Here is a 144179-nt window from a genome sequence, read left to right as displayed (position 1 = left end):
GACATTTTTTCATGATCTTCTGTAACGTCTGAACCTGCCTCGTCAATGTAAACTATTAAATCGCAGATCTAGATGGGTGGGGTTCGAAATTTCGAATAACCGAATTGTAGAATGGTCGATATTTCGAAATTAATAAATTCGTCATGTAAGATTGGAGAAAAATAAGTAATTCGAAATTCTTATTCCCGATCGACTATTTAGCAGATTACGTCTTTAATCGAATATTTTTTCTTTGAATTCGCATTTATTCGAAAATATATATTTCAATAGTTTGCATTTCGAATGCAGTTTTTACAGACCGTACGAATGTCAAAAGTTCATATTTTCGAATTCAATATGGAGAGTAATTGTTTTACAGACAGACCAGAATATAGAGTAGCAAAAAATCGAAAGTGAATTTTTCGAGCCTATAAAACTTCGATATGTGGAATAGCGATAGTTCGAAAAGGGAAAGTCAAAATGGCGATGTTTAAAAATTGGAGATCACCGGTCTGAGTAAGTGAGTGAGTGAGACGCGTGTATTTGGAGCTCCTCTGTATTTCTTTATTATGATCGATCGACTTTCTAACGTTTCGCTATTTTGAATATTTGACTTTTTGGTGTTTCAGTATTTCAACCTCAGTAATATTTGGTCTTTCGTTATTATATTTTCAAAATTGTGAATTTTCACAGTATCGCTGACTATAGTAATTTATGAATCGAAAGAGTGATAGTCGAATTTTCGAAAAATCGATATTTTAGTCATCGTCCTATGGGCGATTATTACATTCTATTTTCGATGTAAACGTGCTTCGAATGTTGCAGTTTTTGCTTTATTTATTTTCGGCATTCAAAGCTGTAGTCGAATCTATCTGTCTCCATATTATCATTCGAAGTTTATAAACTCGAGATTTTAGCTGTTCGAAATTTTAGTCATTCCAACATTTGATCCCCACCCGATCTAGATATCGATAACTATGACGAAATATATCGTAAACCATTGCACAGTTTACCTAAATATCGGGAAATATAAAATTGTCGAATATATATTGAACAATACGAAGGCATCCACCTAGACATCGAAAACCCTATAGTCGCCAAACTAGACATCGAAAACTATAGAGCCGACGACCTAGATATCGAAAACCTTAGAAAAACTCACCACACTATCGGAAACTATGGAGCCGTTGACTTTCATATCGGGAACCATAGACAAATTCACCTTAACGTCGGAAACTATGGAGCTATCGACCGGGATAGTGAAAACTATGAAGTCGTCAACCTAGTCCACGAAAACAATGGGAAAACATACCTGGACATTGAAAACTACGGAGCCGTTGATCTAGACCTCGAAAAGCATGAAAAAACATACCAGGACGACGAAAGCCATGGAGAAATATACCTAGCCATCGAAAACCATGGAGCTGTCGACGTAGACATCGAAAAAAATGGAGAACCATAACCAAACATCGAAAACTATGGAATTGTTGACCTAGCATCAAAAGCCATGACGGAATATACCTGGACCACGAAAACCATGAAGGAACATACGTAGACATTTAAAACTATGAAGAAATATACCTGGACATCCAAAACCATGGAGGAATATACCTAGACATTGAAAAATATGTAGACACATACCTAGACATCGAAAAGTATGGAGTCATCGACCTAGATCACGGAAATGATGAAGAAATATACCTAGAGAACAAAAACTATGGAAACTCAGACCTAGCAATCGAAAACTGTGAAACCATCAACTTAGACCACGAAAACCATGGAGAAACATACCTAGACATTGAAAACCATGGAGGAATATACCTGGACGACGAAAAATATGGAGGAATATACCTGGACCACGAAAACCATGAAGGAACATGGTTTTCGTGGTCCTTCATACTTCGTCATTGAAAACTGTGGAGCCGTCGACCTCGACTGCGAAAACCATGAAAAAACATACCTAGACCACGAAAACCATGGAAGAATCTACGTAGACCACGAAAACCATAGAGAAACATATCTATACATCGAAAACCATGGAGGAATATACCTGGACCACGAAAACCATGTAGGAACATATCCAGACATCGAAAACTATGAAGGAATATACCTAGACATCAAATCCCATGGAGGAATTATCCTAGACCACGAAAACCATGAAGAAACATGCCTAGACATTGAAAACCATGGAGGAATTATCCTAGACCACGAAAACCATGAAGAAACATGCCTAGACATTGAAAACCATGGAGGAATATACCTAGACATCGAAACCCATGGAGGAATTATCCTAGACCACGAAAACCCGAGAGAAACATACCTGGACTTCGAAAACTGTGGAGCCGTCGACCTCGACTGCGAAAACCATGAAGAAACATATCCAGACCACGAAAACCATAGAGGAATATACCTAGACATCGAAACCCATGGAGGAATTATCCTCGACCACGAAAACCCGAGAGAAACATACCTGGACATCGAAAACTGTGGAGCCGTCGACCTCGACTGCGGAAACCATGAAGAAACATACCTAGACCACGAAAACCATGGAGAAACATATCCATACATCGAAAACCACGGAGGAATATACCTGGACCACGAAAACCATGAAGGTACATATCCAGACATCGAAAACCCTGAAGGAATATACCTAGACATCAAAACCCATGGAGGAATTATCCTAGGCCACGAAAACCATGGAGAAGCATACTTGGACATCGAAAACTGTAGAGCCGTCGACCTCGACGGCGAAAACCATGAAGAAACATATCCAGACCACGAAAACCATAGAGAAATATACCTAGACATCGAAGAAACCCATGGAGGAATTATCCTCGACCACGAAAACCCGAGAGAAACATACCTGGACATCAAAAACTGTGGAGCTGTTGACCTCGACTACGAACACCATGAAGAAACATACTTAGACCACGAAAACCATGGAGGAATATACCTGGACCACGAAAACCATGAAGGAACACGTCTAGACATTGAAAACCATGAAGGAATATACCTAGACATCAAAACCCATGGAGAAATTATCCTAGACCACGAAAATCGTGGAGAAACATACCTAGACATCGAATACTGTGGAACCGTCGACCTCGACCGCGAAAACCATGAAGAGACATACTTAGACCACGAGAACCATGGAGAAATATACCTTAGACATCAAGAACTATGGAGAAATACACCTGCACATCAGAAACCATAGAGGAATATACCTAGACATCGAAACCCATAGAGGAATTATTCGAGACCACGAAAACCATGGAGCAACATACCTGGACATCGAAAACTAAGGAGCCGTCGACCCAAACCTCGAAAACCATGAAAAAACATACCTAGACGACGAAAGCCATGGAGGAATATATCTGGACATAAAAAACTATGGGGTCGTCCACCTAGAAATCGAAAATCGCGATAGAATGTACTTAAACCTAGTCCTCCAAAACCCATGAGCTATCGCCCTAGACATCCTCTCGAAAAATCCAGCGGCGTCGACCAGAATTTTATATTTTTTTTATTTTTATTATTTATTATTTAATGTTATTCGTATTATTCAATTTTTTTATTTTATTATATTATTATCATTTTATGTTATATATTGTATAATATAATATATATATTATATTATATATTAATTATAATAAAATATTTATTATAATATATATTTTATTTATTAATATTAATTAATAATAAAATATTATTATATAATTATATACATATTTTATGCGCAAACCAGGAGCTGGTATTGCCCCCGCTGTGCGCCCATTCACTGTCTCTCTCGCTCGACGACGCAGAAGGAGAGGGGGTAGCCGCGTTCAGCGTAGTGCGTGACGTAGAGTGTGACAAAAGTAAGAAATCGTGCAAAGGACGTAAGTCCAAATGTAAACAAGCGTAACTTACGCCCCTCTGTCTCTAAGAAAATGAAAATCCCGAACTGATGGATTTTAAATCACTAACGTTACATATCTCAGGATCTACTGGACGGATTTACTTGCAACAAAGACCAATGGAAAGAGAAAAATCGAAAAAAAATCGTCACAAATTTTCAAGCTGTTTTATGAAATGGTTTATTTGTGAGAGCCATTTGAAAATTCTGTGACGTCATAAAACCGGCATATTCGCGTATATAAGAGTAGCGGCAGGGCTCGCGCTGGCTTTTCTTTTGCGCTGCAGTTTTTCCTTTTAATACTTGGCGTCGAGCCGCTACCGCGTCTCTTGATATACGAAAACAACGCAGAGATCAACTGCCCGGTGATGTACTGATACTCTACCTATTTGTGTATACATTCTTTTAACTTTTTCTTCAATTTTCTTTTTTTCAGACGAGAAGTCAGTCAGAAGAAAGAAAAAGAGGAGAAAACATGGATACTGCCGACCTGACGCAGGAGGATCAACAGGTAAGGGAAATCTAATTCCCTCGCTCTTCTGCCAGATAAGGAAGAAAAAAGAGAGGATAGCAATGTATATAGGATAGGAAAAATAATAGAAACAAATTATTTATTGGCAAAAACGATTGAGAGAGAAATTGAGGAACCCCGTGAATGTAAATGTAGGGAAGAAATGAATATTTTACAGGACAAATAGGAAATTAAAGAATAAATACAAGGATGTGAATCCGGAAATTACTTCCGGAGTTACATCCTTGTAATTATCAGTTCATTTTTGATTCGGTGTGTAAAATATTCGTTTCTTTCCTATTTGAACATTCGCGGGGTTTATCACTTTCTCTCTCGCTCTCTCTAGCCAATAAGTAATGTATTTCTATTATTCTTATAATCCCATATACTTTGCTATTCTCTCTCTGTTAAACTTTTCTTTCTTATTTACAGTTTTCAATTTCATAGAATTGAGTGAAGCGAATGAATATTCTCCATAACAAATAAAAAATAAACGGATAAATACAGGGATATGACTCTACGGGAGTCATATTCTTGTATTTATTTGTTTATTTTTGATTTATTATGTAGAATACTCATTCCCTTTCAACTCTCACATTCTTCATTCAATTCGATGGAATAGAAAATGTCAGATAAGAAAAGAAAGTTAGAGAGGATAGAATAGTTCGCAGGATGATAAAAATAATGGAAACAAATTATTTTTTGTCGAGAATGATCGAGAGGGGAATTGATGAACCCCGAGAATGTTAAAGTAGGAAAAAACGAACATTTTACACAAATAATCGAAAATGAAAAGATAAATGCAAGGATGTGAATCTGAAAATTACTTCCGGAGTCACATCCTTGTAATTATCAGTTCATTTGTGATTCGTTGTGTAAAATATTTGTTTCTTTCCTACTTGAACACTCTCAGAGTTTATCACTTGCGCTCTCGCTCTCTCTTGCCAATAAGTAATGTATTTCTATTATTCTTATAATTCCATATACTTTTCTATTCTCTCTCTGCTGAACTTTCCTCTCTTATCTATTGTTTTCAATTTCATAGAATTGAGAAAAGCGAATAAATATTCTACATGATAAATCAAAAATAAACGGATAAATACAGGGATTTGACTCTACGGGAGTCATATTCTTGTATTTATTTGTTTATTTTTGATTTATCATGTAGATTATTCATTCCCTTTCCACTATTACATTCATCTTTCAATTCTATGAAAGAGAAAATGGCAGATAAGAAAAGAAAGTTATTAAGCTGTAGAGAGAATTGAATAGTTCGCAGAATGATAAAAACAATAGAACCCAATTATTTATTGTTGAGAATAATAGAGAGGGAAACTGATGAATCCCGAGAATGTTGAAATAGGAAAAAAACGAATATTTTACAAACAAATCGAAAATAAAAAGATAAATGCAAGGATGTGAATCCGGAAATTACTTCCGGAGTTACATCCTTGTAATTATCAGTTCATTTTTGATTTGTTGTGTAAAATATTTGTTTCTTTCCTACTCGAACACTCTCAGAGTTTATCACTTGCGCTCTCGCTCTCTCTTGCCAATAAGTAATGTGTTTCTATTATTCTTATAACTCCATATACTTTTCTATTCTCTCTCTGCTGAACTTTCCTCTCTTATCTATTGTTTTCAATTTCATAGAATTGAGAAAAGCGAATAAATATTCTACATGATAAATCAAAAATAAACAAATAAATACAAGAATATGACTCCCGTAGAGTCAAATCCCTGTATTTATCCATTTATTTTTCATTTGTTGTGGAGAATATTCATTCGCTTTTCTCAATTCTATGAAATTGAAAACAATAGATAAGAGAGGAAAGTTCAGCAGAGAGAGAATAGAAAAGTATATGGAACTTCAAAAAGTAAAAAAGGCACGCCAAGTATTAAAAGGTCGTGACCGTCGTTTTAAATGATTTTCTATATTCGCATTGTCAATAAATAAATTTTAAAAAATGTTTAACTGTGAAAAAATATGAGATCTATTGTAACATATACAGTGAATGAATTACGTTTCCTGTAGGAATTCTGAATTTTGGAAATAAAAAAAAATGAGATCATTTTCTAACGTAGCCAAGTACAGTGAATGAATTAAGGTTCTTGTGGAATTCATTCGTGTACACTTTTAGCCCTAATCCCTCACTTATTCATAAAAATTTTCCAGCAAACGTCACAGAGCAACAAAGGTTTCTCGAATGATTCTGCAATTATTAAGAGATTATCATCTGTTTTTATGCTAGCACGGGTTATAAACTTAAAACAGTTTACGCGTACAAGTGCATGCATTGTATCTATACGATGAACTGCACAAATTCATTTTCAACATTACACACAAGCTTGGCGTGCATGGTTTTCAATCGGAAGCTCGGCACATTATTTGTATAATGTGTTTCTTATAATCAAGAGACGCGGTAGCGGCTCGACGCCAAGTATTAAAAGGAAAAACTGCAGCGCAAAAGAAAAGCCAGCGCGAGCCCTGCCGCTACTCTTATATACGCGAATATGCCGGTTTTATGACGTCACAGAATTTTCAAATGGCTCTCACAAATAAACCATTTCATAAAAGAACTTGAAAATTTGTGACGATTTTTTTTCGATTTTTCTCTTTCCATTGGTCTTTGTTGCAAGTAAATCCGTCCAGTAAATCCTGAGATATGTAACGTTAGGGATTTAAAATCCATCATTTCGGGATTTTCATTTTCTTAGAGACAGAGAGGCGTAAGTTACGCTTGTTTACATTTGGACTTACGTCCTTTGCACGATTTCTTACTTTTGTCACACTCTACGTCACGCACTACGCTGAACGCGGCTACCCCCTCTCCTTCTGCGTCGCCGAGCGAGAGAGACAGAGAATGGGCGCACAGCGGGGGCAATACCAGCTCCTGGTTTGCGCATAAAATATGTATATAATTACTTTTAGCCCTAATCCCTCACTTATTCATAAAAATTTTCCAGCAAACGTCACAGAGCAACAAAGGTTTCTCGAATGATTCTGCAATTATTAAGAGTTTATCATCTGTTTTTATGCTAGCACGGGTTATAAACTTAAAACAGTTTACGCGTACAAGTGCATGCATTGTATCTATACGATGAACTGCACAAATTCATTTTCAACATTACACACAAGCTTGGCGTGCATGGTTTTCAATCGGAAGCTCGGGAAGAAACAATTGTTTAAATTTACTATGAAAACAATAATTAATTAGAATTGTATGAACGAGTGTGAAAAACACCGATCCCGCAATAAAATAAGAGGGGCCCTGTTATATAATGATTTGGTAAACAATACAGATGGGTGAAATTTGTGGATAAAATTGAACAATTAAACGAACGGATAAAGAAATGAAATCAATCAATCCCTTTATATGCCTTTATCTTGTACGGATAGATACGGCCATTCTTTCATGCCCATACGCATTTTAATTTATCGACGCGTCACTTTCACTCGTTTGTCCGTACACTCTTTTTTTTACCAAATGGGCAGATGATTGGATGAAGTACACAAGTATTGAAATGGATGAACAAAGAAGTAAGCTGTGTAAACATTGATTTGAGAAAAGAAAACGCGTTGAATACGAAACTTTTGGAGTAATGAATTTATCAGTCAAACTGGTCAAGAATAGATATTTTTCTTTGTGTACACAGCGCGAGATCTTACGTCGAACTACTCAATAAAATAGTTGGATGGAAAAGGGATGGCAAATTAAAAAACAATTACATGAGAGGATCATCAAGTTTTCTTCAAATATATGGACGGATGAGGCATTCCTTCGCCGAGCTTCCGATTGAAAACCATGCACGCCAAGCTTGTGTGTAATGTTGAAAATGAATTTGTGCAGTTCATCGTATAGATACAATGCATGCACTTGTACGCGTAAACTGTTTTAAGTTTATAACCCGTGCTAGCATAAAAACAGATGATAATCTCTTAATAATTGCAGAATCATTCGAGAAACCTTTGTTGCTCTGTGACGTTTGCTGGAAAATTTTTATGAATAAGTGAGGGATTAGGGCTAAAAGTGTACACGAATGAATTCCACAAGAACCTTAATTCATTCACTGTACTTGGCTACGTTAGAAAATGATCTCATTTTTTTTTTATTTCCAAAATTCAGAATTCCTATAGGAAACGTAATTCATTCACTGTATATGTTACAATAGATCTCATATTTTTTCACAGTTAAACATTTTTTAAAATTTATTTATTGACAATGCGAATATAGAAAATCATTTAAAACGACGGTCACGACCTTTTAATACTTGGCGTGCCTTTTTTACTTTTTGAAGTTTTAATATTTACTGATTTCACTTCTTTTTGCGAGACGTGACAACTATATAGGAATCGTCTTTCATTCACTATATTTGTCGACTTCAGAAAACGATCTCATTTTTTTTCTATTTTGAAGTTTTTTATTGATAATACAAATATAGAAAATTATTGGAAACTACGGTCGCGACCTTTTAATAATTGGCGTTCTTTTTTTACTTTGTCAATTATTTTTTTTTCTAATTTAGCTTATTTTTTAGAGGCGTGACAATATTTACTTAAGAAAAAAAATACATTCATCGTCTTCGACGAAAATTTTTAAAACGATTTGTTTCAAGTTGAGTGCTTTTCTCTATGTGCCAAAAGCAATCGACACAGCCAATTTTTCTATATAGACGGACGAAAACTGTGCGGTTATGTTCATGTGAGTTGAAACCTTTTACAAGCAATAATGGTGACGATTTTGATTATCCATTCAGCAAATCGAATTTTCCAATGAAAGATTGGGAAATTCCTATGCAATGGGATGATATTTTCATTTCCTATTCCTTTTTTTGAAAAGTTCCCCTTGTTTACTTGGAAAAATGATTTTTGAAACTATCTTCTTTTCATTCATGGATTCCATGTTGACATGGATACTGTCAATGGTTTGCAATGTCCAAGGAGATGTTTCCATGGTATTCAATGTCTAAGACCACAGCTTTATGGTTATTGGTGTCCAGTGATATTTTTTTAATGGTCTTCTGTAACGTCTGAACCTGCCTCGTCAATGCAAACTATTAAATCGCAGATCTAGATATCGATAACTATGAGGAAATATATCGTAAACCATTGCACCGTTTACCTAAATATCGGGAAATATAAAATTGGCGAATATATATTGAAAAATACGAAGGCATCCACCTAGACATCGTAAACCCTATAGTCGCCAAACTAGACATCGTAAACTATAGAGCCGACGACCTAGATATCGAAAAGCTTAGAAAAACTCACCACACTATCGGAAACTATGGAGCCATTGACTTTCATATCGGGAACCATTGACAAATTCACCTTAACATCGGAAACTATGGAGCTATCGACCGGGATAGTGAAAACTATGAAGTCGTCAACCTAGTCCACGAAAACAATGGGAAAACATACCTGGACATTGAAAACTACGGAGCCGTTGATCTAGACCTCGAAAAGCATGAAGAAACATACCAAGGCGACGAAAGCCATGGAGAAATATACCTAGCCATCGAAAACCATGGAGCTGTCGATGTAGACATCGAAAACAATGGAACCGTCGACCTAGACCATGAAAACCATGGAGAACCATAACCAAACATCGAAAACTATGGAATTGTTGACCTAGCATCAAAAGCCATGACGGAATATACCTGGACCACGAAAACCATGAAGGAACATACGTAGACATTTAAAACTATGAAGAAATATACCTGGACATCCAAAACCATGGAGGAATATACCTAGACATTGAAAAATATATAGACACATACCTAGACATCGAAAAGTATGGAGTCATCGACCTAGATCACGGAAATGATGAAGAAATATACCTAGAAAACAAAAACTATGGAAACTCAGACCTAGCCATCGAAAACTGTGGAACCATCAATTTAGACCACGAAAACCATGGAGAAACATACCCAGACATCGAAAAACATGGAGGAATATACCTGAACCACGAAAACCATGATGAAACATGCCTAGACATTGAAAACCATGGAGGAATATACCTGGACGACGAAAAACATGGAGGAATATACCTGGACCACGAAAACCATGGAAGAATCTACGTAGACCACGAAAACCATAGAAAAACATATCCATACATCGAAAACCATGGAGGAATATACCTGGACCACGAAAACCACGTAGGAACATATCCAGACATCGAAAACCATGAAGGCATATACTTAGACATCAAAACCCATGGAAGAATTATCCTAGACCACGAAAACCATGAAGAAACATGCCTAGACATTGAAAACCATGGAGGAATATACCTAGACATCGAAACCCATGGAGGAATTATCCTCGACCACGAAAACCCGAGAGAAACATACCTGAACATCGAAAACTGTGGAGCCGTCGACCTCAACTGCGAAAACCATGAAGAAACATACCCAGACCACGAAAACCATGAAGAAACATATCCATACATTGAAAACCATGGAGAAATATACCTGGACCACGAAAACCATGTAGGAACATATCCAGACATCGAAAACCATGAAGGAATATACCTAGACATCAAAACCCATGGAGGAATTATCCTAGATCACGAAAACCATGGAGAAGCATACTTGGGCATCGAAAACTGTGGAGCCGTCGACCTCGACCCCGAAAACCATGATAAAACATGCCTAGACATTGAAAACCATGGAGGAATATACCTAGACATCAAAACCCATGGAGGAATTATCCTAGACCACGAAAACCCGAGAGAAACATACCTGAACATCGAAAACTGTGGAGCCGTCGACCTCGACTGCGAAAATCATGAAGAAACATACCCAGACCACGAAAACCATGGAGAAACAAATCCAGCCATCGAAAACCATGGAGGAATATACCTGAACCACGAAAACCATGATGAAACATGCCTAAACATTGAAAACCATGGAGGAATATACCTGGACGACGAAAAACATGGAGGAATATGCCTGGACCACGAAAACCATGTAGGAACATATCCAGACATCGAAAACCATGAAGGAATATACCTAGACATCAAAACCCATGGAGGAATTATCCTAGACCACGAAAACCATGAAGAAACATGCCTAGACATTGAAAACCATGGAGGAATTATCCGAGACCACGAAAACCATGGAGAAACATACCTGGACATCGAAACCTGTGGAGCCGTCAACCTCGATCGCGAAAACCACGGAGGAATATATCTGGACATAAAAAACTATGGGGTCGTCCACCTAGAAATCGAAATTGGCGATAGAATGTACCTAAACCTAGTCCTCCAAAACCCATGATCTATCGCCCTAGACATCCTCGAAAAATCCAGCGGCGTCGACCAGAATTTTATATTTTTTTATTTTTATTATTTATTATTTAATGTTATTCGTATTATTCAATTTTTTTGTTTTCTTATATTATTATCATTTTATATTATATATTGTATAATATAATATATATATTATATTATATATTAATTATAATAAAATATTTATTATAATAATATTTTGTTATTAATTAATATTAATAAATAAAATATATATTATATAATTATATACATATTTTATGCGCAAACCAGGAGCTGGTATTGCCCCCGCTGTGCGCCCATTCTCTGTCTCTCTCGCTCGGCGACGCAGAAGGAGAGGGGGTAGCCGCGTTCAGCGCAGTGCGTGACGTAGAGTGTGACAAAAGTAAGAAATCGTGCAAAGGACGTAAGTCCAAATGTAAACAAGCGTAACTTACGCCCCTCTGTCTCTAAGAAAATGAAAATCCCGAAATGATGGATTTTAAATCACTAACGTTACATATCTCAGGATCTACTGGACGGATTTACTTGCAACAAAGACCAATGGAAAGAGAAAAATCGAAAAAAAATCGTCACAAATTTTCAAGTTCTTTTATGAAATGGTTTATTTGTGAGAACCATTTGAAAATTCTGTGACGTCATAAAACCGGCATATTCGCGTATATAAGAGTAGCGGCAGGGCTCGCGCTGGCTTTTCTTTTGCGCTGCAGTTTTTCCTTTTAATACTTGGCGTCGAGCCGCTACCGCGTCTCTTGATATAATATATATTTTATTTATTAATATTAATTAATAATAAAATATTATTATAATTAATATATAATATAATATATATATTATATTATACAATATATAATATAAAATGATAATATTATAATAAAATAAAAAAATTGAATAATACGAATAACATTAAATAATAAATAATAAAAATAAAAAAATATAAAATTCTGGTCGACGCCGCTGGATTTTTCGAGGATGTCTAGGGCGATAGCTCATGGGTTTTGGAGGACTAGGTTTAGGTACATTCTATCGCGATTTTCGATTTCTAGGTGGACGACTCCATAGTTTTTTATGTCCAGATATATTCCTCCATGGCTTTCGTCGTCTAGGTATGTTTTTTCATGGTTACCGAGGTCTGGGTCGACGGCTCCTTAGTTGTCGATGTCCAGGTATGTTTCTTCATGGTTTTCATGGTTTCGGATAATTCCTCCATGGATTTCGATGTCTAGGTATATTCCTCCATGGTTTCTGATGTGCGAGTGTATTTCTCCATAGTTTTTCATGTCCACGTGTATTTCTCTATAGTTCTTGATGTCTAGGTATATTCCTCCATGGTTTTCGCGATCGAGGTTGACGGCTCCACAGGTTTCGATGTCCAGGTATGTTTCTCCATGGTTTTCGTGGTCTCGGATAATTCCTCTATGGGTTTCGATGTCTAGGTATATTCCTCTATGGTTTCTGATGTGCAGGTGTATTTCTCCATAGTTCTTGATGTCTAAGGTATATTCCTCCATGGTTTTCGTGGTCTAAGTATGTCTCTTGATGGTTTTCGCGGTCGAGGTCGACGGTTCCACAGTTTTCGATGTCTAGGTATGTTTCTCCATGATTTTCGTGGTCTAGGATAATTTCTCCATGGGTTTTGATGTCTAGGTATTTTCCTTCATGGTTTTCAATGTCTAGACGTTTTCCTTCATGGTTTTCGTGGTCCAGGTATATTCCGTCATGGCTTTTGATGCTAGGTCAACATTTCCATAGTTTTCGACGTTTGGTTATGGTTCTCCATGGTTTTCATGGTCTAGGTCGACGGTTCCATTGTTTTCGATGTCTACGTCGACAGCTCCATGGTTTTCGATGGCTAGGTATATTTCTCCATGGCTTTCGTCGTGCTGGTATGCTTCATTTTAATCTCATCATGATCATTATAAAATCTCATCGTGATATTAACCGCGATTGATTCATTTTTGTTTATCGATGCGCTAACAGTCATTTCGTTAAATTCATCAGAGTCTTTATAAATTGACTACGATAAACATGGCCACACCTGTAGAACTGGAATTGAACGAGGAGCGAAATATCTTCGCAAATTATCACCCATCAGTACGCGGTAAAATTGTCGGGTTGTCTTGCGCTGGAGCAGATGTTGACGAGATCAGGGCAGAAATCGGTTGCAATAAGAAGACAGTAAATCTTTGGATTGATAAATATGAGGTTGGCGGAACGGCTGCTCTAGCAGATCACAGAAAAAAAAATAAGCGACCGCGTAAAACGGCTCCCGAAGAGGACGAACTTTTAAGACAATACGTTGAAGAGAATCCTTTTACATCTATAAAAGATGCAATCGAAGAAACAGGGTTGAATATTTCTGTCAGTACCGGCCGACGTCGGTTAAAGGCAGCCGGCATAACAGCACATCGGCCACAGAAAAAAACTCCATTGACCGAAATGCATCGTCAGCAGCGCCTTCAGTTTGCGAGGGACTATTTGGAGTGGACTGCTGAAGATTGGGCGAAAATAATTTGGTCTGACGAAAAGGTTCATAAAGTTTTATTACGTTAACGTGATCTATCAGTTGTTCAGTCGGTAAAAATCCTACTGCCCGTTTTATTCCGAGTAGGTTGATATTTGAAAGAAAATATGAGTTACACGCTATTCTCATTTTATTAGAGAACAAAGTGTAACTTTTATTTTTCTCAAAAAATCAAGGATGCCCGAGTAAAACGTGTAACCATTTTGCAGCTATCTCTCTCGCACTCACGCAAGCACCACGCAAGTGATAGATCACCTTAAAAGTTTGAAAAATAACCATGTTTTTTGTATGTAATGAATATACAGAGCTGTATTGTTGAATATCCGCTTGTCAGTCATCAATTTTTTTTTTATGTAAATTTAATGTGCTCCTCTGTAATCGAGAAAAAAGAGAAAAAAGTTCTAAAGAAGTTTCGGAATTATTTCGTCAGATGTAAGTTTTTATACGACTTTCTATGAGAACGCGTGTAATGTAAAACTGTGTAATCTTTGATAGTCAATATTTCGAAAACGAAATGTTGAATGCTTGTCAAATTTTATAGCATATTTTCACAATAGAGCCACGAACGTGTCTATTGAATATCGAAAAAATCTGCAGAAAAACATTTTAGCAAGACTGCAACTTCAAATAAACTTATTTAAAAAACCACAGGTTTTTATGTCGTCTGACGATGGACAGCAACACGTATATCGGCCACGTGGACGACGTTTTTTGCTACAGCCACGATATACTGTTGAGGAACACCGGAGTGGCCGGATCACATGCGGGTTTTGGGGATGTATTTCCGCCGCTGGGGTAATGGATCTATGCGAGATACCTCCCCGCATGAATGCCATCGAATACGTTCGAATATTAGAGAATACCATGCTTCCATCGGCACGGGCTCTTTTCCCTGAAGCTGAATATCCTAATATTTGCTTCATGCAGGATAACAGCGCGGTTCACACTGCTAGAATAACTACAGAATGGTTCGCCGATCGTCCAATGATTCAACTGTTACCTTGGCCATCCAAGTCACCAGATCTAAACCCGATCGAAAATGTCTGGAGTAATTTTATTTTTCTTCCAAAATGTTACAGACCATCGATAGTCGCTGTCGCGACTTCTGATAAATGTCTGGAGATTAAAAAATCCATATTTTTACATAAACTTCATCAGTTCACATAAATACACAAAAAATAGTTTATAAATTAAAAACAAAAACATTAATTGACCAATATTTCGTTTTGAAATATTTCAAGATTTAAAAAAAAATTCTTATGAGAACCGATTTTCTTTTTTGGGAATTTTTACGCCATAAATTCGATCAAGACTAAGCAGTTATGCATCAAATAGGTGTCATGGTCAGGGATTGGCGTTCTGGACAAGATTCCAATCGTCAGCAGCTTGTTGCGCATATTCAGGAGGTATGGGAAGACTTGCGAAGACGACCCGAACTCATAAGAAATATATGCAATTCCATGCCACGGAGGCTGTAATGCGTTATAAAAAATGACGGATATTGGATCGATTATTGATCGTCATCATTAATTATCTCCGTTGATTTTTTATTGCGTCAATAAACTTTTATTGTATGTCAATAAAAAAAATGTAAAAATATAAGTCTCCCGTCCATTTCTTTTTTTTTATCTATGCGAGAGATTAATTGATTAACAGTTCTAGAAATTTATAAGGTTTGTATTAATACAGCTACAAGTAGTTATATAAATATATATATATATATATATATATATTGAGTTAAAAATTTAAAAACTAATTTTATTCTAATTTCGATATTTAATTTTGAAGCTTTTTCCAATAAAAAAATTCATTTACTCAGTTTGGACTAAGAGAATATAATATTTCCTCAGCTGAAATTCAGGTCTTGGCCAATTATGATATGTAGGAAAACTTCTGAAAATGGGTGTCACTCTGACGCAAGGGTGACATATATTGACATTCAGTTTTTTTGAATGTTTATTGCCGCTCATATTCGGAGGTTCATTTGGTGGCATCTAGGGATTTTACGGTTATAAAGAATCTTATTCTACAACCTGAAGCATAATGCTTTATATAGATATGAAAAAACACGGTAGAAATGTCAGTCCAGGCATTAATGAAGAGCAGTACAAAAATAGTGTCTTTCTACGGGCGTTTCGAAATCAGCAAGATATTTTTTCAATTTATACATCGAGTTCACGACCCGATTTTCTTTCTTGCAGTGAAGTCGTACGAGATCCAAGCAGTCTGATAGACAAGCGACTGAAAGGTCGTGTCTCAGAAAAAATGATAAAATAGAAATTACGCTTTCATCTATCGTTATCTGCGCTCCATCGTAAATCATTTCGTTACGGTCATCCGTCGATACACCATCTTCAGAATCCGACGCATCGTCACTACTGAAATCGAAATCGTGTAACGGAATGTTTCCGACGGAACTACCTTCTGAAGAATTATCGTCGTCCGTATCGTTTTCAGAATCGGTCGAAATAGCCGTCAAACATTCAGGATACGGGACGGGTGACTCTTGGAAGACAACGCTTTTCTTGGAAACAGTCACGTCTTCAGAAAATCCATTTACTGTTTCTTCTTCATTTTCACTTGATTCTGAAATATCCGTTTTCTCATTACTTTCGCTATCACTATTATTCTCATTTTCTTTCATTCTTTTCAACCACCGATATCGTGTAGCCCGAGATATTTTGTCGAAAAATGCTCTCCGTTTTGGCATGGTGCCAATTACTTTTTGAAATCGAAGACGGAAATGATTGCTTATATACCGAACTTTTATTTCGCACGAATGACATTTGTCTCGCCAAACAGATCAATTGAGCAGCTGTATGAAGTTATTCGTAAATAGAATGGCTTCTGCGTAAATGAGATCGCCTACAATGCGAACCTTCAAATCGCACGAATGAAATTTGTTTTGTGAAATGAGTCAATTGAGCAACTGTTTAACGTTATTCGAGAATGGTATGACAAGCGATTACGGCGTGTGCCATGGACCGATAGTCATTGACCATTTCACTTCACGCGGTCTTGTCGAAAAGTGACATGCGTGTCAAGAACGAAAAAAATGTTTTCGCTTGTCCAATGGAAATCTTGCAAAAAAAATACAATAAATGTCTTAAAAAGTTCGGATATTGAAGAACATTCCGACGGGACTTTAGTTGGAACGTGGGGTAACAAGAGATACCAAGTCAAGATCCTCCGAAAGAACGGTAAGAAAAATATTTTACTCTTTTCGATATAAATATTGAATCAAATATTTTCATAATTTTTCAGACGATAGGGCTTATTTAGAATCGCTCGATTTATTCGACGAATTGGGTCTCGTAACGCCGAAAAAAATGGGAGATTCCAGGCGAAGGCAGTTGGAAACAGAAAATCGTGTTCATGCAGCACAAAAACAAGCGGCGAGAGTCGAACAAGACAGCGGAATTGTGGAAAGCCTCGAAGGTCGAGGGAAAACCTATTCGGTGAATGACTTTTCGTGTCAAAATTGCAGGCAGTTCTCTGAAGGTGAGAAATAAAAGCGTAATTGAAAAATAAAGAAATGAGGATAAAAAACTACAGGTTCAGAAGTATAAGAGCGAGAGAGATAGAAAGCGGGAGAAAAAAAATGAGGAAGTAGAAAAGAAAAAATCCAGGAAAAAAAGCATGTTGAGCGAGAAAGAATGAACGATTGTGAGAGAGAAAGAGCGAGAGAATGGGATAAAAGACCAGAAAATGAAGTTAACCGGACGAAGGCGATAAAAGGGGGGGGGGGGGGGTGCAAATAAACGGGGTTAGAAAACCAGTATCAAAGAGCGATAGGAAGGCGGTTGAAAAAAGGGGGTTCTAAGGAAAAACAGGGCGGGAGATAGAACCGGGAGAACGAAAATATGAAAAAATAAAATGAGAAAGTAGAAAAGAACGATAGCGTGACGAACGAGAAGGAATAGGTGATTGCGAGTGAATGAAAGCGAGAGATGACGGAAAGGGAAATGAGGGACGAGAAAGCGAGGTTAAGTGGATGAACAGCGGAAGAGCAGGGGCAAGGAAACCGGGACAAGAGAACGATAGGTCGGAGGGTTGAAAAACGCGGAGTTTAGATGGGAAAAGGGTAAGGAAGAGAGAAATCGGAATAACGAAAACATTAAATAATAAAAATACAAAATGAGTAAGTATAAAAAGAGACAAGCTTGATGAATTGAGACGAATTAGCGATTGAGATAGAATGAAGGCATCAAAGGGGAGAGCATTGAAATGAAGGTGGTACGATAAGTCCCATTGGATTAATTTTACTTTTTGAGGCCCAGCGCAACACGTCATATCTGTGCTACAAGGCCTCATAGAAACTTTGAAAAAAAGCGAATTTGACGATGCTGGTGACGTTCTTCCGGATTCAAATAACAAAGATCATTCGGACATCAAGGTATTCATAAATAATTACACCTACACTCAATAACAAGTTAACTGTATCTTTGATCAGACCCATATGATGGTACGCATTTTGATTCGCAAAATACGAGTGTGAGGTCTATTTGGTTAGTCTAGCCTTGGAATTTCTGAAAAATGGCAACAAGCTACTAAAAATTTATGAACATTGCAGTTATTTTTCGCCATATACACCTATTGATATTGGTTTTGTCTGTACCCGAGTAAAAAAATTATGATGAGTTATATATAATAAAAACATGTGCGACGCAAAATGCGTTGCACATGTATCAAATGAGAATAACTTACTTATAAGTTGCTCATGCGTGAAACATGTGTAAGGCGTAGTAAGAGACTTATAAGTCGCTCATGAGTGACTTATAAATCATTGATGTGTGAGACAAGAACTACCCTCAAATGCATGTGACAGATTACGAAAAAGTCAAACATGAGCGTGGTGAGTACCTTATGAGTGACTCATCAAAAATATGATCTGTATTCAGGGCGTTCGTAGAGAATAAATACAAATAATTGTTTTTTTCCGTAGGCAGGTAAATAAAAAAAGGAAATAATGATGAACACTGTTCATTGTTATGAAATCAGATAACACTTTATTTCAGACTCCCAAAAAATGTATTCCTAAGCAGCATGAGTGATAAAAATTCACAATTTTTTAATCGATAAATAAACGGACAATGAATAAATAAATGAGATAATATGTGTAAATAGCTATTAGTTATGCCATTCAATAAATAAGAAAGTAATGATTTATTAACAAATTTGAAATCTTTTTATTTATAACTTTTATTTGAATTTTTTTTTGTTTTCACGAAGTTTGACTTAATATTGATTTTGTCAGTTTTTCGTTCGTTCTCGTGTCATATGATGTTCAGCTATTATCGCGTTCTTCAACTTCTCGTCTGCTCGTTGTCTCGTCCTCTGGTTTTTGCGTTCTCTCTTCTCTCCATCCCACATATATTTTCATCGGCTCGTTCTCTCGTACTCTCATTCCATGTCCTCTCGTTTCTCGTCCTCGTCTGGGTTCTCGTCTTCTCTCCCTCTCGTGTCCCCTCGCACTTCCGTTCGTTCCTTTTCGCCCGATCGTCCGGTTGTTCTCGTCCTCTCGTGTCATTGTCTCGACCCTCTTCTTCTCGTTCCTCATCCTCACGTCTTCTCGTACCTCGTCCTTTCAGCCTCTCCTTCCTCATCCTCTTCGTCCTCGTCCTCTCGACCTCTCCTTCCTTGCCCTCTCGGCCCTCGTCCTCCCGACCTGTCGTCTTTCCGTCCTCTCTCTCTCTCTCTCTCCTGTTCTCTGTACCCTTGTGCTTTCGTTATTTGGTCCCTTCGTCCTCCAGTTCGTTCGCTCTTGTCCGCTCGTCCTCGTTGTGTCAATTCTCGTCCTCTCTCCCTCTCGTTCCTCGTCCTCATCTTCTCGTTCCGCATCCTCACGTCTTCTCGTCCCTCGTCCTCTCGACCTCTTGTCTTTTCGTCCTCTCTCTCTCTCTCTCTCTCTACTCTACTATAGATGACCTTGCCTGCAATCTATCAACAACTGTGACTAAGACGTTAAGCGTTTGCGCCCCATTTCATAAATTTCGTATTACTAAAATTAATGGTCCATGGCTTACCGTTGCACTCAAGTCTAAAATCAGAAGGAAAAATGCACTGTACAAAAAAGCGATGCGATCGGGAAGTATGTTGAATCTATCGATTTTTCGAGACTTTAGGGATAAACTCACTCAGGAGCTAAGACTTGCTAAAAGTGATTATTATTACTCTAGATTAGCCGAGATTCGCGACAGTTCTCGTTTATGGAATGAGATGAAGGTTTTGGGTCTTGCTAAATCCATGACAGCTTCGTGCTTAAATTTCTTTACTGCGGATACTCTAAATTTATATTTTGCTTCGATTGTTTCCACGACCCCCGTATATGAATTTGACGAGTTCAATAGGTATATTCGGGGATCAAGAGACTCGGTAGAGTCTCGGGACAAGTACATTGACAGCCCTGTCGTCTGCTGGCCCGAGGCTCTTGCCGAGTATACTTTCTCTGAATAAAACGATTCGCCGTGGTGGGGGTAAAATTGGCAAGTGATTTTTTTGAATTACCGAAGTTATGAGTCATCTGAGGCTTTGAAAATTGAACTTTCAGCTAATTAAGAAATTCTCTTTCGATTGCACCCAAAATCAACACGATCGGTGGCGTAATTGCTGAAAAAAAACTTTGCACGGGCTCAAGATTATGCAAAAGTTACTGACACATCACGAGTTCGACGTATACGTATACGCGTTTTGACGTAGTTAGTGGTAGTAGAGTTGTTGCCTCTACGCATTCTGATTGGCTCAACGATGTCGGCTCCTCCAGCTGCTAGGCCGACCGCGGGTGAGGCTCAAGTGTTAGAAGGCCTAAAATAGCGAACAGGCATTCTGTATATCTATATATGCGTTATACAGAATGCCTGTTCGCCATTTTAGGCCTTCTAACTTTTGAGTCTTACCCCGACCGCGCTCAGACTCCGTAAATATTATATATATATATAAACCATGTGTCAGTTTTCGATCATCGTATAAACAAACGGAGTTTTGTCATTATGGAATGCGTGTGGAATATATAAAAAAAACTTTCGTCATCTAACCAAGTGCATAGTACTAAAACCTGTGGAATGCTAAACTAAACCGGTATAAAAGCAGTCGCGTAAATGTAGTCTGGTGTGTGAAAAAGAATAAAATAAAAAAATACACGGTGCATGTCGACGAAACTTTTTAAGATTTCATTAATTCGTTTGACTGAAAATAAGTTTATCATTTATATCATTTGTGAATATAGGTTATAAGATATCAATACATCGATACGCACATCCGAAACCACCCGAGACTTGTTTTCATACTGAACGTCATTTTGACAGGTGAGGTTATGATCCCCAAAGTGCTGTTGTGTGCGGACTCTAATTAATAAATGAAAATGGTTAGTGAAAATTGGTTAATGTATATTTTGTTAAAACTTGTGGTATACTAAACCGGTATAAAAGCGGCCGCGTAAATGTAGACTGTGATCTGTGTGTGCAAATAAAACATATAAAAAAATGCGCGATTCATATATATGTCAACGAAACTTTTCAAGATTTCATTATTTCGTTCGATTGGAAATAAGTGTCAACTGAGATAATCTTTCAATTAAACCAGAGTTCGCGGAATATTGTCCAGTGTAAATATATCATCAGTTGCGTGATTACATATCATGTGTAATAATGTAGGTCATATATACGAGTTCCCTTTGATAGCTGTGTGGTAACGAACCGGCCGGGGTTTGACGTTACGAAGTGTGGGACAAATGTAGCAAACGTTCGCATAGTTAGTGAATAATATAAATAAGGCAAATCAGTTTATCAAAATAGGTCTGGAAGTTGTAAGAAAAAATGTTCGTCAACCTATAACGTCAAATTTTCTTTTTGCGATCTGAAATATTATGGTTGATAATTAATAAAACAAGAACACACGGAACTGTTAGTATATATATAATGTAAGAAACTCCAATCGAATAAATGTTTTCTAATTTATTTCTTGTGTCATCGGTATTTTTGAATATTCCCACATTTTGCTTCCTATTGAGTTTGGCTCTGCTCTTTCCGATCCTTGTTTTGACTCCATCGGTTTGCAGCGGATCGATACATAGTATTAAATGGTTGCCTAATATGTGTCCTATAATTTTCTACTATTTCTTCATGCTGATTGTGGTAACATGATTCAAGTGGTTTCCGACTATGATCATCAATCGCACATTTTATATATCAGATTCTTAAAACAGTTTCTGGTGTTGATATAGGTGTTGTTATACTTTTTCCACCTGGTCTGTCGAGTAATAAATTTTGAAACTTCTTCCAAAAAGTCTTTGGATGCTTATTTTGCTGATGATATGAAAAGTCGTATCTTGGGAATGCTGTATGCAAACACAAATTTTGATAACAAAACTTATGGAATGACATGTATGTTGAGTATTTCCACTTTGCAAACTACAAATATGGAATTATTATAAATAAAATTCATTCGAATAAGTCTACTGTTGCTCAGTTTTGGATGCGATCAAATATAATGCCAACCAACATCCCCAGAAACTTACAGAATTGCTGAATGCAATGTGCGCTATGTCATTTTAATGTAATATCATGACTTTTGACAACTTTTCATTATAATGCTGTAAATTCGGATCATTGACATACTGCAAAAATCTGCAAACTATACAATTTAAATACTGTGCCATTCATTTTACATTTTGACTCTAACTGTAACATATATATGAAGTAAAAAATTGATTATAAAAGTCTTCAGTTGCTCATTTATGGATAGATTTGAAATTGCTGTGTTCGAAGCTCATCGCGCAGATACATTGACTCTGAAATTTCTGTGGATAAATATATATGCGACGGATCACCCCTTATCTTTGATTATGGTAATATGTAATGGAACTTGGTTCGGCAAGGTTTTAAGTCTTCCTTTTCAAATAGTATTGAAGTTTGTATGACTGATACACAGCGAATACTTCCAAACTTTGATATTTCTGTGTTGCAGCATGTGTGCCAATCATTCAAATCATTTACTCCAACCGTATCATGTAATCTAGAAAATTTATCACAAAAGTCTTCCGCTTTTCTAAATACTTCAATTTTCCTTTTTCTACTCCATTGTGAGTTTTCGAATTTCTAAATTAATTTCTGAATTGTCCTGAAATGGTTTTCCTCCAAAACCAATGCAGGTACCTTAAACGTCTTTGAATTCTGTTGCTCTGTTGAATTAAGTTCGCTTAGTTTTTTTTGCTGCTTTGAGTTCTGGCATAATAAATGTTAGAAGTTTTCAGGTACTTTTTTTCAGCAACTATCAAACTGTGGATAATTGGATCTCAGCAGCCACTTGCAAACTTTGGAAATATATTTCATTGGGGGCACGTTTTGGATGAAATGAAATCTCTAGATTCAGAATGCAAAAGCGACATTCAAAGTGGGCAAATCTGTTGGATTTTTCGTGTCTTGAATTTGATCTATCTTTCATTTGAATTTTGAAGAAAAGGGATAAATGAAATCTGTTCTATTAAGGAAATCTTTACGTCAGTTGTTTCTTGGTATGAAGACTTGGAAAAAAACGGCAAAGGCCAAGGACAGACCGGTGACGAAATATTTCCAGTACAATTTTGACGAAAAATAGATCTTATTTCGTGGAAACCAACGTTATAAGCCGAAATTTATTTCTCGGGCCTATCATCCCGGATTCCTCCATGCTGTTGAGTTCCTAATAGGCATAACATATTAGAGGATAAGGAAAAAAATCACCAAAGTTCAAGGGCAGTCTTGTGACGAAATATCTTCACTACAATTTTTACGAAAAATTGGTCTTTTATGGTGGAAACCAACTTAATAAGCCAAACATCATACCGAGGGAAAATAAGATTGGGAAAAGTACATTTATGGTCCCTTATTTGCTGATAATTTCATGAAAAAGATTATCCCATAAAAATTGTTCGTATGAGAATGGAATCTATAAAAATATACTAAGCAAATAATTCATAGAAATTTATACTAAAATCCTATAACCGTCATAACATAAATGAGGAATTTTTGAGAAAAAAGGCGTGATATCAAACCGTAAACTTCCCCTAGGGAAAAAAAGGTTGGGACAAGTACATTGATGGTCTCTTGTTTCTGGATGACATAGAAAAAAGACTCAGAACCAGGAAAAAAATTCTATAGAAATAATAAACGAAAAATTGAAAAGTTCAAAAAAATTCAACAAAAATAAAAAATAATCGAAAAAAATTCTGTAAAGAAAAATAAAAAATTTTCAAAAAATTCATAAATATTGGACAAATGGAAAAATGTACTATCCAAGTTACATGCAGTATAAAAATGTATGATATCAATTGGAGGCCAAGTTTTTATTGATAATTTGGAATATTTATCCAACAAATCGGAAACTTTAATTGAAATTTATGATAATTATTTTCAAGAAAAAAGTTAATGAAAAAAAGTCATAACGGAAGTTACGTGCAGTACTAAAATGTATTATATCAATTCGAGGTCAAGTATTTATCAGTTATTCGAAATATAATCTCCGGCGACAAATGAGCGTTGAGAATCCTTGTCGGGCTCACAACGTTTTATCAAAATTACTAAAAAATGAATGAAAATAAAATCATTAAAAATTCACATGAAAATCATTCGTTACTTCAATAAGGTACACACTTTAAAGAATCGATTCCCCTCCGACTTTCACGATCTCCTGGTATTATTCACAACATTCAACTTCGATTGGATCGGTACAAATTATGTTCAAATACGTCTTAAACGTACTTGCAACAAATTTGAATAGAACAAAATTTCGAATGAGCAAAACAAATTGCTCATTCGAAAACAAATCAAAAACGAAGTTAATGCATGTGTTAATATTAAGGAACAGTAATTCCCGAGAAAATAATTTTCCTTCGAATCACTCTTGTCAAAATGAAACGAAAATGAAAGATGAAGTTGATTAATCTATTTATATTGTATGGAGTCATAATTCACAACAAAATCATTTTTCTCCAAATTCCAGGAATCCACGTGTCGTACTCGACTAGTGATATTTATCAAAATGTGTACGTGACTATAGAAAAAAAACATTTCATGGCTGAGTAGGTTCGAAAATTTCTAGTAATGTGCCTGATTATTTCTCATTTTCATTGGTTCTTACCGAATGGTATGGTTCACTGAAGAAAATGAGAAGTGGATATTGCTATACGAACTTGCGAACAATCAAGTTCAAATTACTTGGAGATATTATTTTTATTTCTATCGATTTTATTATATTTGTCATTATAGAACAGTCCTGATTTGTTGTCGAATGAGCAATTTGAATAAAAAGTGATGGGCCGAAAAAGTACGTTTAAGACGTATTTGAACATAATTTGTACCGATCCAATCGAAGTTGAATGTTGTGAATAATACCAGGAGATCGTGAAAGTCGGAGGGGAATCGATTCTTTAAAGTGTGTACCTTATTGAAGTAACGAATGATTTTCATGTGAATTTTTAATGATTTTATTTTCATTCATTTTTTAGTAATTTTGATAAAACGTTGTGAGCCCGACAAGGATTCTCAACGCTCATTTGTCGCCGGAGATTATATTTCGAATAACTGATAAATACTTGACCTCGAATTGATATAATACATTTTAGTACTGCACGTAACTTCCGTTATGACTTTTTTTCATTAACTTTTTTCTTGAAAATAATTATCATAAATTTCAATTAAAGTTTCCGATTTGTTGGATAAATATTCCAAATTATCAATAAAAACTTGGCCTCCAATTGATATCATACATTTTTATACTGCATGTAACTTGGATAGTACATTTTTCCATTTGTCCAATATTTATGAATTTTTTGAAAATTTTTTATTTTTCTTTACAGAATTTTTTTCGATTATTTTTTATTTTTGTTGAATTTTTTTGAACTTTTCAATTTTTCGTTTATTATTTCTATAGAATTTTTTTCCTGGTTCTGAGTCTTTTTTCTATGTCATCCAGAAACAAGAGACCATCAATGTACTTGTCCCAACCTTTTTTTCCCTAGGGTATGAGCTTCTCGAAATAAATCACCCACGATTTGATTTTTCACCGGTAACACCGGAGGTTATTCTCTCGATTACAAATGCATCACTATCCCCTTCACATTCCATAGGTCCAGACGGTATCTCTTCCTTCGCCATACTATCTGCTTTGCCTGTTCTCCTACCGCACCTTGTTATGCTTTTTAATGCCTCATTTGACCTTGCTTACTTTCCTAGTATATGGAAAAAAGCCTTTTTACGGCCATTACTAAAAACTAACCCTCCTGTTTCACCATCTGACTGCCGCCCGATATCTAATCTTTGTGAGTTAGCGAAATTATAAGAACGCATCGTCCATAGACAAATCACAGATTTTTTGACCGCTCATGACCTCCTCGATCCACGTCAATCTGGGTTCCGAAGAGCCTATAGCACCCAGTCGGCACTTATTCGAATTTGCCAGGATAGTCGTCAGGCGGTTGACGAACGAAAAATTACTATTCTCGTCCTTTTTGATTTTAGCAAGGCCTTTGATTTGGTTTCTTACCCACTACTTCTTCATGAGCTTAAACAGTTTGGTTTCTGCGACAGAGTTCTAAGATGGTTTCACTCATATCTCACTAACAGATCGCAAGCGGTAATTGACAGTTCAGGAAATTGTTCTAACTGGCTTTATACATCTACCGGAGTACCTCAAGGCTCCTTCCTTGGTCCCCTCCTTTTTTCATTATTCATCAACGATGTGAGCAAAAATTTACTACATTCCGAGCATATGATTTTTGCTGATGATTTGCAAATCTATCTCAGTTGCCCTCCTGCGGAATTAAACCAATCACTATTGAAAATTAGACGCGATGCTGAAATTGTTGCTGAGTTTGCGATGAATAATAAGCTTAAACTAAATCTTTCTAAATCTAAAGTACTAATTCTTGGCAGTGCAACTTTTATAAACAGGATTAATACTGTTCAATTACCACAAATTATCGTGAATAATGAAGTTCTTCCCTTCGTAAGTGAAGCCCGCAACCTCGGAATTATCATGTCAGCTAATTTATCTTGGCATAAGCATATTCTTTTGATTTCCAAACGAGTTCATTTTACCCTTTTTAAACTTAAATACCATCGAGGTGCTCTGACGAAGAAACTTGAAACGTTACTTATATCGACATTGATTTTTCCCTTAATCGATTATTGTTGTCTGGCCTTTATTGATTTAACTAATGAACAAACTACGATGCTGCAGCGTCTAATAAACTGCGCCATTCGATTTATTTTCAATTTGCGCCGGGATGTGCATATTTCACCGTATAGAAGGGAACTAGGATGGCTCGATGTTAAGTCACGACGCCAGTATTTCCTGGGAATTGCAGCCTTTAATATTATAAACGGTACATCACCATCTTATTTGCGTGAGCTCTTTACTTTTGCACCGCGTCCTTTGCATCCGTCTCGCCTTGTATCCCCAAATACATTTCATATCCCTTATCATAGGACGGAAACTCTTCGAAATTCCTTCGTTTTTACCACCATGTATTTTTGGCACTCGTTACCAGCCGATATTAAGTCTCAAGCAACCATTAGTATATTCAAAAAGCAGTTATATAAGCATTTATTCGATTCTGAGGTACATTAACTTGATCTCCTGTTTGAACTCGTTAGATTCTACTCTATTTTTAGTAGTTTGTTTGAGCCAAAATTGTTTCATTTTAAGTTACTACTTAGTCATCGATAGTTTAATTTGCGTTACTTTATATAAAGCCTCTGAGCTACGAGTTGCTACATCATTATTATACTACATTATGCTATCTTGGTAAATCTATGCTGCGTGCATTATAGTTTATTTTCTTTATATCTTCTAATCTTCTGCAGCAGCTTACCACCACCACATTCTTGGTACTGTAATTCAATTCAATTTAAGGAAGTTCATCTGGTAATCAAATTAACGAAGAGATTTTGATAAAAAAATTCGAGTACATTAATAAATAATAAAAAAATGTCCTGTCAAAATTTTAAGGCCCGAGGATACTTTGTTCGTGAGAAAAAAATTAAAACAGATTCTCCAAATTAACACGGTCTCTTACGGGTTTCAGTGGTTTTCCCGGCTTTATATATAAAATTTGCAGGCATTGACAAACAGTTCTTGCAGAAACTTCTATAATTGATAGAAAAATATCTGAAGAATATGTTTAAAGCTTCATAAAATCTATTCAATACTTATAAAGTTCGCAATTAATGATTTTTTCTCGAAAAATTGTGATTATTAGGAGGTTAACCCATACATTACTTTCATGACGGCAACGTCGCAACCGCGCGCTTTTTGAAACCGGAGACTACGTATTCCGATTCACGCAACTCACACTAGGGACTTCCAATAAAATATTGGTGTAATTTATAAATCGGGTTGAAGAAAGTTGTAGCCCAGTTATAACACATATAATATCATTATATATGTAAATGAGTGATATGAAATAATAACACATATATATTTAAAAGTGAATAATAACTCATTTATTTTTGAAATTACATTCAACTGTAACATATTATTCAAATTACAGAAAATAGCGACTAGAATCTTTAATCTAGAAACATTATACGTTAAGATTCAATCGAATGATCGGTAATGAAATTCCGGTTTCAACGACTTGGGTATTTTGAAACTTATTGACAAGATCCATGATCATGAAATATTTTTTTGCAAATAATCGCAGATCTTTTTTGACACACATCGGGATTTAGTAACTTTAACATTTCCATTTTCATCTTCTCCAAAAAGATTCATCAAGCCCATTAATTTATTTTCTTTGTAAGTATCTATTATAAGATCGTAACTTATACCGGCAGCAACAATTTTTTTTCGGACAGCAAGTGAAGTACAAATTTTTAATTGATCCAACTTTTTTAAAGCTTTTGGTAACGCCTCGTCGAATTTTTGTTTCATGATTGCTTCGTCCCATGTCAACGTATTTTCGAAAAATGTTTCCTTGGGAATGCCAAGTTTGATAACAACTTGCTCAAGAATCAAAACGTCATCAGCAGCATTATGAGCATTGGAGGTACATATTTGTAGTGTATCTGCTAATTTTTCCAATTTGTTTTCTCCTTTTCCGGTCAACTTTGTGATTTTTTTAATAATTGGCAATGAATCTGAAAACCCAAAAATGACTGCTTCGAACTGCTGAGTGAGAAAAGTTTTTTGAATTGCCGCTAAAAGTCTTGGGCGATCGAACGTGCAGTTATGTGCAACTAAAATGCATTTTCTTTGCAATGCTCCCAGGAAATTATAAAATTGTAATAATGCATCGAGAAGAGTTACCGATGTGACTACTTTCCTATGACATTCTAGTTGCCCTGCGACTACCCGTAAACCAGTTACACTGCTTGCTTTCTCATCAATTTTTTGGGTTGGATTTATGTAAATAGAAAAACGTGAGCTCTCGTGTTTAGCAGCTATTTGCAAAATATCTGCTGTTTTAGAAAAACCTCCAGTTTCTAAATCGAAAAATACCAATGCTCGTGATAGAGAGTTGTTTGGAATGTCAAATATAGGAGGCATATCGGTATTTAATATGTTACGTCCTGAAGGGACGAACGTAATTGGGAAATTTACTTAGTTTTCGCTGCCACCAACCTACACAGAGTGTAGGATTTTTGAAATGTGAAATATTTAGTAGATCTTTTGTTTGGTCTAAACGAAATTAAAATAATTGGATAATTATGGGAATAACCGAAATATTGAAGTGATTAAGTAATCGAAATAATTTAAGAGATAACGAAAGGGTGCCTATATGGTCCCGTACGGGCCCCGAAGCAGGAGATTGGGTCGCTCAAATAATTATTAACCGGGAAATCAGATTTATTGACATGGAAGTAGAAGGTTTGACGAGAACAGAAATAGTTGTGAAAAGTATGCGAAAAGGAAAGATACAAAAGGTTTACATCACACGAACGGGAACAATTCTCCCATTCCGCTCCGCACACAATAACCGCGCCTTCGTTTGACGCGCGGTTCACACACACGCACAGAATTAACTTGGTTTTACGAAGAATAACAAATTGAGAAATAAACTTAACAAAAGGGTGCACGCAAAAGTCTGCAAGACTCGGCAAAAGAACGTCCGTGAGGCAAGGGGCAGTGTGTTGCTCACTTCGCGTTTGTTATCGAAGGTTAGGCTTACGTCTCTATGCAGTTTCACCGATCTTTCAGGATTTACTAAACCGCCGCGAGTTGCTAACCTACGGAGTTATCCCGAGGGACGACCGAGTGTCGGTTAAGAATCAAACGGAACTGATGTACAAAAATCCTCGCCACGGCGACGAGAGCTCGAAAGCGATCGTCGTGACGGGGTTTTCAGCATCTCAGCACTTTAGTCGTTCCCATGGATAGGTCCCTCGAACTCGCGATCAGGCGATGCTGATCGGGCGGATTCCGAGGGCTTCCGGCCAGCGGCGACACGAGGCAACGCACATAGGTCGCACTCAAGGACGCTCCGTTGTCAAGTCGCGCAATTGTCGGAGAAGGCCGTCGTCACGAACCGCGTATATTGAAATCACACGCGGGACGTGACAAATAATCCCATGTCGGATTGGTACATTTGAGAACCTTCCGAACGTTCCTTTTTGTGTCGCAACTCTGTTTTTTTTGCTTTCAGATATAAACGTCTTTTTTTAAACTCTTGAGTACTTGACCTTAAATATCTCTTATTTGCGTTCGAATCAACCGCTTCACTATACTTCTCCGTATATTTTGTAGGCGACAAAGATAATTTTTTTGATAATTGTGTCAAGTATTTTTCTCCCATATTTTTTTTACTAATAGCGCATGCTAGTCGAGCATCACCCGAAGATGTTGTACCATAAAGGCGAGATTTTGGTGCTTTACTAGCAATTGTTGAGTTCAGGCTTTCGTTAACATTACTCGACACTCCTGCTGCAAATCTGTCCGTTTTTGAAGCTAGTACATCAAATATACATCGTAATGCATCGAATAATTGTTCGCTCTGAAAACCATGTCCTATTGCGGAATGTGCATACGATTCCGGGTCGTCACTATAGCGACACCATGTCCCACAATTTTTATGATCGTTAAAACAATGGTATGGAATATTTTTTATTGCTATAGCCATTCTTACAGCATCATCTGTGTTCTGAGCTACACAATAATTGAAGCAACGTTGAAGATATTTGATCGCGACTGATGTGAGCTCTTTGTGATTTTTTTTAATTTTATAGAGTTCATTGACGACGCCTTTACTGGTATTATTTTTATCGGAGTGTTTTATAACTTCATGCTGACTAGCCGCACGTACTGATGCAATAGCGCTACTATCATTGTCACCAATCATGATGCCTAATTCAACACGACATGCTTTAAAAATTGAATTTTCCGTTGATAAATGTACTGCAGCCTTAGATTCTATTGCCTTTGCAGAGCCCTCAAAATTTAATCTACAATCATGATCGGAAGAGTCGTGTCCTCGATCGCACTTTCGGCATTTTCTATTTTCAGAAGTGTACGATAGTACTTTCTTAGTAAATAATCCAATGAGAGCAGCGGATCCTGTGAGACTATCGTAATTACGTCCAGTGCCCCTTGTTGTCCATCCCATGTCGAACGAAGCTGCAATACGCACTATATCTTCGTCTTGGATGTTATTGACAATAATCGGATTTATTTCTGATAAAGTGGGAAATAGGAAATGGATGTTGAGGTGGACAGGCCTGCAAGGAAATCCTTACCAATTAGAGTTTTCTTCATTTTTATTAATACTAATATATAATTTATTTACTTTGATTGAATAACCTAATTCCTCACTCGCAATTATCGTGTGGAAATGAGAAGATATAAATATATGAAAAAATTTCACTGTCATCTATAATTAATAAATTCTATACGAGAATTCATTGAACAATCAAAACAATTATAAAATTGATTAAAAAATGCTTATGTATAATTAAACAATTTGTTGAACATGCTTTATGAATATTTATGACAATTGATGTAATCAAGGTTCAAATTTTCATTACAGTTTTGTTTTTATCATCAAAAGATTGATTTAAAAATTCAAACAGTCTATTCTTTCATTTGGGGGCAATGCATGAATAGAATTTTAATGCACATGTACATGCTATCATATTAAGATGCTAATTGAAACTTTTAAATTGCTTTTATAAGACTGTGCAATGCTAAAAATTTTCGAATATCATAAAATCGTGAATACTGGTATTTTTTGAAATATATTTTCTAGGCTCTTTGAAATATTTCAAGCACGGTTGAATGAAAAACTTACAACAAATTTTTTAGCTTGTCGATGTTTTGAATGGACAGTTCTCGCTCCATGAAAGTCGCTGCGATGCAGCTGTCTCGAGCAATTTCTTCTACCGCAGTGCCTACCTCTATTTCATGCGTTTTATAGCTATTTAAATGAAAGGGAGGAATATTTAACGAAGCCAATATCTTATTTATATGCGTGCTGCCCATGCCGTCATTCAAAGCTCCTAGAAAAAAAACACAATTATAATATCGTAATCGTCAAAAATTAATATCATAAAATTAATAATTTTTTAGTTAAAAATATTAACTTACCCATTGCTGCTCTGGTATTGACATCATAGTGGTTGCTCGATTTTCCTTGCACGTTTTTCTTTTCTACTTGGTGTTGTTTGTCTGTAGTAAATCTGATTTTTCCTTGACAAACGTGACATTGGACTTTGAATATGGAAGCTAATCCAATTCGTGTTTCATCAACAATGTTGCTCAAAGAGACCATCGTATAATATTTTTGACACTTACAGAATAAATCATTCGATATAGTTTGTAAATGCATAATACGTCGGCCTTCGAGTTTTGCTATTCCACATGCGCTCTCTTTGGGGTTAGCTTTTTCGTTTTTGCATCTGTAAACACACCTCAAATTTTTCCCCACTTCCACTTGTCGGATTCTTGAAGTGTATACATTTTCGGTGACACGTTTGCCTTTCCAGAAAAACTTTTTTTTTTTAGACGTTTCTGCCATGTTTTAATTATGTCAAACGTTTGAGCTGATTATTACATGAACGCGCGTGAAAAATTTTGTCAATAACAGCTATATAGACAGTACGGTTCCGAGGTTGCGGCATTGCCAAACTTACTGAACCGACTACGCTAGTCGCAATCATTTTTCTTTTGACTAACTCGGTACCAGATGAACTTCCTTAATTTCATTTTATTTTATTCTACTTTATATTATGCTGCTTACGACATGCAGCATTCTATTACTGCGTTTTCTTCTATTATATTTGCATTATTTTGTATTATTTTGTTATTTTGTATTATTTTATTTGTCATACTGATTGCACCATGTGCCCCAAAGCATAGCTAGGGCATAAATAAAATACAATCAATCAATCAATCAATCTCTCTCTCCTGTTCTCTGTACCCTTGTGCTTTCGTTATTTGGTCCCTTCGTCCTCCCGTTCGTTCGTTCTTGTCCGCTCGTCCTCGTTGTGTCTATTCTCGTCCTCTCTCCCTTTCGTTCCTCGTCCTCTCGACCACTCCTTCCTTGCCCTCTTGGCCCTCGTCCTCCCGCCCTGTCGTCTTTCCGTACTCTCCCTCTCCTGTCCTCTGTACCCTTGTGCTCTCGTTATCCGATCCCTTCGTCCTCCCGTTCGTTCGCTCTCATCCGCTCGTCCTCGTTGTCTCGGTTCTCGTCTTCTCTCCCTCTCGTGTCATACCGTCCCCTCGTGCTTCCGTTCGTTCCTTTTCGCCCGATCGTCCGGTCGTTCTCGTCCTCTCGTGTCATTGTCTCGACTCTCTTCTTCTCGTTCCTCATCCTCACGTCTTCTTGTACCTCGTTCTCTCAGCCTCTCCTTCCTTGTCCTCTTATTCCTCGTCCTCTTCGTCCCGTATATCGTGTACCCTAGTGTTGTCTATTCTCAACGCGTCGTCCACCTTTTATATCTTTCCTGTAGCCTTTCCATTGCCTTCCATTCCTCCTTTTATAGTTCTTTCTGAATTTTCTTTTCCCAATCCTCCACACCCGTCTCATTACTATACAGGGTGATTCAGGATAACCTATAAACCCGTTACTGGCGTGTTCGGGACGCATTTTTAAGCAAAACTGCAAAGGCATTGTTCTGTGACGACGACGACGACGACGACGACGACGACGACGACGACGACGACGACGACGACGACGACGACGACGACGACGACGACGACGACGACGACGACGACGACGACGACGACGACGACGACGACGACGACGACGACGACGACGACGACGACGACGACGACGACGACGACGACGACGACGACGACGACGACGACGACGACGACGACGACGACGACGACGACGACGACGACGACGACGACGACGACGACGACGACGACGACGACGACGACGACGACGACGACGACGACGACGACGACGACGACGACGACGACGACGACGACGACGACGACGACGACGACGACGACGACGACGACGACGACGACGACGACGACGACGACGACGACGACGACGACGACGACGACGACGACGACGACGACTTACTTTTCCGATACTTTTCATCAATTGATGTTTCGCATCGAAAAGCCAGCGGTGGACAGGCACGTAATTCATCTGAGAGTTTCTTCAGGGTATTCCGTCTATATTTCTTGATAACGCCCATGTCAACGAGGTGTAAGGAAAACCCACCCTCGTCTCTGCTGACAACCTGGCCTCGTCTGTGAATGCCGTTTTTTGAAACCAGGCACATTTCTCCAACGGCGAGGCCTTCCTCCGTGAGTCGAAACGCGTGTCTGCTCCATCTTCTGAGCTTTTTGTCCAACCAGCTAGCGTACTCTTCATTTTTAATGAGTGAGACGCTGAAGTCGCTGAAGTTTCTCCAAAATAGCATTTTGACTTCTTCTTTTAGGCCGAGCGACAATTCCGCAGTATAGTTCGGGATTTCCATAATCATTTCGTCTTCTCCGCTGGACGCGGAGCCGCTGCTCGGGAGTAACAGATATGCCTGTCCCGCCTGTTGAACTGGATCCTCTAAGCTGCAAAATTAAAAAAATTAAAAGTTTCATTTTCCAGTATATTCTGGGAGCAAACAACGCATTATTTTCAATTGTTGACATACTTATCGATAATGTTAGCGCCCTCGTCAGGTACGACCTCGGGTGGTAAGACCTCGGGTGTCAGGTACGCTCCCTTCTGAGTCGACGTCCATTAGTTCTTCTTCCCGGGACTCATTCGAATTGTTCGGATCTTCCACTTCGTCGTCGCCGACCTTACGGTTCGACTGCACGTTTGACATCGGGTCCATATCCAAAATGTTTCGATCCTCGTCCGCCCTGAAAAAAATGAATAAATAAAAATAAAATTAAAAAACAAAAGGGTTTGCAGGTGGGTTTTGCCCACACGAAATTTTGCCGACAAAAAAAAATATTTGCCGACATACCTGTGTTCGATATTCTCGTCGGTTCCGGAATTTTTGGCATTTGAAGTCTGCGCCTTATTCATCGGCTGGACGGATTCATCGTGTCCTGTTAGTTGAGGTAGACTGGGTTGGGACGATGGACCTGAACTGCTCGTTGACGGCCGGAAACGAATAAAATAAATAATTAATGATAAAATGATAAAAAAAAACCGAGTTTTACTATCTGCATGCGCAATGAAAATATTGCATAGCATGCTCCCGGAATATGCAAACTATCTGCACGATGCAGAGCGTCCTATACATACGTTTGAGCAAGCAAGTCCTGAGCCAGCCCGGACATATGTCGATCGAATATATTTTGGTCTCGCAGGTCTGGCGCAATCGTATAGCTCCTGGAATGAGAAGAGTAAAATAGTATATTACACTACAAGGGCAGAAAGTTTGATATTCCTGCCCTGCGCGTCACAATGCCCGAGGCGAAGCCGAGGGCATTTGAAGCGCAGTTCAGGGCTATCAAACGTCTGCCCGTGTAGTGTATACTATTTTTCTTTACAGCCGGTCGAAAGTACGTTTCTTTTGGAACATGTATCTATCGATAGAAGATGTTTTGATGCCTGCCCCGACATTTGCTGCATGAGCGAAGCGAGTGGTGCTGGTCGGGGGCAGGCATCAAAACATCAAACCGACCAGCAGTACTCACTTCGCTCGTGCAGCAAATGTCGGGGCAGGCATCAATAAAACAAGATTAGCAAAGATAATTTATATGAATATTTGCATTCTTATAAGCCTGAAAATGGATCATTATTCCGAACGACTATATTTATTTCATCAGTCTATCACATTATTTATTGTCTATGCATTGATTTCATCTGGGAGGCTATTTTCGAATCAGCACGATTCGTTCGAACCTATACGCATTAGACGACACGCACGTTTGAATACAAACGAATGCGAGCTCGGCCGTATCCGCGTGATAGCTCATCATAACGTTAATTTTTGGTTCAAATTTAAATTGAAGAGAAAAATTTATAATTTTTGATGATCCGTTTTAGCCGTGGTTCTGAATTTCCCGACGGTACGGTGACGGGCGAGAGATGAAAAATGGGATTATTTCCCTTTATGGCCGATTCCTGCACCGTACATACGGTCGGCGTCGAGGACGACGGACGCGCCTGCAGTTTCATCATGGATTCCTGTATTGGCGTCAATGTTAACGCCTTCAATCGGATGTTCTGGTGGTTTTTCGTCCACCAGTTCGACATCGCACAGTGGAAATCAATCATTGATTTATTGAGGTCGGTTTTCAAGTCCCCTGAAGCCGTCGTAATGATCAGCAAATGATCAGCACCACTGATAGCACTCATAATCATCCGCTCCGGCCCAAACGCACTCGGCATTGATCCCGAGCTGAAACGAGTGGTCAAACCCACCAGCATTTTATTAATAAACGCAGTGGATTGGATCTGCTTGGCCTTGGTATTTGACTCATCATCACATCGGATGTTCTGTATGCATTCGGGACCAGGAAAATCCATCAATGTCATCTTTCCTGGTCCGTTTTCCGCCCTCCAAATTTCGACATTAAAACTCCTAGTGGAGTTTGGATTCTCCAAGGTTCCGGGATTGTCGAGAGCCGCGACGAGAACGTTGAATTGCGAGGACGTAACGCATTTCAGTTCGTTGGCCCAACATTGTTGCGACGGCTTGAATTTCTTCCACTTGCTCTGTTCCTTCTTCATATTTTCAACGACGTCAAACATCCCGCGATTATTATAATTGAGGAGTTTCACGGTAACCGAGTCCGGATACTCTTCGGTCGCCTCAGGCGCAGCTGCAGCGATGAATAAGCGACGGATGCCTGGGTAGGACTGCAGTCCGGAGACGCACGTACTCTTCCCGGTAGTGGACCGTCCTTGAAGGAATACCACCACGTTTCCTTTAGCAAGGTTGTAACTGCGTAGGAAACTTTCCATGTTGGGGAGGTCGTCAATTATATTCGAGAAAGAGGACAGAGCCCGACTTGGCACGGAGCTGTCAATAGCTTTATCTCGGCGGAGGAGTATAGAGTGAATTGTTGAATCTGAAAAAAAAATTAATTAGAAAAATCGACTTCGAACGGCACTGCCTGCCGTTCGAAATATTATTGGCGTCGCAAAACTGAACTTACTCGTTTTTGGAGGCGACATTTCGGAAGCTGTAATTGATAAAATGGTAATTATAATAATAATGTTTTGATATAATATAATATATAACTAAATTATAATAACATAATAATAATAACGCTTTGACCGGGTGAATTTTTTTTCGATCTTTTTGCATACTTCTTATGCTACGAAAAATACGACGATCCTTGCTACAATCTATGCTACGATTGATATTACGATGTTTGGAACGATACATACTACGAACTGTGCTACGCGATCTATGCTACAATCCGAAAAATATGACGATCCTTGCTACAATTTATGCTAATATTTCAATTTAATTCTACGTAGTAAATCGTGTATTTTGAAATAAATCGTGTCATTTTGAAATGACTTTTGACCGAAAAAATAATAATCCAGCATGAAATTAATAAATCTTGAGAACTATCAATAAATCCGAGGGTGTAATGAAGCAAATGAGTTGAAACTTTTTCCATACAACGGCGGAGTTCAATCTTAACATTTCAGAAAGACTTTTGCCAGAAAAATTAATAAAACCATAAACTTCCCCTAGGGAAAAAAAAGGTTGGGACAAGTACATTGATGGTCCCCCGTTTGCTGATAATTTCACCCATAAATAAAACTTTAAACAAAATTTTTTTTTAATTGTAAAAAAAATTATTTCATAAAAAAAACTACAGAACAATTCGAAAAAATCTTTACAAATCTTGACAAAACGTTATATTAAAAAAAAACTAATCTGCATCTATTTTTTAAAGTGTCAAAAGAATCAAATAACAAGTAAAAAATAACAAACCGAAAAATCGCCCTTGAAATCATTTTGGAAACCGATGCCTCATTCTTCTTATTTGATTCGAACAGAAAAATCAATTGAAAAAAATTCCATCCAATTTACGTGCAGCACTAAAATTTATGATATCAATCGGTGGACAAGTATTTTATTAGTGACTTCAAATTTTGACATTATTGAATTGTTCTAAGAAGCTTTCAAATCCAAAAGAATCACATGCAAGCTAGTCATTTCTTACTCTATGGTGGCAGAGACTTATAAGAAAATCGATTCTCCTCAGACTTTCAGGATCCTCTGGTATTATTCACAAAATTCGACGTCGATTGGATCGATACAAATTATGTTTAAATATGTGTTAAAAGTACTTGTCCGGCCCATCACTATTCATTCAATAAAGAATCAATCATAGGCACGGCAGAATCTTGTTAAAAGTTTGTTGAAATGCGATTCATTATTAATTTAATGTTCTTAATAATAGTATAGATTAGTTCTTATTCCGAATGGAACTCGTTCGCTGGAAGAATAAGTGGGAAGTAAAAATTGCCGTCATCGAATGTAAACTGCAGAGTTATTTTGGAAGCTTGAACATATACATTATGTACAATTTTTTTCATTTATCGATGCACAAGAATATCCCTTCTATATTGCGGAATAATTTGTTTCCGTTCTTTATTAAATTAGTGCAATTAAGTAAAAATTACTTGAAGATAATTCTCTCAATTCTATCTGCATGCATGAATACTTGTGATCCATCAGTTCTAGACAAGCCCTGACTTTTATTTGGATAAACAATTTAATTGGAAAGTGATGGGCCGGACAAGTACTTTTAACACATATTTCTGCATTCTGAATCTAGACATTTTCGTGTCATTCAAAACGTGTCCCCGATGAAATATATTTCCAAAGTTTGCAAGTGGCCGCTGAGATCCAATTATCTACAGTTTGATAGTTGCTGAAAAAAAGCACCTGGAAACATTTATTATGTCAGAACTCAAAGAAGCAAAAAAAACTGAGTGTACTTAATTCAACAGAGCAACGGAATTCAAAGACGTTTAAGGTATCTGCATTGGTTTTGGAGAAAAACAATTTCAGGAGAATTCAGGAATGACTTTAAAAGTTTAAAAACTCAGAATAAAATAGAAAACGGAAAATTTAGGAATTTAGAAAAGCTGAAGACGTATGTGATGAATTTTTGAGATTACATGTTACGGTTGGAGTAAAAAATTTAAATGATTGGCACACATGCTGCGACACAAAAATATGAAAGTTTGGAGATATTCGCTTCATACCGCAGTAATACAAACTTCAATAGTATTTAAAAAGAAATACTTTAAAACTTGCTAAACCAAGTTCTATTACTCATTCTCATAATCAAATATAAGGGGTGATACTTAACACACATATTTATGCGCAGAAATTTCAGAGTTCGCAGGTATCTGCTGTGATTCAATGTATCTGCGCAATAAATTTTGAAGACAGCAATTTAAAATCTATCCATAAATGAGCAACTGAAGACTTCTGTGATGAGTTTTTTACTTCACATATATGTTACAGTTAGTGTTATAAAGGAAAATGAGTGGCACAGTATATCAATTTTATAATTCGCAGATTTTTGCTGTATTTCAATAATCCAAATCTATAGTATTATAGAGAAAAGTTGGCAAAAGTCATGATGTTATGTTGAAATGACATAGCGAACATTGTATTCAGAAATTCTGTATGTTCCTATGGATGTTAGCAGGCATTATATTTGATCGCATCCAAAACTGAGCAACTGTAGACTTAGCGTAATGAATCTTTTCACTAATAATTCCACATTTGTAATTTGCAAAGTGGGAATACTCAACATACATGTCATTTCATAAGTATTGTTGTCAAAATTTGTGTTTGCCTACTGCATTCCAAAGATTCGACTTTTCATATGATCAGCAAACAAAGCATACAAAGACTTTTTGGAATAAGTTTCAAAATTTGTTACTCGACAGACCAGGTGGAAAAAGAATAACTACACTTATATCAAGACCAGAAACTGTTTTGAGAATCTGATGTACAAATTGTGAGATTGATGATCATAGCTGGAAACCTCTTGAATCACGTTACCACAATCAGCATGAAGAAATAGTAGAAAATCATAGGACACATATTAGGCAATCAATTAATGATATGTATCGATCCGCTGCAAACCAATGGAGTGAAAACAAGGATCAGAGAGGGCAGAGCCAAACTGAATATGAAGCAAAATATGGGAAACATGAGAAATAAATTAGAAAACATTTATTCAATTAAAGTTTACAACATCATTCTAACAGTTCTGTGGGTTTCAGTTGTATTTATTCATATATATAACCTGACGCCTTCATATATATATAACCTAGCCACTGACAATATATTTACACTGGACAATATTTCTCGCACTGTGATTAAATTGAAAGATTATTTTAGTTAACGCTTATTTCCAGTCGAGCAAAATAATGAAATCTTGAAAAATTTTCGTTGACATATGCATCGCGCATTTTTTATATCCTTTTTCGCACACATATCACAGACTACATTTACGCGGCCGCTTTGATACTGGTTTAGTATATCACAAAATTTAACGAAATAAATAGTAATATGCACTTCGTTAGCAGATGACGAAAATTATTTTTAGTTATCCCGCACGCACTTGATAACATCATAACCCCAAACGTCAACATGACGTGAAACTTCGGCTGGTGACTTTCGAGCTCTCGGCATGTGACGTTAATCCGCGACACCGCCGCGAAGTTAGACCGAGGGACATGAGGCCTTTGATGGGATTATATACAGACATGTCAAATTTCTAAATGTGTTAGTAACTTTTGCATAATCTTGAGCCTGTGCAAAGTTTTTTTTCAGCAATTACGCTACTGATCGGGTTGGTTTCGGGCTCATTCGAAAGAGATTTTGAAATTTAGTGTCCAAACTAATTTTCGCCTAACAAAACATCTCTTGAGCTCCGCAATTCTAGAAAATGACATGCCAGTTTTACCCCCACCACCGCGAATCGTTTTATTCAGAGAAAAGATAGTCTCGGCGAGAGCCTCAGGCCAGCAGACGACAGGGCTGTCAATGTACTTGTCCCGAGACTCTACCGAGTCTCTTGATACCGGTAATGCGATGTGAAAAAGCGTAATGATTTGCCAAATATTCAGCGGACCGCGGCGGGTTCAATTTCGAGGTTAAACAGATTGGCTTGTCGAAGAAAAAATAATACATCTTTTTTTTGCAGAGTTAAAACATTCGTGTGATCGATGAGACAGTAAAGTTGAGCAAGGTGTGGGAAAAAGCACTGACGATATACATTTACAGAGGATTTGACAAATACCACTGGCTTTCATCCGTACGGACAATGAGTATTTGACCAAGCTAATTGTGGAAAGCGTACATTATTGTCAGCGGTATAGAGGTAAGCAAAATCGTCTCAATTCTTTTTCAACAACAAGGGGGGGGGGGGGGGGGGAAATGGGAAACGTACAACACCGATGATGCAGCCCCCACTAAAACCCAACAGCTCGTAGAAAAATGATTTGGCGTTCAACAGATGCGCTTAAGGTTGTTGTGGGGTTAGGACGAAACGATGCCACCGAGATGAAATTTTTTGTGAACGTTCATGATCCCTTCACTAATCAACCTGCAAAATTTCAAAACGATGCACAGTACAGTTATTTAGAAAAAAAAAATCACAAAGTTGGAGCATTTGATGTGCTTATCACATTATGTTTATGGGGATGTTGCGAACATTTTTCAGTATATTATATATATTTGCCGAGAAATCGATGCCACGGAGTTGAAAAAAACAGGTACGGTTAAATGGAATATCGAACTAACTTTTGGTGCCTTGAAAATAAACATTGACAGTACCGATTCAGAGTTATTGATTATTATAATCGCCAAATTTTCCAAAAATTGCACACACCAAATGTAAAGCTTCGGAATCATGGCAACGGCAAAGATGGCACAAGCGCTCCCTATCCTAGCGACATTTGACAATTATGTATGTGGCCATCAAGTAAATTCAGAAGGAAAATTAAACAACATAAATATTATTTGTTTTATTATTTTATATAACAATAATGAATCAAATCTTCAACGTACAAAATGCAGTGCAAATATTATTTCTTTTTATTAATTCATGTAACGATAAATAAATAACCAAATCCTTTAAGTGCGAAAGACAGTTCATATGAAATATCTTTGGTGATTATTACTCAGGACTCAGGAGTTTGATAATCTTGTCAATAAAGTCTTGTAATTGATCGACGGTGGAATACCGATTCGTAATACGAGGATGTCCGTGAGAAGATTTGGTTAAAAGTAACCGCACACCGTCATCGTTCGTAGAAGAATAGGCGTGGATTATTTTTGAAAAAGTAATCCCGGCGGCTGCCAATTTTTTCGTGATCCCGTCCGATAAAATACTTTGCAATGGAATTAAGCTATTCATAACGTCTCGCATTGATTCAGACCCATTATTTTTCGCTATTGCGAAGTTCCTTCGCGCTGTTTTTTCCACTCTGCACTTGAGCACATCGCTGCTTATAAACAGCTTCGCTGCAAAGTTTACCTTTCCAACCAAAGAATTTTTTTCCTGGACCGATGTTCATGGTTAATAGGAAAACACTTAGATTTTGCGATTACGAACGGAGTGCGTATATGACAGCTGTGGGACATTGTTGCCAATCTAAGCATATTATCGGAGGTCATAGTTTACGTTGTTGCCAGTTCGTCTTGCAATAATTAATCTCTAACGAATTATCGAAAATAATGCCATAAACTCATAGATATGATTTCTGTAGCCATGACTTTATCAAAAATGCACATTCTTTTAAACTGATGTTTAAAACTCCGCCGTGGTATGAAAATAATTTTCCACCCAATTGCATTATTCCACCCGGGGATTTATTTATAGTTCTGAAGATTTATTAATTCCATGCGGGATTTATTAATTTTTCTGCCAAAAGTCTTTCTGAAATGTTAAGATTGAACTCCGCCGTTGTATGGAAAAAAGTTTCAACTCATTTGCTTCATTACAGCCTGGGATTTATTGATAGTTCTCAAGATTTATTAATTTCATGCCGAATTTATTTTTTTTTCGGTCAAAAGTCATTCTAAAATGGCTGATCCAAGCTCCACTGTTGAATGGAAAAAAGTTTCAACTCAATCGTATCATTTCACCCTGGGATTTATTGATAGTTCTGAAGATTTATTAATTTCATTAACGATTTATTAGTTTTTCTGTCAAAAGTCATTTTGAAATGGGTAATCCAAGATTCACCGAAATAAAAGATTGAACTCCGCCGTGGTATGAAAATAATTTTCCACCCAATTGCATTATTCCACCCGGGGATTTATTGATAGTTTTAAAGATTTATTAATTCCGTGCGGGATTTATTAATTTTTCTGCCAAAAGTCCTTCTGAAATGCTAAGATGGAACTCCGCCGTTGTATGGAAAAAAAGTTTCAACTCATTTGCTTCATTACACCCTGGGTATTATTGATAGTTCTCAAGATTTATTAATTTCATGCCGAATTTATTTTTTTTTCGGTCAAAAGTCATTCTAAAATGGCTGATCCGAGCTCCACTGTTGAATGGAAAAAAGTTTCAACTCAATCGTATCATTTCACCCTGGGATTTATTGATAGTTCTAAAGATTTATTAATTTCATTAACGATTTATTAGTTTTTCTGTCAAAAGTCATTTTGAAATGGGTAATCCAAGATTCACCGAAATAAAAGATTGAACTCCGCCTTGGTATGAAAATAATTTTCCACCCAATTGCATTATTCCACCCGGGGATTTATTTATAGTTCTGAAGATTTATCAATTCCATGCAGGATTTATTAATTTTTCTGCCAAAAGTCCTTCTGAAATGCTAAGATGGAACTCCGCCGTTGTATGGAAAAAAGTTTCAACTCGTTTGCTTCATTAGACCCTGGGATTTATTGATAGTTCCCAAGATTTATTAATTTCATGCCGGATTTATTATTTTTTCGGTCAAAAGTCATTTTAAAATGGCTGATCCGAGCTCCACTGTTGAATGGAAAAAAGTTTCAACTCAATCGTATCATTTCACCCTGGGATTTATTGATAGTTCTAAAGATTTATTAATTTCATTAACGATTTATTAGTTTTTCTGTCAAAAGTCATTTTGAAATGGGTAATCCAAGATTCACCGAAATAAAAGATTGAACTCCGCCGTGGTATGAAAATAATTTTCCACCCAATTGCATTATTCCACCCGGGGATTTATTTATAGTTCTGAAGATTTATTAATTTCAATAACGATTTATTAGTTTTTCTGTCAAAAGTCATTTTGAAATGGGTAATCCAATATTCACCGAAATAAAAGATTGAACTCCGCCGTGGTATGAAAATAATTTTCCACCCAATTGCATTATTCCGACCGGGGATTTATTTATAGTTCTGAAGACTTATTAATTCCATGCAGGATTTATTAATTTTTCTGGCAAAAGTCTTTCTGAAATGTTAAGATTGAACTCCGCCGTTGTATGGAAAAAGTTTCAACTCATTTGCTTCATTACACCCTCGGATTTATTGATAGTTCTCAAGATTTATTAATTTCATGCTGGATTATTATTTTTTCGGTCAAAAGTCATTTCAAAATGACACGATTTATTTCAAAATACACGATTTACTACGTAGAATTAAATTGAAATATTAGCATAAATTGTAGCAAGGATCGTCATATTTTTCGGATTGTAGCATAGATCGCGTAGCACAGTTCGTAGTATGTATCGTTCCAAACATCGTAATATCAATCGTAGCATAGATTGTAGCAAGGATCGTCGTATTTTTCGTAGCATAAGAAGTATGCAAAAAGATCGAAAAAAAATTCACCCGGTCAAAGCGTTATTATTATTATGTTATTATAATTTAGTTATATATTATATTATATCAAAACATTATTATTATAATTACCATTTTATCAATTACAGCTTCCGAAATGTCGCCTCCAAAAACGAGTAAGTTCAGTTTTGCGACGCCAATAATATTTCGAACGGCAGGCAGTGCCGTTCGAAGCCGATTTTTCTAATTAATTTTTTTTTCAGATTCAACAATTCACTCTATACTCCTCCGCCGAGATAAAGCTATTGACAGCTCCGTGCCAAGTCGGGCTCTGTCCTCTTTCTCGAATATAATTGACGACCTCCCCAACATGGAAAGTTTCCTACGCAGTTACAACCTTGCTAAAGGAAACGTGGTGGTATTCCTTCAAGGACGGTCCACTACCGGGAAGAGTACGTGCGTCTCCGGACTGCAGTCCTACCCAGGCATCCGTCGCTTATTCATCGCTGCAGCTGCGCCTGAGGCGACCGAAGAGTATCCGGACTCGGTTACCGTGAAACTCCTCAATTATAATAATCGCGGGATGTTTGACGTCGTTGAAAATATGAAGAAGGAACAGAGCAAGTGGAAGAAATTCAAGCCGTCGCAACAATGTTGGGCCAACGAACTGAAATGCGTTACGTCCTCGCAATTCAACGTTCTCGTCGCGGCTCTCGACAATCCCGGAACCTTGGAGAATCCAAACTCCACTAGGAGTTTTAATGTCGAAAACGGACCAGGAAAGATGACATTGATGGATTTTCCTGGTCCCGAATGCATACAGAACATCCGATGTGATGATGAGTCAAATACCAAGGCCAAGCAGATCCAATCCACTGCGTTTATTAATAAAATGCTGGTGGGTTTGACCACTCGTTTCAGCTCGGGATCAATGCCGAGTGCGTTTGGGCCGGAGCGGATGATTATGAGTGCTATCAGTGGTGCTGATCATTTGCTGATCATTACGACGGCTTCAGGGGACTTGAAAACCGACCTCAATAAATCAATGATTGATTTCCACTGTGCGATGTCGAACTGGTGGACGAAAAACCACCAGAACATCCGATTGAAGGCGTTAACATTGACGCCAATACAGGAATCCATGATGAAACTGCAGGCGCGTCCGTCGTCCTCGACGCCGACCGTATGTACGGTGCAGGAATCGGCCATAAAGGGAAATAATCCCATTTTTCATCTCTCGCCCGTCACCGTACCGTCGGGAAATTCAGAACCACGGCTAAACAAGTATGTTGTAAATCTCGCAGCGGGCCGAAAGTTGCCACTTTCCGGCCGGAGGGCAGAAAATATTATTTTCTTTACATCTCGGTCGAAAGTATGTACTTTCGGCTCCGATTTCAGTGCTGAAAGTATAACATTTCTGCACTGTCAAAATCGCACGCGCTGGGAGGTTATTCTCGAGTCGGCACGATACATTCGTGTGCATCTTCACGTGTGCAAGTGATACACGTATACGCATTAGGCGCACACGTTTCTATACGAACGAATGCGAGCTCATCATCGACGGATCATCAAAAATTATAAATTTTTCTCTTCAATTTAAATTTGAACCAAAAATTAACGTTATGATGAGCTATCACGCGGATACGGCCGAGCTCGCATTCGTTTGTATTCAAACGTGCGTGTCGTCTAATGCGTATAAGTAGACTACATACAGGTATGGCGCCCCCCACTCCTATCCCCACTCCTTCCCCCACCACAACACCTACCCACTCCAAGCTATTTTTTCCCACTCCACAGGTAAATAGCTTGGTGGACAGGTGTGAGGGGGGAAGGAGGGGGATAGTGTGAGAAGTACCATACCTGTATGTTTTTCTACTTTTTCTTTTTTTACGTTTTTACTTCATATATTAAGATGATGATAATGATGATGTCGATGATGATGATGACGACGATAATGATGCTGATGTTGATGATGATGATGACGACGATGACGATGACGATGATGTTGATAACAGTGATGGTAGTCGGAATTATGTGAATAATTATTTTCGAAACACATTCGTATTTTTATTTTTTTTATTTTTTTAGTTCATTTTGAAAAATTTGACAATATTAATGTAATGGCATTCAGTTTCGCTTTTTCTTCTTTCTCCTGGAACAGAAGAATTAAAAAAAATTTTTAAATTCTATTATTTGTTTTTTAATAAAGTTTGGAACAATTGATTACTTACGGATCTTTTATTTCTTCCTCCACGTTCTCGGAAAGTACCACTCTCTTCAAACTGACGCTCAGCTTTTGTACATTCGGGGGTCGGGGCGAGTCGAAATCTATCGGAATCAGCTTCCATTTATTTATTTCTTCTTCTTCTTTCTTCCTGAAATAAGTGAAATGTATTGATTCATTAGTTGAATTTATAAACAATATCAAATTTGTGAACGTTGGAAATAAAAATTTAGGAATTTGGAATGATTGCACTACGTCAAACATTTAAAACATGTTAATAACAAATCATTTTTTTACTTTTCATTAGGCTAAAATTTTTTCAATTAAAAAATCCAAAGATTTTATTCTACATGGAAAGCCAGAAATATGAACTTACTGTTTTTCTATCTCTTGAATAACTCTGCGTTTTTTGAAAACGACATCGGTCCATGAAGGAGACTCAGACTTCCTTTTCCCGCTGAAGATTTCTTTTTTCGTATTTCTTCGTTTCCATAATGCCCGTGAACGGACTGCGTTTTGATGAGCTTCAACATCATTGGCTGCTCTCCGATAACTCCATACGTTTATCTTCGGAGCAGCCTGAAGTTCCGGAGTGATGTCGTCGTAGATCAGGTACACCCGTCTTTCCCCATCTGTTACCTCCACCCAAATATCTGGTTTTATCCATGGGTCAGATGGAGAAACGTAATCTTCGTAACGGAGCTCTGGAAAAAAACTCTGTTTAAAATTATGCCACTTATTTCGCACACTCACGCACAAACACTGCACAAATTCCCGAAATTTTTTTTTCAACTTTTCACTTACGCATTGTTTCACTTTTTTAACTCGATTCGAACACTTCAAATACTGGACTGCTAATGAGGTGAAGATCATCTAAATGAACGAGTTGGACACCTTGCTCCCCCACCCCATACAGCTGCTGAATTCGCAATTTGATGTCTTAGGCTTATTCCCACGAAGATATCTGAACTCGAGTCCGCAGCGCTGTCTTTTTTCTTTTTTCACTTGAGTTTTTTATTTGAAGGAATTTATTCGTTCGTATAATGGTTTTGAAGATTTTCATGTTTATAGTTATAATAGAAATTATTATTAAGCACTTATTGATTAAACCTTACTACTACAAATTATTTTCCAAAAATTAATGTGATTTTCCCTCGTAGACTGTTACGAGTTGACAAATTTCAAATCGGAACAGTGTAGTGATTTCAGAAATCACTGCTTCCATCGAATTTCGAACGAAATCAGGGTATTGTTCACCCATTTTTTGCCGAGTTTCTTCCATTATTTTTCCGAAGTAGTCTTCTGTCTCAAGGATTCGCATTACATCCTGCTGCCCGCCGCTTGCAATGTGGAGATCATGGGTGGTGGAGATTATGATGGTCACACACATATTTACTGCTGCACTCTCACGCTCAAGTTTTTGCACATGAGCGTCGATGCACTTGCTGACTTCTTTCAACTTCTTGAAGGTCGATCCCTGTAGGATAATATTGCACTGTCGAACTCCGGTGGGAACCTCTCCAATTGCTGGTATACTAGTGTTGCTGAAGCAGACTGCTGATTGTTGAAAGCAGGAGGTAAAAACGGTGCAATGCGATCCATGAACGATTTTTGTTCCAAGCATTCTTTCAGCGTCCCAGCGTGGCCCTCCAAAATAATGTGAAATTCGATCGTAGTCCGATTTAAAACTTTGCCATCCCTCGATATTGAGAGTTACTCCGATGAAAGAATTTGTCAACAATTTGATGATTGATGTAAGAATTCCGGTTTTAGGAGAAAGCTCAAAACCTGATGCAATTATTTTCCCGAACGAATTATTCATCCCGTAAACAACTCCCATCACGAGCTGAGATGACGATGATGAAACTCGTTGCACCTCCGTCATTGTTCCGGTATACTCCATTTCTTTGATGCTTCTGGTTTGTAGACACTTGAAATAATGATAGCAGATCGGAAAAAAATTCCGATTTATATATTTTCCCCCACCTCTCACCGTCTCAATCACAACGTGATTGGATAAAAAAATGATATTTTTCATTATTTTTCGAAGTCAAACGCCGCCTCCGTTTTTGCGGCAATACATACATATATTCACATATGCATATATTGACACCTACTCACATGCTCGCATCTGGAGACAGAAGTCTCCTGAAGTTTTCGAGCACACGTGCAAAAATGCAGCGTCGACGTTATTTTCCTCGAGAGAGAAAAAAATGAAAGTAAAAATATCTGGTTAACAGTTCGCCACGTTTTTTGGTGAAATATGCAGAATCTCCGATCAGAACGGACAACCTTGATAACCGAACTTGATCCTTCACATCCGTTCTACTCAGCATTAGACTCGGTAGAATGTGGGAGTGTGAAGGAAAATCATTCTACTTTTTGTATTTCGATTTAACTTCGATCCGTGTGAACGGAACTCGATCAGCATTTTATCCTCATATCCATGTAACGTTCTTCGGTGAATATGAATCCCTGTGAATTATTTTTTATTCTACCCCCTCTTTTTCCTATACCTCGTTGGTATCATTTCGAGATGCAACGAGTGGAATTTTTCAATCTATTCAAATATCGAAGAACTCTTTTGAAAATCTTTCATTTGATTTCTGACATTCAAAGAGTTCGTTCGGTTAAAATGTCTCGAGTTATTCCGCGATATTTATTGGGTGAATTATTCAAGTTTTTGGTGCGTCGTGTTCCGCGTTTAGCTTCAAGATGGACGGATGCTAAACAGAAGGAAATGATGTATCATTTACCTTCAGGTGTAGTGCTTCGAAAAATTCGTGGTGCTTTATTAGATTTATCGAAACGTGATATTATCTACGGCTGGAGGACGGGATATTTTCACGCTACTCCTCTGATTGATTCACTTGTCAGGGTGATACGTCGCCGAGGATGGAGTGATGATCCTGAGTTAGCAGGGATATTTGACGAACGGGGTAAGTGTCAAACAGTTTATGAATGCAGGTGTGAGTGAGCGAGTACAAGTGTGAAGTAAGCGAGTAAGTGAAAGTGTGAAAGTGAGTGAGAGTGTATGTGATTTAAATTCTCACTCAAATTCTCATAAAATCATTGTGTGTACAGTGCGACGATACCAAGAATTGTGTAACGAAGAGGAGCGTTACGATTTCAATGAACAAGGACGCACAGATTCCGACGATCACGACATAGATGATACTCCTAAAGCCGAAGGCCATCCAAAAATCGATTGCTGGATCGATACGCGAGCCCCGGTAGTGATAAAGCCCTGGGAAATCAAGATAACGGGTCCATCGTATCGAATCGACGAGGAAATAGGGGACCAGGCGGTTGCAGGACCTTCAGGGATCGCTAGAACATCGGGAGTACGTCGTTTGAATTTTGAAATCAGCGATTCCAGCAGTGAAAGCAGCAGCAGTAGCAGTAGTGAAGAAGAGATCAGTGAAGAGGAGAGAGATGAATCTGATCACAATGTAGATCATGATAATGAGGCTGATGATGAGCTGGAAAGGATCGAGTGGGAGGATGACGAGGAACAATTTTCTGATGCCTCTGAAACTTCTGAAGCCGATTCAGGTAAGAAACAAAAACGCTCTTTCGTAAAATTCAAATAAATCATCAACTCCGGGCTCCTTTTCATAATCTTATGTATTGTGACGGGTTTTTCCAGGCCCGGCGCAATTACAAAATTGGTCCGAGCGTTAGACAGGGCCCCAGAATGAGTTTTAAAATCGGGAAATGCTACACACGATGTCAATGCATTTTACCCCTGGCTCGACCATCAAGAGACTCGGTAGAGTCTCGGGACAAGTACATTGACAGCCCTGTCGTCTGCTGGCCCGAGGCTCTCGCCGAGACTATACTTTCTCTGAATAAAACGATTCGCGGTGGTGGGGGTAAAATTGGCATGTGATTTTCTTTAATTGCGAAGCCTATGAGTTATGTACGACTTTGTAAATTGAACTTTCAGCTAATTGAGAAATTCTCTATCGAATGAGCCCAAAATCAGCATTATTGGTGGCGTAATTGCTGAGAAAAAACTTTGCACGGGCTCAAGATTATGCAAAAGTTACGAACACATTCAAAAATTTATGTGTCTGTATATTATAGTATAACACCATCAAAGGCACTTTGATGCTATCGAGTTTCTGATTGGTTGGATCTGACGACATCCATTTTTAGACGTTGTGATTGGTTGTTGAAATTAGTTGTTGATGATTGGAAATCTGACGTCAACTTCATAACGTAGCACACGACGCAGCACAGCTGGTAACAGCAGTCATAAATTCGATCGATATACATATATATATACAAACCGTGTGTCAGTTTTTGATCGCATGAACAGAGTTTCGACATTACGAAGTGCGTGCGGGATAAATAAAAAAATAATTTTCGTCATCTAAAGAAGTGCATATAACTATTTATTTTGTTAAAATTTATGATATATTAAATCGGTATCAAAGCGGCCGCGTAAATGTAGTCTGTGATGTGTGTGTGAAAAAGAATAAAAAAAATGCGCGATGCATATGTCAATGAAACTTTTCAAGATTTCATTATTTCGTTCGATTGGAAATAAGTGTTGACTGAAATAATCCTTCAATTAAACCAGATTACAAAATATTGTCCAGTGCGAATATATCGTCACTGGCGTGGTTATATATCATGTGTAAATAGGTTATACATACGAATAAATAGAACAAAAACACACGGAACTGTTAGAATGATATTAGAAACTTTACTTGAATAAATGTTTTCTAATTTATTTCTTGTATCAACATTATTTATAAACATTCCCATATTTTGCTTGATATTCAGTTTGGCTCTGCCCTCTCCGATCCTTGTTTTCACCCCATCAGTTTGCAGAGGATCGATACATATTATTAATTCGTTCCCTAATATGTGTCCTATGATTTTCTACTCTTTCTTCATGATGATAGTGGTAACATGATTCGAGAGGTTTCTAACCATAATCTTGAATTGCACATTTTGTAAATCAGATTTTCAAAAAAATTTCTGGTCTTGGTATACTGGGTAGTTATTCTTTTCCCTGTCTGTCGAGTGATAAATTTGGAAACTAACTATAAATATGGAATTATTATAAAAAAAATTCATTCCGATAAGTCTACAGTTGCTCAGTTTTGGATGTGATCAAATATAATGCCTACCAACATCCCCAGAAACTTACAGAATTTCTGAATGCAATGTGCGCTATGTCATTTTAATGGGACATCATGACTTTTGACAACTTTTCATTATAATGCTGTAGATTCGGATCATTGAAATACAGCGAAAATCTGCAAACTATACAATTTATATACTGTGCCATTCATTTTACATTTTGACTCTAACCATAACATATATATGAAGTAAAAAATTGATTATAAAAGTCTTCAGTTGCTCATTTATGGATAGATTTGAAATTGCTGTCTTCGAAGCTCATTGCGCAGATACATTGAACCGCAGCAGATACCTGCGAACTCTGAAATTTCTGTGCATAAATATGTGTGCTAAGTATCACACCCTATTTTTGATTATGGTAATATGTAATGGAACTTGGTTCAGCAAGTTTTAAGGTGTTTCTTTTCAAATAGTATTGAAAATGTATTACTGTAGTATGGAGCGAAAACTTTCAAACTTTCATATTTTTGTGGCGCAGCATGTGTGCCAATACTGCGGTATGGAGCGAATACCTGCAAACTTTCATATGTTTGTGTCGCAGCATGTGTGCCCATCATTTAAATTTTTTACTCCAACCGTAACATATAATCTCAAAAATTCATCCCAAAAGTCTTCAGCTTTACTAATTAACTTAATTTTCCTTTTTCTAAATTCTATGCTGAATTTCTGAATTTCTAAATTTATTTCTAAATTATCCTGAAATTAAATTGTTTACCTCCACAACCAATGCAAACGTCTTTGAATTCCGTTGCTCTGTTGAATTAAGTACGCTCAGTTTTTTTTGCTTCTTTGAGTTCTAACATAATAAATGTTTCCAGGTGCCTTTTTTCGGCAACTATCAAACTGTAGATAATTGGATCGCAGCGGCCACTTGCAAACTTTGGAAATATATTTCGTCGGGGGTACGTTTTGGAAGACACGAAAATGTCTAGATTCAGAATGCAAAAGCGACATTTAAAAATGGCCAATTCTGTTGGATTTGTTGAGTCTTGAATTTGATCTATCTTTCCTCTTTTCCTTTCTTTTTTCTAACGTTATAAGCTGAAAATCACATCTCGGGCCGCAACACGCATTGCTCCATGCTCTTGAGTTCCCAATGGACAAAACATATTAGAAGACAAGGAGAAAAATCACTAAAGTCCAAGAACAAACCTCTGTCGAAATAGTTCCAATACAATTTTGACGAAAAATAGGTCTATTTTCGTGGAAACCAAAGTTACAAGCCGAAAAACATATCTCGGCCTCCAACCTGCTTTCCACCGTGCTCTTGGGTTCCTAATTGACAAAACATATTAGAGTTAAAGGAAAAAGATTGCCAAAGTCCAAGAACAGACCTGTGAAGAAATATTTGCAGTACATTTTTGACGAAAAATAGGTCTTTTTTTTGTGGAAACTAACGATATAAGCCGAAAATCATATCGCAGCCTCCAACCCGCTTTCGACCGTGCTCTTTGATTCCTAATTGATAAAACACATTAGAGTACATGGAAAAAAATCCTCAAAGTCCAAGGACAGACCTGTGACGAAATATTTTCAGTACTATTTTGACGAAAAATAGGTCTTTTTTCGAGAAAACCAACGTTATAAGCCGAAAATCATAAATAATTCGTAGAAATTTAAACTAAAATCCTATAGTCAACTGAACATAAATAAGGAACTTTAGAGAAAAAATACGTGATATCAAACCATAAACTTCCCCTAGGAAAAAAAAGGTTGGGACAAGTACATTGATGGTCCCTCGTTTGCTAATAAATCCATCCATAAAAAAACTTTAAAAAAAATTTTCTTTAAAAATTGTCAAAAAAATTATTTTATAAAAAAAAAATACAGTACAATTCGAAAAAAAATTGACAAATCTAGAAAAAACATTATGTTTAAAAAAAAAATATTCTGTATCTATTTTTTAAAGTTCAAAAAAATCAAATAACAAGTAAAAAATAAAAAACCGAAAAATCGCGTTTGAAATCATTATGCAAACCGATGCCTCATCCTTCTTATTTGATTCGAACAGCTAAATCAATTGAAAAAAATTCCATCTAATTTACGTGCAGCATTAAAATTTATTATATCAATTCGAGGCTAAGTATTTTCTAATGAATTGAAAAAAGTTACCACTTGAGTTACGTACAGCACTAAAATTTATGATATCAATCAGTGGACAAGTATTTTATTAGTAACTCCAAATTTTGACATTATTAAAATGTTCTAAGAAGCTTTTAAATCCAAAAAAAATCACATGAAAGCTAGTCATTCGTTACTCTATGGTGCCAAAGACTTATAAGAAAATCGATTTTTCTCAGACTTTCAGGATCCTTTGGTATTATTCACAAAATTCAACGTCGATTGGATCGATACAAATTTTGTTTAAATATGTGTTAAAAGTACTTGTCCGGCCCATCACTATTCATTCAATAAAAAATCAATCATAAAAAAATGAAATTGTACGGCAGAATCTGGTTAAAAATTTGTTGAAATGCGATTCATTATTAGTTTAATGCTTTTAATAATAGTAGAGGTTAGTTCTTAGTCCGTATGGAATTCGTTCGCTGGAAGAATAAGTAGGAAGTAAGAATTGACATCATTGAATATAAACTGGAGAGTTATTTTGGAAGCATGAACATATATATTATGTACAATTTGTTTCATTTATCGATGCAGAACAAAATCCCTTGTATATTGCGGAATAATTTGTTTCCGTTTTTTATTAAATTAGTGCAACTAAGTAAAAATTACGTAAAGATAATTCTCTCAATTCCCTCTGCATGAATACTTGTGACTTGTGAACCATCAGTTCTAGACAAGCCCTGATTTTTATTTGGATAAACAATTTAAACGGAAAGTGATGGGCCGGACAAGTACTTTTAACACATATTTAAACATAATTTGTATCGATCCAATCGACGTTGAATTTTGTGAATAATACCAAAGGATCCTGAAAGTCTGAGAAAAATCGATTTTCTTATAAGTCTTTGCCACCATAGAGTAACGAATGACTAGCTTTCATGTGATTTTTTTTGGATTTAAAAGCTTCTTAGAACATTTTAATAATGTCAAAATTTGGAGTTACTAATAAAATACTTGTCCACTGATTGATATCATAAATTTTAGTGCTGTACGTAACTCAAGTGGTAACTTTTTTCAATTCATTAGAAAATACTTAGCCTCGAATTGATATAATAAATTTTAATGCTGCACGTAAATTAGATGGAATTTTTTTCAATTGATTTAGCTGTTCGAATCAAATAAGAAGGATGAGGCATCGGTTTGCATAATGATTTCAAACGCGATTTTTCGGTTTTTTATTTTTTACTTGTTATTTGATTTTTTTGAACTTTAAAAAATAGATACAGAATATTTTTTTTTTAAACATAATGTTTTTTCTAGATTTGTCAATTTTTTTTCGAATTGTACTGTATTTTTTTTTTATAAAATAATTTTTTTGACAATTTTTAAAGAAAATTTTTTTTAAAGTTTTTTTATGGATGGATTTATTAGCAAACGAGGGACCATCAATGTACTTGTCCCAACCTTTTTTTTCCTAGGGGTTATATTTTTACGCAAGAAAACGGACCGTGGAGTTCGCATAATTTACGGGACCTCGCGAGAATGATGCGATGATCGCCGTTCGATGATTGTCGACGGGAGAATCCGGCGGGTACGACGGCCCTGGCGTAACGATGGAAAAACAACCAAGTCCTCGATGCCAAACGAATATTTTCCAACTCGAATATTCTCGAGCCTTCCGTGAGATTTCCGTTGCCTCGTCCTTGTATCAACAACAGAATGCGAAGTCCTTTCTCTCTCTCTCTATCTTTCCCGGGATCACTCACATGAAAAAAATGTATTCCAAGACGCAAATTAATAAAATATTAACAAAACTATCGCCCTAAGCAAGCCCTGTGAGATAATCGTGTGGCCGAAGTATCGAGCAGGAGCTATGGAAGCGCTCTCCTTCCGATACTTTATGCTTTAGTGACGGTCAAAAATAAAAAACCGTCACAGTATATAACGGAAATTGAAAAAATACAGGGTATTTTTCCGCGGAGAATGATTTTTTTGACATCGATCCTTTTATACGTGAGGCTGATAGGCGAATTTACAACGCTGAGAGGGTTCTAGAGCTATTGGAAACATCCGATGATAATGAGGGGGAGTAGAGATTGATCAACAAAAAAAAATTTTTGTTAGTAATCACCTATGTTTTTCTTATGTTTTTACTATTTATCTGATTACTCATGATTAGAGTACTTATCTTTTTTTTCATTTTTAGTTCACCAAACCGGCGGAGGAGAAGAATGGGGTGATATTCTGCCACCAGGCCAACGCTTCCAGATTTTAAGCGAAAGGGCGCGCTACTTTCGCCGTTTCAAAACACGAGGACGGGAAATTGTATTAAAACTGAGGAAACCTCCAGAAAACGCGGACCAGTTTTCTTGGATTCAGGGAGCGATGCGAGACGTTATGACTCTTCTCACGGAATCATGCGAGCCTCACGATTACGCTGGACTGGAAATCAATTCTCCAGGATTTTCTCAAGGAGCAGCGTGGCTATCTTTTCGACCTGTACGTGACTTCTCGCTCGATGATATTTGGAAATTGATCAACGAAATTTCACAAAGCGCCCGTGAGTTTAGAATAGTTGATGATTCGTTAGAAATAAAAATGTGTATCGTTCGCGGCGTTCAGGGCGGTGGTCGTGGGGGCACTCCTCTCTCTCACGAAGAGGTAGCTAAACGCTCAATTCTACATATAGATAATCGCGATAGTTTATGTTTACCTCGATCACTTGTCACCGCCTATGCTTACGCTGACCGAGAAGAATTGCGTACAGGAGAATTGCATAAAAATTGGCAAAAAATACGCGATTCTCGACGAGAATATCAACGCTCAGAGGCAATAAAACTAGTGCAAAAGGCTAACATCCAAATTCCATCTCGTGGATGCGGGCTACGCGAAATAAAATTATTTCAAAAATATTTTATTCGTGAGGGTGTTGCCATCGTAGTCTACGAATTTCTTTCGTTCGGAAAACGTACCCCTGCGTTGTTTGATGGAAGAGAAAATGTTATTTCAGAGTTCGGTCGAATAAAGCATATTTTGTTTATAATTTATTACGAGCGTTCCCGTCATTTCCAACCGATTTTAAATCTAGTCGGAGCTCTCGGAAGTCGAGGATTTTGTTCATTGTGCAACACTGGATATACTCGCGCGATCGAACATCGGTGCTCCAAAGAATGCTCACGCCGTAAATCAGTAGAATGTAGGGGTAATGGCGAGCCACTCACCCCGTGTAATGACTGCAATCGTTCATTTTTTGGAGTACAGTGTTTCGAGTTGCATAAAAAAGCTAGAGCTCGTAAAGTCCGAGGATGTAAAAATAAGCAAGAATCTAGCGTTTGCGAAATGTTGAAAATTTGTCGCTCTTGTTCTAGACATATTAAAAGCTGGTGCAAAACACCTCACGAATGTGGAGTGTCGTTTTGTAAAACATGCAAACACGTACGCCCCACATCGCATAATTGTTATATTGCTCCGTTGAAAATTAAATCATTTGATCGGAAAAAATCAACGGAATGAAAAAATTTAGTGTTGCAATTTATTTTCTATGATTTCGAAACGCAGCAGCATACACGTTTACGAGGAGATAATTCTTCTCGTGTTCATGAACCAAATCTCTGTGTAGCTCAACGTGTTTGCCTCTCGTGTTTAAGCGATGAAATCATAGAAAATGAATGCGAAGTTTGTGGCCAGAGAGAATTTGTATTTCCCGACGACCCAGTAGGAAATCTTGTAAAATTGGCTATTAATTCAAAATTTGAGAAAATAATTTGCATAGCTCATAACGCTCGAGGATTTGACAGTCAATTCATACTCCGTTATCTCATTGAAGATCAAAAAACTCAAATGCCTACACTGATAATGAGAGGAACAAAAATAATTTCCATGAGAGTAGGAAAAATCTGTTTTCTCGATAGTTTGAATTATTTGCCAATGTCTCTCAGTCCGCTACCGAAAGCATTCGGATTTGATGATATTGTGACAAAAGGTACATTTCCTCATCTGTTCAACACTCCAGGAAATCAAAATTATATCGGATCGTTACCAGCTCTGCACTTTTATTCTCCTGACAAAATGTTTACTGCGGAACGTAAGCGGTTCATGGCATGGTACCAAGAAACGAGTGACTCTGGATATATTTTTAATTTTGCTGAGGAATTTTTGCGATATTGTCGCGATGATGTATCAGTGCTACGTCGAGCATGCTTAGCTTTTCGTAAATTATTTATCCAATGCGGTAAAGTTTGCCCGTTTGCTGAAAGTTGTACAATAGCATCAGCATGTTCATTAGTATATCGCAAAAACTTCCTACCAGCGGATAAAATTGCACTATTACCCCCTGGAGGTTATCGATGGGCTGATAAACAATCTCGTAAAGCTGTTTCGTGGCTCGTATGGCTCGAGCGAGAAAATGGTATTATTATCACACACGCTGGTCGCACACGAGAGCAGCGTTTACCCCTGGGCTTACCTCCGGTAGACGGATATTACGAGGAGAACAATATTCGTCACGTCTTGCAATTCCATGGTTGTTATTGGCATGGATGTAAACGTTGCTTTCGTATAAATAGAGACAAACGAATGCGTTGTGATGATACAATGGATCAGCGATACGAGCGTACTGTTACGATATCAGCACGAATTAAAGAGCAGGGATTTTTACTAACAGAAATATGGGAATGCGAATATGATGCTATGTTGAAAAATAATGATGAAATGGCTGAATTTGTGAAAAATCACCCTATGGTGATTTCAGAACCGCTTGAGCCGCGTGAAGCATTTTTTGGAGGAAGAACGGAAAATTTTGTAAATATGTACGAAGTAAAAGAAAGTGAAAAAATAAAATATGTAGATGTATGTTCATTATATCCATGGGTATGTAAAACTGGAAAATTTCCAATAGGTCATCCTAAAGTGTACGTCGGTGAGGAGTGTCGCGTTCTCATTGGACAAAATAATTCTTTAGAGCGTGTTGAGGGCCTGGTCAAGTGTACCGTTTTACCCCCTCGTGATTTGTATTTTCCGGTTTTACCGTTTCGAGCTCATGGAAAATTGTTATTTGCTTTATGTAAATCATGCTGTCTGAATTTAGATACAAATGGGAATTGCGAGCATGTAAATCCAGAAGACCGTGCTTTCAACGGTACATGGGTTGTCGATGAATTGAGGAAAGCGAGCTCACTAGGTTATACTGTATTACACGTAGACGAAATTTGGCAGTACGAAATTACGCGCTACGACCCTCTAACTCGAAGCGGAGGTCTTTTTGCAGATTATATAAATACTTTCCTAAAAATCAAACAAGAAGCCAGCGGAGCACCAACGAATTGTGTTGGGAATCCTGAAGCGTTGCAACAATACATCGACGATTATAAAAATGCAGAAGGAGTCGAGCTTGATGCAAATGCTATAGATTTCAACCCGGGTCTTCGCTCGCTTGCCAAACTCGCTCTCAATTCTTTTTGGGGAAAATTTGGACAGCGTGAAAATCAAACTAATACTTTGATTATTTCTACGCGTGTAGAGCTCATGGATTTACTAACAAGTCCAGAAATTGAAATTACAGGAATCTTACCTGTAAATCATAGAATTATGTACGTAAATTACAAAAACGCTGATGAGGCTATTCGACCATCGCTTACAGCAAATGTTGTAATTGCAGCATATACGACGGCACAGGCACGACTCAAACTGTATGAATATTTGGAGGGACTTGGTCGTCGCGTGTTGTATTGTGACACCGACTCGTGCATTTATGTAAGTCACGAACGCAGTGATGAATACCAGCCTCCTGTCGGACAATTTCTCGGAGATCTGACTGACGAGTTAAGTGCGTACGGAGATGGTTCATACATCACTTCGTTTGTGTCGGGTGGACCAAAATTCTATTCTTTTATTGCGCGTAAACCTGATGGTACCACTATAGAAGTATGTAAAGTTAAAGGTATCACATTGAACTTTCAAAATAGTCAACAAATAAATTATCAAACGATTCGCTCATTTGTGACGGGAGAAAGGAGTGCACCAATCGTTTTGAAATTCGATGCAATAAGACGTACCGAGTTCCATCATGTAATTTCACGCGAAGAAACCAAGTCTTGCGCCCCAGTGAGTGTAAAACGTCAACAGGACAGAGAATATTGTACCCTACCCTACGGTTTTGTTCGAACAACGGCATGAATGTGAATTGAGTAATAAAATATTAATATAGGGTGTAAAAAAAAAAAAAGAAAAAAAAATGGGATTAGTATTATCATATTTTTATTGTTTAATTTTATAATAAGAAAAATTATGTACAGTTTTGTAATGAAAAAAATACTGCGATAACGTTTAATAAAAATGGTGAACTTTATTTTTATGTATGTTTACGGAAATAAATTGCGCCTTCCTTTTTTTCCATCTTAGAAGATAAAGTTTTTACAGTGACACAACGGAATTCCATATTCTCTCGAAAATGAATACTATTGTGCGTCTAGCTCTGGCGTGTAGGGTAAAGAGGCCTTGTTCTACTCTACCATCCACAGGGCTTCATTTTGCGTCGTGGGTAAAACGGCCTTACTCCATTACACCTGACACTTCGCATTCTTTCGAAGGCTGGACGTTATCTCGCGGCTAGCTATTTTACACCTCAGGTTTAAAGACCTGGCTTCGCTACACTTGTTATCGTGAATTCTTCCGAAGGACGGATATTATTTCTTAGCATGTCTGAATAATGAATTCTTCAGAAGGTTGTCTGTTATTTCCTTATTATTTTTATGCTGAGAAGAAAAAGGTAAGAGGCGATCTCTCACTCTCCAAAAAGGTAATGAAGACTATGAGATTTAAAAAAAAAATAGCTAGTATAAATAATAATGAACGAAGAGTAATAATTATTGTTTATTAACATAATTCTGATTGTTATTCCAAAAGTTAATTGAAAAAAAAATCAGGTTACTTTTTAAGAAAGTCATTCAGTTTAACATTTTTTATTCTTGTTTTTATGAACGTGAACGAATATAAATATAGAGCATTCGATTTTGACAATCATTTCTCATTATGGATCCGCGGTGGAAACATCCATGGACCTCCATAATTTGCGGACCTACTGGTTGTGGCAAAACTTTTTTCGTAAAAAAATTTTTCAAATACATTCACGAAATGGCTGACGTTCGTTTCGATCGAATACTTTTTTATTACTCTGAATGGCAACCTGGTTATTCAGAGTATGGTAATAAAATCGAATTTCGCGAGGGATTACCGCAATCTGGTGACTATTCAGCAGATCAGCGTCCTAAACTTATTGTGATCGATGATTTAATGCGTGAGGCCTCAAATAATAGCATTGTAGATTTATTCACAAAGGGGAGTCATCATAAAAATCTGAGCGTCATTTTCATAACTCAAAACATATTTCATCAAGGACGCGGACAGAGAGATATTTCTTTAAACACGAATTATATCGTTATTTTTAAAAATCCTCGAGACCGCGCCCAAATACAACATCTTGCCAGGCAGGTTTATCCAGAAAATCCTCGTTTTTTGCAAGAAGTATATTTTGATGCTACGTCTGCCCCTCATGGCTATTTATTACTGGATCTTAAACAATCGACACCCGATAATTGCCGATTTCGCGCATGCGTATTTCCTGATGACCAATATAATTACGTTTATTTACCAAAAAAAGAAATAAAAACGCGCGACACATCTCGCGATGTTCCAGTAATGCGTTTGTAATGGCAGCGCGAGGAAGTCTCGGTAAAAAACATGTTATAATTTTACGAGCACTTTGCTACTTTACACAAAATCAACTACGACAGATTTTACGAATAATCGAACCAGCATTAATCCGAATAATCTGTGAATGTGCGCTCAATGTATTGCTCGGTAATGTGAACCTCAAAAATAGTGAAAGACGTCGGCTGCGAAAATATGCAGTATTGATTCGCCGCTTAGCTGAAAAACGAGGAAATTGGAAAACTAAAAGACGTTTCATCATCAATCGCTGTACTGCCTTTCTGAAGCTTCTCCTTGTTCCGGTATTGAAATATTTTGAGCATGGAACACGCGAGGAAAATGGTTCTCATTCCACATGATAATCTACATCGTCTTGGAGAAAAACAACAGAAATCCACTGACGAAACGCTTTCTCCTCCTCTAACAACATCTCTGAGCAGTGTTCAAACGAGGGGAACTCCTCTTTCTCGTTTGTACTCCGAAATGGCTGAAATTTTGAATTCTACATCGTATGCTAGTGATAGAGATAAATCGACAGCATATCTACAGATTTTACATAGATATCTGAATCTCACTTCACATTCAAAGTACGATGAGAAAAATAAATTGAATACTTCCGCAAAAACGGATGAAACTTCGGAAAAACATGAAATGGAAGCGAATGAAGATCATGATACATCGGAACAATCAGCTGAGATGAGATCGCGATTAAACGACACTCTTATTATCGACAGTGTTCCAAAAAAATTTCACCCAAAGGCTAAAATGTTATTGCGCAATCTTCATAGAAATACCTCACCCTCAAAAAGAATGAGTTGGGATGCGAACGGCGTGGTATCTATAGGTGGTACCAGAATTCCTAATTCCAATATTGTTGATCTCATCAATGATGCAATGCGTGCTAGAAAACGAGTTAAACCGACGGGTCGTGCTCATTTCGCTGAACATCTCCGAAAGATACAGATGCCTCGAGAATTTATTGGTAACCCTGAGGTACTTCAAGAGCCTACAATCATCGAAGCATCAACGCCCCGCAAACGCGTCATCTCCCCAGAGATTGCTGATATAACTTCAGATACAAGTAGTAGTGAGTACGAGGAGACGGACGCAACTGGGTTTCAACAAGGACGTGGCCGCTCGAGTAAAAAACGAATTATTTGGAGATCGTTAAAACTATGAAACGATTCAAATCGATCTATTATAATCCCTCCCACCCTGCATCCTTTTCTAACGCTGAAAATTTGAAAAACGTAAAAGGTATTGACAAAAATAAAGTCGAGCCGTGGTTAGAGACTCAAGACGCTTATACCAGACATCGGCTCATCCGACGTCGATTTCCTCGACGTACATATAATGTGAATAATATTGATGATGTATGGGAAGCTGATCTGGCGGACCTCCGTTCTATCGCGACATACAACGATGGCTACAAATATATTTTAGTTGTAATCGATGTGTTGAGTAAATTTGCCTGGATCGAGCCGCTGCGTGATAAAACATGCGGAAATGTGTCTCAGGGGTTTGCACGGGTACTTTCACGCTCAAATCCTAGATTTCCCCTTCTTTTACAAACAGATCGCGGTCGAGAATTCACGGGATCTCCTTTCCAACATTTTTTAGCACAAAAAAGAATTAATTTCCGTACAGCGCGTAATCCCGATATCAAAGCATCGATTGCTGAACGATTCAATCGCACACTTAAAAACCGAATGTGGCGATACTTTACATACACGCGAAACAAGCGTTATATCGATGTTTTGCAAAAATTCGCACATGCGTATAATCAGACGCGTCACTCTGGCACACGAATGCGACCTTCTGAAGTGACTTTAGAAAATGCTAGCCTAGCTCGTGAAAATCTCGCGCGCCGATATAATTCTTCGAGAAAAAAATTAAATATTGAATTGCCTAAATACAGTGTAGGAGACTTGGTGAGTATCAGTAGTGCAAAAGCTGCGTTCGCGAAAGGTTACGAAAGTGGATGGACTCCAGAGATATTCAAAATACAGCGAATATCAAGGAACCGTCATCCAGTCGTATATATTTTACACGATTTAAACAACGAGCCCATTGACGGAATCTTTTACTCGCAAGAATTATCTCGCGTTCGTTCGGAATAACGAAATTCTAAAATTGCTGACTCTGCAAAATGAATTTTAGAGACAAAGAATTTTTCTTCGTCGTACAGCAGTACACGATATTTTCCTAACAATGCCCCTACAAAATTCAACACCAAGTTACCACGCCATCTTCACCTAGATGGAGTGTGGGGAGTAGCTGTCAAAGAAATAAGGTATCCAATGAGTTTCTATCACATTCCGCGAACACCGCATACTGTAACTTTTGAACACGGAGATTATGATAAGTCTGGTCGCAGTGATCATAGTAAACGTTTAGAAGAAACGGATATTATTCCGAGCGGCGTGTATCGTACTATCAACACTTTGCTTGATACGATAAATAATTTACCATGTATAATGGAACATTTAGAATTTACCCAAGAACATAATGGATACGTTAAAGTTTCGCGAAAATGTGATGAGCCGAGGTACCACGGGTTTCGTATGTCTCCTTCAATTGCAAAAATGTTAGGATTCGGTGAAGTTACTGAGGAGGGAAAAGGTATCAGTTTTAAACATCCATATAAAGGTTATCGCCCTGCGTCTCTAGCTCGTGCAATCCCGCATAGTCTGTTCGTATACTCAGATATTTGCGAATCCTATATAATTGGAGACGTCCAAGCACCATTATTATCAAAAGTTTCCATAGAAGTCGAAGATGAATATGTTTATGGAGCGAACAGAACTGTACACTTCCCTTCTCCACGATACATCCCTCTCATACGCCATGAAATCCACACGATCGAAATCGATATAAGAGACGAATTTGGACAACCAATTCCATTCGAGGAGGGGACGTTGACCGTGACGCTACATTTTAAGCGCTTACAATAAATAACTGATGGAACATTACTTCGACGACGAGGATGCTCTGCTGGAATATGGGCGTCGCGGCTATGGTGGAATCAGTCACGTCTATGTCGGTGCCCTAAACCAACGAGGAAACGGAATCGGAAGTTTTTTGGGAGGACTCTTTCGTCGTGTATTACCGCTTCTACGAAAAGGAGCTGCTGCGATCGGTAAAGAAGCTATTCGCACAGGTGCCAATATCGCATCTGATGTCGTCAGAAATAATATGAATTTGAAGGAATCATTTCATACCAGACTACGCGAATCTGGTAATAATTTAAAACGGAAAGCTGAGGAAAAAATAGATAAATTAATGACGGGCGCGGGCTATAAAATGAGGAAAAAAGCGTCATCTGGTCATTCTCTCAGTGACCGTGGGACGAGACGAACCGCTCAGAAAAAGAAGAAAAGTGCTAAAACGAAAAAGAAAACTAAGAAGAAACCGACTAACAAACGGAGGAAAACGACGAAAAAAAGGAGAAATTATCGTAGCGTAGCTGATATATTTGCATAAGAGATCGTTCGGAATACAGCGAACATGGCTTTCTTACATACACACTCACGCGAATGTTTAAAATCTGAGCTCGAACTTTTTTCGCTACCACCTACGCAAACTACGATCGAGGGATCAAATTGGGTGCACTATAAGCCTATTTCCTCTCTAACAGATGATTCTCCGATAGAATTCGTCGTTCCCGGACAAGGTGATGAGTACATCGATCTCGCTCATACCATGTTAAGTCTTCGTGTGCAAATAAAAACTCCATCTACCTCTTTGCAAGCTGAAGGATCGAAAGATGCGCCCAAGGAATTACCAGAAATTGCCCCTGTAAACAATTTACTACACTCCATGTTTAATCAAGTGGATGTGTATTTAAATCAAAAACTCGTTTCACCACCGAATAACGCTTATGCATACCGTGCTTACATAGAAACATTGTTAAATTATGGGCCTGCGGCCAAAAAATCTCACTTGACTTCCGTTTTATGGAGTGATGATACTCCAGGGAAAATGGATGATACGAGTTTTAAAAATAATATCGGCTTGCGAGAAAGAGCAAAACTACTATCAGCTGGAAAAACAGTCGATTTAATTGGACATTTACATTGTGATATTTTCAATCAAGAACGTTTCCTTTTAAATGGTGTAGAAATGCGTCTGCGACTTGTGAGAGCAAGAGACTCGTTTTGTCTAATGAGCTCTCAACCGGATATTTCATGTGGCTTGAATATAAGCGAAGCTACATTATTAGTAAGACGAACAAAAATTGCACCAGGAGTTTTACTCTCTCATGCTCGTGCATTGGCAAAAACAACAGCAAAATACCCTCTTACACGCGTTGAAGTTAAAGCCATTTCGCTACATGGAGGAGTGCATGGAGAAACGATTGACAACATCGTGCTTGGGCAACTTCCAAAACGAATCATAATCGGATTTGTCGATAATCGAGCATATAATGGAAACGTTCAAATGAATCCGTTCAATTTTCAAAACTATAAAATCAATTACCTCTCATTATATGTGGATGGGGCGCAAGTACCTTCTCGACTTCTGCAACCTGATTTCGCCCAAAATAATCTTTACATTGATGCCTATCATACATTATTTTCTGGTACGGGAATACATTTTTTGAACGAGGGTAACTCAATCAATCGAGAAAATTATCCAAGGGGTTATTGTCTCTTCGCATTTGACTTGACACCTGATCTTTCCGCGAATACCAGTTCGCATTGGAATTTAGTGAAACATGGAAGTGTGAGAATCGAGGTACGATTTGCCGAGGCACTCGCTTCTACTGTAAATTGTATAGTATATGCAGAATATGATAATGTTCTGGAGATCGATGCCTCGCGTCAAGTAATTGCTGACTTCAGCGGTTGAACTTCAAGAAAAAGCAGGTGTCAGATTACTCTGCATTCGTCGTTCGTCTTTTCGACGGAGAATTGGATTTTGGAGAGAAAACAAGTCAGTTCATTGCGCGCCGCTGTTCAGTACGGACGTAAAAAATGGAAATAATCATCGACATTCAGGGAATGCGTGATAGAGAGCATCGTTTTTTACCGAAAGAAGTTGCCGTCGTTGCTCTAAATCAACCTTTCACCATGCATTGGATTGTTTCTCCTCCATACGCATTCCACGAACTGCCCAGCATAATACGTCACGAGAATCAAATTTTGACTCTTCATCACCATGGATTGGAATGATACGAGGGTGATGTCTCCTGTAAACAACTTTATGCCAATTTGCGTGAAATAGCACGGCATGCAAAAACTATTTGGACGCGCGGTCACGAAAAAGCCGATTTATTGAGCCATGTAATTACGCGAGAAATCAACGATCTCGAAAAACCGGAATGGGGATGCCCAGGATTCAAAAAATTATCCACGTCACGCAGTAGATGTCTACGACATAGTTTGGGTGCTGTGAAGCCTACGAATCGTTGTGCATTAACGCAGGCTCTCATGTTGAAAAAATTTATCCTACGGATGAATAATCAAGTACCTGTCACCGTACTCCCAGAGGAGGAGAAAAAAAATCCAGAAACGGACGACAAGAGTGAAGATTTATTTATGAGTTGCTTCCCCTGTATAAATTTTCCTCAAACCGAAGTTCTCATTTGAAGGAATAGAAACTATTCATGAGCATTATCTGCGATATGCATCTGTTATGAATTCAGATATAAAGTGAAAAAGTATATCTTTTCACCATTCTTCAATTTGCTAACGGAGCATGAACACTAGGGTGTTCATGCGCCGTCACGACAAGGATAGAATAAAAAATGGATCTTCAAGATTGCAACGGAACCTTGTAGGACATCATTCCAATTTTCATCAAAGACAAAAGAGTTTTTCATTCAAAGTTCAACATCTCAGCAAAAAATGGTCCTACCCAAGTTTTAAAAAAAGAAAATTGAAGCCTAATAAACCAGCTATCCGGTCCATACCATGGCTTAGTTGAAAAAAATAAATCTACGCTTATTGAATTGATAAAAAAGCATAAAAATTTGCTGTTTTTTTCTCGCACTTTTTCTCAAAATTGCGCACAACATGTAGCTCTGCATTTTTTTCGTCATAAGATCTTGAAATTGGAAACTTGAAGCTTCAAAATGCGTTTTTTTAGACCTCGATGTGACCATTTTTCACTGAAATACAACATTTTTAAAAATTACTAAATCATGCAGATAAATTGATATTTAAAACCAAGTTCATGCTTACAGGCACGTCTTCCTCTTACCGGACATAGCTACGGCTTTGCGTAGATTTTTTTTTATCATTTGGAACCGTTTTGGGGGGCGGCGCGATCAATTTTTTTTTTACCCATATTAAGGGCCACCCTAATGAACACACAACAAATTCGAGACGCTCTACGTTATTTACCGATTGCGACTACTGGAGTATTTCCGGCTGATGAAATTCCTCGTACTTGGACAAGGCCTGCTGGAATAATTGTGAACACAGATGAACACTCAAAACCTGGCGAGCACTGGGTCGCAATGTACGTCGATCGAAATGGAAGCGGATGGTACTTCGATAGTTACGGATTACCACCAATCATTCCACAACACCTCGAACGACTCCGGAGAAATTGCAAGTTCTTCCGTTTCAACGTTAAGCAACTCCAAAGTGATTCTTCAGACGTTTGTGGCCAATTTTGTTTTATTTTTTTGCACCTTATGTCTTGTGGTTTTGGTATGGATAAATTCAACAATCTCTTCTCTGATAATCCCCGAAAAAATGATGAAATAGTGCGTCAATATTATAAAGCCTTCGCATCCCGTCGGATAAATAACAGTGTTCGTAAAAATGATATGATGAGTGGTGGTGGTGGTAGTTTCACGGATCGTAGATTTGCTTGTACACAAAGGTGTTGTACGTGTAGATAATAGAATGCAGCGCGTCAACTACATAAACAATATTGTCATCGTAATAAATATATGGGTTTTTTCAAATATTTTGTAAACCATTAATGTATTTAGAATATGAGTGAAAAATAAAAAAACAATTTAAATGTATTCAACAGTGTTATTCGACCCACTACTCCCAAAGAGAAAAAAAGAAAAAAGTAGAAAAACATACAGGTATGGTACTTCTCACACTATCCCCCTCCTTCCCCCCCCCCCCCCCCCCATCACACCTGTCCGCCAAGCTATTTACCGGTGGAGTGGGAAAAAGTAGCTTGGAATGGGTAGGTGTTGTGGTGGGGGAAGGAGTGGGGATAGGAGTGGGGGGCGCCATACCTGTATGTAGTCTACTCGTATACGTTCGAACGAATAGTGCTGATTCGAAAATAGCCTCCCAGATGAAATCAATGCGTAGACAATAAATAATGTGATAGACTGATGAAATAAATATAGTCGTTCGGAATAATGATCCATTTTCAGGCTTATAAGAATGCAAATATTCATATAAATTATCTTCGCTAATCTTGTTTTATTGATGCCTGCCCCGACATTTGCTGCACGAGCGAAGCGAGTACTGCTGGTCGGTTTGATGTTTTGATGCCTGCCCCCGACCAGCACCACTCGCTTCGCTCGTGCAGCAAATGTCGGGGCAGGCATCAAAACATCTTCTATCGATAGATACATGTTCCAAAAGAAACGTACTTTCGACCGGCTGTAAAGAAAAATAGTATACACTACACGGGCAGACGTTTGATAGCCCTGAACTGCGCTTCAAATGACGCGCAGGGCAGAAATATCAAACTTTCTGCCCTTGTAGTGTAATATACTATTTTACTCTTCTCATTCCAGGAGCTATACGATTGCGCCAGACCTGCGTGACCAAAATATATTCGATCGACATATGTCCGGGCTGGCTCAGGACTTGCTTGCTCAAACGTATGTATAGGACGCTCTGCATCGTGCAGATAGTTTGCATATTCCGGGAGCATGCTATGCAATATTTTCATTGCGCATGCAGATAGTAAAACTCGGTTTTTTTTATCATTTTATCATTAATTATTTATTTTATTCGTTTCCGGCCGTCAACGAGCAGTTCAGGTCCATCGTCCCAACCCAGTCTACCTCAACTAACAGGACACGATGAATCCGTCCAGCCGATGAATAAGGCGCAGACTTCAAATGTCAAAAATTCCGGAATCGACGAGAATATCGAACAAAGGTATGTCGGCAAATATTTTTTTTTGTCGGCAAAATTTCGTGTGGGCAAAACCCACCTGCAAACCCTTTTGTTTTTTAATTTTATTTTTATTTATTCATTTTTTTCAGGGCGGACGAGGATCGAAACATTTTGGATATGGACCCGATGTCAAACGTGCAGTCGAACCGTGAGGTCGGCGACGACGAAGTGGAAGATCCGAACAATTCGAATGAGTCCCGGGAAGAAAAACTAATGGACGTCGACTCAGAAGGGAGCGTACCTGACGAGGTCTTACCACCCGAGGTCTTACCACCCGAGGTCGTACCTGCCGAGGTCGTACCTGACGAGGGCGCTAACATTATCGATAAGTATGTCAACAATTGAAAATGATGCGTTGTTTGCTCCCAGAATATACTGGAAAATGAAACTTTTAATTTTTTTAATTTTGCAGCTTAGAGGATCCAGTTCAACAGGCGGGACAGGCATATCTGTTACTCCTGAGCAGCGACTCCGCGTCCAGCGGAGAAGACGAAATGATTATGGAAATCCCGAACTATACTGCGGAATTGTCGCTCGGCCTAAAAGAAGAAGTCAAAATGCTATTTTGGAGAAACTTCAGCGACTTCAGCGTCTCACTCATTAAAAATGAAGAGTACGCTAGCTGGTTGGACAAAAAGCTCAGAAGATGGAGCAGACACGCGTTTCGACTCACGGAGGAAGGCCTCGCCGTTGGAGAATTGTGCCTGGTTTCAAAAAACGGCATTCACAGACGAGGCCAGGTTGTCAGCAGAGACGAGGGTGGGTTTTCCTTACACCTCGTTGACATGGGCGTTATCAAGAAATATAGACGGAATACCCTGAAGAAACGCTCAGATGAATTACGTGCCTGTCCACCGCTGGCTTTTCGATGCGAAACATCAATTGATGAAAAGTATCGGAATGCCAATTTGCTCAGAAACGTCGGTTATTTAACAGAAACGAATAAAAAATTCGTAATCGAGACGATAGAACACTTGCCAAACAACCGAGCCCAGGTTCGGTAGACGGAATACCCTGAAGAAACGCTCAGATGAATTACGTGCCTGTCCACCGCTGGCTTTTCGATGCGAAACATCAATTGATGAAAAGTATCGGAATGCCAATTTGCTCAGAAACGTCGGTTATTTAACAGAAACGAATAAAAAATTCGTAATCGAGACGATAGAACACTTGCCAAACAACCGAGCCAAGGTTCGGTTATTCCTGTACGAGACCTTCGAGGACGCGGTGGAAGAGATGCTAGAAATGGGTAAGTAACTTCCTTTTTCTTCATCGGAATCATCATGTCATCATCGTCGTCGTCGTCGTCGTCGTCGTCGTCGTCGTTGTTGTTGTTGTTGTTGTTGTTGTTGTTGTTGTTATTAAATTCAATCAAAATTTCGTATGACGTCACTATCGCAAACCGTCACCTGAAAGTACGGAGCATTTTCGTCCGAGTGGTATGACGTCAGGTGCCTCATCCTATCGGTAACACAGCTGACAGCCAAATGTCAAGTGTCACTTGGAATCAAACAGTCTTTCGCGTGAACATAGCCTTCGCGTGAAGTTGACTCTCAAACAAACGAAATCGCTGTCGGCTGATCGTTGCTGGCCCCAGCCACTTTCGCACCCGACTTCTACGCCACTGAAGCGTCGCCTGTCATGGTGCCAAGAGACCTTCTGATTCGTTGAGAAATGCAAAATTCTATTGCTTCTCATTTAAAAACTATTGCACTCACAGAAAAATGCCTTTGCAGTTTTGCTTAAAAATGCGTCCCGAACACGCCAGTAACGGGTTTATAGGTTATCCTGAATCACCCTGTATATCGCCGCTTTTCTAACTCTATCCTTTGTGTGCCTATCTAGTCCCCCATTGCTCCTGAACCAAAAATCTAAGCATTTCTATTCTCTTATTTCCTCTATCCGCTTATCTTCCGAATTCCATTCTATCTTTTCCTTCCCTCCCCCCTCTCCCTAAATACCATTGCTTTCGTTTTCTAGGCTCCGCGTTCAACTCCGGCTTTTTCTCTTCCATCTATTTCTCCAAGTTAAAATTAATAATTTTCACAATTGTTTTCCATATACCACCATCCGACTTTTAAGAAATTTATTTTCTATTATGTCTTTTTTCTCTCTCTTTGACCCGCTATTTCTACCTTTAATTTTCGGAGGTTATTCGTTTTCTATAAAATTGAAAGGCTCCATGGCATAAATTTTATCCGTGTCAGATATTGCAACCGTGAATAGTACTTCATCCAATTGGCAAATGTCGTCGGCTAATATTTTATTATGTAACTTTCTGCACTCAAAAATGAACTCTAAGCTGCACTCACTATTTGAAAAAACCTCGAGTTTTTCACATTCACATCACAATTTGTTGCGATGTGCCCGTATAGCATTGCTTATTGTATCTGTGGTTGTTCGTATAGTAGCAGGTCTTTGCATTGGATAAACGCGACTCTTCTCTACTATTTTTCCTTTTTGTATACAGTGCGGACAACCATATTCGCCGTTATATTGCGTCGTATTGAAGAAATGGCATTTTGCCGGCAAGTCGCATGTTCCACACACAATCGCTCCTTTAATTTTTAACCGATTATCTTCGGAAGGGATAAAAAACTCGACACCATCACGAAGTTTATCCATGCTTTTTGAAAGACATTTGTCCAGGAAAAAATTGACATTTGGTTTGCCTTTTCCAAACTATATACCCGCAAGTATGATGTTTTCTGCTTTTGTCCGGATTAAATACGGTAATTCATTTATTTGGAGGTACACTGGCCAGACACTGCAAGTGGATGAAGACCAAACTGGAAACCCGTCAGAATTCCAGCTAAAAGTCATCATTTTTTCACCGAGAGCAATATTTTTTTGAGTGAAATCTTTATACGCTTTGCCGTCATAAATATCTTCGTAATTATCGATTTTTTTTTTCCTCGAGGCAGGATAGTTCGAACTTTCGTAAAAATCAGATTTTACTAGTAATTTTTGTATTTGCCCAATAAGATCGGGTTCTAAAAAGTAGCTACTTTTTTCACAACTTCCGTTGCACTTCGGACATTCCGACTGTCTTGATTCTAATGAGAACGAACATGCCGAACAAAAATAGTGCCTTTTTATAGGGGTTTCAATAGTATCAAAAAGTTTTTTCAATCTGTACAACGATTTTACCACTCGATTCTCATTCTTGCAATGAATTCGGATCAGCTCTATAGTGCTCGATAGACATGTAGCTGACAGTTCGAACCTTAAAAAATATGATAGAATAGCGGTGACACTTTCATCTACTGTTATTTTTGCTCCGTCATATATAAGTTGTTTGCGATTATCCGTCAGTCCATCATCACAAAAATTTAGTTCTTCGTCACTGACACAATCTGAATCATTATCTGAATATTTCTGACACTGTCATTATCCATAGATGAATTGTCGATTGAAGATGAAGTCGAATAACCGTCACTCAATTCTGCATCAACTATGCTCGAATGACCCTTTTCAAAATCGTTGACAGGAGCGGTATATTCAATATCAGGCGGAATCGGTGACTCTTGAATGACTCTCCGTTCACTTGAATCATTCGCGTTTTTGGAACGTCCATTCTAAACAACAACTTCTTCTTCTTCTTCTTCACTTGATTCGGAAAAATCCGGTTTCTCATCACTTTCACTGTCACTATTCTTCTCATTTTCTTTTATCCGTTTCAACCACCGATATCGCGTAGCCCGAGATAATTCATCGAAAAATGCTCCCCGTTTTGGCATAGTGCGAATTATTTTTCGAATCGAATAACGAAAATGATGACGTGAATATTACACGATCATATCACATAAACGAAATTCGTCTCGACAAATTCGAGTCAATTGAACTGTACAGTTATTCAAAAATAGAAACTTTCGCGTAAACGAGATTACGTAAATATCAAACCTTAAAATCACACGAATGAAAATTGTCTCGTGAAATAATTCAATTGACCAGCCGTTTCAAGTTATTTGATAATAAAATGACAAGCGATTACGGCGTGTGCCATGGACCGATGTTCATTGACCATTCGACTTCAAACAGTTTTATCGAATTGACGTGCGTGTCACAGAGAACGTTAAAGAATGTTCTCGCTTGTTCTTTGGACGACGTGTAAAAAAAACACAATAAATGTGTTGAATACATCGGACATTGAGGAAAAATCGGACGGGACTTTGCTTGGACTGTGGGGTAATAAAAGTTACCCAGTCAAGATCCTTCGAAAACACGGCAAGAAAAATATTTCCATTTTTTCCGATATAAAAAATAATTTTAATTTTTGAATACATCTTAGACAATAGAAAATATTTGGAGTCGGTAGATTTATTTGACGAATTCGGGCTCGTAACGCCCAAAAAAATGGGAGATTCCAGGAGAAGACTCCTCGAAAAGGAAGACGCTGCGACGGCTGCGCAAAAAGCAGATGCAAAATTTCGACTGGAGAGTGAAATTTTGAAAAATATCGAGGTTGGAGGGAAAACCCACGCGGGAAATGAAGTTACATGTCCAGATTGCAGTAGATTTTCTAAAGGTAAGGGGAAAAAGCTAAATTGAATAAATGTTTAAAATAATTGTATATAAGATGAGCATAAAAAGAATGGACGAGAGACGAACGAACGAGGGTGAGAAAATCGGAGCGAATAAAAAAATAATGGAACGATGGAACTGAGGATTGAATACGAACGGTTTGGAGGGAAAAGAGGAAGGGAGATGGAAAACGAGAGAAAAAAAACATGAAAATACGAAATGAGGAAGGAGGAGAACAGAGCGAAATGATAAAGGAAAAGACGAAAATGTGACAAAATAGAATGAATGACGATTGAGAGAGAATGACAGCGGGAGAATGACGGGATTGGAAACGAGGGTTAAGTCGACAAAAGTCGAATGAACGGGGGCGAGGAAATCGGAGCGGGAAAACGATGGGGCGGAGGGTTAAAAAACGAGAGGTTCGAAGGGGACAGAGGGAGCGAGATGGAAAGCGAGAGAACGAAAATATGAAAATACGAAATAAGGAAGTAGAAAAGGGCGAAAGAAGGAAAAGACGAAAACGTGACGAACTAGAATGAATGACGATTGAGAGAGAATGACAGCGGGAGAATGACGGGATAAGAAACGAGAGTTAAGTCGATGAAAGTCGAATGAACGGGGGCGAGGAAATCGGAGCGAGAGAACGAAAATATGAAAAATTGAAAATACGAAGTAAGAAAGTAGATAAGGCGAATGAATGAGTGGTAAGGCTATACCAGTTCTAACTCCGGGATCTCAGGGGGGAACGGGGACGGGGGAGCGCGGGGACCGTTGCGGAGCTGCATGGTATGTGGAGGGGGAAGGTTCTCGGACAGCGGGGGTGCGGCGGCACTTTGAAGAGACAAAAAATTTGGGACAAAGGTTTTTTTTTTCACCGCACCCACCAATGACATTTATGTTTCCGGTATCAGATTGTATTGGACGAAATTTTCTGCTCTTTCCAAAGATGATCTCAGTTATCGGACTCCGTGACCTACGATGTTTGCATGTCACACTAATGACAAATTTATGTGTTTTGTGTTACATTTGTTTGTATTCTTGAGGTGGTGCAAGTTCCGACAAGATTTCTGTTTTCAAAACCAGTTTTAACCGATGGGCTCTTAGGGGGAGTGCGACAACGGGGAAGCGCATTGCGGGGGCTGCATGGTGTGTGGAGGTTCTCAGGGTAACAAAGAGGGGGAGAGGGGATGCAGCGGTCCTGTTTGCGGCATTGCATAGACAAAGTATATTTTCAGGAATAAAAAGAACTCGTGGATGCCCCCCCCCCCCCCCCCTCGAATGACTGATTTATGTTTCCTGCGGAGTTTTAAGAAAAGTCAGTTGAGAAGAAAAGTGCTCTCAATTATTGGAATCCGTGACGGAGACCCCTAATGAGAAATTTATGTGTCCCATATTACATATTTTTACATTCGTGAGATCGTGATGAGATTTCTTTAAAAATGCACCTGCCCTTCCCTCCAACTTTTGACTTGAGAGATGTTTAGAAGAATGTTTTCCGAGAAAAAAAAATGTTCACATTGGACTAGAAATCTTTACAGAGATGCACTCGCTCAATGACAGATTTATGTGTCCGGTGTTGCACATTTTTAACCTGCAGAGGCATTTCTCAAAAGGCGCAAGAAGGGATTTTTGAAGTCAACCGCACTTCCTCGATTAGAACCTGGGTACCACATTCGAGTTTCCAGAAAAGTCAAGATTTTTCCTCCCTCCTACTCATCCCCACCTCAGAAACGAAAAAACGCGTATATAAAATGAAACAATTTTGAGGAAGGTTCAGACTCTGTTGAGACGACGTAACAGTTACATTTCGAGTCAAATTTCGTTCAGCGCATCATGTCTCTCACCGTCGACATCGCTACCGAGCAATTGCTGCGTATGCAAGCAACTCTCCTGCGGACGTTGGAGCAATTTTTGGTGTGGGAACACCAGTGTGATACCCTCATCGAATCGCTGGAGGAGCAAGTTCGATCGAAACGACCGCGACTCGGATATCACCACTCGGTCACTTCGCAAATCTTGCGTCTCGAATGTTTGAAGCAGGCAACACGCCAACGCTTCATACATTGGGGCGGAGGATTAAATGATCATGGATTAACATGGCGTGAAATTGACAGCGCATTTGAAAATCGCTTGTCAACCGGTGCTGTGATTAATCGTGATCATATCGACCCACGAAAGTTTCTATTGGATGCGTATGAGCTTGTTGAAGAACAAGTGCAGGCTCATATTTGCAAATATAATAGTATAAAAGTGAACACTTCGTTTAACGGAGAGTTTACCGTGGGCGATAAGCGGGCAAATAAAAGTGTCAACACGGGAAATGTTGAACTTTTCACAACATCGGACTTGAGTGAGTGGTATCGGAAGCGAGTCGTGGAGCCGACTCTGAGATCGCTCGAGGAGTTCCAGGAGAGTGACAGTGGCTGGACATTAACATCAATAACAAATTTAACTGTGAACATCAACAAGTACAACGCTTTGCGGGCGGGATGTCACGTTTCATTGGCGAAACGTATACAGTTGAAAAGAGCGGTGGTAAATGTGAAATCGGCGGATAATGCGTGTTTTGGATGGGCTATGACTGCTGCACTTTATCCAGCAGAAAAAAACAGCGATCGCACATCCTCTTACCCGCATTATTCAACGATATTCAACTTCCAAGGCATCAACTTCCCTATGACGTTGGACCAGATTGGGAAATTTGAGAAGAAGAATAATCTCTCAATCAATGTCTATAGCGAGAAGGAGGAAGTCATTCTACCAGTCCGCGTGAGCAAGGAGAAGAAAGAGCGACACTTCAACTTGCTTTACATCGAAGACGTGTCGGGATGTGGAATTGGACACTTCGCGTGGATCAAGAATTTATCCCGGCTCGTCAACTCACAGCTCAATTCTGATGGGCACAAGAAATACATATGTGATCGGTAAGTATTTTTAATATACAACTGTATACATTTCTTTACGATTATGATAATATACTGTAAATATTTGAAATTTTTGATTATTATAGATGCCTTCATTACTTCCCAACCATTGATAAGCTGCAGTTCCATGAGGTGGATTGTGGCGTTATCAACGATTGTGCCGTTCGACTACCAGCTGAGAACGACAAATGGTTGGAGTTTACCAATGCCAATCGGAAGGAGCGTCTCCCGTTCGTGGTATACGCCGACCCCGAATGCATCTTGGAGAAGACCAGCGCTGAAGAAAGGGAGAAAAATAAGAGCCAACATCATCGCGTCTTCAGCGTTGGATATTATGTAAAGTGCTCCTACGATGATTCGCTTTCGGGATACCACGAACGCCGAGGTGAGGACTGCGTGGAATGGTTCGTAGAAGAACTTAAACAATTAGCTTTGCGCGTAGAAAAGATTCTTCTTACGAACGTTCCGATGAAAGAATTGTCTCCGCAAGAGTGGAGGAAATTTCGGGAAGAAAAAGAGTGCCATATTTGTGAGAAACCTTTTGTCGAGGGTGACGAGCGTGTTCGCGATCATTGCCACCTGACAGGGCAATTCAGAGGTCCGGCTCATTCAAATTGTAATTTAAACTATCAGAATTCGTTTTTCATGCCAATAGTTTTCCACAATTTATCCGGTTATGATGCACATTTTATAATTAAAGAAGTAGCAACTGCGTTCGCGGGGAAAATCGACTTGCTCCCAATAACAAAAGAAAAGTACATCTCCTTCTCGAAAACGGTTCAAACAGGCAAAGACACGCGGAAAAATATAAAATTGCGTTTCATTGACTCGCTCAGATTTCTCAATACGAGCCTAGACAAATTAGCATCCTTTTTAACTGTAGATAAACTCGCGACGTTAAAGTCGCAATTCCAAGATGTAGACCATTTTCATTTATTAACACGGAAAGGTGTCTTCCCGTACGAGTATATTGACAGTTTCGAAAAGTTGGATGAAACGGAGCTTCCACCGCGGGAAGCATTTTACAGCTCTTTAACTGATTCAACAGTTTCCGAGAAGGAGTATGCACATGCGAAAAATGTGTGGGAACGATTTTCAACGCGAACGCTCGGCGAATACAGCGATTTATACTTGAAGACTGACGTATTACTATTAGCCGATATCTTTGAGAATTTTCGCGATACTTGCCTGAAAAGTTATGGTCTTGACCCTGCGTTTTACTACACTCTCCCCGGATATACCTGGGATGCCATGATGAAATATACAAAAGTAAAGTTTGAATTGCTCACAGACATCGACATGGTATTGTTTGTGGAGAGAGGTATCCGAGGTGGTCTTAGTCAATGCTCCAAAAGACATGCCCGTGCCAATAACAAGTACATGAACTCGTATGACCCATCTATTCCATCGTCATACTTGATGTATTTTGATGTGAATAATTTGTATGGTTGGGCAATGAGTCAACCACTGCCGTATGCAGATTTCGAATGGATTGAAGACCTTGCCAACTTCAACATCGAGTCTCATCCATTTGAATCTGAAATTGGCTATATTCTTGAGGTTGATCTGGAGTATCCGAAACACTTGCACGATGCACATAGTGATTTGCCATTTTGTCCAACGCATGACAAACCTCCGGGCGCGAAGCAAGAGAAGCTTCTTGCCACGGTGAATGCGAAAAAACGATATGTCATCCACTATCGTGCATTGCAGCAGTGTTTGAAACATGGTTTGACAATCACTAAAATTCATAGAGTCTTGAAGTTTAAGCAATCTTCCTGGCTCAAAACATACATTGATTTGAATACACAGTTTCGTACACGTGCGAAAAATGATTTTGAAAAAAATCTATTCAAATTAATGAATAATGCCGTGTTTGGAAAAACCATGGAGGATGTTCGTAGTCACGTCCAAGTTAAACTGTTAACGGAATGGGCAGGTCGATACGGAGCAGAGGCTATGATTGCTAAACCTAACTTTCACAGTTGAAGTATTTTTGCGGAAAATTTAATCGCTGTAGAGTTGCGAAATCTACAAGTCAAATTCAATAAACCGATATATGTTGGCATGTCTATTTTAGATATTTCAAAAACTTGTTTATATGAATTCCATCACGAGTTCATGATGCCGTCGTATCAAAATAAATGTAAAGTCATGTATACGGATACTGATAGTTTAATTTACCACATTGAATGTGAAGATGTGTACGAGGACATGAAATGTAATCTCGACAAATATGACACCAGTGACTATCCCCATGACAACGTTTATGGTATACCGCTAGTCAACAAAAAGGTCCCGGGTCTCATGAAAGATGAGAACAATGGGGCCATAATGACCGAATTCGTTGGACTTAGATCGAAGATGTATGCGACGCGAGTTGAGGGTGAGAACGATGTTAAAAAAGCAAAAGGAGTAAAAAGTAATGTTGTGGCGAGGACCATAACATTCGAAGATTACGTGAAATGTCTCAATGAGCAGATCGAAATGAAGCGTTCTCAATCTTCAATTCGCTCGACATTACACAATGTCTATACCATCACGGAGACAAAAATTGCTCTAAGTCCACACGATGACAAGCGATATGTTATACCTGGAACGGTAGACACGTTACCATGGGGCCATTACAATATTCCCGAATTTCCAGAAGCTATGGAGGCATAGATCATTGTAAATACGAATGTGTGCTTGTGAATGTTAGAGATTGCGAGAATATTTGTATATTGACTGCGAAAAAAAAAAATTGTGAGAGTGAGAACTTGTTCTCAACATTGATATGAAATAAAAAAAATTTTGTGCGAGAGGACTTTTCCTCAAAAACTTGTAAATTTGTAAATATATGTTGTAATTTATGTAAAATAAAAATTTTTTGTGAAAATCTGTCATTCTTTTTCTTTAATCTGCTTTTCATGCGGAGTTGGGGAAAGGTCGTAAAAATCAATCAGACTTTTGAATTTTCCATCTTTATTGTTTACAAATCATTTTTACTTATCCAACTATTGTGTGTTTTGTCGAAACCTAGCCATTTTACGAACAACTGACTACCACGTTTCTTCAATACTTTTTCAATAAGATATATGTCGGGATATTTTGCTCGAAGCAGCTCTTGCTCATAGAAACTACCTGCGATGGGTTCATCTTGATGATCTTTTATATTATAAGTAACTGGATTAGTTTTTCTAACTCGATATATTGTAAATATTTCCGTTGTTCAGTTTGGTGTATAACCTTTTTCGAATACATTCTTAAATTTACTTATGCGTACTTTATCACCGATTTTAAATTTTGCTTGGTTTCCAACTTCTGATCTATTGTATACATTACGCAACAGGCGTTTTTCATTCGCAGTGTTCACATCTTTCGGTTTCATTTTTATCGTACGATGTAATGTATCATTATATTTTATAATTAATGTATCGAGAATATCGATCCATTTCCAGTTTCCGCGAAAACTAAATTGAATCCACATTTTATTCTTAAGTGTACGATTGAAGCGCTCACAAATTGATGCTTTCAAATTACTAAATGTAGAATACAAGTGTATATTATACTTTTTCATCAAAGCCTTAAAGTCAGTATTATAAAATTCTTTTCCTTGATCGACGTGAAGATTTTTCGGTATGCGCTCTTTGCTGAGAATCGTCTCCGTTGCAGCACTCACATCTTTTCCACTTTTACTCTTCAACGGTGCGGCCCAGGCGAATTTGGAGAATATATCGATGACGGTGAGGAGAAATTTATGGTTGGAGTTGTGTTGTGCATATGCAGACATATCTACAAGATCAGCTTGCCAAGTCTCATCCAGGCCGCGTATATCCACATGTCGACGTGGATAATTCCGCCGAGCTGGCTTATGCAGTTCTTCAACCACCGCAAGCTTCTTTTCACTCATTTTTTCTTCTCCCCCCCACGGTCCTCATCAATTGCAGAAGATAAGAGTCTGGAGGATTTTTCACTGACTTATCATTAGATGATCTCGTAAAAACTTCATATCATCATGAAGTTCTGAGATTTCTCTCTTTATATTATCAATTTCTTCACGGAGATGGGCGAGCTCGGTTCTCACACGCTTTTCTGCAGCCGCCACATTCGATTCACACTTTTGATTCGTTGTATGAGTCACACTATGAGTTATAGAATGAATGTGTTTGCTGAATGCACCGAGTGTTACAACATCTCGAGCATTTACTGGCTCGCCAACGTTGCTCAGTCGTTTTCGTTCCAAGTCGTAATGACCGTCCGATGTAATTTTGAATCCAGCACCTGGTTTACCCGGAGGACCTGCACCATGTCTACTCAACTTTCGTCCAAACACATCGACGCTCATGTTGGGAATGTGGATGAAAGCAAGCCATCACATGTTAATAAATGATTTCAGCTTCACGCAACTCCTCGATAATCGATATAATTTCATTCGAATGTGATGAATTTCCAGCAGCTTGCGATGCGAGCAATAAGCGAAGACGATCTACCAGCTCATTTGGATCATCCCAATGAACATAGTCGACAGAGGTATGCTTTCGTGCTACCTTATACTGAGGCAGAGTACCACCTTTCTTATCGTTGCTACCGAGCATTTGGGATATATAATTTTTAAATTTACTATTTTTATCCTGACGTACCGCACCCGTGCTTTTATAAAATTTTTTATGAGCATTCGTTGTGATGATAATTTTCTGATATTTCTCCAAGTCATTTGGTGTTAGATATTTGAGTTCGGGCTCTTTTTTAAACAACAGTTCCACCAAGCCAATACTTTTGGGATACTTTTCATCTCCAACCACTATATGATCGAGTTCGAAATGAATTGGTGAATCACCAATCATTAATCTGTTTTGAGCGAGATTTCGTACTCCATACACGCCATCTAATCTTGTTTTGTTATTACTACGCAGTAAGCCCAGATATTCACGTATCAAATTATCAACATCTCCAGATGATTCCAAGTTATCATCGTCCTCATCATCATCATTATTATCTTCATGAATATCATTATCACTATTTTTAGTTAAGGGTACACCGACATTCTCATCAGTAATTGCATCATGCCAAATATCATCTTTGAAAGAAATATCTTGCTTCATGCTAATTTCTCCAAAATTTGGAGACTCTTCCTCCTTCTCCTCCTCCTCTTCCTCCTTTTTAACATTTACACGTTCATTCTAAATTTTAGGTTTTTTCGTATATGAAACTAGTTCTTCTAATGGTTCAACAATCGGTTTAAACACATCTTGCATTTTCTGCTGAGCACTATCACGTCCACTTTTCAACATTCGATGTTTTCGTCTGATTGCATCACTCGCCTTGGCAAGTTCACTCAATACAGCCGTCTCCTTTAAAAGTTCTTTGCACTTCATGTTGACACGAGTAAGTCAGACTTTAGACTGTCTTGTAAAATCCAGGGGAACAATTATTTATCATCATCATCATCATCGACAGTGAGGAAAGAATCAAATCCCCTTCTATATCTTCCAGCATTCAACTCACTGTCCTTGTCAATCGTGATGAATCCATACTTATCCGATTTCCAACACTTGACACACATTTTTTTGAAACTTGCATAAGTCATATCCGTATTGACATGATCATTATATACATGCTTGAGGTTCATATCATCTTGTTTGTATAGCACTATAAAATCTGCATTGTCTCTCACGAGATGTTTCGGAATACGAGTATACGTCTGACAGAGATAAAAACTATCCACAATCTCGTGTCTTCCCATGGAAAAAAATGCTATCACGTTGTCCTGTTTCTCACACGCTATATCGTCAAAAATGAATATGGAGTTTCGGCGAGCTTCACTAGGTGCCACAACTTGTTCATGCTCGTTAAATTGAAAAAATTCCACTCCTTCCACAGGTTTAAGCATTTGCTCGAGCAATCGGTATTTAGGCTGCTTCAAAGATTTCGAGTATAGATATATATTCTCAAATCTCAAACCATTTGGATGTATTAGGAGCGTGAGTAAAGCATTCGTTTTTCCACAATTCGACGGGCCACAAAATACGGCTCGAATGCTGTTAGGTAGTAAGTTTCCATGACGCTTCTTCACACTACCCGCTCCAACAATAAATTCATCGAAATTTATTATGGGGAGTTGACCGCTCGAAACTTGTTTCTTCGACTTCATCTCGCGTGCGACTGATTAAAAAAATCATATAAATGCAACTTTATAATGTTGGAATAGTCAGTCGAGTTGTAACCACTGCAGAGTGATGATTGTACATGATAAACCTGGTAAAGGTTTGGTAAACAGTATAATCAACAATCTCCCCGTGGAACTACATCTACCGGGATATCAATATTGTGGACCCGGTACGAAATGGATCAAACGTCTTGCTCGTGGTGATCCTGGTATAAACGCGCTGGACGCTGCGTGTAAAGAACACGATATCGCATATTCGAAAAATCGTGAAAACTTGGAAGCACGACATCTGGCGGATAAAATTTTGGCTGAACAAGCCTGGCAACGTGTAACCTCGAAAGACGCAAGTCTTGGTGAAAGAGCAAGTGCTTGGGCCGTGACAAACATTATGAAGGCGAAAAAGAAATTTGGTCTAGGTATGAAAGGAGTGAGGAAAGAGACCAAAAAAAGTGTTTGCCTGAAAAAGATCATCAGTGCTGCAAAGAAAGCCATGGTTCGTAGTGGTGACCCCCGTGAAATCGTCATGTCAGCATTAAAAGGTGCGCGTGCCAGTGTTAAAGGTGTTAAAGTATGCACGCCTCGGGTTCTACCTGTACCTCGCAAAATCGGCGGTTAATTGCCCTTCCTCGTACCCATCTTTGCCGGCCTTAGCGCTGTTGGTGCACTGTCTGGTGGAAGTGCTGCAATAGTCAAAGCTGTAAATGCTGCTCAAGCGGCTAAAAAGGAATTGGAGGAAAGTAAACGTCACAACCGAACACTCGAGGCCATCGCTTTGGGTAAAGGTTTACATCTGAAACCATACAAACAGGGTTTGGGTCTTTACCTCGGGACAAAAAACGTATAATCACGCTACCACATCAACCACTCACCGACATCGATCTGCTAAAGTATGCGAGAGCCATGAAAATTCGTAACTTTCGTGGGGTTTTCATGCGTGACACTTTGCCTGAAAATGGACCACACAAGCAAGAATCAGCAATCGTGAATTTGGATGAAGATGTGGGCCCTGGGACACACTGGGTTGCATATAAAAAGAATGGTCAACGAGTCACATACTTTGACAGCTTCGGTAATCTCCCACCTCCACCCGAACTCATGAGATACTTCAATGTTGGTAGCGTGAAATACAATTATAAAAAGTATCAGGAATACGATACAATAATATGCGGGCATTTATGCTTGAAATTTTTGTGTGGACAACTAAATCGACGAGACAATTATGCACTATATAAATAAGGACTATGGAGCTGCGTGTTTAGTTCTAAATCTGTGAGCATCATGGATGATAGTTTGACGATCACCACTACTGGATCATCCTCCATACTCGAGGCACAATTTTTTCCACCCATCGAACTATCGCCCGACAAAAATTATACTCTTGGACTCGTCGAGCTGCTCACATTCAATTCGATTCCAAATATCGACATTGGTTGCAATGAATTTCACGTTGGAAATCATGTGGTGACCATTCCAACGGGCAGCTATGAAATTGAAGATATTGAAAAATATTTGAAAACTGAGTTGGCATCTAAAAACATACAAATTCAGCTTAAGCCGAATAATTATACGCTACGCAGTGAAATTGAGTGTAATCAATCGATTGATTTTACATCCAAAAATTCGATTGGACCTTTGCTGGGTTTTACGTCGCGTCGATTGGAGCCCAATAAAAGACATGTGTCCGATCTACCCGTATCCATTCTCAAAGTGAACGCCATTCGAGTCGAGTGTAACATAACCACTGGTGCATACATCAACGGGCGAAAAGTTCACACAATTCACGAATTTTTCCCATCTGTACCGGCCGGCTATAAAATCATCGAAGTACCGTCGAGCGTCATTTATCTACCAATCACAACTCGTCGCATTGACAATATACAGCTTTGTATTGTCGATCAAGACGGAGATTTGATCAATTTCCGCGGTGAAGTCATCACATAAGACTTCATATAAAATCTCAATGAGCATAATTTACAATCATCGTATTGGCAATATTAATAAGCCAACATGGGATCGCGAAAGCAGTCGTCGATCAACGCTCAAAGAGCTAACACCTCAAAACCTTCTGCTATTGAAGAGTTTGGGTCTCAAAATTCGTGGAGTTCGCGTGTGAGAAATTATCTGCTTTGCTCGTTGTGCATCTGCTGCCTGCAATGGAGGAAGAAATCGTAAACATCCAGACACCCGTCATGTTTGACGAATCCATCATACATTATGAGGTTCATGCTCATCAACCATACGCATCGTCAACATACAACAATAGTGATGAAATACGTATTTCAATCCAGCATCAAGATTTATCAATTCTACCGAGTAAAAGTTCAATTCACATTTGCGGCAAACTGACAAAGGCGGATGGAGCAGCGTTAGCTGCAACGAGCCTCGTCAACAATGCCATTTGTCATTTATTCGAGGAGGTGCGTTATGAACTTAACGCAGTTGAAATCGATCGTAATAAAAATGTTGGAATCACATCTCTCATCAAAGGATATACATCTCATTCGTCGGCGAGAAGTCCAATGCTTGAGAACACCGGTTGGCTCGATGTTGAGGAGACTAAACAAATTGTAGACGTAGCAGGCAACTTTGACGTATGCATACCACTGAGCATGCTGCTGGGATTTGCTGAAGATTATCGAAAAATGGTGGTGAATGCAAAGCACGAATTGATTTTAACTAGATCACGTTCCGATGATAATGCCATAGTTCAACCAGCCGCTGAAGATTATAAAATTACACTACGGAAAATTGAATGGCTCGTTCCATACGTCACCGTGGCGGATAAACGGAAAATTCAATTGTTGAAATTCATCGCCAAAGATACACCAATTCCAATGAGTTTTCGTACGTGGGAATTGTATGAATATCCAATGTTACCGGCGACATCGAAACACGTGTGGTCAGTCAAGACATCAACGCAGCTGGAAAAACCTCGATATGTGATCCTGGCATTCCAAACAGGACGAAAGAATAATAAGAGGCAAAATGCGAGTAATTTTGATCATTGCAACGTTACTGATGTAAAATTATACTTGAATTCACAATGTTATCCTTATGGTAATATGAATTTGAATATAGAACAAAATCAGTATGCAGTACTCTACGATATGTATACAAACTTTCAACCGATGTACTACAATAAGGAGGCTGAACCATGGCTTACAAAAGCGGATTTTCTCAAATTTGCACCTCTCATTGTGATTGACTGCTCGAAGCAGAACGATTCTCTCAAGTCTGGACCTGTTGATGTGCGCCTCGAATTTGAAACAAGCACAAATATTCCAGCACAAACATGCGCATACTGCCTTATTCTACACGATCGCATCGTTGAATACAATCCTGTGAGTGGTGGGGTGAGAAAATTGGTATAAAACCGTACCATCAACTTCTTCGGCCAACAGTCATCATGGATTTTGTCATCGATCTACAAGGCTTCAAAGGACCCATCAATGAGTTTATACTCAAAGAAATTTCAATCATTCGTGCGGACGTGAAGAATGCTGAACCTCTCACACTTTTCTTCGCACCACCGTATGCATGGGATTCTCTGCCGACAAAGTATAAAACGACAAACAAATGGCTGGAACGTAATTTTCATGGATTGTCATGGGATTTTGGTGTAATACCATACGATGCTGCAAGAGGAATAATTCAAACTATCTTACGCGGCGCTCATACCATCTTCGTAAAAGGCGGCGAAACGTCTTTATGGCTCACGAACTTTTTGGATCTGTCAACGGAGATTGTCGATTTGGAGACTTTGGACTGCCCATCGTTGAAAAAACTGCCGAAAAGTCCATCGAAATGCGACCATCACCACCACATCAACGAATCGAAATTTAATTGTGCAACGAAGAATGTAAAATCTTTGCAAAGCTGGTTATACGTATATCATGCATTATGTAATAGAGGGATCTTGGAATAAACAAAACAATTTTTTCATAAATGTGTAATTTTATTTATACAATATTCCTCCTCCTCCTCCTCCTTCAACATACATTTCATCGGTGATTCAGATATATACATTTTTGCATTGAGAATATCAAGAGACTCGGTAGAGTCTCGGGACAAGTACATTGACAGCTCTGTCGTCTGCTGGCCTGAGGCTCTCGCCGAGTATACTTTCTCTGAATAAAACGATTCGCCGTGGTGGGGGTAAAATTGGCATGTCATATTGTTCAAATACGAAACTCATAAGTCATCTGAGACTTTGAAAATTGAACTGGAGATTAATTAATAAATTCTCTTTCGATTCCGCCCAAAATGAGCATGATCGGTGGCGTAATTGTTGAGAAAAAACTTTGCACGGGCTCAAGATTATGCAAAAGTTACTGACACATTACGAGTTCGACGTATACGTATACGCGTTTTGACGTGAGTTAGTGGTAGTAGAGTTGTATCTCAACGCATTCTGATTGGCTCACTCCATCTGACAGACCACGTTTAAACTCCATAAACGTATCCACGGTCACACTCCATGAACGTAACCACGCTCAGACTTCGTCAACGTATATATGTACAACCATCTGTCAGTTTTTGATAGCATCATGAACAAACGTAGTTTCGACATAATAAAGTGCGGTCTAAATTCAATTTTAAAAAATGTTTGTTGTTTAGTAGAGTGCATAATATTTATTATTTTAGTAAAAATAGTGATGTGGTGTCATAATATTAAGAAAACCGGTCTTTTAGTGAATTAAACCGGTATAAAAGCGGCCGCGTAAATGTAGTCTGTGATCCGTGTGTTTTTGGGTGATGCAGATTTTATTATTTCGTTCGATTGGAAATAAGTATTAATTCCTTCAATTGAACCAGTGTGCGAGGGATATTGTCCAGTGTAAATATATCGTCAGTTAAAGCATGGTTATATGTCATGTGTGTAATTAGATTATGTATACGAGTTCGCTTTGATAGTTGTGTGTTAACGAATCAGCCGGCGTTTGACGTTACGAAGGCGCGACAAATGTAACGAACGTCCGTATAGTTGGTAAATAATATAAACTTTCTAAGTCAAATCAGTTAATCGAAAAGAGTTCTAAAAGTTCAAAGTTGTGAGGAAAAACGTGCGTCAACCTATAACCTCAAATTTTCTTTTTGATCTGAAATGACATGGTTGATAAATAATTAATAAAACAAAAACACACGGAACTGTTAATATGATGTTAGAAACTTCAATTGAATAAATGTTTTCTAATTTATTTCTTGTGTCATCATTATTTTTGAATATTCCCATATTTTGCTTCCTGTTGAGTTTGGCTCTGCTCTATCCGATCCTTGTTTTGACTCCATCGGTTTGCAGCGGATGGATACATATTATTAATTGGTTTCCTAATATGTGTCCTATGATTGTCTAATATTTCTTCATGCTGATTGTGGTAACGTAATTCAAGTGGTTTCCGACTATGATCTTCAATCGCACATTTTGTATATCTGATTCTCAAAACAGTTTCTGGTGTTGATATAAGTGTAGTTATACTTTTTCCACCTGGTCTGTCGAGTAATAAATTTTGAAATTTGTTCCAAAAAGTCTTTGGATGTTTTTTTTGCTGATAGTATGAAAAGTTGAATCTTCGGAATGCGGTAGGCAAACACAAATTTTGACAACAATACTTATGAAATAACGTGTATGTTGAGTATTCCTACTCCGCAAACTGCAAATGTGGAATTATTGGTGAAAACATTCATTACGATATGTCTACAGTTGCTCAGTTTTGGATGCGATTGAGTATAATGCCTGCCAACATCATGGAAACCTACAGAATTTCTAAATCTTATATGCGCTATGTCATTTTAATGGAACATCATGACTTTGAACAACTTTTCACTATAATACTATATAGATTTGGATCATTGAAATACAGCAAAAATCTGCAAACTATAAAATTTATATACTTTGCCATTCATTTTACTTTTTGACTCTCACTGCAACATAAATATGAAGTGAAAAATTCATTAGAAAAGTGTTCAGTTGCTCATTTATGCTTTGAAATTTGATTTGAAATTGCTGTTTTCCAAACTCATTGCGCAGATACATTGAATTGCAGCAGATAGCTGCGAACTTTAAAATTTCTGTGGATAAATATATGTGCTAAGTATCACCTGCTATCTTTAATTATGGTAATATTGAGTATTCTCACTTTGCAAACTACAAATGTGGAATTATTAGTGAAAAGATTCATTACGCTAAGTCTACAGTTGCTCAGTTTTGGATGCGATCAAATATAATGCCTGCTAACATCCATGGGAACATACAGAATTTCTGAATACAATGTTCGCTATGTAATTTCAACATAACATCATGACTTTTACCAACTTTTCTCTATAATACTATAGATTTGGATTATTGAAATACAGCAAAAATCTGCGAATTCTAAAATTGATATACTGTGTCACGCATTTTACTTTTTAAAACTAACTGTAACATATATATGAAGTAAACACTTATCACAGAAGTCTTCAGTTGCTCATTTATGGATAGATTTTAAATTGCTGTCTTCAAAATTTATTGCGCAGATACATTGAATCGCAGCAGATACCTGCGAACTCTGAAATTTCTGTGCATAAATATGTGTGTTATGTATCACCCCCTATCTTTGATTATGAGAATGAGTAATAGAACTTGGTTTAGTAAGTTTTAAAGTATTTCTTTTTAAATACTATTGAAGTTTGTATTACTGCGGTATGAAGCGAATACCTCCAAACTTTCATATTTTTGTGTCGCAGCATGTGTGCCAACCATTTAAATTCTTTACTCCAACCGTAACATGTAATCTCAAAAATTCATCACAAACGTCTTCAGCTTCTCTAAATTCCTAAATTTTCCGTTTTCTATTTTATTCTGAGTTTTTAAACTTTTAAATTCATTAATGAATTCTCCTGAAATTGTTTTTCGCCAAAACAAATGCAGATACCTTAAACGTCTTTGAATTCGGTTGCTCTGTTGAATTAAGTACGCTCAGTTTTTTTTGCTTCTTTGAGTTCTGACATAATAAATGTTTCCGGGTGCCTTTTTTCAGCAACTATCAAACTGGATAATTGGATCTCAGCGGCCACTTGCAAACTTTGGAAATATATTTCATCGGGGACACGTTTTGAATGACACGAAAATGTCTAGATTCAGAATGCAAAAGCAACATTTAAAAAAGGCCAATTCTGTTGGATTTGTTGTGTCTTGAATTTGATCTATCTTTCCTCTTTTGCTTTCTTTTTCCTAACGTTATCAGCCGAAAATCATATCTCGGCCCGCAACACGCATTGCTCCATGCTCTTGAGTTCCCAATGGACGAAACATATTAGAAGACAAGGAGAAAAATCACAAAAGTCCAAGACTAAACCTCTATCGAAATATTTTCAGTACAATTTCGACGAAAAATAGGTCTTTTTTCGTGAAAACCAACGTTATACGGCGAAAATTATAAACAATTCATAGAAATTTAAACTAAAATCTTACAGTCATCTGAACATAAATAAGGATCTTTTGAGAAAAAAGACGTGATATCAAACCATAAACTTCCCCTAGGGAAAAAAAAGGTTGGGACAAGTACATTGATGGTCCCTCGTTTGCTGATAATTCCACCCATAAAAAAAACTTTAAAAAAAAATTTTTTTTAATTGTAAAAAAAATTATTTCATAAAAAAAATACAGAACAATTCGAAAAAAATTTTACAAATCTTGAAAAAACATTATATTAAAGCAAAAACTAATCTGTATCTATTTTTCTAAGTGTCAAAAGAATCAAATAACAAGTAAAAAATAAAAAACCGAAAAATCGGTCTTGAAATCATTTTGGAAACCGATGCCTCATTCTTCTTATTAGATTCGGACAGCTAAATCAACTGAAAAAAATTTCATCTAATTTACGTGCGGCATTAAAATTTATTATATTAATTCGAGGCCAAGTATTTTCTAATGAATTGAAAAAAGTTACCACTTGAATTACGTGCAGCATTAAAATTTATGATATCAATCGGTGGACAAGTATTTTATTAGTAACTCCAAATTTTGACATTATTAAATTCTTCTAAGAAGCTTTTAAATCCAAAAAAATCACATGAAAGCTAGTCATTTCTTACTCTATGGTGGCAGAGACTTATAAGAAAATCGACTCTTCTCAGACTTTCAGGATCCTCTTGTATTATTCACAAAATTCGACGTCGATTGGATCGATACAAATTATGTTTAAATATGTGTTAAAAGTACTTGTCCGGCCCATCACTATTCATTCAATAAAGAATCAATCATAAAAAAACGAAATGGCACGGCAGAATCTCGTTAAAAGTTTGTTGAAATGCGATTCATTATTAATTTAATGTTCTTAATAATATTATTGGTTAGTTCTTATTCCGAATGGAACTCGTTCGCTGGAAGAATAAGTGGGAAGTAAAAATTGCCGTCATCGAATGTAAACTGCAGAGTTATTTAGGAAGCTTGAACATATACATTATGTACAATTTTTTTCATTTATCGATGCACAATAATATCTCTTCTATATTGCGGAATAATTTGTTTCCGTTTTTTATTAAATTAGTGCAATTAAGTAAAAATTACTTGAAGATAATTCTCTCAATTCCCTCTGCATGAATACTTGTGATCCATCAGTTCTAGACAAGCCCTGACTTTTATTTGGATAAACAATTTAAACGGAAAGTGATGGGCCGGACAAGTACTTTTAACACATATTTAAACATAATTTGTATCGATCCAATCCACGTCGAATTTTGTGAATAATACAAGAGGATCCTGAAAGTCTGAGAAGAGTCGATTTTCTTATAAGTCTCTGCCACCATAGAGTAAGAAATGACTAGCTTTCATGTGATTTTTTTGGATTTAAAAGCTTCTTAGAAGAATTTAATAATGTCAAAATTTGGAGTTACTAATAAAATACTTGTCCACCGATTGATATCATAAATTTTAATGCTGCACGTAATTCAAGTGGTAACTTTTTTCAATTCATTAGAAAATACTTGGCCTCGAATTAATATAATAAATTTTAATGCCGCACGTAAATTAGATGAAATTTTTTTCAGTTGATTTAGCTGTCCGAATCTAATAAGAAGAATGAGGCATCGGTTTCCAAAATGATTTCAAGACCGATTTTTCGGTTTTTTATTTTTTACTTGTTATTTGATTCTTTTGACACTTAGAAAAATAGATACAGATTAGTTTTTGCTTTAATATAATGTTTTTTCAAGATTTGTAAAATTTTTTTCGAATTGTTCTGTATTTTTTTATATGAAATAATTTTTTTTACAATTAAAAAAAATTTTTTTTTAAAGTTTTTTTTATGGGTGGAATTATCAGCAAACGAGGGACCATCAATGTACTTGTCCCAACCTTTTTTTTCCCTAGGGTTAGAAATCTCTTTGAGAAAATTCAATAGCGTTCCAATCACCACCGAGATATTTCATGTATAGTTGTCCACGATGAGTCGTTTCCAGAAGTTTCTCGAATACCGCTGGATTCTGATCGAATGCCTTGACAACTCGCGGTGGCAGGAATACGGTGAATTCATTCCCGATTTCGGCGACGTATCTTTTTCCCCATTTGGTATTTGCTGTCCTCACGTCCGAGACGCGATATTCTTCGTTGACTTGGAGTTCTTTCAGCTTCTTGGCAGGGAGATACTCTGACTTTGCGATGATATTGTTGATGGCGGAGAACTCCATTATGGATATAGTTTTTTGAGATTTTCTTTAAAGAGCAAGTCTTGACTCAACTTTACGAAGACGTGAAGTGATGCTTTTTTCTTCTGGACTCTGCTATTTGTAGTTTTTCCATCTATCCCTACCCCAAAACTGAACCATCCCCTTCCACACGCTTTCAAACAGGTTCAAACGTGATCTATATTGGAATCGATGCAATCTCCTCCGGTGGTCCTTTTTTCTGTACAGGCTCTTTGATTCCGCCGACGTTATGAACACGTGCATTCTAAACTTGTTTAAACACGTTCACAGCATTTCCTACAATTTCGACGTTGCGGAGCCGGACCGTCAATATGATCGTCCATCGATGATACATTCCAATGTTCAACGCAACGACGTAATAATGCAATCTCACTATCGGATTTGTAATATTCCGGTAAACGATCCCACAAAATATCTGTATATTCACCAAAGTATTCCTTGAAGATGGTTGGATATATAATTTGGAGCTCCTCCGATGTCATTTCACAGGGATTTTTTATCCGTAAAGTCCCATAGATGTTTACAAGTCGTTCCATAATCGAGCACTTTTCACAATTTCTACGTCTGGGTCTAGCTGAATCAACATGAGTTCGCACCCAGGGTTGATTGAAATGATCGAAACACAATTGATATGATTGCACATCAGCATCACACTGCAAATACTTGGGTAAACGATCCCATAACGTAGGAATAGAATTACTATAGTACTTTAAAAGCAAAGCCTTCGACAATGACTCAAGTTCATTTTCCGTTAATGTCGATGGATCTTTTGCTGGATGGATAGCATACATACTAGCACACCTTTCCATCGCGACGTTTACTTTCAGAATAAGCGTTCGATGTGAAAATTTTTTTTTTCTCGGAAAACATTCAAACAACTCTCAAGTCAAAAGTTCGGGGAAGGGTAGGTGCATTTTGAAAAAGAAATCTCGTCGGATCTTGCGCCGTCTCAGGAATGTAGAGATATGTAACACTGGACATTTATCATTAGACGTCGTGTGACGTGCAATTCTCGGAATAACAATATATTTTTTCAAAGATACAAGTCTCAAGTGAAAAGTCGGGGGAGGGGCATTTTGAAAAAGAAATCTCATGGAAACTGGCACCATCTCAGGAATGCAAAAATATGTAGGACACATAAATTTGTCATTAGAGTAGTGCTTTGGTCCGATAATTGAGATCATTTTCGAAAAGAGCAGGTCACTTTTTCAAAAGAAAATTCCGTCCAATGCAATCTGATGATCACACCGGAAACATAAATCAGTCATTCGAGAAGTGCGGCAATCTTTTGTCATCAAAGTGCCGCCGCAACCCCGCTGTCCGAGAACCTTCCCCCTCCACATACCATGCAGCCCCGCAACGGTCCCCGCGCTCCCCCGTCCCCGCTCCCCCCTGAGATCCCTGAGTTAGAACTGGTATAGCCTTACTACTTGAATGGAAAGAAGAAAGCATGTTGAAAGAGAATGAAGGAGTGATTGCGAGAGAATGACGGGTAATGGAATGAGGGTTAAGTCGACGAAATACGAATGAACGGGGGCGAGGAAATCGGAGCGAGAGAACGATGGGCGGAGGGTTAAAAACGAGGGGTTCAGAGGGAAAAGAGTAAGGGTGCTGGAAAGCGAGAGAACGAAAAAATGAAAATACGAAATAAGGAAGTAGAAAAGGGGGAAAGAAGAAAAAGATGAAAACGTGACGAACTAGAATGAATAATAATTTAGAGAGAATTACAGCGGGAGAATGACGGGATAGGAAACGTGGATTAAGTCGACAAAAGTTCGAATGAACGGGGGCGAGAGGAAATCGGAGCGAGAGAACGATGGGGCGGAGGGTTAAAAAACGAGGGGTTCGGAGGGGACAGAGGGAGCGAGATGGAAAGCGAGAGAACGAAGATATGAAAAATTGAAAATACGAAGTAAGAAAGTAGATAGGGCGAATGAATGGAAAGAAGAAAGCATGTTGAAAGAGAATGAAGGAGTGATTGCGAGAGAATGACAGCGGGAGAATGACGGGATAGGAAACGAGGGTTAAGTCGACGAAAGTCGAATGAACGGGGGCGAGGAAATCGGAGCGAGAGAACGATGGGTGGAGGGTTAAAAAACGAGGGTTTTGGAGGGGAAAGAGTAAGGGTGTTGGAAAGCGAGAGAATGAAAATATGAAAAAATGACAATACGAAGTAAGAAAGTATATGGGGCGAATGAATGGAAAGAAGGAAGGCATGTTGAAAGAGAATGAATGACGATTGCGAGAGAATGACAGCGGGAGAATGACGGGATAGAAAAACAGATTAAGCGGACGAAATACGTATGAACGGAGGCGAGAAAATTGGAGCGAGAGAACGATGGGGTGGAGGGTCAAAAAACGAGGGGTTCAGAGCGATAAGAGGGCGGGGCGGGGGGGGGGGGGGGTCATAGAAAGCGAGAGAACGACAACATAAAAAAATGAAAATAGAAAATCAGAAAGTAGAAACAGCCGAAAGTATGACGAACGAAAAAGAATGAGCGATTCCGAGAGAATGAAAGGATAAGAGCGCAAAGGAAAAGATAAAGGTGGGAGAATGAGTTCGTTTGAATTAATTTTTTTTTCTAGGCCCAGCACAACACGTAATATCTGTGCTGCAAGACCTCATTGATTCTTTGAAGAAAACTGAACTGGACGATGCTGGTGATGCTTCTCCAGATTTCAAAAACAAAGAGAATTCTGATGTTAAGGTACTCGTAAAAAATTCCACCGTCACTCAATAAAAAATCGATTGTATCTTTTACTAGGCCTATCTGATTGTATAATTTTTATGCGCAGAATTTTTATGCGCAAGTTTATTTGGTTCGTTTAGCCTTCAAATGTTGAGACAATTGCAACAAGCCATTAAAAATGCATAAACATTGTGCAAAATTGTAGTTATTTTATGCAAGTTTCACCCATTTTTGTTGGTTTTCTCTGCAACTCAGTTAAAATTCTAAGGACGCACGAAACAAATAGACTGCGCATTTAGATTCTGTTCTTCAAAATACATTATGAAAGTATTTCACACGGTTAATAAAGTTTTAAACATTTCGACATTTTTTCACAAAAATTTACATAACTGATATTAATTCTCCGTAGGTTCCCTTACTACCTGGATCAACCGTATACGTGAATGCACGGCATCTAGAATTAGTACGCCGAATCATTAAGGCCCATATTCCCGTGATGAAACTACAAAATATGACAAGAACCGGGAAAGGAGGAACCGAAAAAATTCCCGCTGATTTGTTGGAGGACACAAAAGGTAATTGAACACGTGAAAATTTGTTTGATTTTTTGTATCGTTCTGTAAGATAAAATATAAATTCGAGTACACTATTGATTTTTCAGTTTACGTTAATAAGCACGTCCCAAAGACTCTTAAATTGAGTCAAAAAGATTTCGATGCGTGCATTACTACAATGATAAATACTATGAAACAAAATAAAAGAAAAGAAGAAAAAATCCCCCAGAAATCTAGACCAATGTCAGAGTGCAGCAAAACAGAAGAAATTAATTTTGAACAGTATGGGATTCAAAACGATTTTTTTAAATCGTTTATCATGAAAAATTATTTTTCTATACCTATTTTTTTCTTTTAGAACCGAACAAAATGCACCACCGGCTTTATTTGAAGAAACGTCCATTGAGCCTGTTTCCATTATCAGCGAATTGGAAAATATTCTGAGTACGCGACTGGATAGAGAGCGAGCAACAAACCGGGAAAGTGATGTGATCCAGGAAGAAGTGGTGGACATGAGGGAAAAAGAAAACTACAGAGAGAGAAATTACAGTGAAGAGAGAGACGAAGAAACAACGAATGGTATAGTGGAAACCATTATAAGCGTTGATGAGAATAGAAAGGGAAACAAAGATTATAGAAAATATACTAGTATTATAAAGTGTTTTGAACGAGATTTGAGATCGGAGACAGCTGTTTCGGAAAACGAAGATATGAGAAAAGAGCAGGATAGCAAGGGAAATCAGGAGAATATCAGGAGTAGAGATTGCAGTTTAGAGAGAGAAGAACCTGATTTGAGAAAAAAAGAAAATAGGAGAGAAAAAAATCGCAAGGAGAACCGAAATGATAGCGAAGAAACCGATTTTAGGTCCGAGACTGCTAGTTCGAGCGGAAAAGCGTGTAGGAGTAAGCCGGATAGCAAGGAAAGCCAGAATAGTAGGAGTAAAGATTTTAGCTCTGAGAGAGAAAGAACTGATTCACAAAAAAAGGAAAATAGAAGAGAACAGGATAGCAAGGAAAACCTGAAGCACAGCGACAGAAGAGATTTAAGCTCACAAAGAGAAAGAGCTGATTCGCGAAAAAAAGAAAATTGGGGAGAACAGAATCGCAGAGAGGACCGAGATGCTACCAAAGAAAGAAACTTTAGGTCAGAGAGAGCAGGTTCGAGAAAAAAGGAGAATAGAAGAGAACAGGATAGCAAGGAAAACCTGAAGCATAGCGATAGAAGAGATTTTAGCTTACAGAGAGAAAGAGCTGATTCGCGACAAAAAGAAAATAGGAGAGAACAGAATCGCAAAGAGGACCGAGATGCTACCAAAGAAAGAAACTTTAGGTCAGAAAGAGCCGGTTCGAGAAAAATGGAGAATAGAAAAGAACAGAATCGCAAAGAGGACCGAGATGCTACCAAAGAAAGAAACTTTAGGTCAGAGACAACTGATTCGAGAAAAAAGGAGAATAAAAGAGAACAGGATAGCAAGGAAAACCTGAAGAATAGCGATAGAAGAGATTTTAGCTCACAGAGAAGTAGTTTGAAAAGAAAAGAGCAGGGGAGAGCCGAAAATGAAAATACGAAAGAAGTAAATTATAAAAAAGCAAAAAATTATATAAGAAGAGGACAAGATGATTTCATAAGGGAAGAAGATCGTGGTAAAGGTCATTTCAAAAATAAATATTAAAGAGATAATTTTTACAGAGGAAAAGAAGATAAAAGAGAGCTAGATTACAAAAAAGGAAGGGTTACTTGAAAGAACGATATAGGGATAGAGGGAAAAGAGAGCAGAATAAGCTATTCACACATTATCTGATTTATTTATTCATTACTTATTGATTAAAAATTATTATTTATTGATTATTTATTGATTAAAAAATTGTGAATTTTTACCACTAATGCTGCTTGGGGATATAATAAATTTATTGGGATTTAAATAAAAATGAAAACTGTTCATCATTATTCTGTTTTCTTCATTCACCTGTCTACTAAAAAAAATACAATTACTTGCATTCATTCGCTACAAACGCGCTAAATAGAGGTCATATTTTTGATGAGTTACTCATGACATACCCGAACAAATCCAAACGAACAAACAAAAGGCCGAGAGGACGAAAGGACGAGGAATGAGAAGACGAGGATGAGGGGACGAAAACGAACGGAGAAAGAGGACGAGACGACGGGAGGATGAGAGGACGAAGGACGAGCAACGAGAAGATGAAAGGAGGAGCAACGAGACGACGAGAGGACAAGAGGACGAGGAACGAAGACGACCAGACAAGAGGACAAGAAACGAGGAACGAAGACGACCGGACGAGAGGACAAGAAACAAGAATGAGGTAACGGGACAACGAAAGGACTAGATGACGAGGGCATAGAGGACAGGAGGAAGAGAGGATGCAAGAACGAAAGGTCGGGAGGACGAGAGGCCAAGGGGACGAGAACGAGTGGATAAGAGAACGAGGAGACGGAACGACGACAGAACCGGAGAACGAGGGCACAGAAAACAGGAGAGAGAAAGGACGGGAGAACGAGGAACGAGATGTCAAGAGGACGAAAGGACGAGGAACGAGACGACGGGAGGACGAGCAACGATCGAGACGAGGAGAGAACGAGAAACGAGGACGGGACGGAGGGAGGATGGGAGGACGAAAAACGAGAACGAGGAGACGGGATGACGAGAGCACAGAGGACAGGAGAGGGAGAGGATGGAAGAACGGGTGCAGATTGGGAGGACGAGGAACGAGATGACGAGAGGATGAGGAACGAAGAAGAAGAGAGTCGAGACAATGACACGAGAGAACGAGAACGACCGGACGATCGGGCGAAAAGGAACGAACGGAAGCACGAGGGGACGGTATGACACGAGAGGGAGAGAAGACGAGAACCGAGACAACGAGGACGAGCGGATGAGAGCGAACGAACGGGAGGACGAAGGGATCGGATAACGAGAGCACAAGGGTACAGAGGACAGGAGAGGGAGAGTACGGAAAGACGACAGGGCGGGAGGACGAGGGCCGAGGGCACAAGGAATGAAAGGTCGAGAGGACGAGGACCGACAGGATGAGGAAGGAGAGGCTGAGAGGACGAGGCACGAGAAGACGTGAGGACGAGGACCGAGAGGACAAGGAAGGAGAGGTCGAGAGGACGAGGGACGAGAAGACGTGAGCACGAGGAACGAAAGGGAGAGAGGACGAGAATAGATACAACGAGGACGAGCGGACAAGAGCGAACGAACGGGAGGACGAAGGAACCAAATAACGAAAGCACAAGGGTACAGAGAACAGGAGAGAGAGAGAGAGAGAGAGAGGACGGAAAGACGACAGGTCGGGAGGACGAGGGCCGAGAGGGCAAGGAAGGAGAGGTCGAGAGGACGAGGACGAAGAGGATGAGGAAGGAGAGGCTGAGAGGACGAGGTACGAGAAGACGTGAGGATGAGGAACGAGAAGAAGAGAGTCGAGACAATGACACGAGAGGACGAGAACGACCGGACGATCGGGCGAAAAGGAACCAACGGAAGCACGAGGGGACACGAGAGGGAGAGAAGACGAGAACCGAGACGAGGACGAGAAGCGAGAGGACATGGAATGAGAGTACGAGGGAACGAGCCGATGAAAATATATGTGGGATGAAGAGATGAGAGAACGCAAAAACCAGAGGACGAGACAACGAGCAGACGAGAAGTTGAAGAACGCGATAATAGCTGAACATCATATGACACGAGAACGAACGAAAAACTGACAAAATCAATATTAAGTCAAACTTCGTGAAAACAAAAAAATTTTCAAATAAAAGTTATAAATAAAAAGATTTCAAATTTGTTAATAAATCATTACTTTCTTATTTATTGAATGGCATAACTAATAGCTATTTACACATATTATCTCATTTATTTATTCATGCCCGTTTATTTATCGATTAAAAAATTGTGAATTTTTATCACTCATGCTGCTTAGGAATACATTTTTTGGGAGTCTGAAATAAAGTGTTATCTGATTTCATAACAATGAACAGTGTTCATCATATTTCCTTTTTTTATTTACCTGCCTACGGAAAAAAACAATTATTTGTATTTATTCTCTACGAACGCCCTGAATACAGATCATATTTTTGATGAGTCACTCATAAGGTACTCACCACGCTCATGTTTGACTTTTTCGTAATCTGTCACATGCATTTGAGGGTAGTTCTTGTCTCACACATCAATGATTTATAAGTCACTCATGAGCGACTTATAAGTCACTCACTACGCCTTACACATGTTTCACGCATGAGCAACTTATAAGTAAGTTATTCTCATTTGATACATGTGCAACGCATTTTGCGTCGCACATGTTTTTATTATATTTAACTCATCATAATTTTTTTACTCGGGTAGATTTGGATCATTGAAATACAGCAAAAATCTGCAAACTATAAAATTTATGTACTGTGCCATTCATTTTATTTTTTGACTCGCACCGTAACATAAATATGAAGTGAAAAATTCATTACAAAAGTCTTCAGTTGCTCATTTATGGATGAATTTGAAATTGCTGTCTTCCAAACTAATTGCGTAGATACATTGAATCGCAGCAAATACCTGCGAACTTTGAAATTTCTGTGGATAAGTATATGTGCTAAGTATCACCCCCTATCTTTGATTATAGTAATATGGAATGGAACTTTGTTCAGCAAGTTTTAAAGTGTTTCTTTTCAAATAGTATTGAAGTTTGTATTACTGCGGTATGGAGCGAATACCTTGAAACTTTGATATTTTTGTGTCGCAGCATGTGTGCCAATCATTTTATTTTTTTACTCCAACCGTAACATGTAATTTCAAAAATGCATCACAAAAGTTTTCAGCTTTACTATTTAACTTAATTTTCCTTTTTCTAAATTCCATGCTAAATTTCTTAATTTCTAAATTTCTTTCTAAATTATCCTGAAATGAAATTGTATTCCTCCACAACCAATGCAGGTACCTTAAACGTCTTTGATTTCCGTTGCTCTGTAGAATTAAGTACGCTCAGTTTTTTTGCTTCTTTGAGTTCTGACACAATAGATGTTTTCGGGTGCCTTTTTTCTGCAACTATCAAACTGTAGATAATTGGATCTGAGCGGCCACTTGCAAACTTTGGAAATATATTTCATCGGGGCCATGTTTTGGATGACACGAAAACGTCTAGATTCAGAATGTAAAAGGGACATTTAAAAATGGCCAATTCTGTTGGATTTGTTGTGTCTTGAATTTGATCTGTCTTTCCTCTTTTCCTTTCTTTTTTCTAACGTTATAAGCCGGAAATCACATCACAGCCCGCAACACGCATTGCTACATGCTCTTGAGTTCCCAATGGACAAAATATATTAGAAGACAAGGGGAAAAATCGCCAAAGTCCAAGAACAGACCTGTGACGAAATATTTCCAGTACAATTTTAACGAAATTTAGGTCTTTTTTCGTAGAAACCAACGTTACAAGCCGAAAATCATATCTCGGCCCCCAACCCGCTTTTCACCGTGCTCTTTGGTTCCTAATTGACAAAACATATTAGGATACAAGGAAAAAAAGCGCCAAAGTCCAAGAACAGACCTGTGTCGAAATATTTCCAGTAAAATTTTGACGCAAAATAGGTCCTTTTTCGTGGAAACCAGCGTTATAAGCCGAAAATCATATCCCGACCTCTAACCCGCTTGCGACCATGCGTTTGGGATTCTAATTGACAAAACATATCAGAGTACAAAGAAAAAAATTGCCAAAGTCCAAGGACAGACCTGTGACGAAATATTTTCAGTACTATTTTGACGAAAAATAGGTCTTTTTTCGTGGAAACCAACGTTATAAGATGAAAATTATGAATAATCCATAGAAATTCAAACTAAAATCCTATAGTCAACTGAAAATAAATAAGGAACTTTTGAGAAAAAAGACGTGATATCAAACCATAAACTTCCCCTAGGAAAAAAAAGGTTGGGACAAGTACATAGATGGTCCTTCGTTTGCTGATAATTCCATCCATAAAAAAAACTTAAAAAATTTTTTTTTTAAGTTGTAAAAAAAATTATTTTATAAAAAAAAAAATACAGAACAATTCGAAAAAAATTTCACAAATCTTGAAAAAACATTATATTAAAACAAAAACTAATCTGTATCTATTTTTCAAAGTGTCAAAAGAATCAAATAACAAGTAAAAAATAATAAACCGAAAAATCGCCCTTGAAATCATTTTGGAAACCGATGCCTCATTCTTCTTATTAGATTCGAACAGCTAAATCAACTGAAAAAAATTCTATCTAATTTACGTGCGGCATTAAAATTTATTATATTAATTCGAGGCCAAGTATTTTCTAATGAATTGAAAAAAGTTACCACTTGAATTACGTGCAGCATTAAAATTTATGATATCAATCGGTGGACAAGTATTTTATTAGTAATTCCAAATTTTGACATTATTAAATTCTTTTAAGAAGCTTTTAAATCCAAAAAAATCACATGAAAGCTAGTCATATGTTACTCTATGGTGGCAGAGACTTATAAGAAAATCAATTCTTCTCAGACTTTCAGGATCCTCTGGTATTATTCACAAAATTCGACGTCGATTGGATCGATACAAATTATGTTTACATATGTGTTAAAAGTACTTGTCCGGCCCATCACTTTCCGTTTAAATTGTTCATCCCAATAATAATCAGTGGTTGTCTAGAACTGATGGATCACAAGTATCCATGCAGAGGGAATTGAGAGAATTATCTTCAAGTAATTTTTACGTAATTGCACTAATTTAATAAAAAAAGCAAAGAAATTGTTTCGCAATATACAAGGGATATTATTGTCCATTGATAAATGAAAATAATTGTACATAATATATATGTTCAAGTTTAAAAAATAACTCTCCAGTTTGTATTCAATGACGGCAATTTTTGTTTCTCACTTATTCTTCCAGCGAACGAATTCCATTCGGAATAAGAACTAACTTATACTATTATTAAGAACATTAAACTAATAATGAATCGCATTTCAATAAAAGTTTTACCGGATTCTGCCATCAATTCCATTTTTTCATGATAGATTTTTATTTAAATGAATAGTGATGGGCCGGACAAGTACTTTTAACACATATGTAAACATAATTTGTATCGATCCAATCGACGTCGAATTTTGTGAATAATACCAGAGGATCCTGAAAGTCTGAGAAGAATTGATTTTCTTATAAATCTCTGCCACCATAGAGTAACATATGACTAGCTTTCATGTGATTTTTTGGGATTTAAAAGCTTCTTAAAAGAATTTAATAATTTCAAAATTTGGAATTACTAATAAAATACTTGTCCACCGATTGATATCATAAATTTTAATGCTGCACGTAATTCAAGTGGAAATTTTTTCAATTCATTAGAAAATACTTGGCCTCGAATTAATATAATAAATTTTAATGCCGCACGTAAATTAGATAGAATTTTTTTCAGTTGATTTAGCTGTTCGAATCTAATAAGAAGAATGAGGCATCGGTTTCCAAAATGATTTCAAGGGCGATTTTTCGGTTTATTATTTTTTACTTGTTATTTGATTCTTTTGACACTTTGAAAAATAGATACAGATTAGTTTTTGTTTTAATATAATGTTTTTTCAAGATTTGTGAAATTTTTTTCAAATTGTTCTGTATTTTTTTTTTATAAAATAATTTTTTTTACAATTTAAAAAAAAAATTTTTTAAGTTTTATTTATGGGTGAAATTATCAGCAAACGGGGGACCATCAATGTACTTGTCCCAACCTTTTTTTTCCTAGGGGTTGTATAAAATCAAAACACTTTTGAATTTTCGAAACTTTCTTCTTTTTTATAAGCGAAAAATGCGTAAATTAAAAATTATTCAAATTCGAAACGGCGAGTGAAACAAAATTTCTCCCAATCAGCGAGCGCGATCGCGAATATTTCACGACAACAAATCAAAAACGAATTTATCCTGTGAAATCAATCAAAATTGAATAAATCGGAATTTTTAAATTTTTCAAAATCAAAATTCCGCGTTCTCACGTTTCTTTCATACCTGCTTCTTTTACAATTAAGGTAGCTCGAACCGACGCGTGGCGGCGTTCAGGCCAAGTCGGCAAGAGCGTTACGTTACACTATCTCTATCTCTATCACTATCTCTATCACTATCACTATCACTATCTCTATTTCTATCTGTATCTCTCTATCTCTATCTCTATCTCTATCTCTACCTCTACCTTTGACTCTATCTACCACTATCTCTACCTCTATCTCTACCTCTACCTTTATTTCTATCATTATCATTCTTTAAAATTCAACCCTTTTTTATTCTGTTCCCTAAAAATAATGAAATGATTTTTACAGGAGTTCGTAGGGAACAATGGCGGCAGCGGGAGGCTTCATTTCGTAATGCCCAAGCGCGCATCGTAGATTTACTCTTCGATCTTTCTAACCCCTACCGGGGTAGAAGATATCGCGGCCGCGGCAGACAAAACAATTTCCACTAGTAATGTGTACCTCATCATATAATAAATATTTATTTCAAATGTTTGAGTTTTGTCGATCATAAGTATTTGTCAATAAAGAATTGAATTGTTATGAATTAATTGATGTTGTTCTTTAATATTCAATATTTTTCAAATATATTCTATAAAATTTCGGTTCCCGAGTACACAAAAAGTTGTTAAATCAACCTGCACTACAGCATGAATGCTGTAAAAAACCTAGAGACAAGTACATTTATACCCCTTTGCGTAGTTACCTGTAAAATCGTGGAAATCAATGGTTTCAATTCAAGAAACAAAATGTTATCAAATAAATGAAGAATTTGCCAAGCACATTGGGTGACGAATAAAACAAATCATGAAAAAAGAAAAATTGAATTAAAAAAATTATAATCACAAAAAATATAAAAACAAATTGCGAACAAAAAAATTGAGATCACAAAAATTCAAAAAAAATTACAAACGAAAAAATTGACATAAAAATTCAAAAAAAATTTACAAACAAACAAATTTAAACCAAAAAAATTTGGTCGTTGTACTTGGCGTTTTACTCGATTTTCGAATCCGTGAGTGTAAGATACGTGTAAATTAGACAAGATTAACTCGTAAAAAAACGCTAAGTACAACGACCAATTTTTTTTGGTTTAAATTTGTTTGTTTGTAATTTTTTTTAAATTTTTATGTCAATTTTTTCATTTGTATTTTTTTTTGAATTTTTGTGATCTCAATTTTTTTGTTCGCAATTTGTTTTTGTATTTTTTGTGATTATAATTTTTTTAATCCAATTTTTCTTTTTTCTCTCAACAGCTCATCAAGATGTTGCATATGTTCCTCAAAGCTTGACGAAAAACATAACAGATCGTCCACGAAATTTATTACGTGGTCTCCTAGACCATTCAGAACAATATCTAATCCTTTTAATAGCGCAGCCGTACTTATTTTCAAACCAAATGGTGTTACTTTAAATTCGTATACTCTACCCCGGTATCGAAAAGCCGTATACTTCATTGACTCTGGGTGCAAAGGGATTTGCGAGAAACTATTCGTTAAATCTAGTGTTGTCATAATTTTAGTCGAATGGCATTTCTGAAAGACTTCATCGATATTAGGGACCGACTCATGACTCCCTTCCATAACTTGATTCAGTTTTCTTGCATCCAAACAAATTCTCACGGAATCGTCTTTCTTTATCACGGGTATAATTGGATTGACCCACAGACTACTCGACCTTTGTATAATTCCATATTTAATTAATTTATCTATTTCTTTGTCCACCTTGTCGCGATGCACTAGTGGTACGTCATATGCATGTGCGACTATTGGCGTCTCTGACGTAATCTTTAACTCGTGTTCATACACTGCTATTCGCCCCGTATTTTTGCGAAAAACATGCCTTCGGTTCCACAAAATTTGTTTATGGACCTGCTTTTCGTTTTCGGAGAGTTCGGATTGGTCCACGATTTCATTTATTTCTTCTATTGTAATTTCATCGTTATTGTTTTCTTGATTAGAATTTAGGTTTTTAATGGGCTGAACATTTTTTTCTTCATTTCTTTCTGAATTAATCGTTTTTTCTGTACTTTCAAAATCTTGCTTTAATTGGTTTTTTACTTCTTTTCTAGATACAGTTTTGATCTCCCCTTTTTCTTTGACTTCCCCAATCTCTTTTTGTCCTCATTTCTTAGAATTATTTTCAACTCCCTTTTCTTGACTAACTTCATCTAAGTATAGAGGCTAGGCCGGTTCTAAGCCAGGGATCTCAGGGGGGTGCGGGAACGGGGGAGCGCGGGGTCTGCAGCGGGCGAGGGGTCTGTAGAGGGGGGACCGTCAGGAGAGAGATGGAAGATGAATGTGAGAGAGATGGGAAAAATGATCCGCAGTGGTGGTGGCAGGGTCTGTAGTGGGGGAGTTTGTAGAGGGATCGCGGGGGTGAAGAAGAGAGATGAATGAATGGGTGTAAAAGAGAAGGAAAATGGGAGTTGGGGAAATATTGTTTTTAATATTGCATACGCTTGACAAAATTTATTAAAAATTAGAATTATATTACAATACATTTCCATGGAATGAACGAATTATATTACAATACATTTCCCATGGAATGAACGTATGCTTTAGTAAATTAATTAAATATATAGATTGAAAATACTATTTACTCTATTTTAACATTATAATACAATTTACAGATAAACATATATTGTTTTTTAACTCTATGTCGCTCCATTTCCTGGAACACAAAGAAAAACCCAAATTCTTAATTTTCTGTTTTTTTTTTCATTACGAAAAAAAAAAGGGTAATGATCAAAACTACTCACCATTATTTTTTACACACTCCGCATGTATTATACGCGATGAAGAGTGTGAGCGGCCGATCACAGTTGTAACACCAGAGGTCTCCCAAGACCTCATAGGGCCCGACGTGGTGCTCAAAATGGGCCACAGCACGCCCATAGGTTTCCGGGTCCCGTATGAAACAATCGACACAAATGCGATTCTGCATACGGTCTGCATAATAAGATTTTATTCTGCAGACCCGGTCTGACGGTACCATGGCCAACGCCGTCGGTCGTGACAGCAGCCGTTGAGTCGATTCCCCTTCATCGACGGAGGAATCTGACTCGAAACCGTCGTCAGGTGGATTACCCTCCGCCGGCTCGATCTCGTGGAACTCCACGTCCTGACCATAATATTGAAAGTCGCGCTCCATTTCATCGAGCATGTCGAGGACTTCATCGTCCTCAACATTGTTCTCGAGTTCAATATCACCACCACCACCACCACCACCATGATATGCGAAATCGTCATCCTCATCCGGCATATCGTTTATGTCGTTATTAGCAATTCCAACATCGTCGTCATCATCGTTGGAGATGTCAATAACCATCACATCGTGTCCTTCATCACGCACATGATAATTTACAGGATCCTCACAAACTTCGACACTGTCTTCCGAAATGTCAATAACCATCACATCATCTACTTCACGCACTGCACTATCGTTATCCATGAGATCAACGATCTCCACAGCACTTTCAAATGATTTTGCGCTCTGAGACATTTTTTTTTTTCTCGTGGAAAAAAATGAAAATTTGTAGCAATGAGACGGGTGAAGTCTTCGAAGGTTTTTCGCGGAGTGATTATTTTGCCATAAGGGAAATGCCCTTTTAAAACGTTTACAGGAGAAAAAGGTGGGGGGGGAATATTGACACAATAGGGTGAAATTTTCAAGCCTTGCCACTTCCTTGCCATCTTCTAGGAGACGTGGAGCGACTTTTCCCATTGTAAAATCGTATTCGATTACGATTGAAAAAGCATTTGAAAAAAAAAATGTCCAACTAGAAATTTTTACTCAATGAGAGGGTGCTCACCCACATCCTTTCCCTTGACCTATTATTCACGTAGACTGATGTGGCAAAAGTAAAGGCAAACTAATTTCCATTTTCACGAAATTTTCATTCTTATGCTACCATAATATGAGAACAGGCGACTACGTGAAAAGAGCGGCCACAACATTTCTTCGCAGTAACATGAAAGAAAAAAATTTGAATCAGATAATCTCAATGTCTTCTAGGAGACGTGGAGCGACTTTTCACATTGTAAAATCGTATTCGAACACAATTTGAAACATAGTGTTTGGAAAAAAGCCCAGCTAGAAATTTTTACTCAACGGGAGGGTGCTCACCCACATCCTTCCCCTTTGACTTATTGTTCATGTAGACTGATGTAACGAAAGTATAAACCTGCTAATTTCCATTAAATTTTCTATCTTACACTCCCACAATGCTGACTATATGAATAAAAAAAAGCTGTCACATTTTTTTTTTTCAAAACATTTTTTTTTCACAGTAACATAAAAGAAAAAAATTCAACAGACTTGCATTTCTAGCACCACATTTTTCTCCCCTCCGCCTTGTTAACAAAAAAAAGAAAAAATTGTTGACTTCACGGGGAAAAAAAAAAGCAGCAACATTTCTTCGTGATAACAAAGGAAGAAAAAAAATTTGAAACTAATAGATTTACATCGCTATGTCTGCATCTTCCCATTCATATTTCAAACTCTCACCTTATTAAGAAAAATGGCTTTGTGGAAAAAAAATAAAGTAGCAACATTTTCAATGTTTTTCATGCTAACATAGAAAGAAAATATTCAAATAAGTTTACATCAATACTCTCACATTTTTTTTTTTTTTTTTTTTTTTTAATCGTAAATATATAAGAGAGATGATCATGATTTTGTTAGCAACATTTTCAAAGTTTTCACACTTTGCGACGGATCGTCTTCGAGTCAACAACCATGGCTCAAACCAATGGTATCGATATTGAAAGACTGTTACGTGAACAAGTAGCTTCCATAAAGTCGGTGGAAGAATATAATTATTGGGAAAAACAATGTCTCGAATTTATTGAATCGTTGGAAGAGCAAGTTGCACCGAATAAACGCCCTCGATTGAGCACGGGATATCAGCACTCTGTAACTGCGAGAATAATACGCTTGCAAGGGTTACTGGAAGTCACACGTTCACAGTTTCAACATACCGGCGCAGGACTAAACGATCGAGGATTAGTCTGGAAAGAAATTGATTCGGCGTTCGCAAATCGCGTAGTGACTGGCGCCGTAATCAATCGAAATTACATTGTACCACGCCAGTTCTTGAAGGATGCATACGAATTGGTTGAAAAGCGAGTGAAAGACTGTATAGTAAAATTTAATAGCATTAAAGTTAATACGGAGTTCAATGCCGAGTTTGCTACGGGTGATCGGCGTGCTCATAAAAGTATCAATACGGCTAATGTGGAACTTTTTCAAACGTCGAATGTAAAAGAGTGGTATGAAGAGCGAGTGATGGAGCCCACTTTGGCATCACTCGATGAGTTTCAAGAATGTGATAGTGGATGGACATTGGTTTCAATTACCAATCTCACTGTAAATATTAATAAATATAATCCAATGCGTGCGGGATGTCACATTCGATTGCCGCGAAAAATAATGTTGAAGAGAGCCGTTGTCAACGTTAAATCAAATGACAACGCATGTTTTGCATGGGCTGTGGTTGCCGCTCTCCACCCAGCTGAACAGCATGCTGATCGTCAAAGTTCGTATCCCCACTACTCGACGATTCTGAATCTTCAGGACATTGACTTTCCGATGACACTGAATCAAATTAAAAAATTTGAACAATTGAACGATGTCTCGATAAATGTGTATGGTATAACGAAAAGTGGTATTGCACCTCTTTACATTACCAAGTGGAAAAGAGGGAGACACGTCAATTTGTTGTACATTGAAAACGAGGAAGGGGACAGAATTGGCCACTTTACATTGATTAAAGATCTATCCCGCTTAGTGAGCAGCCAACTGAGCAGCAAGAATCATAAAAAATATATTTGTGATCGGTAAGTAAATTTCTATACTCATATGTGCGACATTTTTTTTTTTTCCCCTCAAAAATATATTCATGATCATTTTACAGGTGTTTGCAGTATTTTTCAATGGAGAGCAAGCTACGAGCTCATGAGGTGGATTGTGGCAAGATGAATGATTGTGCTATACGATTACCGGCGGAAAACGATAAATGGTTGGAATTCACAAACCATAATCGGAAGGAGCGCCTACCATTCATCGTTTATGCTGACCTGGAGTGCGTATTAGAGAAGACTGGTGAGAGAGAAAGAGAGATGAATAGGCAGCACCATCATAAAGTTTTTAGTATAGGCTTTTACGTTAGCTGTTCATACGACTCATCATTATCGGGATATTATTCACGTCGTAGTGAGGATTGTATTGGGTGGTTCGTTGAACAGTTGAAAGAATTGGCACTCCGCGTGGAAAAAATTTTACTAACGAATGTCCCGATGAAGGAATTATCGCCAGCGGAATGGAAAAAATTTCGAGAGGACGTAAATTGTCATATTTGTGAAAAACCCTTTGTTGAGAAAGAACAACGTGTACGCGATCATTGCCATCTAACGGGGCAGTTTCGAGGTCCGGCTCATGGCAATTGCAATTTAAATTACAAAAATTCATTTTTCATTCCAATTGTTTTTCACAATCTATCGGGCTATGACGCGCATTTCATAATAAAGGAGGTGGCCACAGCGTTTGAGGGGAAAATCGATTTACTCCCTTTAACAAAAGAAAAATACATTTCTTTTTCAAAAACAGTTAAATCATCGTCACATGACTATAGGAAACAGATAAGACTCCGTTTCATTGATTCATTCAAATTTATGAGTTCGAGTCTTGATAAATTAGCATCGCTCCTATTGATTGACCAACTTAAAGTTTTAAAATCACAATTTTTAAATATTTCACACGATGATTTCACTCTTTTGACGAGAAAAGGAGTCTTCCCGTATGAATACATAGACTGTTTTGAAAAATTAAATGATACAGAGCTTCCACCTCGGGATGCTTTTTACAGTTCTTTAGCAGACACAACAATTTCTGAAAGTGAATATCAACATGCACAAACAGTTTGGGAGCGATTTTCAATTCAAACGCTGGGGGAATATAGCGATCTTTATTTGAAAACGGATGTCCTTTTACTGGCAGACATTTTTGAAAATTTCCGAGTTAGTTCTCAACAAAGTTATGGGCTTGACCCAGCATATTATTTCACTCTCCCGGGGTACACCTGGGATGCTATGCTTAAATTTACTGGAATAAAATTTGAACTACTCACCGACATTGATATGGTATTGTTTATTGAGAGAGGTATACGCGGGGGTTTAAGTCAATGTTCGAGGAGATATGCACGTGCAAATAACAAGTACATGGAATCTTTCGATCCATCACAAGCTTCCACATACCTTATGTACTATGATGTAAATAATCTGTATGGAAGTGCAATGAAAACGTCATTACCATATCGAGATTTTGAGTTTCTCGAAGACATCTCGAACTTTGATATAAACTCTCCAGATCCGACAAAAGGTTATATACTGGAAGTTGATTTGGAGTATCCGGCGCACTTGCATGACAAACACAAAGACTTGCCTTTTTGTCCTGAACATGGAAAACCACCGGGTAAGAAACAAGAAAAGTTACTTGCAACCGTTTTCGATAAAGAGCGCTATGTTATCCATTACCGAACTCTACAACACTGTCTAAGTCATGGGCTCATACTCAAAAAAATACATAGGATATTGCAATTTGCTGAAGCTCCATGGCTGGCAGGCTACATTGATCTGAACACACAATTGCGAACGCGTGCAACGAATGATTTTGACAAAAATATGTATAAACTAATGAATAATGCAGTTTTCGGTAAAACGATGGAAGATGTGCGCGAACGTAAAAATGTTTCATTGTTAACAGAGTGGGATGGTAGATATGGAGCGGAAGCGATGATTGCAAAACCGAATTTCCACAGTCGCAGTATCTTTGCTGAAGACTTGATAGCCGTTGAATTGCGTAAGCTTGAGGTGAAATTTGACAAACCAATATACGTAGGCATGTCAATTCTCGATATATCGAAAACATGGCTGTATACGTTTCATCATGAGTTTATGACTCCAAAGTATGGGGATAAATGTTCAGTAATGTATACAGATACAGATAGTTTGATATATGAAATTGAGTGTGATGACGTTTATCGAGATATGCGCGAAAATATCTCCAAATTTGATACGAGTGACTATCCCATTGACAATGCTTACCATATTCCGCTTGTCAATAAAAAGGTTCCGGGTCTCATGAAGGACGAGAATAATGGATCCATTATGACGGAGTTTGTGGGGCTCAGGTCAAAAATGTATGCTACGCGTGTCGAGGGTAAAAAAGATGTAAAGAAGGTCAAGGGTGTGAAGAGCAATGTTGTTGCGAAAACAATAAACTTTGACGATTTTGTAAAATGTTTAAACGAAGAGACTGAAGTGACACGTTGCCAATCGGCAATTCGTTCAACATTACATCAGGTATATACCATCTCAGAAACAAAAATTGCCCTGAGCCCACATGATGACAAGCGTTATATTATACCGGGGACGGTGGAGACATTGCCGTGGGGTCACTACAAGATCCCCATGTACTCAAACATTTCCGAAGAAGAGATGCAGATTTAATATCTGTCAAAAATTTGATATAGTTGAAATGTAAATATGTATGTAAGCGTGAGAGAGAGAGAATATTTTTGTTCAATATTGTACATTTTTGTGTCGAATAAAAAGAACCAGGTCTACAAGCCCCTTTTTTTTTCATTCTACCTGCTTTTCTAAACTCAGACCTCTACAATATAAGGCTTGAGCATACGAGTCTCGAGAATTGGAGGGGTATGCTATAGAAAGAAAAAAAAAATCAGCAAGTCCTTTTTTTCACATTTTTTTTTTATTTTTTCATTTTTACACATCATCCTTATTTATCCAACTATTGTGAGCGTCATCAAAACCTAACCATTTAACAAGCAACTGACTACCACGTTTTTTCAATACTTTTTCTACAAGATATATATCAGGATATTTAACAGGAAGTAGCTCTTGTTCGTAGAAACTGCCTGCAATAGGCTCCTCTTGATAATCTTTTATATTATATGTGACTGGATTGGTTTTTCTCACTTGATATATTGTGAAAATTTCCGTTGTCCAGTTTGGAGTATAACCTTTCTCAAATACATTCTTAAATTTACTTATACGCACTTTATCTCCAATTTTTAATTTAGCTCGCTTCTTTCCCACTGCAGTTTGATTGAAAACATTACGCAATAGTTGTTTCTCATTCGTTGCGTCAACATCTTTCGGTTTCATTCTAATCGTATGATGTATAGTATTATTATATTTTGTAATTAACATATCAAGAATATCGATCCATTTCCAGTTTCCGCGAAAACTAAATTGAATCCACATTTTATTCTTAAGTGTACGATTGAAGCGCTCACAAATTGATGCTTTCAAGTTGCTAAATGTAGAATACAAGTGTATATTATACTTTTTCATCAGAGCCTTAAAGTTCGTATTATAAAATTCTTTTCCTCGATCGACGTGAAGATTTTTCGGTATGCGTCCTTTGCTGAGAATCGTCTCCATTGCAGCACTCACATCTTTTCCACTTTTACTCTTCAACGGTGCAGCCCAGGCGAATTTGGAGAATATATCGATGACGGTGAGGAGAAATTTATACTTGGAGTTGTGTTGTTCATATGCAGACATATCTACAAGATCAGCTTGCCAAGTCTCATCCAGGCCACGTATATCCACATGTCGACGTGGATAATTCCGCCGAGCTGGCTTATGCAGTTCTTCAACCACCGCAAGCTTCTTTTCACTCATTTTTTTTTTTCTTCTCCCCCACGGTCCTCATCAATTGCTGAAGATAAGAGTCTGGAGGACTTTTCACTGACTTATCATTAGATGATCTCGTAAAAGCTTCATATCATCATGAAGTTCTGAGATTTCTCTCTTTATATTATCAATTTTTTCACGGAGATAGGCGAGCTCGGTTCTCACACGCTTTTCTGCAGCCGCCACATTCGATTCACACTTTTGATTCGTTGTATGAGTCACACTATGAGTTATAGAATGAATGTGTTTACTGAATGCTTCGAGTGTTACAACATCTCGAGCATTTACTGGCTCGCCAACGTTGCTCAGTCGTTTTCGGTCCAAGTCGTAATGACCGTCTGATGTAATTTTGAATCCAGCACCTGGTTTACCCGGAGGCCCTGCACCACGTCTACTCAACTTTCGTCCAAACACATCGACGCTCATGTTGGGAATGTCGATGAAAGCAAGCTGTCACGCGTTAATAAATGATTTCAGCTTCACGCAACTCCTCGATAATTGATATAATTTCATTAGAATGTGATGAATTTCCAGCAGCTTGCGATGCGAGCAATAAGCGAAGACGATCCACTAGTTCATTCGGATCATCCCAATGAACATAGTCGACAGCGGTATGCTTTCGTGCTACCTTATACTGAGGCAGAGCACCACCCTTCTTATCGTTGCTACCGAGCATTTGGGATATATAATTTTTAAATTTACTACTTTTATCCTGACGTACTGCACCCGTGCGTTTATAAAATTTTTTATGAGCATTCGTTGTGATGACAATTTTCTGATATTTCTCCAAGTCATTTGGTGTTACATATTTGAGTTCAGGCTCTTTTTTAAACAACAGTTCCACCAAGCCAATACTTTTGGGATACTTTTCATCTCCAACCACTATATGCTCGAGTTCGAAATGAATTGGTGAATCACCAATCATTAATCTGTTTTGAGCGAGATTTCGTACTCCATACACGCCATCCAATCTTGTTTTGTTATTACTACGCAGTAAGCCCAGATATTCACGTATCAAATTATCAACATCTCCAGATGATTCTAAATTATAATCATCATCATCATCATCATCATCATTATTATCTTCATGAATATCATTATCACTATTTTTAGTTAAGGGTATACCAACATTCTCATCAGTAATTGCATCATGCCAAATATCATCTTTGAAAGAAATATCTTGCTGCATGCTATTTTCTCCAAAATTTGGAGCCTCCTCTTCCTCCTCCTCCTCCCTTTTAACATTTACACGTTCATTCTTAATTTTAGGTTTTTTCGTATATGAAACTAGTTCTTCTAACGGTTCAACAATCGGTTTAAACACATCTTGCATTTTCTGCTGAGCACTATCACGTCCACTTTTCAACATTCGATGTTTTCGTCTGATTGCATCACTCGCCTTGGCAAGTTCACTCAATACAGCCGTCTCCTTTAAAAGTTCTTTGCTCTTCATGTTGACACGAGTAAGTCAGACTTTAGACTGTCTTGTAAAATCCAGGGGAACAATTATTTATCATCATCATCATCGACAGTGAGGAAAGAATCAAATCCCATTCTATATCTTCCAGCATTCAATTCACTGTCCTTGTCAATCGTGATGAATCCATACTTGTCCGATTTCCAACACTTGACACACATTTTTTTGAAACTTGCATAAGTCATATCCGTATTGACATGATCATTATATACATGTTTGAGGTTCATATCATCTTGCTTGAATAGCACTATAAAATTTGCATTGTCTCTCACGAGATGTTTCGGAATACGAGTATACGTCTGACAGAGATAAAAACTATCCACAATCTCGTGTCTTCCCATGGAAAAAAATGCTCTCACATTGTCCTGTTTCTCACACGCTATATCGTCAAAGATGAATATGGAGTTTGGGCGAGCTTCACTAGGTGCCACAACTTGTTCATGCTCGTTAAATTGAAAAAATTCCACTCCTTCCACAGGTTTAAGCATTTTCTCGAGCAATCGGTATTTTGGCTGCTTCAACGATTTCGAGTATAGATATATATTCTCAAATCTCAAACCATTTGGATGTATTAGGAGCGTGAGTAAGGCATTCGTTTTTCCACAATTCGAGGGGCCACAAAATACGGCTCGAATGCTGTTAGGTAGTAAGTTTCCATGACGCTTTTTCACACTACCTGCTCCAACAATAAATTCATCGAAATTTATTATGGGGAGTTGACCGCTCGAAACTTGTTTCTTCGACTTCATCTCGCATGCGACTGATTGAAAAAAATCATATAAATGCAACTTTATAATGTTGGAATAGTCAGTCGAGTTGTGACCACTGCAGAGTGATGATTGTACATGATAAACCTGGTAAAGGTTTGGTAAACAGTATAATTAACAATCTCCCCGTGGAACTACATCTACCGGGCTATCAATATTGTGGACCTGGTACGAAATTGATCAAACGTCTTGCTCGTGGTGATCCTGGTATAAACCCGCTGGACGCTGCTTGTAAAGAACACGATATCGCATATTCGAAAAATCGTGAAAACTTGGAAGCACGACATCTGGCGGATAAAATTTTGGCTGAACAAGCCTGGCAACGTGTAACCTCGAAAGACGCAAGTCTTGGTGAAAGAGCAAGTGCTTGGGCCGTGACAAACATTATGAAGGCGAAAAAGAAATTTGGTCTAGGTATGAAACGAGTGATGAAAAAGACCAAAAAAAGTGTTTGTCTGAAAAAGATCATCAGTGCTGCAAAGAAAGCCATGATTCGTAGTGGTGACCCCCGTGAAATCGTCATGTCAGCATTGAAAGGTGCGCGTGCCAGTGTTAAAGGTGTTAAAGTACGCACGCCTCGGGTTCTACCTGTACCTCGCAAAATCGGCGGTTTATTGCCCTTCCTCGTACCCATCTTTGCCGGCCTTAGCGCAGTTGGTGCACTGTCTGGTGGAAGTGCTGCAATAGTCAAAGCTGTAAATGCTGCTCAAGCGGCTAAAAAGGAATTGGAGGAAAGTAAACGTCACAATAGAACACTCGAGGCCATCGCTTTGGGTAAAGGTTTACATCTGAAACCATACAAACAGGGTTTGGGTCTTTACCTCGGGTCAAAAAACGTATAATCACGCTACCACATCAACCGCTCACCGACATCGATCTGTTAAAGTATGCGAGAGCCATGAAAATTCGTAACTTTCGCGGCGTTTTCATGCGTGACACTTTACCTGAAAATGGACCACTCAAGCAAGAATCAGCAATCGTGAATTTGGATGAAAATGTGGGCCCTGGGACACACTGGGTTGCATATAAAAAGACTGGTCAACGAGTCATATACTTTGACAGCTTTGGCAATCTCCCACCTCCACCCGAACTCATGAGATACTTCAATATTGGTAGCGTGAAATACAATTATAAAAAGTATCAGGAATATGATACAATAATATGTGGGCATTTATGTTTGAAATTTTTGTGTGGGCAACTAAATCGGCGAGGCAATTATGCACTATATAAATGAGGACTATGGTGCTGCGTGTTTAGTTCTAAATCTGCGAGCATCATGGATGATAGTTTGACGATCACCATTACTGGATCATCCTCCATACTCGAGGCACAATTTTTTCCACCCATCGAACTATCGCCCGACAAAAATTATACTCTTGGACTCGTCGAGCTGCTCACATTCAATTCGATTCCAAATATCGACATTGGTTGCAATGAATTTCATGTTGGAAATCATGTAGTGACCATTCCCACGGGTAGCTATGAAATTGAAGATATTGAAAAATATTTGAAAACTGAGTTGGCATCTAAAAACATACAAATTCAGCTTAAGCCGAATAATTATACGCTACGCAGTGAAATTGAGTGCAATCAATCGATTGATTTTACATCCAAAAATTCGATTGGACCTTTGCTGGGTTTTACGTCGCGTCGATTGGAGCTCAATAAAAGACATGTGTCTGATCTACCCGTGTCCATTCTCAAAGTGAACGCCATTCGAGTCGAGTGTAACATAACAACTGGTGCATACATCAACGGGCGAAAAGTTCATACAATTCACGAATTTTTCCCATCTGTACCGGCCGGCTATAAAATCATTGAAGTACCGTCGAGCGTCATTTATCTACCAATCACAACTCGTCGCATTGACAATATACAACTTCGTATTGTCGATCAAGACGGAGATTTGATCAATTTTCGCGGTGAAGTAATCACCATAAGACTTCATATAAAATCTCAATGGGCATAATTTACAATCATCGTATTGGCAATATTAATAAGCCAACATGGGATCGCGAAACCAGTCGTCGATCAACGCTCAAAGAGCTAACACCTCAAAACCTTCTACTATTGAAGAGTTTGGGTCTCAAAATTCGTGGAGTTCGCGTGTGAGAAATTATCTGCTTTGCTCGTTGTGCATCTGCTGCCTGCAATGGAGGAAGAAATCGTAAACATCCAGACACCCATCATGTTTGATGAATCCATCATACATTATGAGGTTCATGCACATCAACCATACGCGTCGTCAACATACAACAATAGTGATGAAATACGTATTTCAATCCAGCATCAAGATTTATCAATTCTACCGAGTAAAAGTTCAATTCACATTTGCGGCAAACTGACAATGCCGGATGGTGCAGCGTTAGTTGCAACGAATTTCGTTAACAATGCCATTTGTCATTTATTCGAGGAAGTGCGATATGAACTGAACGCCGTTGAAATCGATCGTAATAAGAATGTGGGAATCACATCTCTTATGAAAGGATATACATCTCATTCGTCGGCGAGAAGTACAATGCTTGAGAACACCGGTTGGGTCGATGTCGATGAGACGAAACCGATTGTGGACGCAGCAGGCAACTTTGACGTATGCATACCACTGAGCATGCTGCTGGGATTTGCTGAAGATTATCGAAAAATGGTGGTGAATGCAAAGCACGAATTGATTTTGACTAGATCACGTTCCGATGATAATGCAATAGTTCAACCAGCCGCTGAAGATTATAAAATTACACTACGAAAAATTGAATGGCTCGTTCCATACGTCACCGTGGCGGATAAACGGAAAATTCAACTGTTGAAATTCATCGCCAAAGATACTCCAATTCCAATGAGTTTTCGTACGTGGGAATTGTATGAATATCCAATGTTACCAGCGACATCGAAACACGTGTGGTCAGTCAAGACATCAACGCAGCTGGAAAAACCTCGATATGTGATCCTGGCATTCCAAACAGGACGAAAGAATAATAGGAGGCAAAATGCGAGTAATTTTGATCATTGCAACGTTACTGATGTAAAATTATACTTGAATTCACAATGTTATCCTTATGGTAATATGAATTTGAATATAGAACAAAATCAGTATGCAGTACTATACGATATGTATACAAACTTTCAACCGATGTACTACAATAAGGAGGCCGAACCATGGCTTACAAAAGCGGATTTTCTCAAATTTGCACCTCTCATTGTGATTGACTGCTCGAAACAGAACGATTCTCTCAAGTCTGGACCTGTTGATGTGCGCCTCGAATTTGAAACAAGCACACATATTCCAGCACAAACATGCGCATACTGCCTCATTCTACACGATCGCATCGTTGAATACAATCCTGTGAGTGGTGGGGTGAGAAAATTGGTATAAAACCGTACCATCAACTTTTTCGGCCAACAGTCATCATGGATTTTGTCATCGATCTACAAGGCTTCAAAGGACCCATAAATGAGTTTATACTCAAAGAAATTTCAATCATTCGTGCGGACGTAAAGAATGCTGAACCTCTCACACTTTTCTTCGCACCACCGTATGCATGGGATTCTCTGCCGACAAAGTATAAAACGACAAACAAATGGCTGGAACGTAATTTTCATGGATTATCATGGGATTTTGGGGTAATACCATACGATGCGGCAAGAGGAATAATTCAAACTATCTTAAGCGGCGCTCATACCATCTTCGTAAAAGGCTGCGAAAAGTCTTTATGGCTAACGAACTTTTTGGATCTGCCAACGGAGATTGTCGATTTGGAGACTTTGGACTGCCCATCGTTGAAAAAACTGCCGAAAAGTCCATCGAAATGCGATCACCACCGCCACACCAACGAATTGAAATTCAATTGTGCAACGAAGAATGTAAAATCTTTGCAAAGCTGGTTATACGTATATCATGCATTATGTAATAGAGGGATCTTTGAATAAACAAAAAAAAACATTTTTTTTTTTCATATACGTGTTATTTTATTTATACAATGTTCCTCCTCCTACTCCTTCAACATAATATACATTTCATTGACGATTCAAATTTTTGTTGAGAAATATTAACAATCTCTTTGAGAAAACTCAATTGCGTTCCAATCACCACCGAGGTATTTCATGTAGAGTTGTCCACAATGAGCTGTTTCCAGAAGTTTCTCGAATACCGTTGGATTCTGGTCGAATGCCTTGACAACTCGAGGCGGCAGGAATATGGTGAATTGATTCGCGATTTCGGCAACGTATCGTTTTCCCCATTTGGTATTTGCTGTCCTCACGTCCGAGACGAGATATTCCTCGTTGACTTGCAGCTCTTTCAGCTTCTTGGAAGGAAGATACTCTGACTTGGTGATGATTTTGTTGATTGCGGCGAACTCCATTATGGATGTAGTTTTTTTGAGATTTTTCTTCAAAGAGCAAGTCTTGACTCAACTTTACGAAGATGTGGAATGATGATTTTTTCTTCTGGACTCTGCTATTTGTAGTTTTTCCATCTATCCCTACCCCAAAACTGAATCATCCGCTACTACACATTTTTTTTTCCACGTTGAAAAAACAGGTTCAAACTTGATCAACGCTCGCATCGATGCAGTCTCCCCCGACTATCCCTCGGCTCATCCGTTTTTGACTTCACCAAGGTTGTAAACACCTGCATACTTGTTCAAACACGTTCAGAGCATTTCTTACAATTTCGACGGAGAGGTGCTGGACCGTCAATATGGTCATCCATTGATGATACATTCCAATGTTTAATGCAATAACGTAACGATGCAATTTCACTATCAGATTTATAATGTTCTGGCAAACGATCCCACAGAACATCCGTAAAGTCACTGAAATATTTCTTGAACGTAGATGGTGATATAATTAGAAGTTCTTCTGTCGTAATTTCACGAGGATTTCTTAAATGATAAATTGCATAAATATTCACTAGTTGCTCCATGATCAAACATTTTTCGCACTCTCGACGTAGTGGTCCTAGATTATCAATATGAGTCCGTTCCCATGGTGGATTAAAATGATCGTGACAATATTGATAAGACTGAACCTCACTATCACTTTGCAAATGTTCAGGTAATCGCTCCCATAATGACGGAATGAATTTACTATAATATTTTATGAGCAGAACCTTAGGAATCGATTCGAGTTCGTTCTTAGTCAGCATCCAATGTTCTTTCAACGGATGGATTGCATACATACTCGCGCATCTATCCATCTTGAGATTAACTTGTGAAATGATTTTTATTTTTTCCTTCCAAGTCTTTTTAAAAATTTACACACACCCACTTCCATTTTAACAACTAGTTTATATATACTTGTCAAAAAAAAAAATGTTTATCTGTAAATTGTATTATAATGTTCAAATAGAGTAAATTGCATTTTCAATCTATATATTAAATCAATTTTCTAATGTATACGTTCACTCCATGGAAATGTATTGTAATATAATTCTAATTTTTAATAAATTTTGTCAAGCGTATGCAATATTAAAAACAATATTTCCCCAACTCCCATTTTCCTTCTCTTTTACACCCATTCATTCATCTCTCTTCTTCACCCCCGCGATCCCTCTACAAACTCCCCCACTACAGACCCTGCCACCACCACTGCGGATCATTTTTCCCATCTCTCTCACATTCATCTTCCATCTCTCTCCTGACGGTCCCCCCTCTACAGACCCCTCGCCCGCTGCAGACCCCGCGCTCCCCCGTTCCCGCACCCCCCTGAGATCCCTGGCTTAGAACCGGCCTAGCCTCTATACTCATCTACTTTCACTTTTTTTTCCTCCTTATCTCTATTTACTTTATCTTCTATCAACTTTTCCTTTATTTCTTCAACAACTTCTTCATTTTTATTCTTTTCTTTATTAATGATTTCTTTCTTTTCAATCAAAACTGCTTCAATATTTTCTTTGTTGTTTTCTTCCTCTAATTTGTGTTCTTCTTCTCTGATCGTTTTTTTCTTTTCACATGAACCCACCGTGGGTATAATTTCAATGATATCATTGTCTTTTACTTAGAGATTGTTTTCCCCCAAATCTATCAAACTCTTTAACGTCTCTGATTAAGCCAGGTATAATTAAGTATTTTATGAAAGTTTTAACCTTTCCAATTTGTGTTGCAGCTATTATTTGATATTTGATTTTAGTCATTTTTCCTTTAATTGCCCCTCTCACCGTGACTCCCGTCACAGGTAAAAGAGGACAATTTTAAAAAATTTCTTTATTCTCAAGATAAAATTCTTCCGAAATCGTAGTGACCTTTGAACCTGAGTCCACGAGAGCAGTCACCTGAATTCCTTCGATTTTGGCATAAATCTTGGGGCATTCAATGATTGGTACTTCCTCTTCGTGGATCTCCTCCTTCATTAAGAATTCTCTTGCATCGGAGAAAATAGTATTAATTGGCACTGATGCATCGGGTTTTTGTTCCTTCTGATTCATATCATTATCTTTTTCCGTTGTACCTCGCCTTTCTTCGCATCACCGAAATTTTTGATTGGACGCGGGTACAACGCTTATGGGTTTCCCGCCCCCGAGGTCGAAGGCTGAGGTTCTAGCGAGGATTCAATCGTTTGTATTGGTGGCCGGTTAGTGTTATTCGGGGGTGTCCTTTACCCGGAATTGTTTTGAGGCGGTCCTCGATTTTGATTTGGAGGACTCCAATTCTGATTGGCTTGATAGTTTGGGAGGTTTTGCCCCATCGGTCCACCATTGGGCCGATTGAAGTTCCCGTTAGGTGGCCTTTGGTTGTTGTTTTGCTGGTAATTACGATTTTGTTGGTTATTCCAATTGTTATAACCCTCGTAATTGCCTTGATGTCAACTGTCATTTGGGCCAGTTTGGGCTTCCTCTATTTTGATTATTTTGATAGCCCCCCGTGTTGTTGAAATTTTGCTGTGGCATACGGAATGGTTTTTGATCACTATGCTGACCTTTTTGATGCTGTGGAGTTGGAGGAGTTTCCTATTTTGCTCCAAGATTTACGGGCCCACTTTGATCGAGTTTTTTCTAGAAATTCTATTAACTTTTCGAGGGTCTCGAACCCACGACTGATAATCGTGGTTCGAATTTCCTCGGTGAAATGTTGGGACAGTGAAGCTTAGGGTGTGCGGAAAAAAAACGATATTTTTTTTTTACTTTGCATCCAGCCGAAAAAGGTGATTCAAGGTGAAAAAAAAAGAATCTCAGAAGGAGAGCTCACCAAAAAATTTTTTCGAATGGCGCTTCGCGTTTCAAGATTTTCCATAAGAATAACCCAGGAAATTATTGAAACCTCCGATCATTGCATCATAACTCTTCAGAAAAAAATCGTATAAAAACGATAATGATATACTTTTGTAGAAAATCGATTCCCCCACAAAAAAAGTCCTTATGAACATTCAGCTTGGAGTAACCATTCTCGTGCTATCACCCTTCGAAGTTGGATCGATAGAAAAAAAAATTTCATAAAACTGTCGAAATCAAATTTTTCGTTTCACAAACAAACTTTTAGGACCTTTTTCGTAGAAAATTACTTGCTCTTTTAGAAAATCGTTATTATTATTCGAACAATGCTCTTTTCGACAATGCTGTGCCAGTTAGTGTGAAGGCTAAAATGTTGCAATCTTGAGCAAAATCTAAAATTCCTTCAGAGCGAGTAATCATTGAAAAAAGTGATTACACAAAACGTTGCTTTCAAAGGATATTGCGTCACACAAGAATCCTTATTCCTTTTCAACCAAATTAATTTACCCCATGACTGAGGGTAAATATGGACTTATTGCCTGAAAATGCCAGTTATTTAAGCTGCTTAGATTTTTTTTTTTAATTTGAAAATTGTCAATGACATGGCTAATGGCATCGCTTTGATAGAAGCCTACAACGGTTCATTGACCAAAAACGAAGAGCAGTTACAATATTTATTCAAAATAATGCAAGCTCATCGTCAAAAATACTCCAATTGCAATAAACGCACACTTAAAAATAGCAATGAGTATTATTTAATCTTACCTCGTGTAAGCAAAAGAGTTAATTTGTAATTTTATATATACCTCATTTGTAATTTTATGTATGATACCGGGTGAAAAAAAATCATGGCAAAAAGTAAAAACTTTTGAAACCCGATTATTGATAAACGTCGTTTCTTTTATTATTTCGTTTCATACCCAATTGTAATGAAAACGAGATGGAAAGTTTATATTTAAGAGTTTTTTAGTGGTAATCATTGTTATCCTATGGAAACCAAGCACGAAACATGTTTACAATAATTTAATGAAAATCATAAAAAATAAGTAATTTTATTCAAATTATAAAATTCGAATAATAATAACGATTTTCTAAAAGAGCAAGTAATTTTCTACGAAAAAGTTCCTAGAAGTTTGTTTGTGAAACGAAAAATTTGATTTGGACAGTTTTATGAAAATTTTTTTTCTATCGATCCAACTTCGAAGGGTGATAGCACGAGAATGGTTGCTCCAAGCTAAATGTTCATAAGGACTTTGTTTGTAGGGGAATCGATTTTCTATAAAAACATATCATTGTCGGTTTTGTGCGATTTTTTCCTGAAGAGTTATGATACAATGATCGGAGGTCTCCATCATTTCCTGGGTTATTCTTATGGAAAATCTTCAAACGCAAAGCGCCATTCGAAAAAATTTTTTGGTGAGCTCTCCTTCTGGGATTCTTTTTTTTTCACCTTGAATCACCTTTTTCGGCTGGATGCAAAATAAAAAAAAAATATCGTTTTTTTTCCGCACACCCTAGTGAAGCTACAATATCTCGATCATTTGGGGGTGGGATGAGATCTCTAGCCGCCCCGAAAGTCCGTATGGTATATTCGACTCGACTTAGTTTTTTGTTTGTCTTCGGGTATTTCCCGAACTCAAGATCTTTCCGAACCTTCCGCTGGACCTCGTGGCTCCAAAATCGGTTTATGAATTTTTTTTTGAGATCATTCAAACTATCGACCTCATCTTCAACTAAAGCCCACCACTCTTTGGCCGTTTTTTCTAAATTCTGTCCGAACAAATATTTCATTTCTGTAATCGAGGGATTGGTTACCTCATAATATTGCCGAAATTCTTTGATAAATTTAATCGGACGTTTAGTACTTGATCCGTCAAAAGTCAGGGGTTTTATTTTGATTTTGTTCGGATGTGAGGGGTTTTCATGTCGAAACTTACGCCTCTCTTGGTCGACATCCTCATCATCCGACTCTTCGTTTGAATTTTCTTGACTGGGCCTCGGAATGATCCTAGTGCTTTCAGTATTCGGACTTTGAATTTTGTGAGCTTTCTCAAGATTCTCTACTCGTTTTTCTATTGAGTTGACGTCTAACTGCATTTGGGCAACATTTACTTCGATTACCGCGCTTTTTTCCTCGTTTTCCTAGACTATTCTTGTGAGTCCGATCACATGTCGTTTAATTGGTTCATAGATTTTATGTACATCTGACACGATTTTTGCTTGCATTACCGTTAATCGCTCCGTAAACTCTGCTTTCAAATCTTTGGTTGCTTGGTTATTTTTCGTCATTTCGTTAGCCATGCTTTGCATTTGTTCCTTCATTTCGTGCATCGATTCAACTAAACTCATTAACAATTGATTATTCACTTCCCCGAATTCAATTTTGCCCCGGTCTGATTTCGGAGTACCGAAATCTTCTAATTGATTCCCTTCTTTCTCTATTTCGATTTTATTCTCAAATTCTTCCCCAAAATTGGCCCTGGATTGATTAAATATGTTTCCCGCACCAGGAGGAGGAAGCGTGGTAGTGAAATCGTTTATAGGCGTATCTTCGTCGGGATTTTGGTAACCGGAATCTGCCGTAGCGTTATCGACTTGATTTGTGTTCTCAGTCATTTTTAATTTCGGATAATTTTCTTTAAAAGTGTCTAATTAATCACCCTTGCTTTTCTTTTGCGATACCTGCCCCACGTTGGGCGCCAAAGTTGCAACGATACGTTAGTGACAGAACACTCCGCTACGCGTAGATTCGAGCTGAGTAATGATTAACGAAGCAGGTATGAAAGAAAAACAAGAGCCAAGGCAGATTGATGTGGATGTTTAACAAAGAAAAGATTTATTGGATTAGTAGTATTTTGTGTTTTGGGTATAAAAATAAATATGAAAGTGAGTTCTGACTCCCAGCAAATTTCTTTTTTGAATTGTCCGCAAATAATATCGTTCGCAAAATGATAAATCTCAAAAAAAAATAATTAATTCGCAAAGATAATCAGGCTTCGCAAGGAATAAGTCTCACAGCAATAATCGGGTTCGCAAAATATTAATGCACGCAAATGAATAAAGTTTCGTAAAATTATGAAAGTTCGCAACTATAATAGGTTTCGCAAAAAAAATAAGAGAGTTCACAAATATAATAAAGTTCCGCAAAATTATAAAGATTCGCAAATATGATAGAGTTTCGCCAGATTGAGAAAATTCGGAATTGATAAGCTTTCGCACTTTTTATGACAATTCATAAAGATTCGAAATTTTGAAGAAAATTCATAATTGATTGAGTTTCGCAATTGTATGACATTTTATAATTGATAAAGTTTCACAATTTTAATTGAGAAAGTTTCGCAATTTTAATTTATAAGGTTTCGCAATTTTAATTGATAAATGATAAAGATTCGCAATTTTAATTCATAATTGATAAAGATTGGCAATTTTAATTCATAATTGATAAAGTCTCGTAATTGATAAACTCTAAACTCAGGAAGCCAAGATTTTTGACGAATGGATTTGAACCCACCCAGGAATCTTAAGACAGAACGAAACCGAACTGTCCCCGCCCTCCTGCCATGAGTGAAAGGAATCCACCAAGAATCTTTTGATCGAACGAAACCGAACGATCACCGCCCTCTTGGCAGACAAGGAATAGGTAATCTAGCCAGAAATCTTCAGATGGAACGAAATCGAACCATCTCCGCCCTCCTGACTAGATCAGTGCTTCACACTGACAATCTGAAATTCGAATGGGGCCCGCCCTGTCAGCATGAGTCGGTGGTGAATCAAAAATGCTTCCTGAGCTCGTTGTGATTCTTTTGCGTAAAGTGGACTCTGATTTACGAGGTCAGAGTCGACTGAATTGCGTAAGCAGATCCGAGTTGCTGAGGCTCGAGATCGGCGAGTAAAAGCGGGTCTAGCGTGATGAGGACTAGACTGGCTGCTAAGACCAGTTTTTATTGCCTTATACTCGCACGAAACAACGAAAAATCATCATAATAATTTTGTCGCATTGCGACAATTACGCCCATTCCCCAATCAAATTAATCTCAAACCTTATCAAAATTCCTGATTGGTTAAATTTTACGTTGTATGTCATTTGTTATTGGTCGATTGTCTCTCACCAATGCCTATTTTCGGATTTTCTAGTGATGCGCAAACGCGACACTTCGTTGGGCCAGTCGTTGATGGATAATTTCTTTATTCGTTGGACTTTAAATTCTCGCATTGGTCGGATCTTTTGATTGGCGAATGTGCGCTTGTTCTCTGAAGCGCGCGAAATACATTTAAATTTGAATTTACGTAGGTTATTTTATGTTATCAAATTTCTTCAATTTATAAGTAATTTTATTGTGAGATTTACACCTTCCTGATTCTCCTTACTCATTTCGTAAGTTTCAAATATTTTTATGTTAAAAGATTGAAGTGGTTTGAGTGAGTTTTTAAAGAGGTTATATTCTGAGTGATCGATGCGAGGTGGGTCGATACGCGAGCCCAGGCGCTGGCGCCTTGATCGATTAATTGTCGTACCACGCTCTACTGTGTCGGTACGGCCGATAACTATCTTGTTGACTGGTACGGATCGTCTCAATATGTAGACCATTAAGTAATGGACATTTTTTGTTCTGTACATTTTTTGTGTAGAACCGGTGGTTTCGGAGATAAATGCGAAAATTGTTGACGGGATGCTTTTTACAGTTCTTTAGCAGAGTTTTTTTCTACTTCTTGTTCAATTTTTATAATTCGTTTCGGCAGATTTCTCAAGAACTATCGTGACAAAATGCGTTAACGGAATCGACACTACCGGTTTTCTCCTCGAACATGTGAATTCCGAGAAGAAAATACCGTTGAATTTCTTGCCACCGAAGCAGCAGACACCTGAAATTAGTAAACTTATACGATCATTTCGTAACCGGCGAGAAAAAAAACCAGAATCTCAGTACTTCGTGAATACCTTCGGAAGTATTCCGGAAATGTAGACGCAAAACCCAGTGACCTGTGTGGTGGAAACAAAACGGCTATACAAAAGTGAGCAATGTGAATTCGTTAAATTTTTCTCGATTCTGCCTTGCCAAAACCCAGTAACAAAGAAAAATTGTAGTATTTTAGAAAGAAAGGAGAAAGATGGAAAGAAAGCGGTATGCCTTTAATTGGGGATCCTAAGCTTGGGGCCAGTTCAACCGAAGCTTTGTATAATTAATCCGATCATACTGGGACTTTTTCGAAAGTCATTGGAGGAATGCAATACCATTTTCACCACTTGTTCGAAAACTTGACTGTTAAGAGCTCTCTCATCGCTCAACTCTAATTTGACTATAATTAATATCATGCGCTATGATCAAGTTCAATGTTAGCTGTATTGATAATATGGTCATACAGACAATTGCCTTCTTAGAGCAATTTGACAAAGATTGAAATACATATTCAGCATGCTTATAAGGGAAGATGTTTCCATCATTCTTGGTATTTAGAAATTTGTTGTTTACTAGTGTATCCATGAAGGGTGGTTTTTTCAATTATATGTCATGTGTTTTCTAGTACATGAATGAGTGTGAGTATTTTTTTAAACAATTAAATAATTGATTTGTATTTTTTCTCAAGAATTATTAAATCGTTCGTTTGTAAATAATTTTGAAGATGTACAATTTTAAAAAAATCAATCTTAACAAATCAACACAATCATTTACTGCAATGTGCAGGATCGATTTTGTAAGGTTAGGGCCGGAAAATGTAACAAGATTCGATAGAATTCGTTTTTTTTTTCGTGGAAAAAATAACACAACATTACGGCCTCGACAGTTCGGTGTTTTTCTTGGAAAATATATTAAAATAAAATCGGCTGCGGCAGTTCGCTGTTTCTCGTCGAAATATTCTATACTTGAAGGTAACATTAAAATTGCTTGTGACTGAAAATCGTAAAAAAAACAGATTGCATAATTACAAAAAATTGTAATTTTCGTATATTTGTAATTGGAATGGTGAATGGTTCCATTGTGTAAGTGTGTGCACTATGTCAATTTTATTTTTCACTTTCAGTGGTGGTGTATCTGAAACTACCGGAGTCTAAAACGGGTCGTGAATGACATTTTTAGAAAATCTAAAAACTCCCCACCGATAGTAAAAATGTTTCATCATCTAAATCCAATCAAATAGCAAAAAAGTAAAAATAATATGTGAAATAAAGTTATAAAAATATGCTGATAATTTTGAGACTTGATGTCATATTAACAACATGAAATCGGCATGAAATGGCATTAATCGAGCTTTTTGCTATGGATGAATGAATGCATAAAAATAATGGATAAATAATAGAACGAAAGCTATTATTGCATATGCTTTAAAGTTTTCTTTTAATAATAATAGAAGATAAGATTTTACAAATATTGGTAGACATGATTTTATTTTCAAAGGTCAACCGCCTAGCGTTTCCGACGAAAAGATTATTTTATTAATCCAAAAGTACATGTAGAACTTTGCCGTTCAGTTCTGCACAAGTATGGAAGGACATAAGCAACGAACTCATGAAGAAGTGGAAACTACACTCCGTATATACGCACGTCAGAGACAACAAAAAAAGACATCGCTATTTTGCCCGATGCGCCGAATTCCGCTTTACATGTTTTTTGGCTTGTTATTGTTTTTAAAATAATAAAATTTTGATAAAAGTTGTTATTGTTTAATTTTCTGATCCACTTGACTTCGTTATTTCATTTAATAGCGTTCAAATTAAATTTATTCGGATAATCACGAAAAGTCACATTCGTGTTCCTTTAACCCATGCGCGGTAAACACGCGTCTTGTTTTATTCGAATTTATACAAATTTTCTGCAATAATCTGCCTTCTCATTATTTTTCCTCGATAGCGGCCATTTTTACCGACATCTTGAGCCTAATTACGCTCATTTCGGTTAATAAGAAGATTAGAAACAATCAAAATAAAAAAATATAATTTTAGTATGAATTTCTGGCAAGTGGCCCTATTCAGAGCGTTGCCCGCCGGCTCGCTCGGGCCTTTGTGCTAGTAGCCAAGATGACCGCCGGATGGGACGCACGCCTGTCCATCGCTCCGCGGATGTTTTTAGTTCGCGCAGTATTCTCGGTCGTTTGAAAGGGCTCGGGCCGCTCCGCGAGTGTTACGTCTCAATATATTATATATTATATATTATATTATTATATATTATATATTTTTTATATTAAAAATTTTTATAAAAAATAATATTTTTATTTTAATACAAAAATAATTAACCATTTTGGTTCACGATAATTTTTCTAAAATGTGATAATAAAAAACTGCAATCTGGAATTTGGCAAGACTACAAATGTGTAAATGTAAAAAATATATAATTTCGAAAAATACGCAAAGCAAAAGCACAGAAACGTTCGTTCAGTCAAGAAAATTTTTCGAAAATGACAGAACGCTCATCAAAACCCACAGACGTTTCCGGAATTTTTCATAAAGTTACTCGAAATAGTAGGGATTCCGTATCGACAGTTGGAATTAACTCTTTATAGGCAATTACGTCATAAAATTTTATTGGGTTTTTCAAAGCTGACTGGCGCGACTGCCGCGCTTTGAAAATCTCTTGTCAGCTGGGCACCGGACTAGACAAGTTTTCTTATTTATGATATCTTTTCACTCGGCCGATCAATAGAAGAAAAATGTTTATAATTTTCTTTTAATACTTGGCGTCGAATCACTATTGCGTCTCTTGTTTTTTTTCAGACTCTTCAAATCAAGAGATGCAACACCGGCTCAACGCCAAATATTAAAAAAGATATAAACCTAGAAAAACGAACGACTTCAACTGAATTCGCATTTTCTTTCAAATGATTCTTTTAATGATTATAGACTTAATTTTTCTCCAATTCCTCAATTTTCATTTGCTTTCATAACTAATTATGAATAACTATCGAACTTGTGGATTTTTTACACAACGGAAATCAAATTTGACTACATGGTTTTTGTTTTTGATTGAAAAAAAATTCAAATATGATAGACCTTTCCGGGATTCAATTCTGAAATCGGCGCCTTTCGAAAAACTTTGTTGACAGCTCTCATAAACGAGTAGGATTTTCCATCAAATCATAATAATAATTGGGAATTTTGATTTTTTATTGCAAAAATTGATCATTCACATACGAAACTATCGAAAAAGACAAATTAATTCACCAAAGATTTTTATCATTTTCATCACCAAATAGAAAAAAAGTATTTAAATAAGGTGGATGAAACCGAGAATCTCAAATTGACGCTCGAACGCTGAACCAATGATCCAAATCACGTATTTCGAGTAAGTAAATAAAAATTGATACATGCTCATCAGAGTAGTTTAAAGGATAAATGGTTCTATGGAAAATAACGACACCCAACGAGAATATCATCTCACAATAAGAATTCGATAGGCTTACATTCATTTTTGTTTAGCTTTTCCTTTTCATTCCATATATCTTATGACCAATTTTTCGATTTTACTAATAATTATTCGAGGCCACAAATGTCCCTGTCTCTCTCTTTCGTCGATTGATTTTCGGAAATAAAAACCACTGGGCGCCAATCGCAAAGCGACTCGACGAGGAGACAGACAAGGACGATTGGCTGGCTTTGTTCAGCGGGAAGGGCGAGGTTATCCTGAAGGAAAAGAATTCGAACAACGATGTGAACTTTTTAATGATAAATTTCGTAGTATTTATTTAATTAATAACAGTCTATTGAAATAATGCGGGATGATATTTTCTGGCATAAATTCGTCAAACACAGGAAAACGATGTTCTTTTTACGCGGAAAAATCGAGCCAAATATTATAACGGGAAGGAGAAACCGTGGAACCAACACGCACACAACACACACGCTATCGGTCAAGACCTACACTCTTTACACTCTAATGCGAGCCCGTTTTAATTATTTCGTCCCGGAACTACTCGAGACGAAATGTTTAGAATGACGTTGTTAAAGAATATGGGGAACCCGCTATTCGGTGTCCAGGTCGGACTAAGATTTTAATTCACGAACCTGGTTTTTCTTGACCGCGCGCTCTCACACTCTCGCACTCAATTCCACACTGTTCGACGACCTCTCACCCACGTATTACCGAAAAGCTTCAACAACTATAAATCACGACACGAATGAGATTTCCGCTAACGACCACGATGCCAAATTTTATCTGGGAATTTTCAACGGCCTGTAAAACAAGAACCGAGAATGCGCGTGATAAAATTTGAAATCTCACACTAGAGAAATGTCTATACTTTGAAGCAACCTCGGCCGCGACCGAACATATTGTTTCAGGATCAAATATTCTGTTTTATTCCCGTTAAACTGAACGAACTGCGAAAAATGACCAACCGATAAAAGATCGAACTCACTGATCGAATTCGAGAAGTGAAAGAAGAGGACTTACGCTCCCTTAATTTTTTGACGTCCGTTCCGTTGAATACCCAGCGAAAATCTGACGAAAACGGACAGGGCAGCGTAACTGTTTCCTCCTTCCGCCCCTATCGCTCTCGATATTTCCGAAAATGATCGACAGGTTCGTCGTAGCGTTGTACTATCGTACAAGCATGTGACAGGGTCCCCAATTACAGCCGAGTTAAAATCGTTCGGCGGGAAATTCCTCCTTTGAACCCCTAGCTTGTACGAATATTTTCGATGATACTTGAAATTTGAACTCGTGGGGTCCTATAACACGGAATCCCACACGATGCATCGGGAATCGAAGAAGGACGATGACAGTTCTCGATGGCGGAAGAGTAGAAATCTCAAATCTATGAACTCTGCTTGGCGACGGAGAGACGAAAACAACAATGGAAAACGAAGTTTTCGTAGCCTTACTAAATGCTCGCTCTGTTCGTATGATGTTTCGACGTTCAAAGTGTTCTCGCTTCCTCAGTTATCTCCCCTTTTACGGTTTGTCTCATGGCATGTAACAAACAATATTTTCGGTCGCATTTGGTTAGATCAATTCAAGAAATTTTGACAAAATCATCCCTATGAGATCGCTGTGTGGCCGGGGTGATAAACGGGAGGGACTCATGCGCCTTTCACACATTCTTCTGTCATCTCTGTGTCGAGCGAAAAAAACATCGTTACAATCTATATGTTTCTATGTAGGCGAAGTAAGGTTATTACTTCAACGCAAACGCTTTATGCGGTGAAAATTGGTGCTGTCAGCGCAATGTCTCGACCATCCCCTCCAACGCGGTCGTAGAGCTGATGTCTCTCAGATACCTCAGGTCTACCACCCTTAGTGTACACTTGCACCTTGAATAATTTCGTGTGTTTAAGTTGACTATGATATATATTATATATATTTTTATTATATATTGAAACGTAACGCCCACAGAGCGGCCCGAACTCGCTCAAACGACCGACATATTACCCGAACTAAAAACATCGCGGAGCGATGGACAAGCGTGCGCCCCAACCGGCGGCCATCTTGGCAACTGGCACAAAGGCCCGAGCAAGCCAGCGGGCAACGCTCTGAACAGCGCCATTTGATCAAAATTGATACTAGAATTATATTTCTTCATTTAAATTGTTTTCAGTCTTTTTTATTACTCATGCGGGAAAAGCGGTATCTCTACGCTTGCTGTTACGGTCGAAAAATAGCGATTTGCTCATTTTACAATTGCGATGTAGGTTTTTCATCCTATAAACCGCTTTTTAGGTGCGACAAGTTCACTTGCTGCACGCAAATTATTCTTTGCACACGCCAATTCAGATAAAATAAAACAAAAAAAATACGCAATTAAATATAGAGCAAAAAAAACAAAATCGAAATATTAAAACTGAATTGAAGTTGACGTGTCAGAGAGTTTAATTTAATAAATAAAATTATAATTTACGCTATAAAAGTTTCAAAATAAATATAGAGTCGGAAATAATACCAGAAACTGAAGAAAGCTATAGCGACGAATACACACCACCTGAAATCCTGGAGAAAGCCAATGAAGTGATAAATAATTTAGTTCCTCAAACATCTAAACGAAAATATAAAGCGGCTTACAATAAGTTCATGGAATGGCAAAAAAATAAAAATATCAGGAGTTTTTCTGAGCCCATTCTTCTAACATACTTCAGTGAATTTGGTGAAACTAACTTACCGTCAACTTTGTGGTCCACTTACTCAATGTTGCGGAGTATGATTGACATCAAACACAAAATTAATATTCATAATTAATCGAGTTTGATTGCTTTTTTAAAGCAAAAAAATAAAGGTTTCAAATCGAAAAAAGCTGAAACGTTAGACGCTGAGCAAATCAATCGATTTTTGCACGAAGCTCGTGATAATCAGTTCTTGGCAATTAAAGTTAGTAATTTTTAATACTTCTGAATACTCTTTATTATTGAATAAATCAAGAGACGCGGTAGCGGTTCGACGCCAAGTATTAAAAAAAAATTTGAAAAAAATCAAGTAAAACAAGATAAAACATAAACACAAAAATATTTTATACTTATTTTATTTTTTTGGTGGCTTTAATTTTTGGCGTTCAAGGTGCATGTAGGCGTAAGGAACTTTGTGATTTAACGGTGGAAAATATAATCGACAAAGGTGACATATTGTTGGTGAAAATTCCAAAAACTAAAACTGGCGTAGTGAGATCTTTTGTCGTGACGGATAAATTTTATCAAATTTATAAAAAATATTCTTCTTTACGCCCAACAAACTTATCTACCAAAAAATTCTTCGTGAGTTATCGAAACGGCAGATGTACGAGTCAAAATATTGGCATTAATACGTTCGGTAGCATGCCAAAAATAGTAGCTAAATATTTAAAATTCGCAAATCCGAAGTCATACACCGGCCATACTTTTAGAAGAACATCAGCTACACTGTTAGCAGATTTTGGTGCTGATCTTCTCACTATAAAAAGGCACGGTGGATGGAAATCCAATTCCGTTGCTGAAGGTTACGTGGAAGACTCGGTAGGTAATAAAAGACGGATTGGTGAGCAAATTGCACGTGCCATATCATCGAGACCTAGATGATATGACGTGCACATTCAGACTCAAACAACCCAACTTTTGGAAAAACCTCTGAAGAACCGATGAACATGACTGTGATGGAGCAAGAAAATAATAGATCCAAATTTTGGAGCAGATTTCGTCTAAAAACGCCACGAACCTGAATATTACGTTCACAAATTGTTCAAACCTTACAGTTTTTTTAAATGACACTAAAAAAAAAATTAATTTATTGATGTTGCTGTTGTTGTTCTTGTTCTTTATGTTGTTATCAAATAAAATTATTCTCATTGTTATTTGATTAAAACTTAATTTTTCAGTTCTTATTTGCCTCTGGACCCCAGTTTTATGCTCGCGTTTATTCCGCATTCGCAATAAAAAATAGTATGTTCAACTCGTGCGACGTTGTCGCACTAGTTGCACAATATACTATTTATTAATCAATATGAGCGTAATTAGGCTCAAAATGTCGGGAAAATGGCCGCTATCCAGGTAAATTAATGAGGAGATTAGAGCTTGTAGAAAATTTGTGTAATTTCAAATAAAGCAAGATGCGTGCTTACGGCGCATGCGCGGGGGAAAGCGTAGATGGGCTGTAGGAGCCCGAACGTGACTATTCCCGATTTTCCGAATAAAATTAAATTTAACAATACTAAATAAAACAATGAAGCCAAATGGTACAAATAAATAAATAATGGCAATTTTTATTAAAATTTTGTTATTTTCATTATATTTTATTATTATAAGTCACGCTGAGCTGGAAATCATTGAAAGCGGAATTCGGCGCATCGGGCAAAATAGCGATCAGCCAATAACAAGGCGCGAATTATGGCAGCGAGCCAATAGAGAAGCCCGTTACAAAAGAATGCGCAGAACACGTCCAAAACAGGGAAATTCAGCGTTTGAGAGATTTTAGAGTGGGGAACGGGGTATAAGAGTCGGTGCACGGCTCATTTGGCAGGCAGTTCATCCTATCTCTAGAACCAACTTGGATCTTCTAGAAGAACTAGACCTGACTAAAATAGAAAAATGCACTCTATTCTAGTATAAACCAAAATTCCTTTTTTCCTATTATTCCTTTGGATACCTGGGATATTGGTGAGACTCGGCGACGTATCGATCCCGTAGTCCGTGGACAAAAATTACCTAACCTAGTGAATGCTCAGGACATTGGCGAGACTCGGCGACGTATCGAGCCCGTGATCTGGGGTTCACATCCTAACCTGTCTTGCGTTTTTGAGCATTGGCGCCATTCGGGGACGTTTGAGGCCCGTGGTCAAGCGCAAACCCTCGAAATTTCATATTTTTGGGTTTATTGAGAATAGAGGCGGTAAATAATTGATTTTATGATTTACTATATTTTTATTAAATTCAAGATTGTTTTGAAATTATCCGAATTGATTGGGTTAAACGAACTAAGTTGCTTTAGAATTAATTGATAATTTAATACTTCAATAATCCGTTGTCCATTTGGGCCGTCGTACGACACTATAGTCAAAATAAACCATCTAGACGAATTATAACGAATAAAAGCAAATAACAAGCGAATAAAAGCATCAATTCAAGAGGCTGCGGTAAGACTAGAGTTTGTATAGCATCAAAGCGATCAAAACGTAAAAATTGTAAAAAGAAAAGCGTACAACACTCTTGAATTAACAGGAAGCAGAAAGATTCAGGCTCAAGCGGTTAGGCATCCAGGACATCGTCTATCAATCAATTAAAATTGCGAATCACATTTTTCTTAAAAATCTCATGTAAAGCGTGCAGGAAAGGAAAATAGAATAAGCGGGAACACGACAAATAGCTCAAGCGTCTTTTATAGTACAAATAAAAATAAAACAAATTTGGAAATTCAGTCAAAGATTTCACACAGAAAAACGCTCCGTTTTTCCGGGTCTTTCGAGTCTTCTCTCGCCTGATTCGGTCAAACAACGCGGACAGATAAAATAAAAATCCAAAAACGCGATTACGGTCATTCATTTTTGTAAAAACAGTCAAAATTTGTTTAATAAATTCATTTTGTTCTTTTGTCAAATACAATCCGCGTCTCTCGGCTCGTTCATACCTGCTCCTTTTAAAATAAGGTCGCTCAAACCGACGCGTGGCGGCGTTCAGGCCAGGTCGGCTAGAGCGTTACGTTACAATATATACTATGATATAGTTATCAAGAGACTCGGTAGAGTCTCGGGACAAGTACATTGACAGCCCTGTCGTCTGCTGGCCCGAGGCTCTCGCCGATATACTTTCTCTGAATAAAACGATTCGCCGTGGTGGGGGTAAAATTGGCATGTGATTTTTTTGAATTACCGAAGTTATGAGTCATCTGAGGCTTTGAAAATCGAACTTTCAGCTAATTAAGAAATTCTCTTTAGATTGCGCCCAAAATCAACACGATCGGTGGCGTAATTGGTGAGAAAAAACTTTGCACGGGCTCAAGATTATGCAAAAGTTACTGACACATCAAGAGTTCGACGTATACGTAAATGATTTTCTATATTCGCATTGTCAATAAATAAATTTTAAAAAATGTTTAACTGTGAAAAAATATGAGATCTATTGTAACATATACAGTGAATGAATTACGTTACCTGTAGGAATTCTGAATTTTGGAAATAAAAAAAAATGAGATCATTTTCTAACGTAGCCAAGTACAGTGAATGAATTAAGGTTCTTGTGGAATTCATTCGTGTACACTTTTAGCCCTAATCCCTCACTTATTCATAAAAATTTTCCAGCAAACGTCACAGAGCAACAAAGGTTTCTCGAATGATTCTGCAATTATTAAGAGATTATCATCTGTTTTTATGCTAGCACGGGTTATAAACTTAAAACAGTTTACGCGTACAAGTGCATGCATTGTATCTATACGATGAACTGCACAAATTCATTTTCAACATTACACACAAGCTTGGCGTGCATGGTTTTCAATCGGAAGCTCGGGAAGATACAATTGTTCAAATTTACTATGAAAACAAAAATTAATTAGAATTGTATGAACGAGTGTGAAAAAAACCGATCCCCCAATAAAATAAGAGGGGCCCTGTTATATAATGATTTGGTAAACAATACAGATGGGTGAAATTTGTGGATAAAATTGAACAATTAAACGAACGGATAAAGAAATGAAATCAATCAATCCCTTTATATGCCTTTATCTTGTACGGATAGATACGGCCATTCTTTCATGCCCATACGCATTTTAATTTATCGACGCGTCACTTTCACTCGTTTGTCCGTACACTCTTTTTTTTACCAAATGGGCAGATGATTGGATGAATTACACAAGTATTGAAATGGATGAACAAAGAAGTAAGCTGTGTAAACATTGATTTGAGAAAAGAAAACGCGTTGAATACGAAACTTTTGGAGTAATGAATTTATCAGTCAAACTGGTCAAGAATAGATATTTTTCTTTGTGTACACAGCGCGGGATCTTACGTCGAACTACTCAATAAAATAGTTGGATGGAAAAGGGATGGCAAATTAAAAAACAATTACATGAGAGGATCATCAAGTTTTCTTCAAATATATGGACGGATGAGGCATTCCTTCGCCGAGCTTCCGATTGAAAACCATGCACGCCAAGCTTGTGTGTAATGTTGAAAATGAATTTGTGCAGTTCATCGTATAGATACAATGCATGCACTTGTACGCGTAAACTGTTTTAAGTTTATAACCCGTGCTAGCATAAAAACAGATGATAATCTCTTAATAATTGCAGAATCATTCGAGAAACCTTTGTTGCTCTGTGACGTTTGCTGGAAAATTTTTATGAATAAGTGAGGGATTAGGGCTAAAAGTGTACACGAATGAATTCCACAAGAACCTTAATTCATTCACTGTACTTGGCTACGTTAGAAAATGATCTCATTTTTTTTTATTTCCAAAATTCAGAATTCCTACAGGTAACGTAATTCATTCACTGTATATGTTACAATAGATCTCATATTTTTTCACAGTTAAACATTTTTTAAAATTTATTTATTGACAATGCGAATATAGAAAATCATTTAAAACGACGGTCACGACCTTTTAATACTTGGCGTGCCTTTTTTACTTTTTGAAGTTTTAATATTTACTGATTTCACTTCTTTTTGCGAGACGTGACAACTATATAGGAATCGTCTTTCATTCACTATATTTGTCAACTTCAGAAAACGATCTCATTTTTTTTTCTATTTTGAAGTTTTTTATTGATAATACAAATATAGAAAATTATTGGAAACTACGGTCGCGACTTTTTAATAATTGGCGTTCTTTTTTTACTTTGTCAATTATTTTTTTTTCTAATTTAGCTTATTTTTTAGAGGCGTGACAATATTTACTTAAGAAAAAAAATACATTCATCGTCTTCGACGAAAATTTTTAAAACGATTTGTTTCAAGTTGAGTGCTTTTCTCTATGTGCCAAAAGCAATCGACACAGCCAATTTTTCTATATAGACGGACGAAAACTGTGCGGTTATGTTCATGTGAGTTGAAACCTTTTACAAGCAATAATGGTGACGATTTTGATTATCCATTCAGCAAATCGAATTTTCCAATGAAAGATTGGGAAATTCCTATGCAACGGGATGATATTTTCATTTCCTATTCCTTTTTTTGAAAAGTTCCACTTGTTTACTTGGAAAAATGATTTTTGAAACTATCTTCTTTTCATTCATGGATTCCATGTTGACATGGATACTGTCAATGGTTTGCAATGTCCAAGGAGATGTTTCCATGGTATTCAATGTCTAAGACCACAGCTTTATGGTTATTGGTGTCCAGTGATATTTTTTTAATGGTCTTCTGTAACGTCTGAACCTGCCTCGTCAATGCAAACTATTAAATCGCAGATCTAGATATCGATAACTAGGAGGAAATATATCGTAAACCATTGCACCGTTTACCTAAATATCGGGAAATATAAAATTGTCGAATATATATTGAAAAATACGAAGGCATCCACCTAGACATCGAAAACCCTATAGTCGCCAAACTAGACATCGTAAACTATAGAGCCGACGACCTAGATATCGAAAAGCTTAGAAAAACTCACCACACTATCGGAAACTATGGAGCCATTGACTTTCATATCGGGAACCATTGACAAATTCACCTTAACATCGGAAACTATGGAGCTATCGACCGGGATAGTGAAAACTATGAAGTTGTCAACCTAGTCCACGAAAACAATGGGAAAACATACCTGGACATTGAAAACTACGGAGCCGTTGATCTAGACCTCGAAAACCATGAAGAAACATACCAAGGCGACGAAAGCCATGGAGAAATATACCTAGCCATCGAAAACCATGGAGCTGTCGATGTAGACATCGAAAACAATGGAACCGTCGACCTAGACCATGAAAACCATGGAGAACCATAACCAAACATCGAAAACTATGGAATTGTTGACCTAGCATCAAAAGCCATGAAGGAATATACCTGGACCACGAAAACCATGAAGGAACATACGTAGACATTTAAAACTATGAAGAAATATACCTGGACATCCAAAACCATGGAGGAATATACCTAGACATTGAAAAATATATAGACACATACCTAGACATCGAAAAGTATGGAGTCATCGACCTAGATCACGGAAATGATGAAGAAATATACCTAGAGAACAAAAACTATGGAAACTCAGACCTAGCCATCGAAAACTGTGGAACCATCAATTTAGACCACGAAAACCATGGAGAAACATACCCAGATATCGAAAAACATGGAGGAATATACCTGAACCACGAAAACCATGATGAAACATGCCTAGACATTGAAAACCATGGAGGAATATACCTGGACGACGAAAAACATGGAGGAATATACCTGGACCACGAAAACCATGGAAGAATCTACGTAGACCACGAAAACCATAGAAAAACATATCCATACATCGGAAACCATGGAGGAATATACCTGGACCACGAAAACCACGTAGGAACATATCCAGACATCGAAAACCATGAAGGCATATACTTAGACATCAAAACCCATGGAAGAATTATCCTAGACCACGAAAACCATGAAGAAACATGCCTAGACATTGAAAACCATGGAGGAATATACCTAGACATCGAAACCCATGGAGGAATTATCCTCGACCACGAAAACCCGAGAGAAACATACCTGAACATCGAAAACTGTGGAGCCGTCGACCTCAACTGCGAAAACCATGAAGAAACATACCCAGACCACGAAAACCATGGAGAAACATATCCATACATTGAAAACCATGGAGAAATATACCTGGACCACGAAAACCATGTAGGAACATATCCAGACATCGAAAACCATGAAGGAATATACCTAGACATCAAAACCCATGGAGGAATTATCCTAGACCACGAAAACCATGGAGAAGCATACTTGGGCATCGAAAACTGTGGAGCCGTCGACCTTGACCCCGAAAACCATGATAAAACATGCCTAGACATTGAAAACCATGGAGGAATATACCTAGATATCAAAACCCATGGAGGAATTATCCTCGACCACGAAAACCCGAGAGAAACATACCTGAACATCGAAAACTGTGGAGCCGTCGACCTCGACTGCGAAAATCATGAAGAAACATACCCAGACCACGAAAACCATGGAGAAACAAATCCAGCCATCGAAAACCATGGAGGAATATACCTGAACCACGAAAACCATGATGAAACATGCCTAAACATTGAAAAACATGGAGGAATATACCTGGACGACGAAAAACATGGAGGAATATGCCTGGACCACGAAAACCATGTAGGAACATATCCAGACATCGAAAACCATGAAGGAATATACCTAGACATCAAAACCCATGGAGGAATTATCCTAGACCACGAAAACCATGAAGAAACATGCCTAGACATTGAAAACCATGGAGGAATTATCCGAGACCACGAAAACCATGGAGAAACATACCTGGACATCGAAACCTGTGGAGCCGTCAACCTCGATCGCGAAAACCATGGAGGAATATATCTGGACATAAAAAACTATGGGGTCGTCCACCTAGAAATCGAAATTCGCGATAGAATGTACCTAAACCTAGTCCTCCAAAACCCATGATCTATCGCCCTAGACATCCTCGAAAAATCCAGCGGCGTCGACCAGAATTTTATATTTTTTTATTTTTATTATTTATTATTTAATGTTATTCGTATTATTCAATTTTTTTGTTTTCTTATATTATTATCATTTTATATTATATATTGTATAATATAATATATATATTATATTATATATTAATTATAATAAAATATTTATTATAATAATATTTTATTATTAATTAATATTAATAAATAAAATATATATTATATAATTATATACATATTTTATGCGCAAACCAGGAGCTGGTATTGCCCCCGCTGTGCGCCCATTCTCTGTCTCTCTCGCTCGGCGACGCAGAAGGAGAGGGGATAGCCGCGTTCAGCGCAGTGCGTGACGTAGAGTGTGACAAAAGTAAGAAATCGTGCAAAGGACGTAAGTCCAAATGTAAACAAGCGTAACTTACGCCCCTCTGTCTCTAAGAAAATGAAAATCCCGAAATGATGGATTTTAAATCACTAACGTTACATATCTCAGGATCTACTGGACGGATTTACTTGCAACAAAGACCAATGGAAAGAGAAAAATCGAAAAAAAATCGTCACAAATTTTCAAGTTCTTTTATGAAATGGTTTATTTGTGAGAACCATTTGAAAATTCTGTGACGTCATAAAACCGGCATATTCGCGTATATAAGAGTAGCGGCAGGGCTCGCGCTGGCTTTTCTTTTGCGCTGCAGTTTTTCCTTTTAATACTTGGCGTCGAGCCGCTACCGCGTCTCTTGATACGCGTTTTGACGTAGTTAGTGGTAGTAGAGTTGTTGCCTCTACGCATTCTGATTGGCTCAACGATGTCGGCTCCTTCAGCTGCTAGGCCGACCGCGGGTG

General features: G+C 37.8%; 8 protein-coding genes across 8 annotated transcripts; 5 read left to right on the top strand and 3 right to left on the bottom strand.

Annotated features, from left to right (window-relative positions):
• Positions 1–19757: 19757 nt before the first annotated feature.
• Positions 19758–20036, bottom strand: LOC122416755 (octapeptide-repeat protein T2-like). Its single transcript, XM_043429799.1, has one exon. The coding sequence runs from the start codon at positions 20034–20036 to the stop codon at positions 19758–19760; it is 279 nt and encodes a 92-aa protein (XP_043285734.1).
• A 6468-nt stretch (positions 20037–26504) lies between these two features.
• Positions 26505–32934, bottom strand: LOC122416754 (uncharacterized). The gene is made up of 5 exons (XM_043429798.1): positions 32751–32934; positions 32455–32662; positions 31746–31885; positions 30978–31514; positions 26505–26695 (listed from the first exon to the last, which is right to left on the bottom strand). Exons 1-5 carry the CDS (start codon positions 32932–32934, stop codon positions 26505–26507), a joined length of 1260 nt encoding a protein of 419 aa, XP_043285733.1.
• Positions 32935–47483: 14549 nt separating this feature from the next.
• Positions 47484–48855, bottom strand: LOC122416753 (uncharacterized). The gene is made up of 4 exons (XM_043429797.1): positions 48385–48855; positions 47957–48284; positions 47588–47731; positions 47484–47508 (listed from the first exon to the last, which is right to left on the bottom strand). The coding sequence occupies exons 1-4, from the start codon at positions 48386–48388 to the stop codon at positions 47484–47486; spliced, it is 501 nt and encodes a 166-aa protein (XP_043285732.1). The 5' UTR covers positions 48389–48855.
• Positions 48856–58006: 9151 nt separating this feature from the next.
• Positions 58007–60975, top strand: LOC122416752 (uncharacterized). The gene is made up of 2 exons (XM_043429795.1): positions 58007–58108; positions 58360–60975. The coding sequence occupies exons 1-2, from the start codon at positions 58007–58009 to the stop codon at positions 60973–60975; spliced, it is 2718 nt and encodes a 905-aa protein (XP_043285730.1).
• Positions 60976–66015: 5040 nt separating this feature from the next.
• Positions 66016–67359, top strand: LOC122416751 (uncharacterized protein F54H12.2-like). Its single transcript, XM_043429794.1, has one exon. It carries the CDS (start codon positions 66016–66018, stop codon positions 67357–67359), a length of 1344 nt encoding a protein of 447 aa, XP_043285729.1.
• A 1456-nt stretch (positions 67360–68815) lies between these two features.
• Positions 68816–99989, top strand: LOC122416750 (titin homolog). Its single transcript, XM_043429793.1, has 13 exons — positions 68816–69342; positions 70229–70315; positions 70473–70598; positions 70706–70945; positions 71029–71616; positions 71729–71865; positions 74908–75144; positions 96483–96604; positions 96996–97161; positions 97248–97383; positions 97499–98714; positions 99295–99465; positions 99609–99989. The coding sequence occupies exons 1-13, from the start codon at positions 68816–68818 to the stop codon at positions 99987–99989; spliced, it is 4134 nt and encodes a 1377-aa protein (XP_043285728.1).
• A 200-nt stretch (positions 99990–100189) lies between these two features.
• LOC122416748 (pre-mRNA-splicing factor 38B-like) lies at positions 100190–100766 on the top strand. Its single transcript, XM_043429792.1, has 2 exons — positions 100190–100290; positions 100394–100766. The coding sequence occupies exons 1-2, from the start codon at positions 100190–100192 to the stop codon at positions 100764–100766; spliced, it is 474 nt and encodes a 157-aa protein (XP_043285727.1).
• Positions 100767–112445: 11679 nt separating this feature from the next.
• LOC122416747 (uncharacterized) lies at positions 112446–113660 on the top strand. Its single transcript, XM_043429791.1, has one exon. The coding sequence runs from the start codon at positions 112446–112448 to the stop codon at positions 113658–113660; it is 1215 nt and encodes a 404-aa protein (XP_043285726.1).
• The last annotated feature ends 30519 nt before the right edge of the window (positions 113661–144179 follow it).

Source organism: Venturia canescens, chromosome 10, assembly GCF_019457755.1.
Source record: "Venturia canescens isolate UGA chromosome 10, ASM1945775v1, whole genome shotgun sequence".
Taxonomy (NCBI): domain Eukaryota; kingdom Metazoa; phylum Arthropoda; class Insecta; order Hymenoptera; family Ichneumonidae; genus Venturia; species Venturia canescens.
Note: the sequence above shows the minus strand (reverse complement) of the source record. Positions and strands in the feature narration are given on the sequence as shown.

Coding starts and splice junctions, on each gene's coding strand:
- LOC122416755 (XM_043429799.1), bottom strand. CDS start 20,036: ATGCGGAACGAGAAGATGAGGACGAGGAACGAGAGGGAGAGAGGACGA.
- LOC122416754 (XM_043429798.1), bottom strand. CDS start 32,934: ATGGTCTCTTTGAGCAACATTGTTGATGAAACACGAATTGGATTAGCT. Junction 31,515..31,745: donor GACAACAAGGGGCACTGGAC/GTAATTACGATA, acceptor GTGTTGAATTAG/GCATCATGATTGGTGACAAT. Junction 26,696..30,977: donor TCGACTAGCATGCGCTATTA/GTAAAAAAAATA, acceptor ACCAAATCAAAG/GCCTTGCTAAAATCAAAAAG.
- LOC122416753 (XM_043429797.1), bottom strand. Junction 47,732..47,956: donor ATTCAAGAGATAGAAAAACA/GTAAGTTCATAT, acceptor CACTTATTTCAG/GAAGAAAGAAGAAGAAGAAA. Junction 47,509..47,587: donor GAGGAAGAAATAAAAGATCC/GTAAGTAATCAA, acceptor CTTCTGTTCCAG/GAGAAAGAAGAAAAAGCGAA.
- LOC122416752 (XM_043429795.1), top strand. CDS start 58,007: ATGGCGAGCCACTCACCCCGTGTAATGACTGCAATCGTTCATTTTTTG. Junction 58,109..58,359: donor AGCTCGTAAAGTCCGAGGAT/GTAAAAATAAGC, acceptor TTCGAAACGCAG/CAGCATACACGTTTACGAGG.
- LOC122416751 (XM_043429794.1), top strand. CDS start 66,016: ATGGCTTTCTTACATACACACTCACGCGAATGTTTAAAATCTGAGCTC.
- LOC122416750 (XM_043429793.1), top strand. CDS start 68,816: ATGAACACACAACAAATTCGAGACGCTCTACGTTATTTACCGATTGCG. Junction 70,316..70,472: donor CAGGACTTGCTTGCTCAAAC/GTATGTATAGGA, acceptor GTCAACGAGCAG/TTCAGGTCCATCGTCCCAAC. Junction 98,715..99,294: donor AAAATGAAAATACGAAAGAA/GTAAATTATAAA, acceptor GAACGGAGAAAG/AGGACGAGACGACGGGAGGA.
- LOC122416748 (XM_043429792.1), top strand. CDS start 100,190: ATGAGGAAGGAGAGGCTGAGAGGACGAGGCACGAGAAGACGTGAGGAC. Junction 100,291..100,393: donor AGGACGAGGGACGAGAAGAC/GTGAGCACGAGG, acceptor AAATAACGAAAG/CACAAGGGTACAGAGAACAG.
- LOC122416747 (XM_043429791.1), top strand. CDS start 112,446: ATGAAAACGTCATTACCATATCGAGATTTTGAGTTTCTCGAAGACATC.